Source organism: Mytilus edulis, chromosome 2, assembly GCF_963676685.1.
Source record: "Mytilus edulis chromosome 2, xbMytEdul2.2, whole genome shotgun sequence".
In the NCBI taxonomy this organism is placed as follows: Eukaryota; Metazoa; Mollusca; class Bivalvia; order Mytilida; family Mytilidae; genus Mytilus; species Mytilus edulis.
The window spans coordinates 104,768,474-104,890,527 of NC_092345.1; the positions used below are offsets into that span (position 1 = coordinate 104,768,474).

The 122,054-nt window shown below is 33.9% G+C and overlaps 5 protein-coding genes across 9 annotated transcripts in view; 3 read left to right on the forward strand and 2 right to left on the reverse strand.

Annotated features, from left to right (window-relative positions):
- Positions 1-15,278, forward strand: part of LOC139513783 (uro-adherence factor A-like) — a 43,892-nt gene extending 28,614 nt beyond the window's left edge. Inside the window, exons 11-19 of the mRNA XM_071302583.1 lie at positions 90-497; positions 1,214-1,432; positions 1,996-2,135; positions 2,756-2,885; positions 9,630-9,714; positions 9,950-10,000; positions 11,646-11,729; positions 13,990-14,144; positions 14,920-15,278. Of these exons, the coding sequence (XP_071158684.1) occupies positions 90-497; positions 1,214-1,432; positions 1,996-2,135; positions 2,756-2,885; positions 9,630-9,714; positions 9,950-10,000; positions 11,646-11,729; positions 13,990-14,144; positions 14,920-14,966 (1,319 nt within the window). The 3' untranslated portion in view covers positions 14,967-15,278. The remainder of the gene's footprint in view (positions 1-89; positions 498-1,213; positions 1,433-1,995; positions 2,136-2,755; positions 2,886-9,629; positions 9,715-9,949; positions 10,001-11,645; positions 11,730-13,989; positions 14,145-14,919) is intronic.
- Positions 3,570-5,865, forward strand: LOC139510728 (uncharacterized protein KIAA1958-like). The gene is made up of 2 exons (XM_071297254.1): positions 3,570-4,397; positions 5,084-5,865. Exons 1-2 carry the CDS (start codon positions 3,701-3,703, stop codon positions 5,695-5,697), a joined length of 1,311 nt encoding a protein of 436 aa, XP_071153355.1. The 5' UTR covers positions 3,570-3,700; the 3' UTR covers positions 5,698-5,865.
- A 3,073-nt stretch (positions 15,279-18,351) lies between the features above and the next one.
- Positions 18,352-38,843, reverse strand: LOC139513786 (peroxisome assembly protein 10-B-like). Its single transcript, XM_071302587.1, has 7 exons — positions 38,705-38,843; positions 35,949-36,029; positions 35,197-35,273; positions 34,281-34,532; positions 33,688-33,875; positions 33,000-33,120; positions 18,352-18,756 (listed from the first exon to the last, which is right to left on the reverse strand). Exons 1-7 carry the CDS (start codon positions 38,811-38,813, stop codon positions 18,679-18,681), a joined length of 906 nt encoding a protein of 301 aa, XP_071158688.1. The 5' UTR covers positions 38,814-38,843; the 3' UTR covers positions 18,352-18,678.
- Positions 38,826-59,483, forward strand: LOC139513784 (serine/threonine-protein kinase OSR1-like). 2 transcript variants are annotated; one of them, XM_071302584.1, is made up of 17 exons: positions 38,826-38,965; positions 44,877-44,989; positions 45,968-46,076; positions 48,179-48,376; positions 48,959-49,068; positions 50,740-50,841; positions 51,183-51,316; positions 52,041-52,089; positions 52,647-52,706; positions 53,721-53,840; positions 54,945-54,980; positions 55,322-55,468; positions 56,373-56,431; positions 56,797-56,849; positions 57,889-57,957; positions 58,398-58,456; positions 58,857-59,483. In XM_071302584.1, exons 1-17 carry the CDS (start codon positions 38,878-38,880, stop codon positions 58,944-58,946), a joined length of 1,596 nt encoding a protein of 531 aa, XP_071158685.1. In that variant the 5' UTR covers positions 38,826-38,877; the 3' UTR covers positions 58,947-59,483. The 2 variants fall into 2 exon arrangements, with proteins under 2 accessions (XP_071158685.1, XP_071158687.1); XM_071302586.1 differs by having other exon boundaries at positions 53,721-53,831.
- A 13,266-nt stretch (positions 59,484-72,749) lies between these two features.
- Positions 72,750-109,850, reverse strand: LOC139513792 (serine/threonine-protein phosphatase 6 regulatory ankyrin repeat subunit A-like). Of its 4 annotated transcripts, XM_071302600.1 has the most exons (27): positions 109,648-109,814; positions 107,745-107,828; positions 107,367-107,516; positions 106,127-106,327; positions 104,158-104,310; positions 102,090-102,293; positions 101,787-101,873; positions 99,360-99,438; positions 98,825-98,939; positions 95,701-95,853; positions 94,535-94,603; positions 94,004-94,144; positions 93,254-93,365; positions 93,032-93,097; positions 92,700-92,775; positions 91,937-92,062; positions 91,274-91,361; positions 89,791-89,908; positions 89,228-89,368; positions 88,553-88,619; positions 88,128-88,215; positions 86,822-86,905; positions 84,859-85,084; positions 84,352-84,434; positions 83,266-83,357; positions 76,686-76,832; positions 72,750-76,282 (listed from the first exon to the last, which is right to left on the reverse strand). In XM_071302600.1, exons 1-27 carry the CDS (start codon positions 109,687-109,689, stop codon positions 76,161-76,163), a joined length of 3,114 nt encoding a protein of 1,037 aa, XP_071158701.1. In that variant the 5' UTR covers positions 109,690-109,814; the 3' UTR covers positions 72,750-76,160. The 4 variants fall into 4 exon arrangements, with proteins under 4 accessions (XP_071158701.1, XP_071158704.1, XP_071158702.1 ...); XM_071302601.1 differs by lacking the exon at positions 76,686-76,832 and having other exon boundaries at positions 74,323-76,282; positions 109,648-109,850; XM_071302603.1 differs by lacking the exons at positions 107,367-107,516; positions 107,745-107,828; positions 109,648-109,814 and adding an exon at positions 107,311-107,359.
- Positions 109,851-122,054: the final 12,204 nt, after the last annotated feature.

The following is a 122,054-nucleotide window of genomic DNA, read 5'->3' on the forward strand; positions in this document are numbered from 1 at the left end:
CATTTTATGGACATATGTGTATAACTAGCATATCTTGTGCTGAAAATTATGTTATACACTGCTAATTATTATGTACTGACTTTTCACAGAGGACACTCAAAGTACAGATTTGTCTAAGAGTGAGAAGCAGGATTCTGAAATGGAAGTACATAAAGGGGAGACCACTCAAATACCAAATGAGGAAGATATTACAAATCTTACAGTGACAAAATCAGTGGCTAATCAGGAAGACATTACAAATCTTACTGTGACAAAATCAGTGGCTAATCAGGAAGACATTACAAATCTTACTGTGAGAAAATCAGTGGCTAATCAGGAAGACATTACAAATCTTACTGTGACAAAATCAGTGGCTAATCAGGAAAATACCAATACTATTGAGTCAAACACGACAGATGGTGTAGATGTAAATGAAGACAAAGGTCAAACTACAGTAGATGACATCAATATAAATCATAAAAAAGACAACTTAGAAAAAGGAAAGTCAAAAGAAACAGGTATTGATTGATGTTAGAATAAAGATAAGAATATTAAAAGAAAAAGAAAACAGGTATCTAACAGTACTAGAGTAAAGATTAGAGTAAAAAAAACAAAGATCATACATTAAATATTAAAAATAAAAAATTCCAATGGATATCTAACCATGATAGGCTATAAATATGCTGTCAAAATGGATAGGCTATAAATGGCTATAAATAGGCTGTCAAAATGGATAGGCTATAAATAGGCTGTCAAAATGGATAGGCTATAAATAGGCTGTCAAAATGGATAGGCTATAAATAGGCTGTCAAAATGGATAGGCTATAAATAGGCTGTCAAAATGGATAGGCTAAAAATAGGCTGTCAAAATGGATAGGCTATAAATAGGCTGTCAAAATGGATAGGCTATAAATATCCTATCAAAATGGATAGGCTATAAATATGCTGTCAAAATGGATAGGCTATAAATATGCTGTCAAAATGGATAGGCTATAAATATGCTATCAAAATGGATAAGCTATAAATATGGTATCAAAATGGAAAAATCCACCATATAAATAAACATCAAAATGAAATGCAAAATACAAATATTTAACAGTGCAAAATTTCCACAATAATTTCTACAAACTGATTGCAAACTTGTAAACTTGTTAATGAGTTAAACAAGCAGTAACGTTATGGTTTTGATTGGTCTACATATCTGAATAAATTACTGATTGTTATCTATTTATAGAACCAGCCATTGTTGAGAAGACCCAGCCACAAAAAGTGGACACCCACGTAAAGATAGCTAATACATTACAGAAAACAACAGTCCAGAAAGGACAAGAGAAGTCTGTCAATCCTTTAGAGAATATTCTGCAGGCACAAGAAAGACAGAAGTGTGTTAATCCTTTAGAGAATATTCTGCAGGCACAAGAAAGACTGTTGATTAATCCAAAACATCACAGAGGTTTGTTTATATCACTGTTTATCAAATTATTCTTAGTAGAGAAAATAAAAAAAATACATATATGTAAAACAACAAATTATGGTTGCAGTCCCTAGTGTATAAGCAAAAAAATATAAATTATGTATTCCGTACGGAATTCTCTCGACATTGGTGTCCATTTAAAAAACTTCCTGTTTACCGATAAACTTCCTGTTTGCAGATTTTGGAGCTGAAACTTTTCCGAAAATGTCTAGGAGTATTATATGACCAATAAACTTTTTTCTCTCATTTCTTGAACCACAAAGGGGGTGCGCACTATACACACCAAAAGACGGTAGTCAGGAATTTTTGAATTCCCTTCCATACACTGCCATACACAGAACTATTTCCCTTAAAGTTTAGTGCTTTGTTGGTCCATGTGTTTATGAAGTCTGATTTTCTTTGCCACATCAGCTTCTCTATCTGTATTCATCCTTCCTGCTTTAAATTGTGTTAAATTTAACCTTTTATGACAAGATGGCAGACTTTCGTCAAGCTTATACTTTTTTAATTCATTTGGGAATTCCTTTTTTTTTCTTTTGCAGACCAAGCTCAACAAGAGTACTTCTCCCAGTTCAAATTTCCTGCTCGACATAATGTGACTTATCATCTATGGTCACTAGGGGCATACAATGTTATGATCAGGTCTGGGTACCATGGATTATATAAAGATACACAGCAGAAGGTTAGAAGTTCACTATATTAACAAGTCACGACAGTCACACTATTAACCTCGTCTGTAATAATGGATGTTTGCCAGCTTGACAGCTTAAATGATGGAATATTCAATTTGTATTTCAAGACTACACTCTGAAAAATAAGAATAGATCATTTAAACACTGAATACCATCACCAAAAACCAACAAACATTTAAAAAATACAAAAAACAAGCAGAATAAAAAAAAACAAGGTGTGACATCACTTAAAACTAAAAGAACAATTCTTTGAAAGATTTTTACAAGGATATATATATTACATAAAGAAATATCCCTGTCAAAACAGATACATGTATCTCCCTTTATTGTTGATAATTCCATATTTCAAACTGAAAAGATGTATTAATTTTTTTAAATATTTAGCTAAATTGTCTCTGAATGACCTAAGATCTGTCTCTAAATAGCCCTTAAGTGGTGTTCAACTAATTAAAACAGTTTCAGTTTCTGAATTTGTAAAAAGACATGAAATGAGTTTAATTACACTTAGTCGCCATCATATTTTGACCTTAACTTTTTTACTCATGGTTTTAGATTATTGACAAAATTTTGATTTCATATAAAGATGAAGAACATGTATATATATATTTAGGTATCTTTTATCCATGTATCTCCTAAGATGGAGTACCAGTCTAATTATGGTATAGAACAGCTGACTGTTAGTGAGGTATCCAAAGATTGGGCGTCGGCTTATGTCAGACCAAACTGTAAAATAATCAGAGGTATGTCAGACCCAACTGTAAATTATCAGAGGTATACATTTCTGCTCACCTTAAATTGTGATAAGAGGACAAATTATCTTACCTCCTATACATTTCCAGGAATATGATTGGTTAAAAGCGTCCGCGTGCAAACCGTGTATATTTGATATTAGGTTAGTAGGGAGGCAGGGCTTGTCTCATACACGGTTAGTAGTGGAGTTACGTCCCTTTATATTCCTTATTAGGTAAGAAGGGGGCGGGGCTTATTTCATACACGGTTAGTAATGGTGTTATGTCCCTTTATAAAAAACAAAACGGTACTGAGAATAAATCTTAAAAGTTCCAACAGACGAAGAAATTGATGATTAAGATTGAATTAAATTCATTTAAACCTTACAAGTCGTTATTCTTGGCATCTGTTTTTGTAGGATCAATGGAAGTATTTTCTTAGTGCTCACAGTATTGAAGACTTGCTCAATTTGAGAATCACTAGTATTAATTTCACCCGTTAAGATAGTCGGTAAGATAAATTCGTTACATAGTGTGCTAGTGACGTAATATGGTATATATGGGGTCAGTAAATTCCATATGGGGATTCGAGCTTCGCTCTCACCCCATATGGAATTTACTGACCCCATATATACCGTATTAGGTCACTAGCACACTATGTAACTAATAATATTTTATTTTATCTTACCTCCTATACATTTCTATGAATATGATTGGTTAAAAGCGTCCGCGTGCAAACCGTGTATATTCAATATTAGGTTAGTAGGGGGGCGGGGCTTATTCCATACACGGTTAGTAGTGGAGTTACGTCCCTTTGTATAGTAAAGATGGCGTCGACGAGAGGTTCGAAACGTTTCGCAACCACAACAAATGAAGAAATTGATGCAAAAAGATTGAATATTAATGCGGAAAATACCTTAAAAGCAAACAGAAAGTGTGCTAATATACTGCGGGACTATCTTCAGGAGAAACAACAAGATGATGAGTTTGAAAAATTTGATTGTGTCCGACTGAATGAGACTCTGTGTCATTTTTATGTCGACCTACGGAAAGGGGATGGTAAACGATACAAAGCATCGTCACTGGAGTCCATCATGCATGGCATTAACAGATATCTTAAGGCTCCTCCGCACAGTAAAACGTTTGATATTGTGAAGGATTCTCCATTTAATGACAGTAACGCAAACTTTAAAGCCGTCTTGGCAGAATCGAAACGTTTTGGACTAGGTGACGTTGAACATTTCCCCGTTATTAATGAAGTTGATCGTGAAACACTGTATACATCTATGTATCTTTCATCTACAACTCCAACTGGCCTGGCAAATAAAGTTCAGTTTGACATCAGACTTTATTTTTGCAGAAGAGGAATTGAAAATATGCACAGTATGACCAAATGTACCTTCACAATTAAAACTGACATTAAAACAGGATTAAAATATGTTACTAAGGCAAAAGATGAACTTACTAAAAACCATAGGGAATCGGATAAGGAGCTTGTCTCTGGAGTAATGCCAGAATCACCAGGTGAGTGTATGACAATAAAGGGGGGGGTGTTATTAGACAATTGAAAGGATGAGAAAAAAAAGATAATTAGAACATTACACCATACTAATTGTGTATAAAAAATATATGATAAAATTGAGAATGGAAATGGGGAATGTGTCAAAGAGATAACAAGCGACCAAATAAAAAACAACAGCATTACTAACTTTATTTCAAATATACAACATTGGCGATTGCCACACAGACATGAATGACAATCAATGATATTCCTGAAAATATAAAAACTTAAAACAACAAGTACATTTATTACTATAAATAGTTATGAAAGGTAGCAATATCATTATCTAATTATAGACTAAAACAGGAATCTGTAATTTATTGTTGTGTTGTTTATTGCTGTAAGTAAAATGCATATCATACATGTATTTCTCATTTGAATAAATTTACATGTGTCATTTCGGAACCTTCTACATGTCTGATATATCAATGTAAATACAAGAAATACATATACCCATTGTTGAAGGCTGTACGGTGACCTGTCACTTATAGTTAAACGTTGTTAATGTCTGTGTCATTTTGGTCTCTTGTGGACAGTTGTCTCATTGGCAATCATACCACATCTTCTTTTTTATATATAGTATCTACATGTACGTCTTTGTTGTTGATGTTAAACCTGAAAATATCTAAATGATTACTCTATATTTCAGGATCTGTGTATTGTCCTGTTGCCTCATACGAGAACTATATTCGTAGATTACATCCATCAAATGATCGTTTATGGCAGAAACCGTTGGATAGTTTTTCCACAGAGGCTGATGTCTGGTATTGTAATATGCCACTAGGAGAAAAAAAACTAAGTACATTTATGTCAGAACTCAGTAAGAAGTGTAAGTTGTCTATTGTTTATACCAATCACTCAATACGAGCAACTGGAGCCACAGTTTTATCACAAAACATGTATGGATCTGCGCAAATAATGGCAGTCACTGGGCACAAGTCCGTACAGTCACTCACAACGTACCAGCCTGTTGATACTAACGAGAAAATTAAAATGGGTAAAACTATATCTGACAATCTTGTGCAAAGAGCAGTTATTGCTTCCAACCATACATGCAATAGATCCAAAAGTGATGATAGTGGGTCATTTATGGAACAAATACAAGATATTGACATTGGAGATATTTTAGGAGACTTTGATGACAATGGGCCGAAACCCATCCAATACAGACAAACAACCACATGCATGCAGTCGACAAAACCTCAGAGTCAGATCTTCTATGGCAATGTTACTGTTATACACAACCTTACCATCAACAAGTAGTTGTGAGAAAATTATCACACTTGTCATGTTGACATCAACATTTATTTTTCAATTTGTACACAAAAAATGTGTTGCATGTTGACTTCGACACTATTTGTCGCCTAAATGTATTGAACATTTTGTTTTAATTAATATTGTTATATCAAGGTTATTGATATTAAATTGTTAATGTTGACATTTGTTTTTCTCTTTCAATAAGACCAATGAAAGTAGATTCTTAAAGTTGTAGATTTGAACACTTTGATATAAAGACCTGGTATGATTGTAAATGAGACAACTCTAGTTGAGATTCAACAAATAAAGATAGTCGGTAAGATAAATTCGTTACATAGTGTGCTAGTAACCTAATACGATATATACGGGGTAAGTAAATTCCATATGGGGTTCGAGCTTCGCTCTCACCCCATATGGAATTTACTAACCCCGTATATATCGTATTAGGTCACTAACACACTATGTAACTAATATTCTCTTAAATTAAAAAATAATTCATAGACTTGAATTTATATTGATATTCTTTGTTCAAGCTCCCATGAATGATTTTTATTCCAGTGCGACACAATTCTTTTTATCATAGTTTATTAATGTTTCCATGTCATTATGACTTTCACTTTCACATTGGTGCATTTTCATGTAGAATGCTAATATTATTACATCATTGTTCAGTGGTATCATATTTACATATGGGAATATTGATTGGAACACCCCAAATAAATTTTGATGCTGCCAATTAGCTGGCATACAATATATTCATATTTTGCCATAGGTGACGTGTGTATTTAAAGCATTTGGAGAATGTGTTATTAGAATGTTTGATTTATTCAAACGATTGTACTGTAAATTCACAAATTATTGCTTGCAAAGTAAGTAAGTAAGTATATCATTTATTATAGTGACATGTGTAGTATATATAATATTACATAATAAGAATACAATAGTTAAATAAATTTACACCCGGCCCGTTGGACCTATAAGTCACTTTAAACCTAATGTTCAAATTTGCATTACGCAATGTGATTGTTACTTATAAAGAAGTTCCTTTCTTTTACAGAAAAATAAATTTAAATATTTAGCAGTTTGTCTTTGATGAAGTGTCATTAAATTAGCAAATGTTCTATTATCAATAAAATGTCTATCAAGGTTCACTGATTCAAATAATAATTGTCTTAAATTATGGTAAGCTTTACAGTACAACAAGAAATGTTTTTCATCTTCAACAGATCCGTCATCGCAGAAAGTGCAAAATCGTTCATCAGGAGCCTCATTTCTAAATCGTCCAGTTTCAATGCGTAAGGGTAGAATACCACAGCGAAATTGTGCCATAACTGATCGTTCCTGTTTCTTAATGTTCATTTTGACGTAAAGTTCAGTCTCGTACTTCTGTTTAATAGTAATGTAAGTCCTTAATTTGGGTAGAGAAGTGATTTTACCAGTCCAATCGTTTTCACAGTATTCCATAATCTTTGTTTTAAAAAGTTCAATGTTGCATAAATTTACATATTCATAGCAACTGTCCATGTCCACTTTGTGAAAAATTTCCTTCATCTGAGAGCTCCACTGGCCCGATTTATTATAGTTCCAAAGAAAAAGCTTTTCGTTAGTCTATCATTGTCCATTTTAACAAGCCGATTCCATCTTCTAACCATAGAAATCCACCGTCTTAAAGTTGGCTGTAACCATCCTAGTTCACTGTTTAGAGAAACTACTGGTGCAAATCTGTGTAATCCCAAAAAATATCTAATAGCACGGTTTTGTACAGATTCAATGGAGTGGTATGTTTTATATCCCCAAACATCTGCGCAATAATCGACTGGTACAACACACGACTCGAAAAGGGTTTCAAATGTTTTAAATGCAACGTCCTTAAAATTGTGAATCTTTGATATCATCCCTCCTAGTGCCCGTCCTCCAGCTTTACCTAATGTTTCGGTGGCAATACTAAAATCCATTTTATCATTGAAAATAATGCCAAGATATTTGTAGTGACTTACATATTGTAAACTGTTTGGTCCAATCTTGAAATTAAAGTTGCTTCGTGGGACACGCTGTTTTCTAAAATGCATGACATTTGATTTTGAACAGTTAACACTGAGTCTCCATCGTTGGCACCAACTGTATAACACATCTAAGCAACGTTGCATATCATTTTCGTTCTCTGTTAGAATAACAATGTCGTCAGCATATAAGAGAAGAATGATTTTCTCATTATCAAAAGGTATTCCAGTTTCTAGATCTTTTATTTCAGTAGCTAAATCGTTGACAAATAAAGCGAACAATGTAGGCGATAAATTATCCCCTTGGCGTACCCCGTTTGAACACTGGAACCAATTTGTACGATGATCATTTACGCAGACACATGATTCTGTGTCAATGTATAAGCTAGAAATAGCATTATACATGTTTCCGTCAATACCGTTTAATTGCAGTTTGTATTGTAATAAATCCCTATCTACATAATCAAATGCTTTTTGCAGGTCCACAAAGGTAGCAAATGTTGATTTCCTATCCTGAATAAGGCAATTCAAAGAAAACACATGATCCTCACATGACCTATCTCTTCTAAAACCATTTTGTTCATCAACAATTAATCTGTTGTCTTCTAAAAATTTTTGCACTCGGTTATTTAAAGTAGAACTGTAACATTTCGCAATTACCGAGAGTAAACTAATCCCTCTGTAATTCATTGGAATTCTCAAGTCAATAGCAGAACCTTTCGGAATTGGTCGAATTATTGCTTTCCTCCATAACGACGGAACTTTTCCTGTGTCGAAACAGAACTGAAACAACACCTGCAATAGTTTAATAATTGGTTCATTTTTAAGCACTTCATTATAAATTCCATCTATTCCAGGAGCTTTTTTCTCTTTCAAATGTAAAACAACTTTTTGTATTTCGTCTATATGAATGTTCTGATTCAGTATATCATTTGGTATATACAACGGGTCAAGCATATTATCTTCTAAAAGTCTTTTATGTCATTATGCGTTTTCATAAAATTCATCATCGTAATCGTCCTTGATGTTCATGTACAAATTTCTAAAATCGGATTCCCATTTGTTTATCACTGTTTTCTCATCGAATGACGTAGAACCATCGTCATTAACACATTCCATCGGAATAGCATTCTCTTCTTAGGACCAAGTTTTTGTAATTCTGCACAAAATTTTTTCGAATCTTCTGTATTCAGAGTTTCTATTTGTAAAGATAAATCCTGCTTATATTTCCGTTCATGAAATCGTAAACGCTTATCGAATTTCTTTTACGCCATAACAAATTTGTCCCGTGTCTCACGTTTCGCTTTACTGGTTCTAGATTTCCTAAATTGTTTTTCGCAACTGTGCATAGTTACCCATAAATCACTTAATTCTTGATTCCAGAATGGTTTTTCGTGTTTAAAATGTTTTCTTGTTTTTCTAGACGCCTCATGATATGGTATTGTTTCTTCCATTTCTTTTTTAACAAGTTTGCATAATTCTTCGTAGACCGTATCAATGTCTTCTTGCTGTTCTCTGCACAGTTCAATTTGACGAATAACCATATGTTTAGCCTCTTTCGTGATGTCGGAGCACATAAAGTTTGACAGTATTTCTTTAAATCTGAATCTTTTCTTTGTCGACAAAACGTTATGTTTCACATTTTCAGATTTAATTATTAAGTTTTCGACATAATCTAATATTGCAATTAGTTTGGCATTTTTTTTTTTAAAGATGACAAAAATGCAAATTTATTTATCACGATTTCAGGAAAATAAGCATACAGATATAGTCATCAAATTCTTAATACAGATTCTTATTATTGCAGTACTCATCCACTTGCATTATCTCCATGAATAAAAACCCTGCAATAGTTCTTGAATTCACAGTATGTAGATTAACACATGTTGTTTAGAGTGAAACTAAATTAATCTGAACTGACTTTTTATTCTATTTCAGCCAGAGTCAATCCTTTGCAATCAGATATTGTCTCTATGAAGGAAGAAGAATTAAGTAAAATGTCAACAATTTCTCATGGTTTTAAGTAAGTTACTTTAAAAGTAATTGACTTTCAAAAAAGATCTGTTTATTATCTGATTATATTTGATTTCAAGTGTAATAGATTATTTTCATATTACTGACAGAATTGTTTAACATTTGAATACCAGTGCACCTCAACTGATAACCTCCATGTCACCTTGAGTTTAATAAGGAAGAAATGACAGCTACATGTGTTTTAATTTTAAAATTGTTAAGAATTTCTTCATCATTTTTTTCAGTCCCGCCAATGGATTTCAGATGTTAGCCAATGTGTTCCATAGACTTCATCAGTAAGTATTATTCATTGTTGTCCAGCCTGCAACTTTTGTTGCAGAAAGCTCGACATAGGGTTAGTGATCCGGCAGCGGCGGCGTTAGCTCACTTCTTAAAAGCTTTATATTTTAGAAGGTGGAAGACCTGGATGCTTCATACTTTGTATATAGATGCTTCATGTTACGAAGTTTCTGTCTGTCACAGGTCCAATGTCCTTGACCTCATTTTCATGGTTCAGTGACCACTTGAATGTTGAATTCTCTCTTATTATAAGTAATAGGATAACTATATTTGATATGTGCGTACCTTGCAAGGTCCTCATGTCTGTCAGACAGTTTTCACTTGACCTCGACCTCATTTTCATGGATCAGTGAACAAGGTTAAGTTTTGGTGGTCAAGTCCATATCTCAGATACTATAAGCAATAGGGCTAGTATATTCGGTGTATGGAAGGACTGTCAGGTGTACATGTCCAACTGGTAGGTGTCATCTGACCTTGACCTCATTTTCATGGTTCAGTGGTTATAGTTAAATTTTTATATTTTGGTCTGTTTTTCTCATAGTATATGCAATAGGTCTACTATATTTGTTGTATGGAATGATTGTAAGGTGTACATGTCTAGGGGGCAGATGTCATGTGACCTTGACCTCATTTTCATGGTTCAGTGATCAAAGTTAAGTTTTTGAGTTTTGGTCTTTTTATCTAATACTATATGCCATAGGTCAACTATATTTGGTGTATGGAAATATTTTATGATCTTTATGTCAGTCGCGCAGGTTTTATTTGACCGTGACCTCATTTTCACGGTTCATTGCACAGTGTTAAGTTTTTGTGTTTTGGTCTATTTTTCTTAAACTATAAGTAATGGGTCAACTAAATATGTTGTATAGAAGCATTGTTAGCTGTACATGTCTGCCTGGCATGGTTCATTTGACCTTGACCTCATTTTCAAGGTTCATTGGTCTTTGTTTAGTTATCTTGGTTAATGTTAAGTTAAGGTGACAGTTGTAATATAGCTTAGCTTTATACTTAGTACTATCAACATAATATCAATGATAAGTATAGAAGGTGAGACATTTTAGCGTGTGCACTCTTGTCTGAAATAGCATGGTTTACATTAATGTAAAGAAAGAGAAACTTAATACTCTTCCCTGAAACTACAAAGCAAGACGTTTTTTACTTTACGACTTTACGCGATTGTTAATTGGGTAATCCTCAACAAGCAAACCCTTTTTAATCTTGTTAGGTGGCAAACATGGTAGCTTTGGTGGAATTAATTTCCATTCAAACCATGTGGTAAATAATACTGTCATCTCCTTTTTAAAACCACTAGCCAAATGTAAAATATACTTGGTGGGAATCATCTACTGACGAGCAATATATTTTGGCAAATTTTGCAGATAGAGAAAAATAAAACTTATATTAATCTACAAGATTATGTGAAAATTGTGTTTGCTCACATGTGAATGAAACAACAAATCAGAAAATCACGTAAAAGAATCTCTAAATCTGATAGAAAGAACTAAATTATCTCCCTTGTTCATTTTCAATGGTGTATAAAAGAGAACTTGAAGTAATTTAGTTTTGAACCATACACTACAGGTTTTAAATCCAGCACAAAACTGCTCAACTGTGTATCACCTTCATATAATTTTTTTACAGATGTTCACCTGGTCAGTACCTGTTACATCATACTCCTGGATCATCTGAATGTCAGATCAAAAATGCAACAGACAATCATAAAAGGTAGGTTATACATAAAAGTAGGATTTACTTCATTTTTAGCTTTCTCCTTTTTGTCCTCTGCAGCAAAATGGAGCAGGGTACATATACTATTTGTCCATTGGTCTCCACATCCATATTATTAGCACACTCATTGAATGAGATAACTGTTGATCAGTCACATATTATCTTGAAGAATGAAGGAATCAGAAAGTTAAGCATGAGAAAAAATCAACAGTTATGTCCAAACAACAGATAAAAATAACAAAAGAAAAAAGAAATGCATTATTATACGCCTGGCAAAATTTTGATTGGACGTATTATGGTATACAAATGTCCGGTGTCTGTCCGTCTGTCAGGTATAAACATGTCACACTGTATCTTGAGAAAGACTTATCCAAATTTCATGAAAATTAATATATTTGTTTCTTATAATGGTCAAATGATCTGTATATTTTTTGGTGAAAATAAGATTTATACTTTTTGAGTTACAGCAAACAAAAGCTGGATCTAATATTTCAGCATTTTTTAAGTCTGAGGCCCCTCCACTTCCTGCTAAATTGGCTAGACGGTCATAACGTCCTTGTGACAAAACAAATAATCTATGATAATTCTGTAAAGATCTGTATACTTTTTGGTGATGACTCAAAATTTTATTTTTGAGTTATTGAGTATTTTGTAAAAAAGGGGATGTTTTTTTTATTTTACATGTCACGCCGTATCTCAAAAATTGCTTGAAACTGTACACACTTCTTTGTTATATTAATCTAAAGATCTGTATACTTTTTGGTTTGATTCAAAATTTTATTTTAGTGATATTTAGTTGTTTTTTTTTAAAACACAGGGTGGGGGGGGGGGGGGGGGGGGTTTCACATGTCCCGCTGTGTCTCAAAAACAATAAATGGTTATAGCTTAAAACTTTCTCAGAAACTATTGATGATTATTGCATAAAACTTCCACACAAGACGTCGGGCGTATCATGCCCTCATGGCGCAGCTGTTTATTTTTATCTAATTATTGCTTTTCAGACTCTTTAAATATAAAGGAAATTATGACCATTAATTCATGTTATCTTTGTTTATAGGTGTACCAGTACCTATGACCTTCATATGAACCACTTTGGATTATTGGGATTAATTCATGTTATCTTTGTTTGTAGGGGTACCAGTACCTATGACCTTCATATGAACCACTTTGGATTATTGGGATTAATTCATGTTATCTTTGTTTGTAGGGGTACCAGTACCTATGACCTTCATATGAAACACTTTGGATTATTGGGATTAATTCATGTTATCTTTGTTTATAGGGGTACCAGTACCTATGACCTTCATATGAAACACTTTGGATTATTGGGATTAATTCATGTTATCTTTGTTTATAGGGGTACCAGTACCTATGACCTTCATATGAACCACTTTGGATTATGACCATTAATTCATGTTATCTTTGTTTGTAGGGGTACCAGTACCTATGACCTTCATATGAACCACTTTGGATTATTGGGATTAATTCATGTTATCTTTGTTTATAGGGGTACCAGTACCTATGACCTTCATATGAATCACTTTGGATTATGACCATTAATTCATGTTATCTTTGTTTGTAGGGGTACCAGTACCTATGACCTTCATATGAACCACTTTGGATTATTGGGATTAATTCATGTTATCTTTGTTTATAGGGGTACCAGTACCTATGACCTTCATATGAATCACTTTGGATTATGACCATTAATTCATGTTATCTTTGTTTGTAGGGGTACCAGTACCTATGACCTTCATATGAACCACTTTGGATTATTGGGATTAATTCATGTTATCTTTGTTTATAGGGGTACCAGTACCTATGACCTTCATATGAATCACTTTGGATTATGACCATTAATTCATGTTATCTTTGTTTGTAGGGGTACCAGTACCTATGACCTTCATATGAACCACTTTGGATTATTGGGATTAATTCATGTTATCTTTGTTTATAGGTGTACCAGTACCTATGACCTTCATATGAAACACTTTGGATTATTGGGATTAATTCATGTTATCTTTGTTTATAGGGGTACCAGTACCTATGACCTTCATATGAAACACTTTAGATTATTGGGATTAATTCATGTTATCTTTGTTTATAGGGGTACCAGTACCTATGACCTTCATATGAACCACTTTGGATTATTGGGATTAATTCATGTTATCTTTGTTTATAGGGGTACCAGTACCTATGACCTTCATATGAACCACTTTGGATTATTAGGATTAATTCATGTTATCTTTGTTTATAGGGGTACCAGTACCTATGACCTTCATATGAACCACTTTGGATTATTGGGAGGTGAAAAAGATAGTCACCAAATACCATGGATACCTATAGATACTAACTTTATACAAACAAGGTTTCACAAGAAAGGAAGAATACCAGCTACATTTGAACCAAAAGGTACTTACTGCAAGTCATATATTATTTTTTGTACTATTGTTTTTGCAAGAATAGATATGGGGTATACATCATATCGGTTGTTTATATTTACTAGCTATATTCTAGGCTAAGTAAACCAACACAATATAAATAAACTTCCCCAGTCCTAACACTGTACGTTACAATCTGTTCTCACTGTGACTTGATAACCTAAGCTAAGCAATTCAACTCCGGAACCCTCCCCCTGCATTGTGACATAGGAAATGTACTGGATAATGCATAAATTATGAGTTGTCTATATCAATTCTCTGAGAGATATTCTCAAGAAAATCAGCTTTATTTTAAGAAGGAGTATTTGATTCTCTTTACTATCAAGCATTACCGGAGTATGTAAGTGCTTGTTGACCCTACTAAAATTCAGTTATTTTGTAACATAAATATATTGTTGAAGTTAACTGTTACTTATAACCTGTGGATATTCCAATTTGACATATTTTGGGAAATCTTATCAGTTAAGCTTCAGTATGTTACCTCAATTGACTGCTTGCAGTGGCGCTGGTCTAGACGGGTTATTGGTCATGTCGATTATCTTAATGTAATTACCGGTAGTAATTGCGAAAAAAAATAATGATTTCTTACCTTTTGACTCAATAATGACCCATATACTCCCAAAATCAAAGCAATCATTATATCATGATCCCTTAGTAGATAGAAAGCATATTCTTTGTAAGTAATGATAAATTAGAAATTTCTGTATGTTTCATTTTGTATTTATAAAGTAAGTTTTTTTCTTCAGATTACAAACCAGGAACTAAAAAGAAGAAGAAGAGAGGAAAACATTGAGATCAATTTATATTTTAGTGCATCCAAGAAATCCATTGTTAAAAATACTCTGCAGAATATCAATAGTGCTATATTGTAGACTTGTTTAAAAACAACAGTGAACCAACGCCTGGTAAATCTTCAGTACGATAGAATCCCTAAAGTGTATATCTCGTTTACACAGGGTTGTAATGGTATTTGTTTGTTATAAAGATGTCTGAAGACAATGTTATTAAAACAGAGGTTTTCTATCATGTAATACAGACCTAATATGTGCTTGTTATTGTTAATATTTTTGTTATATGTTTGGAAAAATAAATATTCCACATTCTGTTTTTGCATTGACTGATCTTCTGTCTACAAATCGAAATGGCTACAAAGGCTAAAATGATAATATGACGACTCAAAATTCAAATTAACATGGCTACAAAGGCTAAAATGATAATATGACGACTCAAAATTCAAATTAACATCTAACATCTTTTAAAAAAAAAATGACAGGAACAAAATGCACTAAATGTTGAGGCCTTCTGATAATCTGGATTATTTTTTTTAAAATTGTAATCTGGAATTTTATTTGAGTTATACCTATTAATATTCTTTTAAACATTTCCTTTAACCTAAAAATACTTTGAGAAAAACTGTAAATGACAAAATTGATGACCAATCAAATTACGATCCACAAATCATTTCCTAAATTGTATGTTAACTGAGTCTAATTTTCAGACAAATTTTATAAGGAACATATTTTCCCTGTACATTAAATGTAACATTTGTAATATTTTATACACATTCTCAGTCCCTGCAGTACATCACAGTTGTTTAAAGTTGTTTATTTTTTAGCTGTAAGGTGTTCACATTTTCATTTCTATACAAATCTTTACAAACAGAACTTTCCTGACACTACTAAATAGGACATTTTAGTGGTTTTGCATTTGGTGTCTGATAACAATATCTACCCATAAAATATCTATAATGTATGTCATACCAGAATGTGTTTTGTGACATGAACATATAAAACAAAGAAAAATAGTGGATTTTTTATATCCCATGCACTTCTGAAAGTTGATTGAAGAACACACTCAAAATATTATCCCATTTGTCCTATTTAGTAGTGTCAGGAAAGTTCTGTTTGTAAAGATTTGTGTAGAAATGAAAATGTGGGGTATACTGTGGATTCATTTATTTACATGGATTGGGGAAAAATTGGTATATTCATGTTGTTTTTTTTTCATGGTTGGCCAAGGTCTGCAAACAATCCTATAGATAATTGACACTTTATTGAACATCTTATGGTTAACCCACAAATCAACATGAATCCACAGTATGTAAACAAGACGGCAATCCAAAGATAATCACCAAGAAAACTAGAGGGCAGCACCTATATCAGAACAGGCAAGAAACTGGATGTCATTATATTACAAACCATCAACACAAATGTCAAAGTCAGCATCAGAATCCATAAAAATTTATTAATAACAATCGATAAGAACACTATCACAAGTATCACACTACAACAAACCTGATAAGTAGAGATTATCGGGTTTACTATACATTGATATTTTACGATATCTATATGAAGAAAACCCGATTATCTTTTTATCGTTCTATTACTGGTCGTTTCTTTCTCCCTAACACAGTTTTACGCTCCTCTTGCATTGTGACGTCGCTGATAACTTCTCCTCTCACATTGTGACGTCGCTGATAATGCCGGGTCTTGTTTTGAAGTCTTGATACAAGAATTACGGAGCAACAGAGCAGGGTGATATAGGCAGAGGGAAGGACGATAAAAGAACAGTATTCAAATTTGGATGGACATATGTTATCAGTCAGAGAGCAATAAGGTTAATAGTTTTTTGGGGGTTCGTAATACTGTGAAAGTACTTTTATTCGTGGGGTACCAATTTTTGTGGTTTTCGTGGATGACGTTATCCACGAATTTAAGTGTCCAACGAAATAAAACAACCATTGTCCAAATCAAGACTAGAAAGATCCCATGTAGGTTTGACTACTGATATGATCTAGAGAATATGTTGAATAACGCCAAATCTGAAAATGCTATATAGTAGTCATAGGGAAAACGCGCTATGAACTACATTTCATGCAGGAGTATACCCATTTAATCTTTCAGAACATTAACTGTACAACTTTTGATCTTTTAATTCTCATAAAAATATTTTGGATCGATGAAAGTCAGATTTCCGGTATTGGTATGCTTGTATGATAAAGTTTTCATTTTATATCCTCAAAATTCTCTTACATATTGGAAATAATAATTTTATGCTGGTCTTAATTTTGATAAGAATTATTTCACATTAAGATACGTTTATAGCATTTGTTTTTGTTACTGTTTTCTTTAGATGACATTTTTATGGCCTAATGAAGACCTTTGATGGTCTTAAATCTGTTGATCACTTTATCTTGGGTTAATTAGTGTTGTCACTACGCGTTACCATTTTTCAGGGTCAATGTTTACTTTGCAATTTTTTTCAATGAAGACAATTTGTAACCTTCGTTTCTAAAGCTTCAATTTTCTAATTATTTTTTTTAGAAAACTAAAATCCAGAATTTAAAAACCCACGAACATGTAAATATTTCTCAAACCAGGAAAAATTGATACCCAGGAATTAAAGTACTTTCACAGTATAAAAGTTTCAGATATTCCAAGGGGCATAACTTCTTTAAAAGAAGTTAATCTTTACTAATTTTAGAACTGCACAGACATTGCTATAACAAACCTACTCTCAGATTTGTACCTAGTGTCTTTTTGTTGTTAGGATGTACAAATACTCGTCCATGTCCACTTGTATTTTTATCCATCTGATGAGTTCAGCCTTTTTCAACTGATTTTTATAGTTCGTTCCTATATTGTACTGTTATACCACTGTCCTAGGTTAAGGGGAGGTTGGGATCCCACTAACATATTTAACACCGCCACATTCTGTATGAATGTGCCTGTTCTAAGTCAGGGGCCTGTAATTCAGTGGTTGTTGTTTGTTTATGTGTTACATATTTGTTTTTCCTTCAATTTATGTACATAAATTAGGTCGTTAGTTTTCTTGTTAGAATTGTTTTACATTGTCGTTTCAGTGCCTTTTATAGCTTACTATGCGGTATGGGCTTTGCTCATTGTTGAAGGCCGTACTGTGAACTATAGTTGTTAATTTCTGTGTTATTTTGGTCTCTTGTGAAGAGTTGTCTCATTGACAATCATACCACATCTTCTTTTTTTATCTTGATACAAATTATATTTAGATCTGGCAAGAATTATATCAAAGTGTGATCAATTACAAGACGCTTGGACTGAAGGACACCAGTTATTTCTATGTCCCCTGCACAGCTACAAATATCATAATTAGGCCCAGCAACTAATTAACAGAAAATGAAATGATAATGAGCAAATAGATTATGCAAATATACAGGTTTTATTTGTAAAAAAATACAAAATCATATAACAAAAGCTGGCATCAATTTTCTTGTACAGATAATGTTTATATTGCACATATGTCAAACACAACCATATGTCAACCATGTAGATAACATAAGTTCTACATAACAACATATGTCAACCATGTAGATAACATAAGTTCTACATAACAACATATGTCAACCATGTAGATAACATAAGTTCTACATAACAACATATGTCAACCATCTAGATAACATAAGTTCTACATAACAACATATGTCAACCATGTTTATAAGATGTTATTTTGAATCACAACCACATATGTTAACCTGGTGGATCAAAGTTGTGAAGGAACACTAAAGACTGGGGCTGTAATTTCTCTCTACACAATGGACATTCAGGCTGAAAATAAAGGAAAACAGATCTTTAGTTCATTAGAAAGTAGACATAATTTACATTAAATCATCAACAATGTTGAATCATATTGAAATACCTTTAGTTGCATTAAAAAACTGTTACAGTAATGAGAGAGTAATAAGTACATGTTGTTTCTTTTTCTTAAAATGCTATTGACGGTTTATTTATAATTATAGTTTTTTATGAAGAACAGGTGCTTAGGATAAATATATCATCTTAATATTGATAAATTGCCATTAAACAGAATATTGTATCTCCATAATACAATATATGTTTCTTTATGGTAGGAATACTTGCTGAAACCAAGCTTGAATGAGAATTATCTGGATTAGAACCTAAATCTTCATGAACTATGCCTAACAACAAACAAACAAACAAATCCATAAACAGACATTGGTTACTTTATTTAAAGGAGAAGAGGCCTTGTTGGTAGAGTGGTCTAAGTAGTTACTACAGTAATCACTAGCCATTCAACCCTGAGGTTATGAGTTGGTGGTAGAGTAGTCTAAGTAGTTACTACAGTAATCACTAGCCAGTCAACACTGAGGTTGTGAGTTGGTGGTAGAGTGGTCTAAGTAGTTACTACAGTAATCACTAGCCAGTCAACCCTGAGGTTATGAGTTGTTGGTAGAGTGGTCTAAGTAGTTACTACAGTAATCACTAGCCAGTCAACCCTGAGGTTATGAGTTGGTGGTAGAGTAGTCTAAGTAGTTACTACAGTAATCACTAGCCAGTCAACACTGAGGTTGTGAGTTGGTGGTAGAGTGGTCTAAGTAGTTACTACAGTAATCACTAGCCAGTCAACACTGAGGTTATGAGTTGGTGGTAGAGTGGTCTAAGTAGTTACTACTGTAATCACTAGCCAGTCAACCCTGAGGTTGTGAGTTGGTGGTACCCTGAGGTTGTGAGTTGGTGGTAGAGTGGTCTAAGTAGTTACTACTGTAATCACTAGTCAGTCAACCCTGAGGTTGTGAGTTGGTGGTAGAGTGGTCTAAGTAGTTACTACTGTAATCACTAGCCAGTCAACCCTGAGGTTGTGAGTTGGTGGTAGAGTGGTCTAAGTAGTTACTACAGTAATCACTAGCCAGTCAACACTGAGGTTATGAGTTGGTGGTAGAGTGGTCTAAGTAGTTACTACAGTAATCACTAGCCATTCAACCCTGAGGTTGTGAGTTGGTGGTAGAGTGGTCTAAGTAGTTACTACAGTAATCACTAGCCAGTCAACCCTGAGGTTATGAGTTGGTGGTAGAGTGGTCTAAGTAGTTACTACAGTAATCACTAGCCAGTCAACCCTGAGGTTGTGAGTTGGTGGTAGAGTGGTCTAAGTAGTTACTACTGTAATCACTAGCCAGTCAACCCTGAGGTTATGAGTTGGTGGTAGAGTGGTCTAAGTAGTTACTACAGTAATCACTAGCCAGTCAACCCTGAGGTTGTGAGTTGGTGGTAGAGTGGTCTAAGTAGTTACTACAGTAATCACTAGCCAGTCAACACTGAGGTTGTGAGTTGGTGGTAGAGTGGTCTAAGTAGTTACTACAGTAATCACTAGCCAGTCAACCCTGAGGTTATGAGTTGGTGGTAGAGTGGTCTAAGTAGTTACTACAGTAATCACTAGCCAGTCAACCCTGAGGTTGTGAGTTGGTGGTAGAGTGGTCTAAGTAGTTACTACAGTAATCACTAGCCAGTCAACCCTGAGGTTATGAGTTGGTGGTAGAGTGGTCTAAGTAGTTACTACTGTAATCACTAGTCAGTCAACACTGAGGTTGTGAGTTGGTGGTAGAGTGGTCTAAGTAGTTACTACTGTAATCACTAGCCAGTCAACACTGAGGTTATGAGTTGGTGGTAGAGTGGTCTAAGCAGTTACTACAGTAATCACTAGCCAGTCAACCCTGAGGTTGTGAGTTGTTGGTAGAGTGGTCTAAGTAGTTACTACAGTAATCACTAGCCAGTCAACACTGAGGTTATGAGTTGGTGGTAGAGTGGTCTAAGTAGTTACTACAGTAATCACTAGCCATTCAACCCTGAGGTTATGAGTTGGTGGTAGAGTGGTCTAAGTAGTTACTACAGTAATCACTAGCCAGTCAACACTGAGGTTATGAGTTGGTGGTAGAGTGGTCTAAGTAGTTACTACAGTAATCACTAGCCATTCAACCCTGAGGTTATGAGTTGGTGGTAGAGTGGTCTAAGTAGTTACTACAGTAATCACTAGCCAGTCAACACTGAGGTTATGAGTTGGTGGTAGAGTGGTCTAAGTAGTTACTACAGTAATCACTAGCCATTCAACCCTGAGGTTATGAGTTGGTGGTAGAGTGGTCTAAGTAGTTACTACAGTTATCACTAGCCAGTCAACACTGAGGTTGTGAGTTGTTGGTAGAGTGGTCTAAGTAGTTACTACAGTAATCACTAGCCAGTCAACACTGAGGTTGTGAGTTGGTGGTAGAGTGGTCTAAGTAGTTACTACAGTTATCACTAGCCAGTCAACCCTGAGGTTATGAGTTGGTGGTAGAGTGGTCTAAGTAGTTACTACAGTAATCACTAGCCAGTCAACCCTGAGGTTATGAGTTGGTGGTAGAGTGGTCTAAGTAGTTACTACAGTAATCACTAGCCAGTCAACACTGAGGTTGTGAGTTGGTGGTAGAGTGGTCTAAGTAGTTACTACAGTAATCACTAGCCAGTCAACCCTGAGGTTATGAGTTGGTGGTAGAGTGGTCTAAGTAGTTACTACAGTAATCACTAGCCAGTCAACACTGAGGTTATGAGTTGGTGGTAGAGTGGTCTAAGTAGTTACTACAGTAATCACTAGCCATTCAACCCTGAGGTTATGAGTTGGTGGTAGAGTGGTCTAAGTAGTTACTACAGTAATCACTAGCCAGTCAACCCTGAGGTTATGAGTTGGTGGTAGAGTGGTCTAAGTAGTTACTACAGTAATCACTAGCCAGTCAACCCTGAGGTTATGAGTTGGTGGTAGAGTGGTCTAAGTAGTTACTACAGTAATCACTAGCCAGTCAACACTGAGGTTATGAGTTGGTGGTAGAGTGGTCTAAGTAGTTACTACAGTAATCACTAGCCAGTCAACCCTGAGGTTATGAGTTGGTGGTAGAGTGGTCTAAGTAGTTACTACAGTAATCACTAGCCAGTCAACCCTGAGGTTATGAGTTGGTGGTAGAGTGGTCTAAGTAGTTACTACAGTAATCACTAGCCAGTCAACACTGAGGTTATGAGTTGGTGGTAGAGTGGTCTAAGTAGTTACTACAGTAATCACTAGCCAGTCAACACTGAGGTTGTGAGTTGGTGGTAGAGTGGTCTAAGTAGTTACTACAGTAATCACTAGCCAGTCAACCCTGAGGTTATGAGTTGGTGGTAGAGTGGTCTAAGTAGTTACTACAGTAATCACTAGCCAGTCAACCCTGAGGTTATGAGTTGGTGGTAGAGTGGTCTAAGTAGTTACTACAGTAATCACTAGCCAGTCAACCCTGAGGTTGTGAGTTGGTGGTAGAGTGGTCTAAGTAGTTACTACAGTAATCACTAGCCAGTCAACCCTGAGGTTGTGAGTTGGTGGTAGAGTGGTCTAAGTAGTTACTACAGTAATCACTAGCCAGTCAACACTGAGGTTATGAGTTGGTGGTAGAGTGGTCTAAGCAGTTACTACAGTAATCACTAGCCAGTCAACACTGAGGTTGTGAGTTGGTGGTAGAGTGGTCTAAGTAGTTACTACAGTAATCACTAGCCATTCAACCCTGAGGTTATGAGTTGTTGGTAGAGTGGTCTAAGTAGTTACTACAGTAATCACTAGCCATTCAACCCTGAGGTTATGAGTTGGTGGTAGAGTGGTCTAAGTAGTTACTACAGTAATCACTAGCCAGTCAACCCTGAGGTTATGAGTTGGTGGTAGAGTGGTCTAAGTAGTTACTACAGTAATCACTAGCCAGTCAACCCTGAGGTTATGAGTTGGTGGTAGAGTGGTCTAAGTAGTTACTACAGTAATCACTAGCCATTCAACCCTGAGGTTATGAGTTGTTGGTAGAGTGGTCTAAGTAGTTACTACAGTAATCACTAGCCATTCAACCCTGAGGTTATGAGTTGGTGGTAGAGTGGTCTAAGTAGTTACTACAGTAATCACTAGCCAGTCAACCTGAGGTTGTGAGTTGGTGGTAGAGTGGTCTAAGTAGTTACTACAGTAATCACTAGCCAGTCAACCCTGAGGTTGTGAGTTGGTGGTAGAGTGGTCTAAGTAGTTACTACAGTAATCACTAGCCAGTCAACCCTGAGGTTATGAGTTGGTGGTAGAGTGGTCTAAGTAGTTACTACAGTAATCACTAGCCAGTCAACCCTGAGGTTATGAGTTGGTGGTAGAGTGGTCTAAGTAGTTACTACAGTAATCACTAGCCATTCAACCCTGAGGTTATGAGTTGTTGGTAGAGTGGTCTAAGTAGTTACTACAGTAATCACTAGCCATTCAACCCTGAGGTTATGAGTTGGTGGTAGAGTGGTCTAAGTAGTTACTACAGTAATCACTAGCCAGTCAACCTGAGGTTGTGAGTTGGTGGTAGAGTGGTCTAAGTAGTTACTACAGTAATCACTAGCCAGTCAACCCTGAGGTTGTGAGTTGGTGGTAGAGTGGTCTAAGTAGTTACTACAGTAATCACTAGCCAGTCAACCCTGAGGTTATGAGTTGGTGGTAGAGTGGTCTAAGTAGTTACTACAGTAATCACTAGCCAGTCAACCCTGAGGTTATGAGTTGGTGGTAGAGTGGTCTAAGTAGTTACTACAGTAATCACTAGCCAGTCAACCCTGAGGTTATGAGTTGGTGGTAGAGTGGTCTAAGTAGTTACTACAGTAATCACTAGCCAGTCAACCCTGAGGTTGTGAGTTGGTGGTAGAGTGGTCTAAGTAGTTACTACAGTAATCACTAGCCAGTCAACCCTGAGGTTGTGAGTTGGTGGTAGAGTGGTCTAAGTAGTTACTACAGTAATCACTAGCCAGTCAACCCTGAGGTTGTGAGTTGGTGGTAGAGTGGTCTAAGTAGTTACTACAGTAATCACTAGCCAGTCAACCCTGAGGTTGTGAGTTGGTGGTAGAGTGGTCTAAGTAGTTACTACAGTAATCACTAGCCAGTCAACCCTGAGGTTATGAGTTGGTGGTAGAGTGGTCTAAGTAGTTACTACAGTAATCACTAGCCAGTCAACCCTGAGGTTATGAGTTGGTGGTAGAGTGGTCTAAGTAGTTACTACAGTAATCACTAGCCAGTCAACCCTGAGGTTATGAGTTGGTGGTAGAGTGGTCTAAGTAGTTACTACAGTAATCACTAGCCAGTCAACCCTGAGGTTATGAGTTGGTGGTAGAGTGGTCTAAGTAGTTACTACAGTAATCACTAGCCAGTCAACCCTGAGGTTATGAGTTGGTGGTAGAGTGGTCTAAGTAGTTACTACAGTAATCACTAGCCAGTCAACCCTGAGGTTATGAGTTGGTGGTAGAGTGGTCTAAGTAGTTACTACAGTAATCACTAGCCAGTCAACCCTGAGGTTATGAGTTGGTGGTAGAGTGGTCTAAGTAGTTACTACAGTAATCACTAGCCAGTCAACCCTGAGGTTATGAGTTGGTGGTAGAGTGGTCTAAGTAGTTACTACAGTAATCACTAGCCAGTCAACCCTGAGGTTATGAGTTGGTGGTAGAGTGGTCTAAGTAGTTACTACAGTAATCACTAGCCAGTCAACCCTGAGGTTATGAGTTGGTGGTAGAGTGGTCTAAGTAGTTACTACAGTAATCACTAGCCAGTCAACCCTGAGGTTATGAGTTGGTGGTAGAGTGGTCTAAGTAGTTACTACAGTAATCACTAGCCAGTCAACCCTGAGGTTATGAGTTGGTGGTAGAGTGGTCTAAGTAGTTACTACAGTAATCACTAGCCAGTCAACCCTGAGGTTATGAGTTGGTGGTAGAGTGGTCTAAGTAGTTACTACAGTAATCACTAGCCAGTCAACCCTGAGGTTATGAGTTGGTGGTAGAGTGGTCTAAGTAGTTACTACAGTAATCACTAGCCAGTCAACCCTGAGGTTATGAGTTGGTGGTAGAGTGGTCTAAGTAGTTACTACAGTAATCACTAGCCAGTCAACCCTGAGGTTATGAGTTGGTGGTAGAGTGGTCTAAGTAGTTACTACAGTAATCACTAGCCAGTCAACCCTGAGGTTGTGAGTTGGTGGTAGAGTGGTCTAAGTAGATACTACAGTAATCACTAGCCAGTCAACACTGAGGTTGTGAGTTGGTGGTAGAGTGGTCTAAGTAGTTACTACAGTAATCACTAGCCAGTCAACACTGAGGTTGTGAGTTGGTGGTAGAGTGGTCTAAGTAGTTACTACTGTAATCACTAGCCAGTCAACCCTGAGGTTATGAGTTGGTGGTAGAGTGGTCTAAGTAGTTACTACTGTAATCACTAGCCATTCAACCCTGAGGTTATGAGTTGGTGGTAGAGTGGTCTAAGTAGTTACTACTGTAATCACTAGCCAGTCAACCCTGAGGTTATGAGTTGGTGGTAGAGTGGTCTAAGTAGTTACTACAGTAATCACTAGCCAGTCAACCCTGAGGTTATGAGTTGGTGGTAGAGTGGTCTAAGTAGTTACTACAGTAATCACTAGCCAGTCAACCCTGAGGTTATGAGTTGGTGGTAGAGTGGTCTAAGTAGTTACTACAGTAATCACTAGTCAGTCAACACTGAGGTTATGAGTTGGTGGTAGAGTGGTCTAAGTAGTTACTACAGTAATCACTAGTCAGTCAACACTGAGGTTATGAGTTGGTGGTAGAGTGGTCTAAGTAGTTACTACAGTAATCACTAGTCAGTCAACACTGAGGTTATGAGTTGGTGGTAGAGTGGTCTATGTAGTTACTACAGTAATCACTAGTCAGTCAACACTGAGGTTATGAGTTGGTGGTAGAGTGGTCTATGTAGTTACTACAGTAATCACTAGTCAGTCAACACTGAGGTTATGAGTTGGTGGTAGAGTGGTCTAAGTAGTTACTACAGTAATCACTAGTCAGTCAACCCTGAGGTTATGAGTTGGTGGTAGAGTGGTCTAAGTAGTTACTACTGTAATCACTAGTCAGTCAACCCTGAGGTTATGAGTTGGTGGTAGAGTGGTCTAAGTAGTTACTACAGTAATCACTAGTCAGTCAACACTGAGGTTATGAGTTGGTGGTAGAGTGGTCTAAGTAGTTACTACAGTAATCACTAGTCAGTCAACACTGAGGTTATGAGTTGGTGGTAGAGTGGTCTAAGTAGTTACTACAGTAATCACTAGTCAGTCAACACTGAGGTTATGAGTTGGTGGTAGAGTGGTCTAAGTAGTTACTACAGTAATCACTAGCCATTCAACCCTGAGGTTGTGAGTTGGTGGTAGAGTGGTCTAAGTAGTTACTACAGTAATCACTAGCCAGTCAACCCTGAGGTTGTGAGTTGGTGGTAGAGTGGTCTAAGTAGTTACTACAGTAATCACTAGCCAGTCAACCCTGAGGTTATGAGTTGTTGGTAGAGTGGTCTAAGTAGTTACTACAGTAATCACTAGCCAGTCAACCCTGAGGTTATGAGTTGGTGGTAGAGTGGTCTAAGTAGTTACTACAGTAATCACTAGCCAGTCAACACTGAGGTTATGAGTTGGTGGTAGAGTGGTCTAAGTAGTTACTACAGTAATCACTAGCCAGTCAACCCTGAGGTTATGAGTTGGTGGTAGAGTGGTCTAAGTAGTTACTACAGTAATCACTAGCCAGTCAACACTGAGGTTATGAGTTGGTGGTAGAGTGGTCTAAGTAGTTACTACAGTAATCACTAGCCAGTCAACACTGAGGTTATGAGTTGGTGGTAGAGTGGTCTAAGTAGTTACTACAGTAATCACTAGCCAGTCAACCCTGAGGTTATGAGTTGGTGGTAGAGTGGTCTAAGTAGTTACTACAGTAATCACTAGCCAGTCAACCCTGAGGTTATGAGTTGGTGGTAGAGTGGTCTAAGTAGTTACTACAGTAATCACTAGCCAGTCAACCCTGAGGTTATGAGTTGGTGGTAGAGTGGTCTAAGTAGTTACTACAGTAATCACTAGCCAGTCAACCCTGAGGTTATGAGTTGGTGGTAGAGTGGTCTAAGTAGTTACTACAGTAATCACTAGCCAGTCAACCCTGAGGTTATGAGTTGGTGGTAGAGTGGTCTAAGTAGATACTACAGTAATCACTAGCCAGTCAACACTGAGGTTATGAGTTGGTGGTAGAGTGGTCTAAGTAGTTACTACAGTAATCACTAGCCAGTCAACACTGAGGTTGTGAGTTGGTGGTAGAGTGGTCTAAGTAGTTACTACTGTAATCACTAGCCAGTCAACACTGAGGTTGTGAGTTGGTGGTAGAGTGGTCTAAGTAGTTACTACAGTAATCACTAGCCAGTCAACCCTGAGGTTATGAGTTGGTGGTAGAGTGGTCTAAGTAGTTACTACAGTAATCACTAGCCAGTCAACCCTGAGGTTATGAGTTGGTGGTAGAGTGGTCTAAGTAGTTACTACAGTAATCACTAGCCAGTCAACCCTGAGGTTATGAGTTGGTGGTAGAGTGGTCTAAGTAGATACTACAGTAATCACTAGCCAGTCAACACTGAGGTTGTGAGTTGGTGGTAGAGTGGTCTAAGTAGTTACTACAGTAATCACTAGCCAGTCAACACTGAGGTTGTGAGTTGGTGGTAGAGTGGTCTAAGTAGTTACTACTGTAATCACTAGCCAGTCAACCCTGAGGTTATGAGTTGGTGGTAGAGTGGTCTAAGTAGTTACTACTGTAATCACTAGCCATTCAACCCTGAGGTTATGAGTTGGTGGTAGAGTGGTCTAAGTAGTTACTACTGTAATCACTAGCCAGTCAACCCTGAGGTTATGAGTTGGTGGTAGAGTGGTCTAAGTAGTTACTACAGTAATCACTAGCCAGTCAACCCTGAGGTTATGAGTTGGTGGTAGAGTGGTCTAAGTAGTTACTACAGTAATCACTAGCCAGTCAACCCTGAGGTTGTGAGTTGGTGGTAGAGTGGTCTAAGTAGTTACTACAGTAATCACTAGCCAGTCAACCCTGAGGTTGTGAGTTGGTGGTAGAGTGGTCTAAGTAGTTACTACAGTAATCACTAGTCAGTCAACACTGAGGTTATGAGTTGGTGGTAGAGTGGTCTAAGTAGTTACTACAGTAATCACTAGCCAGTCAACCCTGAGGTTATGAATTGGTGGTAGAGTGGTCTAAGTAGTTACTACAGTAATCATTAGCCAGTCAACCCTGAGGTTGTGAGTTGGTGGTAGAGTGGTCTAAGTAGTTACTACAGTAATCACTAGCCAGTCAACCCTGAGGTTATGAGTTGGTGGTAGAGTGGTCTAAGTAGTTACTACAGTAATCACTAGCCAGTCAACCCTGAGGTTATGAGTTGGTGGTAGAGTGGTCTAAGTAGTTACTACAGTAATCACTAGCCATTCAACCCTGAGGTTATGAGTTGGTGGTAGAGTGGTCTAAGTAGTTACTACAGTAATCACTAGCCAGTCAACCCTGAGGTTGTGAGTTGTTGGTAGAGTGGTCTAAGTAGTTACTACAGTAATCACTAGCCAGTCAACCCTGAGGTTGTGAGTTGGTGGTAGAGTGGTCTAAGTAGTTACTACAGTAATCACTAGCCAGTCAACCCTGAGGTTGTGAGTTGGTGGTAGAGTGGTCTAAGTAGTTACTACAGTAATCACTAGCCAGTCAACCCTGAGGTTATGAGTTGGTGGTAGAGTGGTCTAAGTAGTTACTACAGTAATCACTAGCCAGTCAACCCTGAGGTTGTGAGTTGGTGGTAGAGTGGTCTAAGTAGTTACTACAGTAATCACTAGCCAGTCAACCCTGAGGTTGTGAGTTGGTGGTAGAGTGGTCTAAGTAGTTACTACAGTAATCACTAGCCAGTCAACCCTGAGGTTGTGAGTTGGTGGTAGAGTGGTCTAAGTAGTTACTACAGTAATCACTAGCCAGTCAACACTGAGGTTATGAGTTGGTGGTAGAGTGGTCTAAGTAGTTACTACAGTAATCACTAGTCAGTCAACCCTGAGGTTATGAGTTGGTGGTAGAGTGGTCTAAGTAGTTACTACTGTAATCACTAGTCAGTCAACCCTGAGGTTATGAGTTGGTGGTAGAGTGGTCTAAGTAGTTACTACAGTAATCACTAGCCAGTCAACCCTGAGGTTATGAGTTGGTGGTAGAGTGGTCTAAGTAGTTACTACAGTAATCACTAGCCAGTCAACCCTGAGGTTATGAGTTGGTGGTAGAGTGGTCTAAGTAGTTACTACAGTAATCACTAGCCAGTCAACCCTGAGGTTGTGAGTTGGTGGTAGAGTGGTCTAAGTAGTTACTACAGTAATCACTAGCCAGTCAACCCTGAGGTTATGAGTTGGTGGTAGAGTGGTCTAAGTAGTTACTACAGTAATCACTAGCCAGTCAACACTGAGGTTATGAGTTGGTGGTAGAGTGGTCTAAGTAGTTACTACAGTAATCACTAGCCAGTCAACCCTGAGGTTGTGAGTTGGTGGTAGAGTGGTCTAAGTAGTTACTACAGTAATCACTAGCCAGTCAACCCTGAGGTTATGAGTTGGTGGTAGAGTGGTCTAAGTAGTTACTACAGTAATCACTAGCCAGACAACACTGAGGTTGTGAGTTGGTGGTAGAGTGGTCTAAGTAGTTACTACAGTAATCACTAGTCAGTCAACACTGAGGTTATGAGTTGGTGGTAGAGTGGTCTAAGTAGTTACTACAGTAATCACTAGCCAGTCAACCCTGAGGTTATGAGTTGGTGGTAGAGTGGTCTAAGTAGTTACTACAGTAATCACTAGTCAGTCAACCCTGAGGTTATGAGTTGGTGGTAGAGTGGTCTAAGTAGTTACTACAGTAATCACTAGCCAGTCAACACTGAAGTTGTGAGTTGGTGGTAGAGTGGTCTAAGTAGATACTACAGTAATCACTAGCCAGTCAACCCTGAGGTTATGAGTTGGTGGTAGAGTGGTCTAAGTAGTTACTACAGTAATCACTAGCCAGACAACACTGAGGTTGTGAGTTGGTGGTAGAGTGGTCTAAGTAGTTACTACAGTAATCACTAGCCAGTCAACACTGAGGTTATGAGTTGTTGGTAGAGTGGTCTAAGTAGTTACTACAGTAATCACTAGTCAGTCAACACTGAGGTTATGAGTTGGTGGTAGAGTGGTCTAAGTAGTTACTACAGTAATCACTAGCCAGTCAACCCTGAGGTTATGAGTTGGTGGTAGAGTGGTCTAAGTAGTTACTACAGTAATCACTAGCCAGTCAACCCTGAGGTTGTGAGTTGGTGGTAGAGTGGTCTAAGCAGTTACTACAGTAATCACTAGCCAGTCAACACTGAGGTTGTGAGTTGGTGGTAGAGTGGTCTAAGCAGTTACTACAGTAATCACTAGCCAGTCAACCCTGAGGTTATGAGTTGGTGGTAGAGTGGTCTAAGTAGTTACTACAGTAATCACTAGCCAGTCAACCCTGAGGTTATGAGTTGGTGGTAGAGTGGTCTAAGTAGTTACTACAGTAATCACTAGCCAGTCAACCCTGAGGTTATGAGTTGGTGGTAGAGTGGTCTAAGTAGTTACTACAGTAATCACTAGCCAGTCAACACTGAGGTTATGAGTTGGTGGTAGAGTGGTCTAAGTAGTTACTACAGTAATCACTAGCCAGTCAACCCTGAGGTTATGAGTTGGTGGTAGAGTGGTCTAAGTAGTTACTACAGTAATCACTAGCCAGTCAACCCTGAGGTTATGAGTTGGTGGTAGAGTGGTCTAAGTAGTTACTACAGTAATCACTAGCCAGTCAACCCTGAGGTTAGGAGTTGGTGGTAGAGTGGTCTAAGTAGTTACTACAGTAATCACTAGCCAGTCAACACTGAGGTTAGGAGTTGGTGGTAGAGTGGTCTAAGTAGTTACTACAGTAATCACTAGCCAGTCAACACTGAGGTTATGAGTTGGTGGTAGAGTGGTCTAAGTAGTTACTACAGTAATCACTAGCCAGTCAACCCTGAGGTTATGAGTTGGTGGTAGAGTGGTCTAAGTAGTTACTACAGTAATCACTAGCCAGTCAACCCTGAGGTTGTGAGTTGGTGGTAGAGTGGTCTAAGTAGTTACTACAGTAATCACTAGCCAGTCAACCCTGAGGTTATGAGTTGGTGGTAGAGTGGTCTAAGTAGTTACTACAGTAATCACTAGCCAGTCAACCCTGAGGTTATGAGTTGGTGGTAAAGTGGTCTAAGTAGTTACTACAGTAATCACTAGCCAGTCAACACTGAGGTTATGAGTTGGTGGTAGAGTGGTCTAAGTAGTTACTACAGTAATCACTAGCCAGTCAACCCTGAGGTTATGAGTTGGTGGTAGAGTGGTCTAAGTAGTTACTACAGTAATCACTAGCCAGTCAACACTGAGGTTGTGAGTTGGTGGTAGAGTGGTCTAAGTAGTTACTACAGTAATCACTAGCCAGTCAACCCTGAGGTTATGAGTTGGTGGTAGAGTGGTCTAAGTAGTTACTACAGTAATCACTAGCCAGTCAACACTGAGGTTATGAGTTGGTGGTAGAGTGGTCTAAGTAGTTACTACAGTAATCACTAGCCAGTCAACGCTGAGGTTGTGAGTTGGTGGTAGAGTGGTCTAAGTAGTTACTACAGTAATCACTAGCCAGTCAACCTGAGGTTATGAGTTGCAGGTGCACTGTACTCCAAACTTAATTGACTAGGATTGTCAGTTTTCTATTTGAAGGTCAGTGGTTTTCTCTGGGCACTTCAACTTCCTCCACCAATAAAAACTGGCCACCACCAAAAAACCCCAAAACGATGCTTAAAGGCGGCATTAAAAAATCAGAAATCAAAATTATAAAAATAAGATTATGTATTATGATTGCCAATGACCAGCAACATAAAACTAAGCAACTTTGAGTTTTCTTATTTCTGCCTCCCTTCTAAGCCATCCATAGGTAATTATAACACATCCATGTGTCACTGTTCTTTGTGTTTAAAGTAAACCAATAGTTTTTTTCAATTCTCTGAATCTTTACCATATTTGGTTTGAGAACTTTCAATTGAGTAAATGATCTATAAATTGTATTTGAGACCTTGCAAACCAACAGGGGTGTGGAAATATTTGTTGTGAGCACTTGTCCCTGGGCAAGTAAAACTAAAAATTTTACTTGTCCGGAAAAAAATTTACTTGCCCTGATGATCCCAATAAATATTGAAGTATTTCTTGTTAGCTAATATATGATTCTTACTTAGCACTATTGTGCATCACAAACGAATGAAATCCATTTGTTTATATGTGTAAAAAATTAGGAAAGTAAGAAATGGGTTAACATCAGTGGGACAGAAACCTAATAGCAAACCAACCAATGAAATGACATGTAAAGGACCATTCTGCAGCAGTTTTGGAATAAAAATTGTAGCCAATAGGTACATAATAAACTAAATTTGAGCAGAGGACAGTGATTCTCGCTTCCCTTTCCTTTTTTTTTAAATACTGTGTGTCCTCCGTTTGCATTTAAGGTTTTCTACTCGACTCATGATTCTTTTTGTCTTGCTTGTCCAGCTTTTTATTAAGTATTTGTCAATCTGAATCTCGATACAAAATTTAAGGAAATGACACAACCGGTAAATGATGGATAAAACTTAATCGACGATCCAGGGTCAATGAACAAAGCCAATGCAATGTTACGCGACTCTGGTTCGCATACTTTTTAAAATTTATTATTCAATCTATTTCCAGTATCATATAATATTTATCGTCATGAACATCGATGTTTTTAGTTGCTGAAGATTGGTTTCTTTTACATAAATTAAACATCTTTATACGTTTTGAAATTAATTTTATGTTTTTGTTGCATTTGAACTTTGTCTTGTACAAGTGTTGTATATTTTTTTACTTGTCCACGGGCAACCAAGACAAAAATAATTACTTGTCCGGTTGTTCAAATGTACGAGTCGGGCGAGTCGGGCATAGCATTTCCACACCCCTGACCAATATTCTAAAATGATTGAAATCTTCAATTGAATTGTTACAATAGCTAACACCCTTCAATTTTTGACCAATTTGGCATTTTTCACCAATTATAACTTCCAAATTGCGATAGAATGACAGAACTTGTAACTAGAGCCTCTTTAAAAAGTCATCCCTAAGACCTCCAATGTTTTAATAAGTTATATTTAGAACACATACCTTATTTTGACACCATTCATGTATACAGTTCCAACAGAACAGGTGACCACATGGTGTTGATGTTGTACTTTGTCTTTTCTCTAGACATAAAGCACATTTCAGAGCTGGACTGGACACTTCACTGAAAATAACAAACATGTTAAAAATGTAAATTTAGACATAAAGAACTGTAAGGTTGGTTTTTACTTAAGTTTCTTTGGATTTAAACAATTTTTTAATTTTCAGCTTTCAAGATATTTGGTGTCTGTTATGAAGGCCATTTCCAGAAACAAGATATTTGGTGTCTGTTATGAAGGCCATTTTCAGAAGCAGATGACTAACACTAAGATCTGAAATGTTTCTTAACAGATAATTTCAATACTTATGCAACAGTATAAAATAAAGACATGTGAAAAAATTGCCAATGGAACAATGCACCTTTAGGGGAAAAAATATGGTTAGGATGGCATGAATTCTATATCAGCAGTTCAAAACTCCAAGGTTGCTTTTAGAAACTCCCAATGATGTAATGGTAGGGTATTGTTGAATATTTTTATAATTTAGGTGTCTGCTATCCTGTAATGTAATGATAGCATGGCTTAGAGTGATCTTGGCTGAACAGAATCTTACAAACCATTCTTCTGTGTACCTATTAGTATTGTGGAGATTAAGAACAGAGGTTCCTTTTGTTACAAAAAGTACCAATTACCTATCATCCAGCTCAGGAGTTGTCTCCCTTCTAAAACTTTTAACAATTTTATCTTTGTTTATATAAGCATTGTAGGCATGGATTCCTATACTGCCGACCAGTTGAGCAAATGACAAAACTCCTAAGATTTTAAAGCTTTGAGTGAGGACATTAGGTCCTGTCTGCTGTTTATGAAGACTGTATTTCACCTGTAATAGAGAGAGATTTAGTTAAAATGTGTCTACTGGATAAGTTCTGTAGAAAAAATGTGTCTGCTTTGGAAGAGATATGTATTAATCTACAAGATTTTATCTTTTACTTCTTAATGACAACTTTTTGAAATCCTTAAAATCAGATGATCATACCACAGGGATGAGATAAAAAAAAAAGGGATCATGTATTCCATTCTTTTCTCAGTTTTACAGCCATTAGCACGGTGTAGTATCTGACACTTAACCATGTTAACACGCTTCATTTCCATTACGCACTACCATATATACAGGACTGAAAGTTATTCAGTACAAAAATGCAATAGAAATAGAATCAACTTTGATCTTTAAAAGAAGCAAATATAGGATGAAAAGAAGGTAAGAATTTATATAGATAATATTTACATAGTTGACACCCGAAAATCTTTTGGCTATGTGATAAAACACTCCTTGGAAGTAAAACAAAGCCAGGTGACATCGATGGAGAAAGGTAACAGTCTGTCTTATAACTGGTACACATTTTAGTAGAAAATGTTTAGTTTCAGCTGGTATTTCATCATGGCGAACTGGTGATTTCAACCATTTCTCAAACCAGTCTATCACTTTATGTAAGGTGTATGGTGTTAAAACATGAATCAGGATCAGAAAAATTCTTCTCTAAATAAAAATAAAGAATACATTAGAAAGATATATATAACAAGAATGTGTCCCAAGTACATGGATGCCCCATCCGCATTATCATTTTCTATGTTCAGTGGACCGTGAAAATAGGATAAAATCTCTAATTTGGCATTAGAATTAGTAAGATCATATCATAGGCAACATGTTTGCTAAGTTTCAAGTTGATCGGACTTCAACTTCATCAAAAACTACCTAGACCAAAAATTTTAACCAAATCTTTAACCAAAACTTTAACCTGAAATGGGACAGACGGACGGACAAACAGAGGAACGAACAGACGGATGCACAGACCAGAAAACATAATGCCCATAAATGGGGCATAAAAACATCAAAACCTAAAACTGATCTTCTTAGGTAACCCAGTTTGCTTATTGTGTTAATCTGATGCATTAAAAACTTTCACAAAATAAATGTTGTTTGATGTTTCATCTTTATATTTGATTGGATATATTTTATCTCATTTTACAGACCTTTAATCATTATTACATAGAAACTTAAGTCCTGGATCTATTTAACTACACCAGAGATAATTCATTGTAAAGAATGATTGATGTATGCAAGAAACAGAACAATATTATGAGGACAATTTATAGAATATGTATATATTGCCAGTAACGACAGCTGTATACTAAAAACTTACAAATCTTGATGGTAAAGCTCTTAAAGTGTTGTCAACTTGTATAATGTTAACATATTCTTCTCCAATTGTCTGAAACCCTACAAAACAGCAGAGAAATGTTTCACAATAGACAAGGAAGAGCCTGAATTCTCAAACAATCAGGCTGTCTGGACCATGTGTTTTTCATGGTTTAACAAGTCAGGAACCTTGTCAGCTTTTGTTTATTATCATATGTTGTCATCTGGATGTCTTATGTTCAATTCTACTTACTTTATATTTCCTTTTATTCATATTGATAGAAGATCTTTGATATTGTGTAGTCTAATCAATTTATTCACTATTTTTTTTTCTCAACTCTTAATGATTTAGAGCTTGATATAGAAATCTGCTCATTGTTGAACATTGTATGTTGACTGCTTTGTGGCAGCTCATACATGTGTCATATTTCAAGTGTTCTTAATGTAAAATATTAAACTTAACAGTAACTTCAAGTCTGGACCATGTGTTATTCATGCTTGTTTGTGTTTTTGTCTGATGTGGTCTGTTGTACTGTGAGATATTTTTTGAAGATTCTTTGTATAAAGTTTTCTTATGTAAAATAACAAAGTTAACATTAAATTTATAAAAATAATTACATAGCAACTTTAACATATAACATGAGCATGATGAATGACAAACAGAATGTCTGATGTTTAATGTGAATATTATCAGTTAACAAAAGATGTTTCTTATACAATATTCAGCCAAAAAAATCAACATTAGTTTTAAGTTACCTGCAAAAGTTGTAAGGGTAAAGTAACCAAGATCTGCAAACAAATCAAGTTCTTTCCGCCATTTAATCCAATTTCTTGGTCCTAGAAGATATAAAAAAGTATGCAACCAAAACTCTAGACAGTCAACAACATTATCATATCAAAGGCTGAAATGTCTTAACTTGAAATCCAAACATAATCTTTGTATATAGATATAAGAAGATGTACTTTGAATAAATAAATCTGTAATCAATAGTCCATTTTCCAATTACCGATTTGATTCTGTTATTACACACTTTTTAAACGAATAAACTCCCTTTGTCACTTGTAGACTAGTTCTATACCGGACAAATTGGCTGTTGCCAATGCAAAGCATGATGAATTGAAAGAGATGTATCGGCGGTTTAACTAACTTTTCATGAAAAATAATTTCTGATGTCAAAAGTATTTAGCTTAATTTAAATAAAAGATTTTAAAACCTTAAAGATTACTCACATTTCGCACAGGTAAATTTGCTCTTTCTGCTAGCTCGCATTGTAAATAAAAATTGATGTCCCTCATAAGGGAGACTACTTAAATAGGGATCTCTAAATACAGGGTCAATAACGGTAATCAGAGGCGGATTTAGGGGGGGGGGGCCCACCCCTTTTTGGGAAAAAAATTGGTTGCTTATATAGGGAATCACTGAAGTGTGACTGGAGCGGGCCCCCTCTTAGGTCAGTCAGTGGGCCCCCACTTATGATAATTTCTGGATCCGCCACTGGTAATTGGCAAATGGACTATTCAACTTGACAAATTATTTCAAATAGCTTACATTTCTAAATGATATTAAGAACAATTTTTTTATAAACATATATTGATGGAATTTGCAGAGACAGTAGTTTCAGGTAAACTTCCATTTGACTACTGACATGACTGATTACAATGACAAAGTACATAGTGGTACTAAATATAGCAAAACATCAAACTTTATAAACTTTATAAACATGATAAAACAGCAAATAATAAACTGAAATCAATTGACTTTTACTAAACAATTTAATAGTATTTAAACTTTTTGTTGCTATTAATTTGTCTTTCTGTTGTAACTTGTTTTTCCCTTGTTGCTAATTTATTTCTTCTTGTTGCTTCTTTATGCTAATTAGTGAGACCAACAGGTACATGTACTTTTATATTAAATTTTAAATCAACATTAGTCTGATCCCGGATCCAGCTTATTGTTTTGTTAGATTCCTGTATCCTGCTTATCATATCGTAATGATAATGCTTGTAATTTCACGTGTCCCGCTTAACTTGGTTTCCCATTTTCATTTTGAATAATTTGACTTTCGTCGTGCACACATGCAATAAAAACCCTAGCCAATCAGGCATTAGCTTCAAAAGACCCCAATGAAACCAATTTCCACCAGGGTAGGAATGCCCCTCACTGTCAGTCGTCAAACGGTTATTTTTGGCTTCCGTTAGTGTCAAATTTTTTTTTTATTATGATTCGTCAAAATACATGTATCCTTACAGTGATTTGTCAGATGTCTCAAATAATAAAAGTCAACATTATTTTGGTAAAAAAAATAGCAGAATTGTCAAAATCAGTCAAATTCTTTAATGTCTAAAAAAAACCCTGTACATTTCATCGTCTGACATGTACCAAAATGTACTGTTAACATCATTTGGCGAGAATTAGTACCATAATTCGTCAAGAAGGTACTCTATTTATCATGTTTATACGACCCTCTTCCATGCAAGTATAAAGCAAAATTGCTATAAAATACATCGATAATATACTAATATTTAATAACCAATGTTTTCAAAGTCACCAATATCAATGAATATTTGCTAATATTTAAATTCCAAGTGTTATTTGGTCATTACAAGTGTTATTTGGATATTAACAGTGTTATTTGGATATTAACAGTGTACATTGTAGCGGGGTTGCTTTGCCTTAGTACAGGTAGAACATATATAGCCAGTCTTAATCAACTGAGCTATGGAATCGATTCTTTGGCTCAGTGGATTAACGCACTGACTGTCACGCAGACAACCGGGATTCGAATCCCAGTGGTGACGATATGAATTTGTAGAGTAGATACATGCTCTCCGGTTACATTTAGCGCCCGACTAAAAAAAATCAATGATGGTAATCTGGAGTATAGCCAGGGTTTGTGTTGTTAAGAGTCATATAAAGATATGACGACTATTGTGGTGGGGGAATAGTGTAGCAGGGTTGCGTCCCCTTAGTACAGGTAGAACATATATAGCCAGTCTTAATCAACTGAGCTAGGGAATCGATTATTTGGCTCAGTGGGTTAACACACTGACTGCCACCCAGACGACTGGTGTTCGAATCCCGGTGGTAACGATATGAATTTGTAGAGTAGATACGGGCTCTGCAGTTACAATATATTGATTGCGAGTAACTGGTCAATAAAACTGTACAATCTATTGTTGTTGTTACCAATTATGTAAATCAATTGTATCTGATTTTATGCCCTTTATGGGCCCTGTAATTTGGGAAATAAAAATATTCTGTTCTATTCTCAATGATTCTATTCTATTCTATAAGCTTAAAGTGTAGATTTACTTATTATTATTAAATAGCCAAAGGCGTTCAATACTCCTATTCCTACCACAGGAGTTTGAAGCTTCGAGAGAAGCTCTACTGTGATAGTCGAGTTTGGTATTTTTTAGGATAATTTTTAAACTCCTGTGGTTCTAACATCATGACCAAAAGATCAGGATATTTGGAAATCTAATGAATGTCAGCTAGCCGTATGACGTACCAAGTAATGCTTGGGATATATCTGTAATTTGAGACTTTAAATATCCGATGTAAAATTCGTCTTTTTGATGAGATCGTATTATTTCTGCATGTCCACTTTTCTTGAACATCGTAATTCATTTCCGGTTTGAGACGTTATCTCCCCTAGTTGTTAGGTCAAGGTCAATCTTGATCATGGCAGACAAACCCACAGTCCAGGCAACTGAGGAAAAGGCTCCATGGCCTAATACAAAAGACGATTACGAGCTAAAGGATGTCATTGGTACATGAAATTTTACAAAATTCTGTTTTGTAAATGATAACGTCCGCTCTGACATATAATCTCCTACCCCCCTTTTTTCAACTGACCTACATTTTTTAACAGTAAACATGTTTTTATGCTCATCATTGAATGTTTTAATCAACGACAGTGACTGTGTGTTATTATCTATTCTGCTTTTATAGGGCACATATTTTAATATATATAAAAAAATATTTTTTCAATATGGTCTTCCAGGAATACTTAAATTAATATTATGCTTGTTCCTGCTGATAGTGATAGTGTAGGCATTTCCCTAACCCTTTAACTAAATATTACCAGAGAGATTGTCTTCCAAAATTAAGTACTGAATCAGTGTGGAACCGATCCTGGGAGACCTGGCACTCAGTATATACTACCAGTTAACCAACAGGAATCCGGGTCTGTTTGCCCTGATTCGCGTTCGTCCTCGCACCTGTTTGCCCTGATACCTGTTCGCCTAGAGCCCATTCGCCCTGATTTTTATTTTCTCTAATTGTTGTCTAGTCGCATAATTTTAAATATTTTAACAAAATATGTTTAAAGTTTGTTGAAAAATTGACAAAATATTTATATTGCCGCAATCTATTTTAATATTTTCCCTTTGATTTACAGAGTAGAATACTTGGAATACATTATGTATTAATATATCTTTATTGATATTTGTTAGCAAAATAATTGTATTCAGTCAATCACGAATGTATGCAGTTCAAATGAAACTAGTCCCAGAGTATTATAATAAATGAACTTCAAAATCTGTTTCATGATTTACAGTTCGTACAAAATTGTTTTTATTGATTTCAAGCTGAATATTTTATCAAAACAAAATGTTTGTTTTTATTATTAGTCATTGAACAATTAATGATCTTAAACAAGCCATAAACGTTTAAATTTATAAGAATATATACCATAGAAATATCTGAATAAGTTTATTCAAATTCAATGCCCTGAATATTGATATTTTAAAATAGGGCGAACAGACTCTATGGGCGAACGAACTCAGGGCAAATGGACACAGGGCGAACATGTCATTAGGCGGAACATACCCTATACCAATTAACAGTAAGATGGTATTCACCTTATCGCTATTCCCAGCTGACCCAAGAATCTGTCCCGCTTGAACTATTGAGGTCTTACAACAATCACTTTTCCATTGTGGCGTCAGGTATTTTGTATTATGACATCAAATTTTATGGGAACCTGTGTGATGTCCAAAGTCCAGTAATGGCGGACAAATAGCGATAAGGTGTATTAAAGGGGATGCATTTAAATTTATCACTTCCCCATCCTAGGTATCATTTCTTCTAACAGTAGGTTTTGATGTTGGGATGCTAATTTTGTAAATGTAGAGCATGATTTTGGGCAGTTATATATCTTCAAGGTATGGGAAAGCATCCCTGCACAAGATATTTTTTAAAAAGAATATCATCTGATATGCTCATACACAGTCATGTAGTTACAAAGTTTTATTGTGCAAAAAAAATCAGAAAATGTCATGAACTTTGTCATGAACTTTGAGCTGTCCCTAATTTTTTTAATGTGTGAGATTTGAGCAAATTATATTTTCATTGGAATTATTCTTGAGACTAAAAGTGCTGTTTTTATCGTTCAACTGCTAGTTTGATGTAGAACATCATCATTAAGTATTACACCTAGCTAAAACATTTCTGACTGACAAAAACAACTTCTACAAAAGGTCACTAACTAGAATTATACTTTATTGGTAAATAAATGGATACACCCCATTTTTGTCGAGCCTGCAACTTTTGTTGCAGAAAGCTCGACATAGGGATAGTGATGTGGCGGCAGCATTAGCTAACTTCTCAAAAGCTTTATATTTTAGAAGGTAGAAGACCTGGATGCTTCATACTTTGTATATAGATGCCTCATGTTACGAGTTTCCGTCAGTCACATGTCCAATGTCCTTGACCTCATTTTCATGGTTCAGTGACAACTTGAAAAAAAAGTTCAGATTTTTTGTAATGTTAAATTCTCTCTTATTATAAGTAATAGGATAACTAGATTTGATATGTGCGTACCTTGCAAGGTCCTCATGTCTGTCAGACAGTTTTCACTTGACCTCGACCTCATTTCATGGATCAGTGAACAAGGTTAAGTTTTGGTGGTCAAGTCCATATCTCAGATACTATAAGCAATAGGGCTAGTATATTCGGTGTATGGAAGGACTGTAAGGTGTACATGTCCAACTGGCAGGTGTCATCTGACCTTGACCTCATTTTCATGGTTCAGTGGTTATAGTTAAAAATTTTTTGTTTTGGTCTGTTTTTCTCATACAATATGCCATAGCTCAACTATATTTGATGTATGAAAATATTTTATGATCTTTATGTCAGTCGTGCAGGTTTTATTTGACCGTGACCTCATTTTCCGGTTCATTGCACAGTGTTAAGCTTTTGTGTTTTGGTCTATTTTTTGTCGAGCCTGCAACTTTTGTTGCAGAAAGCTCGACATAGGGATAGTGATCCGGCGGCGGCGGCGGTGTTAGCTCACTTCTTAAAAGCTATATATTTTAGAAGGTGGAAGACCTGGATGCTTCATATTTTGTATATAGATGCCTCATGTTACGAAGTTTCCGTCAGTCAAATGTCCATTGTCCTTGACCTCATTTTCATGGTTCAGTGACCACTTGAAAAAAAAGTTAAGATTTTTTGTAATGTTAAATTCTCTCTTACAGTAAGTAATAGGATAACTATATTTCATATGTGCGTACCTTGCAAGGTCCTCATGCCCGTTGGACAGTTTTCACTTAACCTCGACCTCATTTCATGGATCAGTGAACAAGGTTAAGTTTTGGTGGTCAAGTCCATATCTCAGATACTATAAGCAATAGGTCTAGTATATTCGATGTATGGAAGGACTGTAAGGTGTACATGTCCAACTGGTAGGTGTCATCTGACCTTGACCTCATTTTCATGGTTCAGTGGTTATAGTAAAGTTTTTGTGTTTTGGTCTGATTTTCTCATACTTTATGCAATAGGCTTACTATATTTGTTGTTTGGAATGATTGTAAGGTGTACATGTCTAGCGGGCAGATGTCATCTGACCTTGACCTCATTTTCATGGTTCAGTGGTTATAGTTAAGTTTTTGTGTTTTGGTCTGTTTTTCTCATACTTTATGCAATAGGTTTACTATATTTGTTGGTTGGAATGATTGTAAGGTGTAATTGTCTAGCGGGCAGATGTCATTTGACCTTGACCTCATTTTCATGGTTCAGTGGTCAAAGTTAAGTTTTTGAGTTTTGGTCTTTTTATCTAATACTATATGTCATAGGTCAACTATATTTGGTGTATGGAAATATTTTATGATCTATATGTCAGTCGCGCAGGTTTTATTTGACCTTGACCTGGTTTTCACGGTTCATTGCTCAGTGTTAAGTTTTTGTGTTTTGGTCTATTTTCTTAAACTATAAGCAATAGGCTCAACTATATTTGTCATGTTTGTTGTATGGAAGCATTGTTAGCTGTACATGTCTGCCTGGCATATGGTTCAACTGATCTTGACCTCATTTTCATGATTCATGTTAAGTTTATGTGACAGTCATAATAAAGCTTTATATTTAGGAGTATCAACATAATATCAATGATTAGTAAAGAAGGCGAGACATTTCAGTGTGTGCACTCTTGTCTTAAACTATAAGTAATAGGTCAACTATATATGTTGTATAGAAGAATAACTAAATGTTAGCTGTACATGTCTGCCTGGCATGGTTCATTTGACCTTGACCTCATTTTCAAGGTTCATTGGTCTTTGTTTAGTTATCTTGGTTAATGTTAAGTTAAGGTGACAGTTGTAATAAAGCTTAGCTTTATACTTAGGACTATCAACATAATGTCAATGATTAGTATAGAAGGCGAGACATTTCAGCGTGTGCACTCTTGTTTTCAACTAAAACACACATATTTGTTAACTGACTTAATGACATTTTACCATTATTTGTTTGAAATTGTTGGATCCTAGATAGAACATTAAAATACTTCTTATAAAATTTGCACTAGTTAGTAATTAATCTCTAGCTTGTTAATTGTACTTGTTATTGACTTTAATCACGGACATATGTCATCTGGCAATTGTATATGTACCTAGTACATGTAGTAGTTTGGTAAAAAGTATACTGCAACCCAACTCTATGTATCACTATCTATTTATTGTACTCATCACATATTATCATAAGATTCAATAGACAATTATATAAACCTATTAAATAAATTGTTTATAATGCTAATTATTAACTTGACCAATAACCATAGGTTACCAGCATATTTATACTATTAAACGAGAAGACCTCATTTTGTGTGTCGCTTCTCTTCCTCCCACAATAAATTGATCACAATGCCTCTGTGTCCTATAGGTACCATGCATAGTCGCATTTGTCATCCATTCTTATGACTATTCAGTTTGGGTTATTTTTGGAGAAAAACGAATATAAAGTTTAAAATTAAAGGCGTCCGGATAGTCATTCCATCATCAGACCGACTTTTTTTATTTCAGTCATGACTACAGGTTTTAACATTGAGAATCAATTGTATGATAGATAACAAAAATGAAAAATAAATAAGCCAATTAGAGTGTTGTCCGTTTCGGTGGTTTTAGGTCATAAGAACCACTACTATTAAACCTCGGTTTTAACTTACACATAATTTTCATAAGTACTAGGACAGGGACTGGACAATTATTTTTGCGTTTATCTGCATACTGTATACTAAGATTAAAATACTACTATTATATATATAGACACTCTATAAAATGTAGCAGTGATCGCCATGGAGAAGAAACTCACGATTAATAGTTAATAAAAAAATTAAATACACTTTAATATTTATAATATGGATATGTGTGCTCATAGCACAGACATAGAATGTATTATATATGTCTCTGCTCATAGTATACAGAAACGTGAAAATAATGGAATATAACAGAAAACAAAATAATAACAGACTTGAAAAAAAGAGAGAGGGCTTAAAAATATAGTCCTGTCTCCTTGTACCTATATGACTTTTGATATCATTTCTTTAATTCTCCAGACATAAAATCTTAAAAGAGAAAACATACTTTCAACCAAGCTTTAAATGCCCGCGATTTCGCTTTTAACTCATACAGGACTTCCGGTTTTAAACTTGCACATAAATTTCATAAGAGTACTTGGGGACAGCACAATAATTATGGGGTTGATAGAGACTCTCTTTATAATATAGCAGTGATCGCCTATGAGAAGAAACTTGAAATTGATAGTTCAGGAATAGAAAATACACTTTATTTGTAGGATACGTGTGTTCATAGTATACAGAAATGCAAAAATGATGCAAATTAACAGAGAAAAAATATAACTGATTTTGGAAACAAGAGAGAGGGCTGCAACTGTCTCCAAGTACCTATGAATTTTGATACCTTTTCTGAAATTCTCCAGACATCAACTCTTTTACTGAAATTCTCCAGACACAAAATCTTTTACAAAATTTCGCCCTACAACAGTATACATACTTTAAACCAAGTCTAAATTCCCGCGATTTCCCGGGTGTGTTCTAGTAATATTAATAGGCCGTTTCAGAATCTAAAGCACTATGGGTAATTTCATTGTTCGTACCCCAAAATGAAAATAAGGTCAGGTCATTGGCTGAATTTTAATTGTTTGGGACGTTTTAAACCAATCACCACGCTTTGGTGTACACTTTTGAAAATATTACCCAGAATGCATTAGATTCTGAAAGTGTAAAATGAATTCAAGTTCATTGATAAAGAATGGGTGTTGAATTTTTTATACATGTATAAAGAGGAATATAAGGATGTACTGTACACTTGACTTGCACAGATTTTCATTCTACTGTACTATTTTAGATTTCAGCTTCCTTTGGTTATTTAAATTGTTTTTACTTGTAGGTGCTGGTGCTACTGCTGTTGTACAAGGAGCTATTTGTAAACCTAGAAGTGAGAGAGTCGCTATAAAGAGAATAAACTTGGAAAAATGTAACACAACGGTGGAAGAACTGCTGGTAAAACTTTAATTTTGTAATTTACACACAAGTTCACAACACAATTATTATTAGCAGGATATTAAATTGAGTTAGAGTTCTGCTAAGACTTTATTTTGTTTAAAACGCATTCTTTCATATAGCATGTATAGTACTATATATTATAGTTTAACTCGCACCTGTCAGTGTTAGAGTTTTTATGCTTTACATCACTATTCAAAATATTAGTTTTATAGCGATATACATGCCATCTTGGAACTATTACTTGAGAATAATTATTTCTGATTGTTATCTAATGATATGGCTAAGATTTCATTGGTTTGCATGAGTTATAGAATCTAGAAATGTGACATTTATTAAAAGGAAAAAAAATTATACATGGAAGATCAGAATTCAGATCAGTATTGGTATTCAAGACCCAATAGATGAATATATTTTGCTGCAAGGTCACGTCATAAACACTGAACATTGGATAAGTGCTGATAATCAAAACTGACACTTAATAATACAAATCAAAACTGACACTTAAGGATACAAATCAAAACTGACACTTAAGGATACAAATCAAAACTGACACTTAATAATACAAATCAAAACTGACACTTAATAATACAAATCAAAACTGACACTTAATAATACAAATCAAAACTGACACTTAATAATACAAATCAAAACTGACACTTAATAATACAAATCCAAACTGACACTTAATGATACAAATCAAAACTGACACTTAATAATACAAATCAAAACTGACACTTAATAATACAAATCAAAACTGACACTTAATAATACAAATCAAAACTGACACTTAATAATACAAATCAAAACTGACACTTAATAATACAAATTAAAAGATGAACCAAGCAAAGGAAGAACAAAATTTAAAGTTTTAGATTTTCAAGAATCCTTATGATCCATATAACTAAAATGGGAAATGTCATTGACTTTACCATATTTAAGAAATAAATACAAATTATGAATCATTTTATATTACAGAAAGAGATACAGGCTATGAGTCAATGTAAACATGAGAATGTTGTGGGATACCATACATCATTTGTTGTCAAAGAGGAATTATGGGTGGTTATGAAGCTCTGTAGTGGGGGTAAGTATTTCATGTTAAGTTCTAACATCAGACATGTAAGGAACATTACACAGAAAGAAATTTGAATAATCAACTTTAAATGATGCACAATTTGACTTTTTTTTCAGTGATGCTCAAGGCAAAACATTTTATAAATACAAAAGTAAATATAATATATTTAGTCAGAACTCTTAATTAAACAAGTACAAATCTAGACATGACCAGCAACAAATATTCTTAAACGTTTTTCTTGTAATCTTTAAATTTTAATCTACTGTAAAAGTGGTTTAATTCGTGGGTATCAATTTTCGTGGTTTGAGCAATATTTACATGTTCGATTTTAAATTCGTGGATTGTAGGTTTTTAAAAAAAAAATGAAAAAATAAAGCCTTTAGAAACGAAGGTTACAAATAGTCTGGATTGAAGGAAATTGCAAAGTAAACATCGACCCGTGTAAATCGTAGTGATAGCACTAATTAACCCATGATAAAGTGATCAACAAATTAAAGACCATTAAAGGTGTTAATTAGGCCATAAACATGTCGCCTAAAGAAAACAGTAACATAAACAATTGCTAACATGACGGTACTCAAATTGCACCTATTTTGACAGTTTTTTCACCTACGTCTTTTTATGATCAAGAAAAAAATGTCCATACTGTGTTTATTTTGTAGCCCTATCCTTCTTTATTGTATAGGTACACCAATTTAATTTTTAATCCATATTAAGTCATAAAAAAATGGGGTTGAATCAACCTCCAAACTATCCATGATTCTGTAATGAGGAGTACCCAAATTGCATCCATGCTTAAATTCACATCGTCAAAAGTCTAATAACCAAGCTTTTGTTTATTTTCTTCAAATATTTTGAACAATTGGATATTAGTCCATGCTGAATCTTCATATTTTACGAAATGGATACTCATAATATATTGTATTTGCTAATTTTAAAAATATGACGTTTTGATGACGTCGCATGGTGACGTTTTCGGACATTTTGCTTTTTCAGTAAACAGTCCATTTGTTGATAAATACTGTGAACGTTTTGTGTATATCTAAATATGTTTACCTATGTTGAAAGATGTGCATAGTATCAAATCATAAAAATACAAATTGTTTAGTCTCTATGAAATCTTGTAAGATTTCCGTTGCTATTTTTTTCTAAATAGGTGCAATTTGGGTACTGGGTGCTATTTGGGTACCCTTACGTTATACACGTATCTTGAATTGTGAAATAAATCTTATACAAATCAAGTCCAGCATGAAATTATTATTTTCTATATGTACGAGAACTATGAGGATATAAAATGAACACTTTATCATACTAGCATATCAATACCGGAAATCTGATTTTCATCGATCAAAAATATTTTTTATGAGAATTAAAAGATCAAAAGTTGTACCGTTTAGTTTATTAAAGATTAAATGGGTTTATTCCTGCATGCAGTTGTAGGTCTGTGACTTCTATTTAATTAATCTCAGATTTGGCGTTATTCAATATATATTCTCGAGATCATATCAGTAGTCAAACCTACCGATGGGGATTTTTCCATGTCTTGACTTGGACAATGGTTGTTTTTTTTTCGATGGACACTTAAATTCGTGGATAGAGTCATCCACGAAAACCACGAAAATTGGTAAAAGTACTTTCACAGTAATTAAAAGACAGTTTAAAATCAGTGTAAAGTCGACATATGTTTAGGGGGTAAATCAGTGTAAAGTTATATGTTTAGGATGTATATCAGTGTCAAGTCACATGTTTAGGAGGTAAATTAGTGATAAATCACATGTTTAGGATGTACATCAGTGTCAAGTCACATGTTTAGGATGTACATCAGTGTCAAGTCACATGTTTAGGATGTACATCAGTGTCAAGTCGCATGTTTAGGGAGTAAATCAGTGTATAGTCATGTTTAGAAGGTATATTAGCTCCTGTCACCTGTCTAACACAATGCTCATGGTAAAGTATGTAAATGTCATAAATGAGGAAGGAAAGAAGAAAAATAGAAATATCAGTAAGCATCTTAATATTCTGTAATGGTCAACCAAACTATGATGGCAAAGTTCTTCAGAAATAAAAGTAATGACTTTATCTAATATGAAAAAATATCCAAATTATTTCAGGTTCTATGTTAGATATTATTAAAAGTAGAATGAGAACAGGAAACTGGAAAAATGGAGTTTTTGATGAAATTACCATAGCAACTGTTCTAAAAGAAGTACTGAAAGGGTTAGAATATTTCCACAATAATGGACAGATTCATAGAGACATCAAAGCAGGGAATATATTACTGGGTGAAGATGGGGCAGTGTATATAGCTGGTTAGTACTGATGGTTATTTTACATTATTACCGTTGGCTTGTTTCCATGTATGTAGAATTTAGAACATGGTCTAACATTTCAATAAAACAATTTAGGATTCAAAATATTTTGGAAGTAGAAAAATAAAGTATACAATACAATACAATACAATACAATATTTTTTATTTTCCAAATTAAAGGGCCCATTAAGAGCATAACATTAGTTACAACATGACATAAACATTACAGAGTGATTAAAGAAACATAAAATAATAATTGAAATTCAAATGCATGAAGAAAGGATCAGTGGTCAAGGGGAGTATAGCCTATTAAAGCAGTAAGATGATTTACATGTTACTAAAATCATGTCAAACCTGAACTGTTTGTTAGATTCAAATTAAATACTTGTTGGTATTTCAACCTATGATGTCAAAGTAGAACTTGGAGAATCAAAGTATTTTTTTAAGTTAAAAAATCAAATTATAATATTTTCACAAGTTCGACAGGGAGATGATCCACTAGTGAAAGTCAGGATAGTTAAAATAGTTTTAATCATTAAATATAGGTGAGTAAGTTCTTAATATGAAGAATTATAATTGCAGACTTTGGAGTGAGTGCTTGGTTAGCGACAGGAAAGGATCAGACAAGAGATTCAGTAAGACATACATTTGTTGGAACACCCTGTTGGATGGCACCAGAAGTTATGGAACAGGTAAATATGTCATATGCTTTGCTTCTGACCCTTATGGATCCATAGAGGGTAAGTAAAGTTCATAGGGGAAAGGATGAATCTCCTATAGACTTTATTCACACTCTATAGAATCATAGGAGGTCAGTTGTGAAATGTTTAACGAATTTATCACACACAGGACTTTAACAGCTAAATTATGTATAAAGATAAGCAATGAAATACAATAACATTAATTGATGATGTCACCATTATTAGAAGTTGCGACATCGTGAACCCCTTATGAAGATATACAGTAACTTTGCATTTCCTTATATCTGATTTTGTTTTTTGTGAAGAGAACATGTTCCAAGAATAAATATTTTTGGGAGTTAGAAGTATGATTTTCATTTAAAGTTTTTAAAATTCAGAAAGAAGAGGTATACTTTTTTGGTGTTAAAATTTCATGTGTGAAAACTTTTAAAAGTTGCTCAATTACATACATGTGACAGAGTTGTCAAGCCACAACTGGAGATTTGGAAATTTTCAGCTGGAGTTTGGGTCTCATTACTGGAGATTTTTTATCAACCTTTTTATCGACATACACAAGAATTTTTGTGTGTGTTTAAACTGCATATATATCTTCCTTTTTTGTTAAAAAAACAATGATTCAATACCTTTGAACACCTGCATAGCCATTTTTCACTTAGTAAAATAGAAGATAAGAGGGGTTCAAATATTTATTTATCATATATAGTTCCAAGATAAAGTGATCAGCCATCATACATGGTAAAAAGTACCTCTTCTTTAGCTACATTGTCAACTTTAGTACCACTACTGAACATGTTTGTAACAGAAGGTGTTGAATTGATAGAGTTCTGGGTCTTCTGGTGGGTAGCTGTCTCCATATTTTTAGTCAAGTAATTAGGGCCACCATAGTCAGCTTTGTATGAGGTGAAGTAAGCATGGTCTTGACCCTTGACACTTGATTTGCACCATTTTAAAATTTAGCTAAGATACTTTGTCTTCTTTAATTTGATGCCAGGGTATTTGGTGATAACATACAGTTTGCATTTTGTCAAATTATAAGACAAACACACTTTAATATGTAAAGGTATTCCATTGGCTTTGATAGAAAACATTTCATACTTGAGTTGATTTTATTGTCTTTTAATAAGGATCAGTATAAACTGTAAGTCTGTTCCATGTTTTCAACAGCATCAAAATCGATGTTTATACAACTGTTCCATTGTCAATATTTCACTTTTAAGGTGTGTATATTTAACTAGCTAGTTGATTACTAGGTAAATGCCAATTATCTTTTATTGTTGTATTTACAGTCAATCCTTAACACCTTCATTGATTACTCAAGGCTATTTTCCTGTTTACCTTTTTGACACAAATTTCATTACAGGAAACTTCCGTTTTTCTCGGACTTTTCCCATATCAATTTTGAGTTTCTCAGACTTTTTCCCTGTCCATATCTATTTTGTAAACAGAAATGTCTACTGAAATTTTTTCGAGATTGACATTTTCAAAAAGCGGAAGATTTCAATTTTTATCGGGAGGAACGGAAGAGGGTCTGAAAAGCAGGAGATTTTAACTCCTGCCGGAAGAATCACATGTATGCAATTATTTTTAGGATGAACTACTTTATAACATCAGTTTCAGCTACATTCAACCAAAGAAAGATGAATAAAATTTGTTCTGTTTCAGGTCACTGGTTATGACTTTAAAGCAGATATTTGGAGTTTTGGTATTACTGCAATAGAACTTGCCACAGGAACAGCTCCATATCATAAATTCCCTCCTATGAAGGTAACTATCCACAGAATATTTGTACATAAAGTAATCTATTTAATATATACCTAATAGCAAACAAGTAACTGACTGTTGACAATACTGACAATTATTGAAATATTGATCTGTGCATATTTACACTTACTATAAAATCAGTTGACCTTATGGTACTGACTTGATATATAAATCTTCCAAGACTTATCACTAACTTTTTGATACACACCATATAGTGCATTAATCATAACATGCTATACATCCTATCCATGAAATTTTCCTAACAATTATCAATGTTATTATTATATGCTCAGATATTCAAGTCACAAAATAATGTTACCATTGTTGATGTAAATACTTTGTAGGTGCTGATGTTGACATTACAGAATGACCCCCCTGCACTTGATACTGGAGCTGATGATAAAGAACAGTATAAAGCTTATAGTAAAGGCTTTCGCAAAATGGTTTCTGAATGTCTGAAAAAAGAACCAGAAAAAAGGTATCCAAACAGAAGGCTATTTTTTGAAAGCCTGAAAAGAAGGTTAAACTTCTTGCAATTGTATGAAAGTTACATCAAATTAATAGTCTTTGTCCTTTTTAAATTTTTTCATCTACAATATTTTTTGCACAATTTTAAACTACTTCACTAAGACTGTTTGCATGATAATAATATGGTAGTATTGTTAGTCTTTATGTTTAGAAAATAAGAAGATGTGGTATGATTGCTATTGAGGAATCTATCAAACAGAGTCCAAATAAAGTGGATTTAAGCAAGAAGTTGATCATAACATATCACCAGTTTGCTTAAAATATTTCTTCTGCAGCATAGTGATATTGACTGTTTAATGGCTATTGTAGCATATCGAAGCCTTGGGAATGTTACTCCTCTGTGATTATACTACAGGTTCAAGTTTTGGTCGAGGTAGTTTTTGATGAAAGTGAAGTCCAATCAACTTGAAACTTAGTACACATGTTCCCTATGATATGATCTTTCTGATTTTAATGTCAATTTAGAGATTTTACCTCATTTTCACGGTTCACTGAACATAGAAAATTATATTGCAGATTGCGGATGGGGCATCTATGTACTATGGACACCTTTTTGTTTATAATTATGTCATACATTGGCACACAATTTTTGGTTACAGTATAGTATGAGACAATTTGAATTTAAAATGATGTATATAGATCTAATTCTTAGAATTTCTCTTTCTACATTTTAGGCCAACAGCTAAGCAGTTATTAAAGAATGAATTCTTCAAAAAAGCAAAGGTATGAATGAAATAAAATTGAAATGAATAAAATAAGATAAAATGTAACAAAAAGTAAATGTTTGATTGATCATTGGAGTATTCAACAAGTTTGTATAGGAATATTTTTTTAGATGTTTTATACAGTTTTCGTTTGTTTTTCTTTATTGGGTTGCAAGAAAAAAGAACATAAATGTTAAATTTAAATATCAACAGACTGAACTATTGACAGAATATTCACTGAATTTCCTGATACCAAACACTTTGTAGTTTTGTTTGCCTCAATCACAGACATACCTTTAAAATTTGATGACCAAAGAGAAAATGGCTGATGTCATACAAGGTAGTACATAAATGATTGTTATCTAAAATTTATAGGTTAAATGTTTCAAAATTTCAGGTCAAGTGTTGCAGAATTACAAATAGTTATAAAGTGTTTTATGAACAGTTTCCAGTTAGTATTTATAGTTTTTAATATAGATGATTGGTTTCACTGTACTTAGAATAAGAAATTCCTCATAATTTACTGTAATGCAAAAGATGCAAAACACAACTGGACAATTTAACCTTCTGTTTCAGGATAAAACCTACCTGGTAAAAACTTTATTGTCAGAGGGAAACTCAGTTAAACCACAAAGGGTAAGTATTATTAGAAATAAACTCTTTTATCATATACTTAGCATTAATATGATAGCTTTTGCATATGTGTAATGGGCGGAAGTGCACAAGCCATATCTTCACACCCGGGCTGATAACCCATATCAAGTGCCTCTCGTGCAAAAAACCCATATCAGTGCCTCTCGTGCAAGTTACTTCCGGTGTTTCCGGTATCGGTTGTTTACTTTTCCATTGTGACGTCAGATGTTTTTTATGACGACGTCAAAATTTACGGGAACTTTTGTGTGGATAGTTTAATACTTGCTAACAAATGCCATTGACAATTATGAATCATTTTATAGTACAACAAACATGGAGTAGTAATGATCGTAAAACTCTTCCAAATTTTCAATGTTTCAAAATGCCTCTATAGGAAATGTTACCATAAATATATAAGGAGTATAATGCTGTTGTTGGACAACTATAGTATATTTGATTCATAATTTTAATTTTCTTTATAAAATGTTTGACTGTTTTAGTTATTGCATCAGTTTATTTGCCTTACATAAAACTATTGTTGGAAGTATATGATAAAGCGATTAATACATGGCCTTTTCCATATCAGCCTGGGTATCATCCCTCGACCCATATCAGCACCTCGACTCCGTCTCGGGCTGATATGGGGGTCTCGGGATGATACCCAGGCTGATATGGAAAAGGCCATGTATTAATCTCTATGTTATTGACAGGTAAGAATTGTAAAAAAGTATCTAATTCTTACAACAGTTTGATTTTGCATAGTTAAAATCATAAATATTGATTGCTATCAAATATAACAACTTTCGTTTCATTGATGACTGTAAAAACAGTTATTTCATGCATTTATTTATTAAAAGAGTTATTACAAAATCTGACAGCATGTTGTAAAAACAGCCAAGGCTCTGTGATGAAGACCATACTTTGACTTATAATGGTTTAACTTTTATAAATTGTGACTTGGATGGAGAGTTGTCTCGTTATCTACTTACAATATAAGACAGTATGCTGTAATTTTAGGTAAAAAGAGTTCCTGGATCGAGTGGCAGATTACATAAGCTAGAGGATGGAGAATGGGAGTGGTCAGATGATGAATATGAAGAGGGGGAGGAAGGGGATGAGGCCCCTAGGGTCAGTCCGGTACATTTTTCATATTATATATATATATATTATATATGTTTTACTAATTCAATTATAAACACATTTATAAGCCAGAATTTAAATGATTTATTGATAAAGGTATAACACATATTGTAGAATGAAAATTTGAATATTGTTGCCAGGAAATAACACTTATTATCATTAGCTTGTTATTGTCTATATTCTTATAGCTAGACTGACTTAATTTAAAAATTAATATTTAAAAATAAAATGGTACAATAGTCCCATAATATTTTTGAGGCAAAAATGGTAATAAATTTAGCAGAACATATTGCAATTTGTTTTAAAGGACCCATCAACATGACTTTAATTTAACTTGCTTCCAAATCATGAATTTGTTGTATTTCTATTATATTACTGTAAATAAGCATTTTGTGAAATCAGTAGTGATACACAATATTTGCTGTGATTCTGATCCAAATAAGAATGAACTGCAATGTTGCAGAACTGGTTTTAAGTTGAAGAAATTTTGGTATCGGTTTGACACCAGAAATCTCTCAGGTGAAACTGGTACATATAGTCCTGTATTGATCCCAGATTGAAAATGTAGGAAACCAATCTTACTGACAATACATATGGACTTCAGCTAAAAATGGAAACAAAATGTCATACAAGTTAATATTAGAACCATGGGTTATTTAAAGTTTTACTGTGCATCATTTTGTATATAAATGATGTATGGGAAATTGGAAGAAGTTGATTGTTCCCAATGACCTTGAAGCTGCCTTGTTATGTCACAGTTCAAATTCATGATTTATACAAGAACTAAAAGGATAAATATGAAACAAGCTTTTTAAGAATCATCTTTAAATGGTAATTTCTTCTTTTTGCAGTTTGTATAAGTGTTGTCCACTGTATAAACTATAGTGTAATCTGTGATTTAATATTTGTTTTCATGGTGTTTTGATGAAATAGTTGATGACAATTGCAAGAAAACAAAATGTTGATAAAACAGTTAAAGATTATGTTCTACACCAACCTTGTTTAAAATGGTAGGATGAATAATCAGATTAATTTCATAAGAACATTTAATACTGGTTATTTGAAAGTTCATTAAATAATTTAATTACTACTATTTTACAGTCTCCAAGAGTATCCTTATCAGAAAGGTCTTCTGAGGTAGGTTAAAAAATCTAAATATGAAAATACTGTATATGAATAAATCAAATTTCTTTCAATTGAAGTTGTTAATATTTAACTAATGATGTTTATTTTTTGATGATTTCATTAAAATTGTACCAAATATTTAGTTGACAGATATAATTTATATAGCTTAAGCTTTCAAATGTAAGTTTCCAGGTAGTCTTTGAATTTTGTACTGTAAAAAAAATTAGAGTTTAAACTAACTATCGAAAACTAATCTAAATTAGCTATTCAACATATTTGCAACAAATTACAATTTATTTTAAATGTGTTTTGAAGTTTTTCTCTTCTTTTAAAATATTTGATGTTTATTTTAGGAATCTGATAAAATGCCAAATACAATACCAAAGCCAGATAATTTACCGACACCTACCCAATCACAGGAAACCTTACAATCAGACACATCCTCGTCCACAACTGTCGGCACATCCGTGGAAAGTGTGGTAGAAGCTAAAAAACCAGAAGTAAGTCATCTATAGATAAGTTACTTCATCACAATCAAGTTGCAGTCTGTATGTGTTACATGGTTTAACATCTGTAGAGGAATTAAACTATATATATTGTAAACTTTTCATTTGAAAACTTTCAAATTAGATCAAGAGAGGGTGAAGTAATATGTGTTGAAATAAGAACTTATGTAAACCTAAACCTGACTTTTAAGATATGCAGCCTAACTGACTTAAACCCCACTTAATCTGTTTTATGGCCAGTCTGCAAAATTTTGTTACAGAAGAGAGACATAGGGATCCTACATTCCAGCTTTGTCAGGGTCATCAACATTTAGATTGTGTCTGTGGTTTAATGTTTTAAGACATCAAGTTATTTGTCAAACCTTCATGGAATTTAATGAATCTTTTTTACCTCACCTGGTCCGAAAGGACTACATCAGTCTTTGTTATTAGTTTGACCAAGGTTATGTGTCCATTGTCTGCAAATAAGTCTTTCAAAATTTCAGGACAATTATTCAATAAGTTTTTGCAAAAAATATGCCATTGATAAAATATGGAAAACTTGTAAAGCAAATATTCATAATTCTGCTTCTGATACTCTTTTGATCATAAGAAGAGGCACATATGTGTTGAGAGTTCCATTCTGCCAATGGAGACCATTATATGCACATATGAGTTATTTTATATTTTATTAATAAATGAACTGAATTTTTTTGAGAAAAAAAATCATATTCCTACACTGACAATAACAATAGCAGACAAGACACATGATTTTATGAAACCCTTTACAAATTTTATGTTTTAAAACACACTCTTTGCTCATCAGATTATTAGATTCAAACCACACATTCATTAGAGGAAAGTAATTGGTACATACATGTAGAACTGTAATAATCAGAGCTTGTATTGTTATTTACAGGAAGAAGGACCCCCAGCTGCTTCCTCAGGTGTGTCATTAAACCTAGTTTTACGGTTAAGGTAAGTAATAAACCTAGTTTTACGGTTAAGATAAGTATTTTAACACGGGTTTTACTGTAAAAATGAGTTCTCTTTAATCAATACATTTACAAAATTTGGATGTAAACTGAAAAAAAATGAGCCAAATCATCTCACAAACAAATATATATATATGAGTGCAACTACAGGCTAAGAATTTGTTGCTATACTTTTCTTCTTATTTTGTTGTCAGCAATAAGGCATTCTGAATTAATTATGACCTACAGATAGTTCAGGTAATGTCATAACATCATCACAATATATAGTTATCAATACTTTAGGAAGGCAAAGTACCATACATATGGACAAATAAAGTTACAATAACAAGAAAGTAATTTTAATTGTAGGAATGAGAAGAGAGAATTAAATGATATAAAGTTTGATTACACACCTGGTCAAGGTAGGTATATTCTTATATATTTGATTAAAACACTTATTGTTCCAATTTTTTTAAAGAATGTTTTAATTTTCATAATGAGATCATAAGAAAGTTTGCGGTGGAATATTCTTATTCATCTTTGTATTTACATGTTTATTATCACAAGGCACAGAGCATAGTCTATAAAACTTTCTAAGCAACATTTAAAATTTGTAAAAAAACACTTTTTCTGCTGAAAAAAAGTCATAACTTTGAGCAAAATGTTGCATATAAAACTTCTTTGGTTGCTGACTCCAATTCACCAACATACATGGAAAACATGAAATTCTGTTAAGTTGATTCTCACCAATTCATTTGCATTAGAAATAATCAATCTAGAAATATCGCCTTCTTTGCAATATATTGGCTTATTATAGATAAATTTTGAGACTTTAAATGAAATTGAGAATGGAAATGGGGAATGTGCCAAAGAGACAACAACCCGACCATTGAAAAAAACAACAGCAGAAGGTCACCAACAGGTCTTCAATGTAGCGAGAAATTCCCGCACCTGGAGGCGTCCTTCAACTGGCCCCTAAACAAATATATACTAGTTCAGTGATAATGAACGCCATACTAATTTCCAAATTGTACACAAGAAACTAAAATTAAAATAATACAAGACTAACAAAGGCCAGAGGCTCCTGACTTGGGACAGGCGCAAAAATGCGGCGGGGTTAAACATGTTTGTGAGATCTCAACCCTCCCCCTATACCTCTAGCCAATGTAGAAAAGTAAACACATAACAATACGCACATTAAAATTCAGTTCAAGAGAAGTCCAAGTCTGATGTCAGAAGATGTAACCAAAGAAAATAAACAAAATGACAATAATACATAAATAACAACAGACTACTAGCAGTTAACTGACATGCCAGCATGATATTCATTACAACTTTTTTGGAGGTCCATTATAAAAGTTAGTTTTAATTTTGATAAATTCAGCATTGAGTCGTTTTAAGAATGGCAAACTTTTATTATATTTATTTATCAATTAAAATATTTTCTTTGTGTTTCCATAGATACTGCTGATAGTGTTTCTAGAGAAATGGTAGAGGCAGGTTTAGTTGATGGCAAGGATATGATTGTTGGTAGGTACAGATATTGAATTTTATCTTCCAGTTTACTAGTCTTTTAAATGCTACTATTCCATGGTTATACTTATTGGTTTGTTTGCCAATTTTATTCAAGTACTTGTAGCTAAATTTTCATTGTTTCATCATGTTTAATGCTTATGGTCATTTTGTTTCAAGCAATTAAGGAAATTAAGCATTTAAAAGACTGTGGTAAATGTAACCCTGTTAAGTTACACCCATTAAACTCAGCTTTATAAGAATATTTTCTGACAAATTGTTGTGAAAAGTATACACCATAGGATATGGACAGAGGAAAATTCTAATCTCTAAAGGATAAATTAATGTGGGAAAGTTTTGGTCATCTCCTCTGTTGTACCTCGTGTTAGTTTTTCATTATTTATTGGTCCATTGTAAGATGTGATAGCATATTTAATGTTTTTATTTTATCTTGACAGTTGCAGCTAATTTACAGAAAGTAATTGATACTGGTTTAAAGACGATAACATTTGGTCTGGTAAGCTATTCTACCATTCATTTACACATCATTCCAGGGTTGAAAGCAATCATTATTTATTGATTAAAACAAGTCATCTTCTGTCTGAAGACTCTTAGAAGTTAACTTTCTATTTTGTACCTTCTATTGTACATAGCATAGATTTAATTTGTTATCCAGTTTAAACAATTGTGTACAATGCTTTGTAAATGTAAAGTGTATTTGATAAATTGAAGGTTTTCAGTTTTTTCTGTACTTTGTAGCACCAAAGCTGTAGAAAAAAGGTCTCATTTTACATATTAATCTAGCCCTGTGTCAAAGCTCTGGAATTAAATTGTATATTTTGGGCCGAAGATTTAAGATGGTAAACTAATATAGCTTTATATTATGAATGTACAATTTACTTTTCTATATTTTGTAGAATTCTGGCTGTGGGCCTAATGAAGCCCCCTGTGACAAGGCTCTGATAGCATTTGCCCAGCTTTCTGTATTAGAGACCACCTCCACGTAACAGGGAATACATGATAGTATTTTATAATCTGTGATACTGTACAGGACTAGAGAATTCAGAGGGATTGTTTACATGTTATTATGTACTTACTATGATATGTTACATTCAGAGGGATTGTTTACATGTTATTATGTACTTACTATGATATGTTACATTCAGAGGGATTGTTTACATGTTATTATGTACTCACAATGATATGTTACATGGCTACTGTAAGTCACAGCAGACTTTGACAGGATATTTCTTTAAAAACGTGGTAGTAAAATTAGATATCTAAGATTTTATGTAAAGCACACATTGTATTCGAAAAAAAAAGTGAATATTCTCTGGTCCTAGTGAGCATTCTAGAACAATCTTTATAATTTGTACTATATTTTGTACTTATCTTTATTGTTTTATTTAATGGGTTATTTCTTTAAAGAATTTGTTAAAGTACCACATATTTTTATTATTCTACCCACCATTTTTGAATTGGTATTATGTGCCAGACTTGCTAGCATTGCTTAAGTGCTTGTTTTTTTTCAGATACCTAGAAAGTAGAGAAAAGCAAGCAATTGCAACTATGACTGATTGATTTTTTTTTTAATGGAAATTCTGTTTTATTTATTTGCATAAACATAAGGAATTTAGATTTTTAAAAAGAGAAAAAGGGAAGAAGATAGGCCTGTTCTCCAAACGAAATTAATTTATTTAATTCTCATTTAAGTCTGCAGGATTAGCGTGAACTGATTTTCAGCAAATAGAAATAGTAACATTCCAGATAATATATGGCTAAATAAATTTTATTAGCAATTTATGGCTATCACTTTGTTTACCTTTTTAATATAGATATATTGCTGTAATATTTTTGTTCATTTGATTTCTGGTGTTCGTAGGTCTGAATTGCTTTCTTCTTAATTTTCTATTGTGAAGTCATAAAAAGGAGACCACATCTAATGACTTCATATAAAAAGAAATCATTATTTTGCTGACTGTTGGGAAAGAAAGATAGAAATTGTCTGTCAAAACTTGGATTTTCCCTGTAAAAGTGAAAAATGATACAGGTTTATTATTTCTTATGCTATTTATAGTAATTATAAACCTTGATATTTTGTTATTCTAATGTCATGTGTTTTAAATTATATATAACATATTGATCTCGTGCTAATAATACACGTAATATATTTACTGTTATCAAACCAAAACTATTTAACTATTTAAGTTGCATTAAATTGATCAAATGATTAAAATATTCAGCCATTTGTTAAAGAATTTTGATAAAAGCATAACAACTGAAAATTAGGGATATGAAACATTGAAATATATCAAAATTTAAAAATTAACATTGTTTGAAAACAAAAAGTTGTGATTACATTTTACACCTAACTTGACTGTTTATTGTAAATTATAATTCGCTAATTTTGTATTGTGGTGTTTTTTTTAGACTCTGAAGTCAGTTATTGGCATTTAATTATAAGAGTATTATATTTTCAACTGAAACCTGCTGTATTGCATAAATAATTTCTTGCAGTTGGATGAACATTTCCCAAAGTTTGTCAGTTTAAGGAAATTATTCCAAACTTGCACTTCATAAATTAATATACCCATTGGTAATGTAAATTTGAAATCTTAAATAGACAGTGATACCAAACCCATATGAAACACATTTAATCAGCATTCACAAAAATGTTTTGGAGAAACCTTGCACCACATTATCTTAAGCTATTTAAAGTATCTTTAGATCCTAGTTTAGATTGATGGCTTTTCCAAGTTTTCATTGATTTTAAAATATTGTAAGGAATACTCAAATTAATTGTTAAGCAGAGTCTGTCAATGTTATAACTTTGCACCAAGTACACAGCAAGTCGGAGTGAAAACAGTATTAAGGTACACAGATTGTTTGATGAATTGAGTGTTATTTATGAATAATTAATACTTAATCGAGAATATATAAACTTACGAGCTTTAACTGTAGCCAGGGTACTGGATACAGTTTTGTTTTCTCATAAATTGCTTTAACGACAGGAAAGGCATTTGTCTTCTGGAAATGCTTATATGTTTAATGCTTTGCCAAGCCTTAAATGAAGTATACAAAAGGTTTAAGAGCAATTTATCTTATCTGGTGGTGTGTGATCTTTGCATATGTGTGTCACATAGCAGGATTGTTACTTTTGCATTATAACTACCTCCAAATAAAAATGTATAATGGAACCTTTGACGCATTTTTCTGAAACCAGAATGAACATTTTTTAAGTTTATAAATTATACCTGATTCTGTGTGAAATTGATGCATGCATTTATAGTTATATTATTGATGAGAGTAGGAAGCTGAAATAGATGGACTTAACAAGGCCTTGAAAAAGATGTATTGTAATAACTGTTTTCCCAAAGTTAAAATCTATGTTCTGTATTTAAAACATTTGAATTTTTACATTAACGCAAAAAATATCTGCTGTACAAATTTTGTCGTATGATTTAGTAATGTTTGATTTTTTTTTACGTTTTTTTTTCTTTCAAGACCTTCACATAAGCAAAGGAAAACAGAAACCATTTTGGTTATGTCAGGAGTTTCACCTACATGGAGAGCAAAAGTAAATGCTTTAATCTTCAAAGCAAAGGACATTATATATTTAAGCTACATTGTCTAATTATAGAAATTAACGATTCCAGCAAATGACATTGTATGTTTTAAGCTACATTGCTTAATTCACATTATGATTTATTCCAGCATATTACGTTAAATATTTAAACTACATTGTCTAATACAGTAGAGATTTATTCCAGCAAATGACAAAATGACATGTATAAACAGCATACTTATTAAGATAATTATTTGTTCCATCAAATTACGATTTATATTAAAGCTACACTATTTGATTAAAGTAATGATCTATTCCAGCAAATGACATTATTTATTAAAGCTACACTATTTGATAAAAGTAATGATCTATTCCAGCAAATGACATTATTTATTTAAGCTACTTTGTCACATTGTTATTGTTACATTGCATTTCATATAGATAACAATAAACTAAAAAAATTGACAGTTTACTTTTTTCAGTTTATCCAGTTTGCCATAAATAAAAGGTAATACAATTTAGTGTTTCGTTTTGTAACAAGACCAAAGTTAACATTAGGTCCTTCCTCTCACTGAAGAATCTATCAACTGAAGTTTTCTAAACATATGTTTAATGGGATTCCTCATATTTTGATTTGTTACCTTAAACGTCTCAATCGATTAGTAAGATGTCTGCCTTGATTAATGATTCAAAAGGCAATTAAAAAAAATCAAGTCTGCTGGCATTTGAATTTTCAATCCAGAATCATAAGAGTTCGCTTTACACCAGTAATATGTGCAAGGTTGGTCAAATTAAAAAAAAATATATGAAAAGATACGAGATGTGACAAAATTGTGTTGGACATTATATTACTTTCGATTTAAATTGTTGTTTAATATTTGTGACCATAATGTTAACTTGCAGTAAATGAATTTTCAATGAGAATGCTAATCAAGATGAAATATGATGATATTGAAGTGATGGAGGAAGTACCAGTGTCTAAATGTTCACAAGGATTACATGTTTTAAACACAACAGTAGGCTTACTATCAGTTGTCAAGATATTATTTTGTAAAAAACATACAAGGTGTATGCACTGTGTATAAACATTGTCTATTGTTTGTCCTGGTCCAGAGCTTAAAGAGATCACAAGCAGAAGGGAATAAGGAGAAATAATTGCACATCGTCTCGAATATTGACTTGACTCCCAAAGTCTTAAAAATACTCTGAAATGGGGTAAAAATATAACCTCTGAACCTTTGAAATGTTAAGATAGCTGAAATGTCAATCAATTGAGCTAGTAAAGTTGTGATATATTGTTTGAATATTGAGCTGGAAAAGAGAAACAAAAGATACCAAAGGGATATCTCAGATTGAAATCAAGCCATACACACAAAAAAAAGATTAAGAGTTCTAAAAGAAAAGTGATAATCGAAAAAAACTGTATGCAAAGAGCCTGAAAAGAACAATATAGACATAGTTTTGTTAGGGTATACAAAGATAGAATAACTGAAACAGATTATTTAAAATGAAATTGCAATTGTTCCTTCTTAAATAAGTCTCAAATCCCAAGGCACGTTGCAAAATTTTAGTTTCAACATTGAGATCCAAATAAACGGTTGGGTTTGCAGTATTAATTGTTATTTGTTTAGTTAACTATACTGTTGTTGGTCTTTCTTTTCTATTTTTGCCATGCACTGTCAGTTTATTTTTGACTTATGAGTTTGAATGTCCACTTGTTATTTTTCGCCTCTCTTCTATGTTATCTCAACTCTTAAATTTCTTCTGTTGTTACTTGACTGATAGAAATGGAACAAAAATATTTCCTATTAAAGATAAAGTAGAGCAGTTCGTTAGCATTATGAGCGGAACAAAAATTCCAAGATACTTTGAGCCATAATGGCTCTGGTGACTCTCAACCAACCTATGATTCTCCAGAAAAGTCAACAGAACCTGGCCGAATGGTTTGGGACATTAGAAAACGATAGAAATTGAGAGAAGCAGTTGAAGCAACTTCACAAACGTATATCAATAAAAAAAAAAAATTAATATTGTCATCGGAAGATAAATTGTACATAATTGTAAATATAATGTACTATCAAGAGTTACTATAAGAATATTCAGATACTCATAGAAAATATTTTTTTAACCCGTCAATGGACAGATGGTAAAAACTTGAGATGAACAAACTCCTCATAAGCACGAGCTTTCCCTTTTACATAGTACGTATCACTTCATGGTTATTTTTAAAGTCCAACTTGAGGCTTGCTCTCGATAAAAATGAATGGTATTAGCAGAATAGAGATAAGATAAGATAATTTTATTAACCAATCATGGTGCCCAAAATTTGAGCTATACAATCAAGGAAATTATAAGGTGTTGGTCAATTCTGAAATGTATCGTCTATAGCCATGAGCTTAAGAAGGACAGTAAATGCAAAAGACGTCGGCTGACGGGAGAGCTAGAAAATCCCAAATTATGATGCACCGGACAATGTTAGTAAGCAGTAAGCCATTCTTGTTTCAGAATGAATGACTGCGCTTGCAGAAAGACTTTTGCAATTAAATTGGAAGAGGTTTAGTCGAAAGCTTAGTAACTTAATCAGCTAAAGTTCTAGTGTGTTTGATGAATTGATTTATAGATTCGCATGTTATATATCCTAGAACTTCGAGTGCTCTGGTAAGTCATGAAAATTACCTAGTAGAACAAATATGAAATGATTGTTCTTGAATAAAGGTAACAGTAGTATACCGCTGGTCAAAAGTCATCAATTGATTGGGAGAAATAAATCCGGGTTACAAACTAAAACCGAGGGAAACGTGTCAACTATAAGAGGAAAATAAACTGAACCCAGAATTCAGATCAGATTTGCAGAAGATAACAAGGAGAAAACAGCAACATTTGAATTCAACTAAATAAACTAAAACTACAAGGAGTCCAATGCCGATACCACATAAAATGTTTTACAGGAGCTTGATAGGATTTCGAAAATTGATTGATTATCCCGTCCATAAGTCCGTGGTTAGTTACTGTTGACAACTACATAAACAGCAGTGGATAATGCAATGATGCATGGAACACAGAAAATTGAACTCAGTCACGAATATTCACCGCTTGATTACATATCTAAATTCAACTCTTATTCAACACTTGATCTTCCGTCTGGATATTGGCAAGTGGAACGTGTGCCCGCAGATCAACAGAAAACATTTTTTCCATGATATCCAGCCAAACAATTTCATAGTTTTGCCCTTGGTATTGAAGAGTGCTATGCAAATGCTGAGGTAGACGATTTTAATTTGCACATATATTTACAATGAGGGTCTTAAGCGCATATTCGATTGGAAAAGTACAAATGTAGATAAGCGTGTGATCGATTTTATGCAACCGAATTTAGTTTAAAGCGCAGGAGTGCTATTTTTTCTCAAAACAAATAAACTCATCATAGATACCAGGATCAAAACCTTATATCTACGCCAGACGCGCGTTTCGTCTAAAAAAGACTCATCAGTGACGCTCAAATAAAAAATGTCAAAAAGGCCAAATAGAGTACAAAGTTGAAGAGCATTGAGGACCACAAATTCGTAAAAGTTAAACACAGCTAAGGCAATCTATTCCTGAGGTAGAAAAGCCTCAGTCTTTCAAAAACCCAAAGCCCTGCTTAGTCAATTTATAACTATGAACATATCAATGATAACTCTCAAGTCAACACAGAAGTGCTGACTACTGGGCTGGTGATACCCTCGGGGAAATAAATCTCCACCAGCAGTGGCATCGACCCAGTGGTTGCAAATAAACTCATCATAGATACCAGGATCAAAACCTTATATCTACGCCAGACACAAGTTATCCTTTCGGTTGGGACATCTACTGGAACGCTCATTTCTCGGATATTGCACCTATAACAGAAGATTTTCATCTCATTTGCATGCATTATTGCTTGTTTCCTCACCAGGCTGGCTCATCAGAAAGCATGAGACAGATGCAATAAATGAGTGTTGCAGTCATTTATTAAAGATTGCTTTCAGGAGTCGCACTTTAGGAAAACAAGATTGCAAATAGTGGATGACAAGAAATGAACTTCTTGCAGAAAGTCGCTTCACAATACATTTCAAGAACTATTTGTGTTGTAAACAGTTTATTGTCCGATCAGATCACAGTTCTTTAACCTGGCTTCTTAACAAAAGGGGAACATAAGATGGCTCCAGATTCTAAGTTCATACAAGATGAACTTAGTCCATAGACAGAGGAATCAATGTCTAAGCGTGTCAATCCAATATATACGGATAAAAACCAAATATCAAAAATGTTAAAGGTTGATTGAGCTGATCAACTTGTTTGGTAGAAGAGTCAAGTGGTATCTGATTGAATATCATTGAAATGATATTGTAATGACGATTCATATAATATTTCTTAAAACTTAACTTATTACATGATGATTCTCGTCAAATTAAACCGGAGCACAAGTATTGCCCAAAAAGATAATACAAAAAGCACTTCTTGTGTAAAATCGTTTTGGTCAACGTTTGTGCTGTATAATTGTCACAATTTTTCATAAGTTCACCATTTTACTGTTTATATGAATGTATTACCAATGAGACGCAAATATTTCAAAGTAAAACGAATTAATAATAGTACATGAAGTTTTATTTAATTACATGATTATAGAAGTAATGAGATCATATTATTGTTTACTGATGATTCAATTTGTTATGGTACGCTCTTTTCGCTATATTAAAATAAACAACTGCGTCAAGAGCGCATGATACACCCTTGCTGTGCATATTGAAATTGTGGCATGAACAAAATGGGATATTTTGACGGCATTTAATCATAGGCAAATTTAAAAATAAAAATACTTTGTAATAAAAGAGGGACGAAATATACCAGAGGGACAGTCAAACTCATAATTCGAAAATTAACTGACAACGCCTGGCTAAAAATTAAAGTAGACAAACAGATAAACAATAAAAACAAATGACACAACATAGAAAACTTAAGAATAAGCAACACGAACCCCACCAAAAACTAGGGGTGATCTCAGGTGCTCCAGAATAGAAAACAGATCCTGCTCCACATGTAGCACCCGTCGCGTTGCTTATATACAGAAATGTGCTCCTTACACAGAAACTGCTTCAACAAAGTTATGAGGAGGACAGATTAAAATTGACACTCCGTAAATTTGTAACGTTCGGAGGACGTGTTTTTCAACAGACTGTCGGCATCCCAATGGGAACAAATTATGCCCCTCTAGTTGCCGACTTGTTTCTTTATTATTATGAGGCGGACTTTATGCAGGAACTTCTTAGGAAGAAAGATAAGAAGTTAGCAATATCCTTTAATTCTACTTTCCGCTATATAGATGAACGCATCTATCCCATCGAATTGGAGATAAAGGATACTACAGATACAGTTAAGTCGGCTTCATATCTTGACTTACATCTAGAAATTGACTATGAGGGTCGGTTGAAAACAAAACTTTACGACAAAAGAGATGATTTCAGCTTTCCAATTGTGAACTTTCCATTTATAAGTAGCAACATTCCAGCAGCACCTGCATACGGGGTATATATCTCCCAATTGATACGATATTCCCGTGCTTGCATTTCCTATCATGATTTTCTTGATAGAGGGTTACTGCTCAAAAGGAAGCTATTAAACCAAGAGTTCCAAATGGTGAAGTTGAAATCATCGCTTCGTAAATTTTACGGACGCCATCACGAGTTGGTTGACCGCTATGGAATAACCGTTTCACAAATGATATCGGATATTTTCCTTACGTCGTAACTACAATCCCCTTCCCTTTCATGAATGTGACCTACCGAATTAGACTATTTACCGGATTTGTAATCACATAAGCAACACGACGGGTGCCACATGTGGAGCAGGATATGCTTACCCTTCCGGAGCACCTGAGATCTCCCCTAGTTTTTGGTGGTGTTCGTGTTGTTTATTCTTTAGTTTTCTATGTTGTGTCATGTGTACTATTGTTTTTCTGTTTTTCTGTTTGTCTTTTTCATTTTTAGCCATGGCGTTGTCAGTTTGTTTTAGATTTATGAGTTTGACTGTCCCTTTGGTATCTTTCGTCCCTCTTTTATGGACACCATCACGAATTAGTTGATCCATACGATGTGTCTTTGACCAAACTATCTAAGGACATTTTTACCACATCGTAGATTGTGGTTTGTCATTACGTCGTCTAATCCTTTAATTACCGAACGTGACTTATTCCCGATTGTGACTGCATGTTTTGCTGAGTGTGAATTCGCATTACTATAAGACGTGTTACGGTACTTATTTATCCCAAATTCATGTATTTATTTTGATGTTATATTTGATATATTTGTAATTTTCATCGGAGTTTTTCAAATTGGTTGACGTCTTTTCTATTATATTCATGTGTTATGGTAAAGAAAATTAATCACCACCTTCATTTATTAGTTTTGATTTTGTTCAACGTAATCTGGACGATATTTTATGATTGAAGTTAAATTCAAAAGAAACCGGACATATATATAATATAGTTAATTGCTATTGATTAGTATTGCAATGTGCATTGTGTTTAAATATAATATCAGTATTTAGTTCTATTATAATCTTAAATCAATCCTATTTCTATCTTATTTTTGAGATATAGTTTTTCAAATGTGACGTCATTTTCGTGCTGTTTCAGAAATTCAAATGTCTGCGTGACGTAATTGTTGTGCCTTTTTACTACTTCGTATGTGATGTCATTTCATGACTTTTTGCGTTCAGGCCTGAACCAAGTCGGGTGTGTCTATTTTCTATGTTGGTCTTCAATATATTATGTATTCGTGTTTTGTTTTCTGTAATTAGTTAAGACGTCAGTTTTATCATGTAAATCTTTTATATTCATTTGATAAAATTTACTGTTTGCAATAGCATAAATTGTTCTAAATAATAAGGATGTTATTATCACAAGCAGAAAACCCTGGCCGTATTTGGCACAACCTTTGTCAACTTTTGATCCTCGGAGCTGTACAACTTTGTACCATTATTTGACTTTCGAACTTTTATATCTGGGCGTCACTGGTAAGTCTTGTGTGGACAAGGCGCGGTTTTGACGTATTGAATTTTAAACCTGATGCCTTTTGTTATCTATTATTCATGTTTTTCTTTGCCTAATACATTCTCCTATTTATTTGTATTGTTGTCCTGTATTATTAGGTTGTCATTTTAATGTTATATTTAACAATGCCATGAAAGTGCGAGGTTTGGCATGCCACAAAACCAGGTTCAACCCACCATTTTTTTCTTTAAAAATGTCCTGTACCAAGTCAGGAAAATGGCCATTGTTACTAGTATATCATAGCTCGTTTCTGTGTGTGTAACATTTTTACGTTGTGTTTCCGTTGTGTCGTTTGTTTTCTCCTATATTTGAGTGTGAATTCACATTACTATAAGACGTGACACGGTACTTTTCTATCCCAAATTCATGTATTTGGTTTTGATGTTATATTGGTTATTCTCATCGGATTTTGTCTTAGTCTGTTCCTATGTGTGTTACATTTGAATGTTGTGTCGTTGTTCTCCTCTTATATTAATGCGCTTCCCTCATTTTTAGTTTGTTTACACTATTTTGTTTTTTGTCCATAGATTTACGATTTTTGAAAAGCGGTATACTACTGTTGCCTTTATTTATGTTATAATATATCCGGTAAATAGTCTAATTAGGTAGGTCACATTCATGAAAGGGAAGGGGATTGTAGTTACAACGTAAGGAACATATCCGATATCATTCGTGAAACAGTTATTCCATAGCGGTCAACCAACTCGTGAATTTACGAAGGATGATTACAACTTCACCATTTTGAACTCTTGGTTTAATAGCTTCCTTGTGAGCAGCAACCCTCTATCAAGAAAATCATGATAGGAAATGCAAGCACGGCAATATCGTATCAGTTGGGAGATTGGGAGATATATACCCCGTATGCAGGTGCTGCTGGAATGTTGCTACTAAGAAATGGAAAGTTTACAATTGGAAAGCAGAAATCATCTCTTTTGTCGTAAAGTTTAGTTTTCAACCGACCCTACTTGTCAATTTCTAGATGTAATAAAACATTCCTGCATAAACCCTCGTAATAGATCGGAATGTTTGTTATGTTTGCAAATTCAAACAATTATACAAAGTTTCTACTAAATGAATCCAAACAAATTCAAGTATTCATACACTTTGTTAAAAATTATACTTCCATCTGTCCCACAGTAATGAAGAGTTTGGAGAAAGTCGTTCCTGGAATACTATATAGTACTTGAGTTATTGTGCTATTTGCAAAAAACAGCCTTAAATTTAAACTTTAAAGCTCCATAACTCTATATGGGATATAAATTTCCCCAACTTATTCGCTATTTAACAGCATGCAGCAACTACTTTGAAAAACGTCACCAGTGTCTGAATAGAAAGTTAATCAAAATGATGGAAACCACTCATGGAAAGATTAGAAGAGTAGTTTGAATAATTTCATATTAAGGTATGGTAGGGGAAAATGAACATTAATAAAGCACTATTGCTGAAAATTGCGTTAACAGCAGGTCTTTAGAAGGAAACGTGCTTTTCCAGTATGAGGATAAATTGAGCTCAAATTAAATAATATGGGTCTCTTAATTTGCACAATTTTATTTAAACTGTAGTTTATATCTTATCCAATTAATGTTGCCTGTTCTGAACATGTTTAAAAAAAAAAACAAAAAAATTGTAAATCAAAAATTCTTCTAGTAAATGTTACGAACTATCTTTGTAAGACATAAAATCTAGAACAACAGCTAAGAACTTTACATTAACAACAAAAATAATCTACTAAAAATGTAGTTTTGGGGTTGTAAGTTGAAACAGAGATTATATGACATTGAAGATTACAAGTTGTCGGGTGCCATTTGATCAATTATTTAAGTATTTTTCAACACAGGGCATTCAAAATGTACCTTTTCAACGTAAACAAATTAAAAAACTTATTTTATTGAAATGTGGATTCTTTCTTGATTGCAAAAATATCTATTCACTTCTAAAAAAAAACACCAAAGAACTAAAATAGACATAATGATTGATGGGGAATAAAATAACAATGGTTTGTAATAATTAAAAGTTTTAAAATTTTAAAACTGTTTCAAGCCAATTCCTGATAAAAAAAAAAAGAGAACTAATCTAAATAAGTAGTTAATTAATTACAGATGGTTAAAGGAAAATTTATCATGTAAATTATAGGCCATACTTCAATACCTTTTATATATTCATATTTCATTTTTCTTAAAGATCTTAATCCATTAATCATTTATCAGATATAATTTACAGAATCACTTCATGTAATGTAGATCAAAAGTAATAAGCAATAAATAAATCTATCATCCTTATATATATCAAACATCTACATTTGTGTATTCAATTATGAGGTCAAATATTTGTATATTAAGAATTAGATGTATATTGCAAGGTCTGTATAATTATGTAATACTGAGGTTGATAGGTAATGTGGTCAATTTGATTGACAGTTTAGGAGGTGGGGCATTGTAGTTAAAGGCCCACCTTGTCTCTGATTGTTTAGTGATAATGCCAGTTGTCAATCATACTAGCCTTGTATCAATACCTAATTACCTTATCAAAATGTTTTTTAAAAAAAGCCTGCACATCAACACACCTTAATGACATACATTTTTAAATGAACTGCTCAAATAATATACCCATTTTATCAGTTTATATGTGTATTATGTGCACATACATGAGATCCATAGGGAACTTTATTTCACTGTGAATACATTTAGTAACAGTAGCTAATCTATCATATTGTTAGGGGGCCGGTGCCTAAGTAAAGATTTAGAACAAGTTCTAATCTTTCCAAAAACCAGAGGTATGCCAAAGAATGTCTCGTCCTTTTTATAAAAAAAAGTTCATCGAAAGGTATCAACTTTACCAATAATACACAATGGTCTTGAAGTATAGATTCTGGTTACTGATGCTGTTTATAATCTTAATAACAGGTTATAATATTATTTTATTTGTCTTAATGAATATAGCTTTTATTGTTTAGTCTGTTTTTGGTGGTATCCATTAGACGTGGTTTCCAGCATTGTTATTGGTCTATGATAATTTTTGTATACTTGTCTTTCATTTTTGACAATATGCCGTTTTGTATTACCTTGTTACATATCAAGTGCTCTGTACTTATATATTCCGTAATTGTGTAATTGTACAATAGAAAATGATTAAGATAATACCTCAAGTTGACTGCTGACCCCTATCTTTAACATTTTTACCTATTATATCTGTTAGTTTTGTACACACACCATGTTAATATAATGGAATTTTATGCATCTGTCACACAAGTGAGAGGTTTAGCTAACTAAACCAGGTTTAATCCAACATTTACTAAATGAGAAAATGCCTGTACCAAGTCAGGAATATGAGTTGTTTTCCATTCTTTTGATGTGTTTGAACTTTTGATTTTGGATTTTGATGAAAAACTTGTCGTTTTGAATTTTCCTCAGAGTTCAGTACTTTTGGCATTTTACTTGTGTATTTGAAAAAAAATAATCAAATTCTGCACAATACTGTTATAATTGATTATTTACTATTTTGATGAGTAAAAAAAGATACATTAATCTGTATAGAAATAACACCAACATAAGTTGACTTTCTAACATGAGCTGCGATGCTTTAGTTTAGGTCTGTTTCTTTCAAGGGGTGGGGTGGTAGATATCTAATTATATTTATAACAGGAATATTCAGGCCAAAGATGTTTAAATTACTGTAAATAAAATCGCAATAAAAAAAACAGACAGAACTATCTCAGTCTACATTATGTTGAAGGAAAATGTCTGTGGTTATTAACAATTAATTCAAACTAGGTCTGCTTTATGGTATTCTATGTCAAAATTGACAAAGTTAATATGACTAACATAAGAAAAATAATTCCATCTGTCCAAATTAGAGGTGTACATCTTCGATGTTTGATTAAAGTGTAAAGTTTATATTGAGATAAACTATTGAAATTGTAGATGAAACTAACTAGGTACAAACTATGTATTTAGGATTATGGTAGTATGAATGGATATTTGGCATCCACTGACAATTAAATCTATATTCAGGTCAAGAACATGTTATAGCACATGAATATGGACCCTGCTTTGTAATAGACCTGCAGAGCTTGGTTTTAACGTGGTACTTTACAAGGTGTCTGTACATGTTACCATACCCAGACACATTGTTTGACTTAATATATATAGGCAATCGTGCATACATATAGACAATTTCTTCAAAAATGTTTTATTCTTTTGTATTACATTTTGCAAATATATCAAGTCTAGAAATGTTATGAGAAACAAACATCTATGGTGGTTTGTGTTTTAACCATATTAAACTTAATTACATACACAACAAGTTAATATATTCTAGGTCCCTATCTATTTTTAGTAACAATATACATGTATATACAGTTAACATGATCAGCTATAATAACAAAACTGTTTCCTTAGAAATCATCATGGAAATTATACAATTTAAATCAAAAATTGATTTGTTGAGATTCTTTACTTTTCATTTGAATATTTCTAAACAGTTTTTTTAACTTTTAGGGAATGTAATTAACTTAACAAAAATGTCTTCTGAATTTATGCCAAAACTAACAACGAAAGATATTTAGATTTGTTATAAGAAAACTTGTATTGTCCTTCCAAAAAGTGATGGTTTCTAAGGTTACATAAATCTAGCACAAGCATAAATGAATCACAGAAAAGTTCCTTGTACCACATGTGCACAAACAAAAACATAACAGGGATACAATTCTAGGGGACAATAATATAACAAGGTTTTGAGAGATAAGGTGTTTTGGCACAAAGGAAACCATTTACCCAGCTCCAGATGAATTTTACTGATAATACAGGACAAACCCCATGATTCCTAACATCATTCACTCTCAATTGAAATTTATTTACTTGATTCTTCACAATATATCTAAATATTACATGACATGTATTATAACATGGTTGGAGCATTTTAGATGAAATTAGAAACTTGAATTCCTGAATAATTAACAGACTGATGTCATTGTTACTGAAAAAGGAAACTTTTTCTTTTCTTTTAATCAAAGGGTTTAACATTACAATAGTCCCGAGACAGATATGAAACTTTTCTACATGATAACAAAGCACTAAGGAATCTATATATAAATAAACATAATAATAAATTTATATTATAAATATTATACGTTTTAAAGATTGACACACTGGTACTTGATCATTTGATTTTTGGTATAAACAGGAAACTAGAAATCATCATACAAAACTACTTCAAATAATTCAAATAAAATATCTAATGAAATCTAAAACAAATTAATGACAGAAATTCTTGTTATTAAGTGGAGGTAAAGGCCACCAAACCTTGTTATTAAGTGGAGGTAAGGGGCCACCAAACATAGTTCAGACAAAGGATAAATTAGGGAGCAATTCCTGACAAAATTGCAGTGAGGTGAGCTTTTTCTGACTCCGGTGTTGAAGGTCTCACACCGACTTTGGAATGAAGAACATGAATAAAAGATCACACATATCCTTCATTTCAAATAAACTGAATTTCTCCTGGGTTCTATTGTGTGTAATGACAGATATTGTTAGTTGGCTGTTTGGTTAGTGGATACATCTGGAATTATTTTGAAAATTATCCATTGCAGAACATAAGCAACAATGTGTATTTCCAACTTTTTAAGAGGTAGAAAAATAAATACTTTTTTTTTAAGAAAACATACAAAGATGACACAGTAACAACTGATCTGCTGCAGGTAATAGCCAGAATTTTTTGTCAGTAACTAACATTTTGATGAAAGCTTTATTTATAGAATAAATAAAAAAGAACTTTAGTCTATATAGTTTTTATTGATTGATGGATTGTTGTTTGTTATATAGATAAGTACACCTTACAGAGCTAACAAATTCTGGACTATGCCAAATAAATAACAAAGTAGTTTCTTGTGAAACTAACAGACAAAATAACTATTGAGCTACTAACAAAAGAATAGGCACTCTGTGGATGATATGTGTCTATACAAAAGAAAATTGACAGTTTGTATGGCACAAAAAGGAAGACACTTCAACAATAAGGAGATTTGAACCAATGAACAAATTTAAAATATGTATGCAATTAAGCGCCTTCCTTTTGTAACATGTAAACCCTGAATAAGTACAATACAGATAATTGATTCATTGTATTAAGTTTTATCAATAAATGGAGGACACAAATAAATAAGTCATCTACAAATAACAAATATCATAATAAAATACATCCAAACATTCACATTTAGAGATCTTAGGGATCTTAGATTCCCTAAACCATAATTCTAAAATTTCAACTAATTCCTATTTACCACTATTTCTCAAATCATTAGAAAAATTCATCACACAAATATAATGTTTTATAAAACAATGCTATAGTTGACAAACTTACAGGGTTTGAATGAGAAAACATATTATTTATATGAAGGAAATATTATGCTTTAGTCTGGTTAGCCACTACAAGTCACCCTTTATCTAGATATAGTTTATTTAGGCAGTGGAAAATTTAAAGGAGCATACATTTTAAGGTAAACAAAAGATTTCTTAAAATTTATTTTCCAAGTAAATGTGTTTTTCAAAAGGACAATACTGTAAACTGCAATTTAAACTGTTAACTTATTAGATATAGGAAGATGTGTATAAGACAAATCTCCATCCAAGTCACAATTTATAAAAGTAAACCGTTTTAGACTTTTGATAATGCTATGTTTTTTTAGCAGAACAGACAACAGAACTAAGAAACTGTGTATGCACTAAATGTGAAAATCCAATTTGAACTACATTTTTATAGTAGAAAGGCATAGTAACACAAATTTACTATTTAAAACCTTTTTTATTTATTTTGAGACAAATACAAGACCATTTCAGGACAGGAATTGTGTCAACAGTGAAAATACAATGTACAATATTACATGGTAGCTGTGTTGCTTATGTAACTATCCTTCAGACAGTCAGATCTTATGTAACTATCCTTCAGACAGTCAGATCTTATGTAACTATCCTTCAGACAGTCAGATATCTATCCATTATGGTTGTGCTCACTCAAATGTTTTAAAGGAGCACACACATATTCCTGTTTAACAGTGATTGTAAAATGTTCTCAATGTATAAGACATGTTTTCACAAAGAAAAGCCTAGGTTTAATAAATTATAAATAAATAATTGTTTTAATAATATAAACTTAAAACCTAATTTGTTAATATGTATATAATTAAATATTTCAATTTTCTCCCAAATTCTCTAGTTTAAAAATATTAAACAAAGAACACAAACAGCAAATCCTCTCAAGTAACTATAAATAGATTAGTGAATCAGTGTCAGAGAATAAATGAAAAGTATTATATCAATGAAAATATGAGCGTTTATTTTAATGTCTTATTATATATTTTGGTAGCTGACACTTTATGTAATTTTTCTATTTCATTTATAATAATGATGAGCAATTCTTTGGCAACAGCACTACTCCTTCTTATTGAGACTGTTAGTTCTATTCCAAGCTCTGAAATCTTTTTGAAACTCGCCCATATGACATTATCTTATTCATTTACAATACTTCTATTTGACTTTTGGCGGGTCATAACTGTCCATGATAGTCATGATATTATCCTAAATAATATAATTATCAATAGAATTCTGAGTCAGAACTTTGATATGACCCTGAATGTTCTTTAACGTCTTGTACACTTCCTGCAGGACTACCGATTCCAGCTGGACTTCCTGGGTTGTCAAGTGTTCTTGTAGCACCTAAAATATACAGTTCAAAATTGTAGTTTGTGTTACAACCTAGCAAAAACTCTTAGTTATTAAAAATAAAAAAATATTCTAGAATTGAAAGAAAGAAAATAATTTGTTTTCCATGCTAAGAGTTTAATTATACACAATTCAGATAAAAAAAACTTCATTAAAAAATACACAATGAATTTTATACTTTCATGCTCTATATACATAGAATTCATGCTATTTAAAAATTATTTACAAAACCATATGTATATCTATACAATAAGCTTTTAGAATATGTTACATTTCTCTACTGATCAGACCCATTAATTTTTTTTATAAAACTGTAATAAAACAAAATTTCCTCAAACAAATTTCTAAAATAAAACAGTAGGAAATAGGTGGGTCTGACGAGTAATTGAAATCTCACCAAATGGTGCCGATGGAGAGCTTTCAGATCGGTTTCTTCTTTGGAAGGTATTGTTAGGTGGTTGTGAGAATGGCATGTGTGCTAATACAATAGCTAGACACTCAGCTACTCGATTGGTCGGGGCACATGCCAGAGCAGGGGAATGGCCTGCAAAGAAAAAGTGTATTTCTTGCTATCATACTGTAGTGTTGATCTTTACATGTAGCTGATGCTGTATTATCTTATATTGTCTGCCATGCTGATTATTCTCTGCCAGTAAGATATGGATTTCAGGCAGTGTGCAAATAGCCAATCAATAGCAGTAAAACAACAAAATTCTGAGTCCTTTTAAAGATTAGTTCATTTAACAATCATTTTATAAGTATAAAACATTAAAATGGCTATATATTCTCTCTGTAAAAAAGAGAGCTGAAAAAAGACGAAAATCTTTGAAATAAAAAATAAATTAGTCTATCATAAAATATCACATGCCAAAAGACTGAAATAGAATATCATGCAAATATTTCATAGCAATTATATAAATTTAGAGATCAGCATTAAGCATTGTTACATAGTTAAGTACACAATCATTCAAAGTCAGATCACATTCATTTTGAAACAAAATCTCGAGCAAGAAGAGGAAAATTAAATATTTCACAATTTTAAAACACTTTTCTCTATTTATCAGTTATAGATTTACATTTACATGTGCATAAACCTTTAAAGTATACAGGGTACCATTTATACATAACTGTTCCAATTGTCTTAAACCTTCTTTTTTATGTAGTAGATAGCCATTCAAATAGATGTAGCTTAAATTTTCATGAAAGAGAATACAGCAGATTTAGTTGATTCAGTTGTATAAACCAGCTACCTCAGTGTTTACAGTCTAATGAGACAGTAGTTGAACTCAGTCACCCATTCCTCTTACAACAGGGGAGAACAACATGAGCATCAATAGCAAAGCCAATGATGACAACGTTTAAACTTCAATTCCTCTTACAACAGGGGAGAACAACATTAGCATCAATAGCATAGCCAATGATGACAACGTTTAAACTTCAATTCCTCTTACAACAGGGAAGAACAACATGAGCATCAATAGCATAGCCAATGATGACAACGTTTAAACTTCAATTCCTCTTACAACAGGGAAGAACAACATGAGCATCAATAGCATAGCCAATGATGACAACGTTTAAACTTCAATTCCTCTTACAACAGGGAAGAACAACATGAGCATCAATAGCAAAGCCAATGATGACAACGTTTAAACTTCAATTCCTCTTACAACAGGGAAGAACAACATGAGCATCAATAGCATAGCCAATGATGACAACGTTTAAACTTCAATTCCTCTTACAACAGGGAAGAACAACATGAGCATCAATAGCAAAGCCAATGATGACAACGTTTAAACTTCAATTCCTCTATCAACAGGGAAGAACAACATGAGCATCAATAGCATAGCCAATGATGACAACGTTTAAACTTCAATTCCTCTTACAACAGGGAAGAACAACATGAGCATCAATAGCAAAGCCAATGATGACAACGTTTAAACTTCAATTCCTCTATCAACAGGGGAGAACAACATGAGCATCAATAGCATAGCCAATGATGACAACGTTTAAACTTCAATTCCTCTTACAACAGGGAAGAACAACATGAGCATCAATAGCATAGCCAATGATGACAACGTTTAAACTTCAATTCCTCTATCAACAGGGAAGAACAACATTAGCATCAATAGCATAGCCAATGATGACAACGTTTAAACTTCAATTCCTCTATCAACAGGGAAGAACAACATTAGCATCAATAGCATAGCCAATGATGACAACGTTTAAACTTCAATTCCTCTTACAACAGGGAAGAACAACATTAGCATCAATAGCATAGCCAATGATGACAACGTTTAAACTTCAATTCCTCTATCAACAGGGAAGAACAACATTAGCATCAAAAGCATAGCCGATGATGACAACGTTTAAACTTCAATTCCTCTTACAACATGGAAGAACAACATTAGCATCAATAGCAAAGCCAATGATGACAACGTTTAAACTTCAATTCCTCTTACAACAGGGAAGAACAACATTAGCACCAATAGCATAGCCAATGATGACAACGTTTAAACTTCAATTCCTCTTACAACAGGGGAGAACAACATTAGCATCAATAGCAAAGCCAATGATGACAACGTTTAAACTTCAATTCCTCTATCAACAGGGGAGAACAACATGAGCATCAATAGCATAGCCAATGATGACAACGTTTAAACTTCAATTCCTCTTACAACATGGAAGAACAACATTAGCATCAATAGCATAGCCAATGATGACAACGTTTAAACTTCAATTCCTCTTACAACATGGAAGAACAACATTAGCATCAATAGCATAGCCAATGATGACAACGTTTAAACTTCAATTCCTCTATCAACAGGGGAGAACAACATGAGCATCAATAGCAAAGCCAATGATGACAACGTTTAAACTTCAATTCCTCTTACAACAGGGGAGAACAACATTAGCATCAATAGCAAAGCCAATGATGACAACGTTTAAACTTCAATTCCTCTATCAACAGGGAAGAACAACATGAGCATCAATAGCATAGCCAATGATGACAACGTTTAAACTTCAATTCCTCTTACAACAGGGAAGAACAACATGAGCATCAATAGCATAGCCAATGATGACAACGTTTAAACTTCAATTCCTCTTACAACAGGGAAGAACAACATTAGCATCAATAGCATAGCCAATGATGACAACGTTTAAACTTCAATTCCTCTTACAACAGGGAAGAACAACATTAGCATCAATAGCATAGCCAATGATGACAACGTTTAAACTTCAATTCCTCTATCAACAGGGAAGAACAACATTAGCATCAATAGCATAGCCAATGATGACAACGTTTAAACTTCAATTCCTCTTACAACAGGGAAGAACAACATGAGCATCAATAGCATAGCCAATGATGACAACGTTTAAACTTCAATTCCTCTTACAACAGGGGAGAACAACATGAGCATCAATAGCAAAGCCAATGATGACAACGTTTAAACTTCAATTCCTCTTACAACAGGGAAGAACAACATTAGCATCAATAGCATAGCCAATGATGACAACGTTTAAACTTCAATTCCTCTATCAACAGGGAAGAACAACATTAGCATCAATAGCAAAGCCAATGATGACAACGTTTAAACTTCAATTCCTCTTACAACAGGGAAGAACAACATTAGCATCAATAGCATAGCCAATGATGACAACGTTTAAACTTCAATTCCTCTTACAACAGGGGAGAACAACATTAGCATCAATAGCATAGCCAATGATGACAACGTTTAAACTTCAATTCCTCTTACAACAGGGGAGAACAACATTAGCATCAATAGCATAGCCAATGATGACAACGTTTAAACTTCAATTCCTCTTACAACAGGGAAGAACAACATTAGCATCAATAGCATAGCCAATGATGACAACGTTTAAACTTCAATTCCTCTTACAACAGGGAAGAACAACATGAGCATCAATAGCATAGCCAATGATGACAACGTTTAAACTTCAATTCCTCTTACAACAGGGGAGAACAACATTAGCATCAATAGCATAGCCAATGATGACAACGTTTAAACTTCAATTCCTCTTACAACAGGGAAGAACAACATTAGCATCAATAGCATAGCCAATGATGACAACGTTTAAACTTCAATTCCTCTTACAACAGGGAAGAACAACATGAGCATCAATAGCATAGCCAATGATGACAACGTTTAAACTTCAATTCCTCTTACAACAGGGGAGAACAACATTAGCATCAATAGCAAAGCCAATGATGACAATGTTTAAACTTCAATTCCTCTATCAACAGGGAAGAACAACATTAGCATCAATAGCAAAGCCAATGATGACAACGTTTAAACTTCAATTCCTCTATCAACAGGGGAGAACAACATGAGCATCAATAGCATAGCCAATGATGACAACGTTTAAACTTCAATTCCTCTATCAACAGGGAAGAACAACATTAGCATCAATAGCATAGCCAATGATGACAACGTTTAAACTTCAATTCCTCTTACAACAGGGGAGAACAACATGAGCATCAATAGCATAGCCAATGATGACAACGTTTAAACTTCAATTCCTCTTACAACAGGGAAGAACAACATTAGCATCAATAGCATAGCCAATGATGACAACGTTTAAACTTCAATTCCTCTATCAACAGGGAAGAACAACATTAGCATCAATAGCAAAGCCAATGATGACAACGTTTAAACTTCAATTCCTCTTACAACAGGGGAGAACAACATGAGCATCAATAGCATAGCCAATGATGACAACGTTTAAACTTCAATTCCTCTTACAACAGGGAAGAACAACATTAGCATCAATAGCATAGCCAATGATGACAACGTTTAAACTTCAATTCCTCTATCAACAGGGAAGAACAACATTAGCATCAATAGCAAAGCCAATGATGACAACGTTTAAACTTCAATTCCTCTTACAACAGGGAAGAACAACATTAGCATCAATAGCATAGCCAATGATGACAACGTTTAAACTTCAATTCCTCTTACAACAGGGGAGAACAACATTAGCATCAATAGCAAAGCCAATGATGACAACGTTTAAACTTCAATTCCTCTATCAACAGGGAAGAACAACATTAGCATCAATAGCATAGCCAATGATGACAATGTTTAAACTTCAATTCCTCTATCAACAGGGAAGAACAACATTAGCATCAATAGCAAAGCCAATGATGACAACGTTTAAACTTCAATTCCTCTATCAACAGGGAAGAACAACATTAGCATCAATAGCAAAGCCAATGATGACAACGTTTAAACTTCAATTCCTCTTACAACATGGAAGAACAACATTAGCATCAATAGCATAGCCAATGATGACAATGTTTAAACTTCAATTCCTCTATCAACAGGGAAGAACAACATTAGCATCAATAGCATAGCCAATGATGACAACGTTTAAACTTCAATTCCTCTTACAACAGGGAAGAACAACATTAGCATCAATAGCATAGCCAATGATGACAACGTTTAAACTTCAATTCCTCTTACAACAGGGAAGAACAACATTAGCATCAATAGCATGGCCAATGATGACAACGTTTAAACTTCAATTCCTCTATCAACAGGGAAGAACAACATTAGCATCAATAGCATAGCCAATGATGACAACGTTTAAACTTCAATTCCTCTTACAACAGGGGAGAACAACATTAGCATCAATAGCATAGCCATAAGTGTGAGTTCGTGGTCTAGTGGTTAAGACCGATGGCTACAGTGCTGAAGGTCCCGAGTTCGATTCTCACTCGGGATGCTAAAAATATCAGCACATCAGAAGGGTAATTTTCACCCTCTCACACACATCTCTGGTACCCAAACCGGAGTTTAAACTAGAATGGGTACTTTGGGGGCCTCGGTTGGTCAAAGTTGTCCCTTACTTTGACCTGGAGATCAATCTTCTGATATCTCTCTGGTTTGTCTGTTTCCACCGAGTGGCCCGGTGGTTCTCTCCGAGTACTTCGGCTTCCTCCACCATAATAACAGACTGCCCGGTGTCCTAGCACTCCCTTTGTGTTGGGTGGGGATTGATTGTCCTTGTAAAAATAATTGTCGTATAAACATACGTTAGTGACACATCTCCATTAATCCCGTTAGGGAGTGTACATGGATGCCACTGTACCCTCGCAGCTTTCGAGCGGTTCTTCGGATATCGGAGGCATTTACTAGTGCATACATACATACAGGGAAGAACAACATTAGCATCAATAGCATAGCCAATGTCATCATTGTTTAAACTTCAATCTAAATCTTTATGATGAAATAAAGGCTCTTTAAAATTTATCTATGTGCAGTGTAAACACACGAGATTTTAAAATTGTCTCTATAAATGGTTTCTTCAATTTAATCTGCCTTCCCTAGATGTATGTTTTGATGGAACAATCCTATGATAAAAGAACAATCTAAACAACACATCAACTTTTTTTTAAAAATTTGGTTCAATTCTCAGTAATTTTGCTCAACGATCAACAAGTGTAAACACTAAAATGTAGTAAACAAGTGAAACTGCGAGCTACTGCTCACTGATAATACCCCCGCCGCAAGTTGATAATATTAATAGTGTAAAAATATGCAAGTGTTCGGTAAACAGGAAGTTGTCGAGTGATGAATCTGAAAACGCATCACACGGTATAGCTGACTTATATAAATCCTGAAACCAAATTTCAGAAATCCTTGTATTGTAGTTCCTGAGAAAAATGTGACTAAAATTTTCAACTTGGCTATCATGTGTAAAATCATACAAGTGTTCGGTAAACAGGAAGTTGTCAAGTGATCAATCTGAAAATGCATCACACGGTATAGCTGACTTAGATAAACCCTGAAACCAAATTTCAGAAATCCTTGTATTGTAGTTCCTGAGAAAAATGCGACGAAAAATATTCATGGGACGGACGGCCTGACTGACGGAAGGACAGACAAAGGTAAAACAGTATACCCCCCTTTTTTAAAGCGGGGATATAATTAAAAAGATTACAATATTTATCTTACCATTTTCATCTACAGCGAGAACATTTCCTCCTTTAGATATCAGATCTTGTACTATAGATACTAATCCATATTTACAGGCTAAATGTAGAGGACTAAAAATAAATATTACATATATATACATTTTCAATCTATTCATGAATTCATTTTCTTTATAATGTGAACAATATAAATCATCCAATAGTGATGAATTTATCAGCTTAATATTTAGAAAATATCTATGTAAGATTGAAGTTCTCTTCAGAATTTTGTATTTTAATTTTTAGACAAAGAAAATAAAAACCTTTAATACACAAACAAACACGCTGCTTAATTTTTATGAACAGAAGGATAAATGTTTGAATGCAACTTTTTTCTTGTGTGAAAAGAAACAAGAATGTGTGCATAGTACATGGATGCCCACTCACACTATCATTTTCAATGTTCAGTGGACCGTGAAGTTGGGGTGAAAACTTTAATTTGGCATTTAAATTAGAAAGATCATATCATGGGGAACATGTATACTAAGTTTCAAGTTGATTGGACTTCAACTTCATCAAAAACTACCTTGACCAAAAACTTTAACCTGAAACAGGACGAAAAGAAGAACAAACGAACGAAAGGACGGATGCACGCACAGACCAGAAAACATAATGCCCCTCTACTATCATAGGTGGGGCATTAAAAAAGTTAAGTACAATATAGGTCATAATAACAGAGAGGAGTTTTACTATACAATGTTACAGTAGTATTATTGTCCAAAAAATAAGGACATTTTTCTAAGCATTAAAAAGTCCCTTAAATATGAAATATAGGCTATTTGGACACATTTTATTTTTAACACATAAAAGGAACTAGCAATGTCTCAAATACTATGGTGGTTCTCTGTAATATGACTCTGTTATGGAACTTTGATGGAAAGTTGTCTCGTTTTAAATACTAATGATGGATCTCTGTGATATGGAACTTTGGTGGATAGTTGTCTCATTTGCAATCATACCATAGTCCTTATCTTATTCTAAAATAACCAAACCATACATTATAAAGTTAAATGTGAGCTAATCATATAGTGATATACCATTGAATGTAAAAGAGAACATTGAAACTTACGTTTTCTGTTCAGCATTTGGTAAATTGATTGTACCTGAATCATCAATTTTATCTAGTAACAGTAATGCCACATTTTCATGTTCCTGAAAGTAGAATAAAAACAAGATTGCAATGTTGTGGAAAATTGTTCCCTGGTGACGTGTATAACAGATTTGTCTGAAGAATGGATACACATATTAAATTTTCATTTACAACTCAACTCACATTTCTACCAAATATAGACAAGTAATACAAGACAGACAGACAAATGGATGAGAGAAGACTTACTATTTCCCTCACCCATGGCACATTTGATGGGGACAATAAAATTTTTAACCAAAATTGATTTATTGTTGGTATTATTGTTATTTCTATTCATTTCTAAAATGTTATTAAGTTCAGGGTGAGAAATAGCAATATCTTTATAAAGCCTATTATTCAAATGTATTCATTAACAACTAATTACTTCTGAAGCAAATGATTTGTTTTACAGAGCTTTTAATGATCTAACACATGACTCAAACTTACATGAGCACAAGCAAAATGTAATGCTGAGTTTTTGTCACAGTCAACAAAGGAGAGATCTGCTCCATTCTCCAGTAATAACTCTACTGCTGCAGCATGGCCATTAGCTGCTGCCAACATGACGGGAGATTTACCCGTCTTATCACAGTAATTCACTGACGCTCCATGAGACAGAAGTAACTGCATAGATTCACATTGGTCACTAAAAGCTGCCGCATGTAAAGGGCTTCTGTAACACAAATAAAAAATAATTATTATTACATATAGATTCACATTGGTCACTAAAAGCTGCCGCATGTAAAGGGCTTCTGTAGCACAAATAAAAAATAACTAGATATCATTGAGATGGGAGCAATCTCTGTGGGCCCCGCTGATAATAATGTGTGGTAAAAAAATTGTATCTTTATCATTGGACATGGGGTTGTCAACTGAAACCAAAGTTTTTTTTACCTTGACCTTTGACCTAGGAGGTTGTACATACATCATGACACGCCCTCTGGTGGTGGTTAAAATGGATGTCAAGTATAAACTATGAAATCATAACGGTTATCTAGATATGGAGCGGACACAGGGTTGTCAACTGAAACCAAAGTTTTTGACCTTGACCTTTGACCTAGGAAGTTGTAAATACATCATGACACACCCTCTGGTGTTGGTTAATAAACATGTTAAGTATTAAGTATAAAATCATAACGGTTATCTAGATATGGAGCGGACACGATCTTCACCACAGGACACAGGGTTGTCAACTGAAACCAAAGTTTTTGACCTTGACCTTTGTCCTAGAAAGTTGTACATACATCATGACACACCCTCTGGTGTTTGTTAAAATGGATGTCAAGTATAAACTTAAAATCAAAACGGTTCTCAAGATATAGAGCGGACACGATCTTCACCACAGGACACGGGGTTGTCAACTGAAACCCAAGTTTTTTTACCTTGACCTTTGACCTAGGAAGTTGTACATACATCATGACACGCCCTCTGGTGGTGGTTAATAAACATGTAAAGTATAAAGTATGAAATCATAATGGTTCTCTAGATATGGAGCGGACACAAAGTTAAAGTGTTACGGACGGACGGACGGACAGACAGACTGATCACTATAGGGCGACCCGCCTAAAGGCGGGGCCCTAATTATTATTACATACATTCACATTGGTCACTAAAAGCTGCCGCATGTAAAGGGCTTCTGTAGCAAAGAGAAGATATAATTATTATTACAATCTATAATAATCACAATATCAAACCTTGAATCATTTCTAATCTTTGGCCTTTCCCCCGACTTTTAAACTGAATTGATTTCATACTCAGATCCACAGAAAGATTTAAGCTTTATGTTTTAATATACTACATGAAGCAAATGCAAACAAGAATGTGTCCAAAGTACACGGATGCCCCACTTGCACTATAATTTTCCATGTTTAATGGACCGTGAAATTGGGTAAAAAATATAATTCAGCATGAATTAGAAAGATCATACCATAGGGAACATGTGTATTAAGTTTTAAGTTGGTTGGACTTCAACTTTATCAAAAAGGACCTTGACCAAAAACTTCTGAAACTGGCACTTTTAGTTTCTATGTTCGTGAACAAAATTGGGATCAAAAGTCTAATTTGGTTTTAAAATTAGAAAGATCATATCATAAGGAACATGTGTACTAAGTTTCAAGTTGATTGGACTGCAGCTTCATCAAAACCTACCTTGACCAAAAACTTTAACCTGAAGCGGGACAGACGAACAAACGAACGAACTGACAGACGAATGGATGCACAGACCAGAAAACATAATGCCCCTCTACTATAGTAGGTGGGGCATAAAAAGCAACTCACCAAAACATTAAGATCTGATTTTGACCTTTTGATGACTTTAAATTCAATTGTGGTCATGTTTTGATCATAATAAGTGAATTATTACTTTTGGCCTTAATTAATATCCATTACCATTATGTACAGTATTACTTACCTCCCTTTGGTGTCTGTACAATTTACAATGCTATCACCTAAAGTTTCTATTAATATTTCTGTACAAGAATCATTTCCATTTATCCTGGAAAAAATACAAACAGAAATTGTCATACAATGAAATAAAAAGATTTTTTTTTGTCAATTACACATCCAAGTTAATACTGATACACATTTTACAGAGGTACTTGAACTTAACTTTTGTTGTGTGTGTCCGGATACAAAATTGTGTGGATTCATAATTATTTGTAAAATATCAATTTTCCTGTATTTTGTGGTAAAAGGTGAATCAAGAAATCAATTGTTTAACAAAGTACACATTTTCTAAGTCTTGTAATGTATGCATAGTTTTTTATGCATATTTTGCAAAAACTATGACATTCAAAATCCACAAAGATGCAATTTTTCCTCCATCAAAGAAAATTGGTACCAAGGAAAATAAAGGAATCCACAGTAATTCTGTTCTGTTTCTTTCATTTACAAGAAGATTTTGTTACATTGTTAGAACATGTAGAGAAGTGACTTAACTTATACAAAATTCAAACCTTAGGTGGGTTTGGTACATGTTTCCTCAGATAGAATTTTATTATACTTTGGCAGAATGAGAAATTTTCCATGCTTTTTTTTTTTTTTTTTTAAATATAATAAAAAGTATAGAAAACTGTGCTCTTAATCAAGCTAATAGTCATGCAAAATTGCAAAATTATGCATAAATAGTTCATGAAAAAACTCTTTTTGTGAATAAAAAGAAATCTATGAGACAGAATTTTGAAATAAAATACTAGAAGATAGGATTTATAATATGCTTTAAGGAAATTAAAATGAAAATTGGTTTCACCAACCTTGTTTTCTTGCTACAAATAAAATTTCTCTAGCATTACTGTATAAATATATTTTTTTTTAAATTGAGTTATCAACCCTTAATTTTATATTCAAACAAAAATAAATCTGTCTGAATGAAGTAAGGAATCACTTATTTTTTTTACCCAAATTAAAAGAATAACACATAAATTCCATTCTCTCAAAATTTGCCTATTTAAGCAAAGAACTAGACCTATCAGCTATTGCAAACTGCTATTTTTACAATCCAAGATGATGGTATAATCAACCTTAATACAAGTATCAGATAATGGATTTGTAATGGGCAATAGAACATGAGTAAAATTTGTAATGGGCAATAGAACATGAGTAAAATTGGATATCTCTCAATAACAGAAAAAACTTTGAAGCTTACATATGTTCAATTGCTTACTTCAGACGTGTTTTAAGAATTGCTATGTTTGGGGCATTGACTTTACTATACTTACACAGCACAATGTAAAGGAGAGAAAAGATTCCCTGAAAAAACTTTATGTTGTTCATATTCTAATAATACTTCTACGCAGCCATCATGACCTGGGAAGAATAATAAGACATATTATATTACAAGAAAGGCTGATAACATACATTAATGTCAACGTAAAACCTGAAAATAATTCACTTGTTTAAAAAAGAACAGAGTTGTTTACCTACTAGTTTTTTTTTGGCTTTTTGCAAACAAGTAAAAGAGTCCATATTTGTAGTGCAACTTAAAGAACATTCTATTTATGAAATCTAGGCATATTAGATGCAACATTTAAAAAACATAATCTCTTATATTTGTTTGCTCTGTTTGAATTAGTTTTTTTCTCATGGAGTTATCCTTAGTAGTTTCTAATAGAATATAACATAGACTGATTTGAATATATCTTACCATTATAACAAGCTAAATGTAAAGGACAGTACCCTCTTCTGTCTTCTATAGAAGGTAATGGCCCAGTCTGAAATACAGAAAAATAAATAATGGCATAGGAGAAAGTATGAGTGTAAATTCATGCATGCATTTATTATTGCAATTTTTAAAGAATGGATTGAAAATGTAAGATTAATTATTGGGATGTCAATGAAATCTACATACAGATATATAAATAAGATATCAGATTGTGAGGTTTTATTATTGCGTTACTCACCTAGTCCCATTATTCACATTAATAAAAACCTCACAATAATTTCTGAATTAAAAGTAACAAAGCAGACTCTTATAAATGCTCTTACATTTCTACAGTTGTACATATGGTATTTTCATTCTTTACACAACATTTGTTATATGTACTCATTCAATTCTTACTATTGGCCAGTTTGTTGTTTATTGATTGTTTGAGGTTATCTACTGTGTAATTATAATATCTATTGATGATTCATGACCAATAGTCAATATCAAATCATCACATAGTTCAAACTAGGTTTTAAATATCAAATGACCTGCAATAGAAGACAAAGGATTATGATGAAGTCTGATTGACAATTCACAATTACACAAATGTAGTTTTGACGGCTGTATCGATTTGTTAATTGTAGTTGTTTACATGTTATTGGTATGATAACTTACTAGAAGTAAAGCTCCTAAAATGGCTACTTGTCCACATGCTGCTGCCAAGTGAAGGGATGTCCGACCAAGACTATCCTGTATAGAGATATCGGCACCATTGTGTAGCATAGCATCCACACATTCTTCATGGCCGTTGGCAGCCTGTCAAACAAGAACAGTTGAATACAGTTATGGTGATAGTCATTAAAGATCATTTTAATATAGTATTGACAAGTTTATTTTGTAGCATGCTAAATAGTTGACAGATTATTTAACTTATAAAAATACGCCAAAATAAGTATTACCTTGTAAATTCAAAATTTATTATAAAAATTCTGAAAGAAATTATAGCCAGTAGAAAAATCCAGGTAATTGTTTGATAGGATTTTTTTCTTCATAGGAAATGTATTAACTTTTTAAAACATTTTATCTGATGTTTTTTTTTCTTCATTTGTTATATTTTATACGGAAAATTATAAAATGATATGTTAATACTGTTTGTAGAGCGTAGTATATTACCCCTCGATGAAGTGCTGTACGACCCTATATATCACGAATGTTAGTGTAAATGAAGTATATATTACCCCTCGATGAAGTGCTGTACGACCCTGTATATCACGATTGTTAACTATGGCACCGTTTGCTATGAGGTAAAGAACTGTATCTACATGACCATTTGATACTGCATGCATTAGTGGAGTCCTGAAAATAAAACAATTCTTATACAATGGTTACAAAATGTTCAGGTAAACAAACCTGTAAATAGGAAAATCTTTGCCAGTATCAATACAAATTACTGAAAAAAATATGACAATTTAAAAAAAAAAATATTTTATTTTCGGTAAAATTTAGCTGTTATAAAAATCATTTAAGGCCTGCTCCGTCATTTCATTTAACTTATAACTCTTTAATTTTTTCGGAAGTACAACCATCTATATCTAAGTCTTACAAAATTGCCCAAATTTGCTTAGATTGTTAATAAAAAAAAACCACATTTTTGTGCATAAAAAGATATGTATGAGAAAGAATTTTGAAATAAAATATGAGAAGATAGGTTTTATAATATGCTTTAAGAAAATAATAGAAAAAAATCAAATTTCCCTATCAGTCCAGTATAATTTATTTACTAAAAGAGTTATCTCTCATTAACCCTTTCACCGATTGCTGCCCAGAGAGAAGCTACTCTGAGATGATGGCTTCCCTGGCTACTATTACTCAAGTGGGAGATCTTCATAATAAATGTCAATAAAAACTTGTTTGTAGTTATTTGTGTATTTATTTCATTCACTAACACCATGTTCACAGTTTTGTTCATGTTTTGATAATTTTTTCTTTTCATAAAATATTCAAATTTTAAAATTTTCGGCATTATCTAGGTAAAATTCTCAAAATTCTGCTCTTAGACCCCAAATCGTAATTTTTAAACCCAAAACGGCAAAATTTTGAAAATTTTTATGAGGCTGTACAAATTCCTAACACTGAACGATGTCCATTCCAAGTGTTTTGTACATAAAACGACATTTTACGTTCAAAAAGTATACTAGTTTGGCTTCAATTCTTCCATATTCTTTCAAAAAAAATGTTCCCTCATTTCAAATTCTCGTAAATTCCGTAAATTTTGTCTGATTTTGACACGGTTTTCAACAAACGGAAGCGCCATGTTTACACTTTCATCCGGGTATTCATCAAAGAAAGATAACTCATGTTTGCACTGTTTTGAGCGGGAAACATAAAAGATGTATTCTGATCCCGGTAAAACGGGACTCATCGTCAGTTGTCTGAAGCGTGAATCCCGGTAAACCGGGACTCATCAGCGAAAGGGTTAAATGGCCATGTTGAAAAAATCATTATAAAAACACAAATATTTGGTATTTATTTAAAAATTTTGGATAATGCAATAGATCCCCAAGTTTTCTTTAATTTGTTTAAATAAACAGTTTAACCTATAAATTGTCAATCTGTCTGCAAATTTTGCAGATTCCGTCAAAGATCTAGACTGTACTGCGATTGTACAATCCAAGATGGCGGTATTCCATGACTCTACCTTAAGTTACAATATAACCTTACCTATCAAAGGAATCTGTACAATCCACTATGTTATTGTCATCAGCAGTCTCTAGTAATAATCTCAGACATTCTGTATGACCATTTAATGCTAAAACACAATCATTAGAATCAGGATTACTGTAGTTCAAACCTATGTTTACACATTGGATGTATAATAAATATTAGCTTAAGTAATGTGACATGTTGTGAATCATTAATTCTAATGGCACTATATGTTAGATTTTATTTGTAAAAACAATTTATTAATGCCTGTATATCAATCAGAATGAAGTTGATTTAGGGTTGCTTAACCCAATATCGCTTTATTTGATTAAACATATATTGATTATCGTTGGTCATCTCAACTCGATAGCTTTTCTCACTTCGAGACTGTATGGCAAAAGTGAGAATAGTAATTGATTTGAGATTACCAATGATACTCTGTTTATTGCTATTTTACCTTTGATGACATGGATAATTTCAGTGAGAACGGCATGTGCGCCCTTATTTTCTGGTGATAGTTTTTAATATAACTCTACTGTGCTGAGAAAGGAAATTATCAGTCAGTAAGATCAAAGGAAAATTACATAAAAGAGTGATAACATTTTTGATTGCATACAATCTTTCTGTATAATTATCTAATATAGTAACGACAAAAAGCACGAGATCTGTGAGTAATATTACCTGCAGCATGTAGAGGTGTTCTTCGTGTCTGACCGTCTTGGACTAGAATTGTGGCCCCTTGTAATAGAAGTGTTTCTACACATTCATGGTGACCTTTATAACAAGCTAAATCTAACATTGTCCTACCTACAAAATGTTAAGGTATCATATATTAATTTTTCATAGTTTTACAGTGGAAAATAATGTCTTTATAAATGAAGTATATTATTGCAAAACAATCTATTCAATTGGACACATTTCCTTTAATTAGTGTCAAAACTAATGATTAGTCTTCCTAAATATGCAAGTGTCGTCCACAGGCCATTTCATGCGCTGCAGTTTTCTCTAGAAAAAATAACGTCTTTATTGATGAGGTGTATTATTGCAAAACAATCTTATTCAATTTGACACATTTTGTTTTTATTTGTGTCAAAGCTAATAAGCATTTTTCCTAAATATGCAATGTGTCTAGTATAACAAATGAGTTTTAATTCCTTTTATATACATTTATGCAGGTAAATATCACATAACTTTAATGCCCTTGATTAAAAAACCCAATTAAATAGTAACTTTATAAATAAATGTGCTTTTATAAACTGAAATAATATTAAATAACAAACTACCTTAGCTAATTTGATGCATTTTGTGTAAATGTTTTAATTGAGTGATTCTCAGACGTGTTTGAAATCAAATTGCACAAATATATCAAACTTTCAAGAGAAGAGACCCCCATAAATTACTATGTATTAAAATACTAAGTTAGTCTATTTTTTTGTGTACAAACCATGATAATCTCTGATATCCAGATTCATTATACATCCAAGTAATACATTAAGAGCATCACTATGTCCATTGTAAGCCTGTAAATAGACAAAACACATACATTAAGAAAGTCACCATGTTCATTACCATCCTATTAATGTATAAACTTCTCCAAGAAAAACAGAAAAACTATTCAGCCTAAATTCTTTAAACTGTCTGCTAAAATTTCATGATTTTTAATTTAAATTTAAAAAGGTAATGTCAAGGAACCAAAATACTGATGTCTTATTGAAAACAAATTTTATAAGGCTAATCCAAACCAGGTGAGTCATAAATTATGTCAAGTAAACTTACTGCCAGGTGAGCAGGGGAATATCTAGCTCCACTTCTCAACAAATCAGTAGCTGCAGCATCAAGGAGCTGAAATCAGCAAGTTTAACATGAATAATATGAAATTACAAATTAAAAGCAACAAATGACATGATAGTCCACGAAAATACAATATTTCAAAATATGAAAAAAATCAATCTGTAACATAATAAAATTTCCAAACATTGTAATGATTGGATGACTAACCATTTCTAGTGATAGCTTATGACCTTTGAGTGCTGCATAATGAACTGTATTGTAGCCCTCGTTATCTCGTATTCCTGGACGAGGATCATGTTTCAGTAGTAATTCTATCACCCTGTAATGAGAGTTTCTTGTTAGTTGCTATACTACCAATATACATCTTTATACACAGTTGTATGATTGAAAGTTGTTAAGTATCTGAGATCTCAGAATTAAACTTTACTGAGGACAACATTTGATCAGATTAATTTCATGTAAAATAGTTATTTTATTTAAAAATTGAATGCTTCTTTTTGTAACTTCATTGGGGTGTAAAAGCGTTAACCGAAGTACATTTTGTATGAAGCGCAGAAGCGCTCCATACTTAAAATGTGGGCACGGTCAATGCTTTTGCAACCCTATGAAGTTACAAAAAGAAGCATTCAATACTTATAATTACATTTTTTAGCTATGATCATGAAAACACGAATTTTATAATTGTTTTATTTAATTCAACTGTGCACTTTATTGTGGTACCACGTGTTATCATGAATGAACAGTTTTTTTGAGTGATGCAACTGCTTAAGGAATAACACATGATGTGCAGTTAGCCAATCATTGTAAAGTTTTATGATGAAATATACATCTAATGTAATTATTTAAACATTGAATTAGATAAAACCTGACTTGTGACAAAACAAATTATTCACATAACGTCATAAGTCTCATTTTGGGACATTTATCTGTAGGACTACAATGTTTATAATGATTTACTTTGCGTCCGGATCTGAAGCTGCTGCATAATGTAGGGGTGTACATCCACGTCTATCTGTAATGTTTACATTACTGCCTGTGTCTAGTAGTATAGACACACACTGGAAATTTATATGTGCAGCTGCATAATGCAAGGAAGTCCTGCAATAACATTATTTAATTCAAAACACCAGTATTTATATATACACTTATTACCAAACATTATATAATAACATTTACCAAAATAGGAAATAAGGAAAAACAAATTTCCAAATTTTTAATTAGGACTTCTCGTCCCTAGATTCCCTAAATGTGTGGTTGGCAGTGTGTATTTATGATTCTTGTTTCAATTTTGTACTACAGTCTCAAAACTCTCTGTATTAGGTGCTTAGATTTTACAGCTTAAAATTCAGTAAGGTTTTTTTAACTGAGGTGCAGTAAAATATCAAATTCAGTAAGGTTCTGTCCTAGAAAGCAGAAAAACCAGTGAAACTTTCTATTCTAAGTGACATATCTGTAATATTTCTCTGTGAACTTATAACCCATGCTTACCTTCCCTCCACATCTAACTGTGAGATATTAGCACCAGTCTTTAATAATAATTCTACACAATCAACTTTCCTATAAATATAAAAATAAACATACTTACAAGAATAATATATTTAAATGCTACTAAATTAGCTTATCTTAGATTTTAAAGTGTTTAAAACTGGCAACAGAGTTATAATTCGTTTATTGTACAAATGATCCAGTAAATCACTATAAAATGGGAAATAACTCTGAAAATTAAAATATTATAAAACAAAGCAAGGGTGCAGAAACATTCATATTTTCCATCAAGTCCTAAACTGAAAGCAATTTTTCCTAAACATAAGATTGGGATTTAGGAGAAAGTATTTTTTTCTATAGAATTAATTACAGTCATTTGATTAAGATCAGGTTTCATTATCTTCATTTTGATTTTGTCTTTTAATTCCTTTCCTTTTCCTTTAATAAAACTGCCAATCTGGTATGTACCGATTATCAGGTTATCTGCATGTTGATATCGTAAAATATCAGCTGCGAGACATAATATGAAGCTTTTTGTCGAGTGAGCGTAGCGAACGAGATCAAAAAGCCTTCATATAATGTCAAGCAGCTGATATTTTACAATATCAATATGCAGATAATCTGATAATCAATTTATCGGGCTATATTTGCGTGTTTCAGAAGTGTTTTCTTTGTTTCACCAGCACACAAAAGATGACTTGATAAGTTCGGGTCAAAGTTATTAACGTCGGTTCAAACATTATGACGTCACTGATATGTCAGGGTCAAAGTTATTAAGGCCGAGTCAACGTATTTGACGTCACAAAGACATGATACGGAATAATATTAAGAGCTGAACAGAGTGATATAGACAGTGGGACGACCGATAAAGTATAATATTCCTGAGGGCCCTCCTTATCCTCATAAAATGCATCCATGATATTTGGTTGTATATCAATATTTATCTTTTACCTGTGTTTATATACTCATAAAAGTCATTTCAATTTTCAATTTTAAACTGTTGCATTCCATTTACTGTTCTGGGACGGTTTTTTTTTTATAAACAATAAGAAAGTTCATAAAGTAAATGCCATAAAACAGTCACCTCAAGTTGTTTGATGCTATGAATCTAGAGTGAATAATTTGGACAGCTTGAAAAAGGGGCCCAACTTTTAAGCAGTTTAACTTACCCACTACATGCAGCCCCATGGAGACAGGTTCTACCACAATCATCTGTGATGTCAATATTTAACTGTGGCATAGCAGACAGTAATCTTTTCATGCAATCAGTGTGACCATTCAGAGCAGCAACATGTACTGGTAACATTCCACTTGTACCTCGTCTAAATAAATATTAAATAATGCTTATACAACGCAACAACGTGAACTTGTAACATTCCATTCATACCTTGTCTTTATATATATATAACGTACTTATAAATATAATTATTTTCTGTGACTGTATATTACATTAATTTGTAGGATCCTTTACTATAGATAATTTAGCTGATCTGTAACAATAACATCTTCATGCCTTATATATCATGTACTGTAGTACGCCGCTAGATTAAAACTGACGAGGAAAGGTAACACACGGCCAGCGAAAGCTCTTTTATTGAGAGCCCAGGTGGTCATGTGGTCTAGCGGGACGGCTGCAGTGCAGGCGATTTGGTGTCACGATATCACAGTAGCATGGGTTCTAATCCCAGCGAGGGAAGAACCAAAAATTTGCGAAAGCAAATTTACAGATCTAACATTGTTGGGTTGATGTTTAGACGAGTTGTATATATATATATATATATATATATATATATATATATACAACTCGTCTAAACATGATGTTTAGACGAGTTGTATATATATATATAAACATCAAGCCAACAATGTTAGATCTAAACATCAAGCCAACAATGTTAGATCTATATATATATATATATATACAACTCGTCTAAACATCAACCCAACAATGTTAGATCTGTAAATTTGCTTTTGCAAATTTTTGGTTCTTCCCTCGCCTATATATATACAACTCGTCTAAACATCAAGCCAACAATGTTAGATCTGTAATTCCCTCGCCGGGATTCGAACCCATGCTACTGTGATATCGTGACACCAAATCGCCTGCACTGCAGCCGTCCCGCTAGACCACACGACCACCTGGGCTCTCATAAAAGAGCTTTCGGTGGGCATGTGTTACCTTTCCACGTCAGTTTTAATCTAGCGGCGTACTACAGTACATGATATATAAGGCATGAAGATGTTATTGTTACAGATCAGCTAAATTATCTATAGTAAAGGATCCTACAAATTAATGTAAGATACAGTCACAGAAAATAATTACATTCATAAGTACGTCTGAGTCAGTGACAACCCTACAACAGATGTATCCATCGGATCGCCATCAATGATGGTGATACATGGCTGTGTACATAATGTATATACAACTCGTCTAAACATCAACCCAACAATGTTAGATCTGTAAATTTGCTCTCACAAATTTTTGGTTCTTCCCTCACCGGGATTCGAACCCATGCTACTGTGATATCGTGACACCAAATCGCCTGCACTGCAGCCGTCCCGCTAGACCACACGACCACCTGGGCTCTCATAAAAGAGCTTTCGGTGGGCATGTGTTACCTTTCCACGTCAGTTTTAATCTAGCAGCGTACTACAGTACATGATATATAAGGCATGAAGATGTTATTGTTACAGATCAGCTAAATTATCTATAGTAAAGGATCCCACAAATTAATGTAAGATACAGTCACAGAAAATAATTATATTCATAAGTACGTCTGAGTCAGTGACAACCCTACAACAGATGTATCCATCGGATCGCCATCAATGATGGTGATACATGGCTGTGTACATAATGTATATACAACTCGTCTAAACATCAACCCAACAATGTTAGATCTGTAAATTTGCTTTCGCAAATTTTTGGTTCTTCCCTCGCCGGGATTCGAACCCATGCTACTGTGATATCGTGACACCAAATCGCCTGCACTGCAGCCGTCCCGCTAGACCACACGACCACCTGGGCTCTCATAAAAGAGCTTTCGGTGGGCATGTGTTACCTTTCCACGTCAGTTTTAATCTAGCGGCGTACTACAGTACATGATATATAAGGCATGAAGATGTTATTGTTACAGATCAGCTAAATTATCTATAGTAAAGGATCCTACAAATTAATGTAAGATACAGTCACAGAAAATAATTATATTCATAAATTTGCGAAAGCAAATTTACAGATCTAACATTGTTGGGTTGATGTTTAGACGAGTTGTATATACATTATGTACACAGCCATGTATCACCATCATTGATGGCGATCCGATGGATACATCTGTTGTAGAGTTGTCACTGACTCAGACGTACTTATGAATATAATTATTTTCTGTGACTGTATATTACATTAATTTGTAGGATCCTTTACTATAGATGATTTAGCTGATCTGTAACAATAACATCTTCATGCCTTATATATCATGTACTGTAGTACGCTGCTAGATTAAAACTGACGTGGAAAGGTAACACATGCCTACCGAAAGCTCTTTTTTAGAGCCCAGGTGGTCGTGTGGTCTAGCGGGACGGCTGCAGTGCAGGCGATTTGGTGTCACGATATCACAGTAGCATGGGTTCCAATCCCGGCGAGGGAAGAACCAAAAATTTGCGAAAGCAAATTTACAGATCTAACATTGTTGGGTTGATGTTTAGACGAGTTGTATATATATATATATATATATATATATATATATATATACATGTAGGACTTTGAGGTGTGACTGCGATGCTGAAATTGTAAGGGTCAAGTTGTAGTGCTATGGCGTGTTCCCTAATGTACAATGGTCTATATGATACGTGATGGCTAGTTAAAATCTGCAGATGTGCACTTATTATGAGAGTTACATTCATTATTGTCTATGTTTGTTCATAGTTACAGTTGCATCTTCAATTTCTGCTGTAACATTTAATCTATAATTTTGAAGTCTCTCATTTACTGTAATATTATATGACGAAGAGTCTGTCTCCACCCTGTGCGAATTAAGAGAATGAAATGCTCCATTGTATGTAAGAAAAGGAACCTTTTTTATTTTACGGGGAAAAAACTGCTTCAGAAGGTAAATATCCCAACAATCACAAAATGCACTTCATCTTAACTACTGCAGTTTGGAGTACCATCATGGTCCAGAGTCCTTCCTCCATAAATATATATATGTATATTTTTTAATATGCTACACCTTCTGAGTTTCTAAATAAATAAATAAAGATCTAAGAATAAAACAAGCCATTTTAAATCCTGATCTAGCATACCTCATAGGGTCAGCTCCTTGTTCTAACAGTGTATTTATCAGTAATTCATGGCCATATCTAGCAGCTATATGGAGAGAAGTGTTCCCATTCTTATCACAAGCATCTATTTCAGCACCTAAAAACAAAATAGAAACACATTTGAAATTCATTCCATTGATGCTAAAAATATTTCATTCTATATACAATCAATATAATAACGCCAGTCAAAAATATACCAAAACATATCTTTAGCTATTAGTTTGAAAATTTCACATTTCTCCATTTAAGTTTGAAATACACTTTAATGTTGAAGAGTAAAAATGAGTCATGTAATGTGTATCATAGACTGTCCTTAAAATATTCAACTAAAATGTTTCTATATTAAAAACTTTATTATATAAGACTATTTAAAGTTAAACTAAAATAAAAATCATGACCCATGTACGTAGACTACCATGTACACCAACAAAACTTCAGAATCTCAGCTCCTTTTTCATTCAATCAAGAGTGAGCCTCAACTGTCTTACCTGGGTAAAGATAAATATATAATTCTCACCATGCTCTATAAGTGTCTGTGCTCTGGTAAATCTACCATGCAATGCTGTCATGTGTAGTGGAGTTCTACCATCCATACACTACAACACACAAACACCATTCACTGGTTATGTTGGTCAAACATTGCACTATATATAGGTTGTATAACTTGCTATTTCAAAATCTAATTTAACCAGATTATATAAACAGTCAGATGATTGCTTGTTAACACTGATTAACTGTTGCTAAATCTTATATATATATGTCACACCAAAATGGCTATATCAATCCGGAGGAGCATCAATTCCAGTAGAAGTTGGCAGCTGCTAATATCTATAATTTTCTCCATACACTTGCTGTTTCCATGTAGATTTTGAAATAGCAAATTTTCTATTACAATACAAATTAAGAACATAGAATTTACACTACCATGACTACAAGTTTCTTTAAAAAATATACAGAAACAGATGCAGTCTTTTTCAAGGAAAATAGTACTTTGTATTTCAAAATAATTTTAAAAATTTGTGGAATCAATCAGAGGTGGATTTAGAGGTTTTCTGGGCCCTGCTCCCCCCTTTTCTTTGAAAAAAATGGATTGATTATATAAGAAATAACTGAAGCATGACTGGTGCAGGCCCCCTTTTGGGCAGTCAGCTGGCCCCCACTTATGAAAATTTCTAGATCCGCCACTGTCAATCTTAGAACAGTAAAAATTCAGATGACACCTGTTTGAACTTTCTTAACAAATGAATTTTTCCTTCTTCAGTAAACTAACTTATCTTCCAACAGATAATATTTGTATGGAGATCTCAGTTCTATTTATAGTAAATATTTGTATGGAGATCTCAGTTCTATTTATAGTAAATATTTGTATGGAGATCTCAGTTCTATTTATAGCAAACATTTGTATGGAGATCTCAGTTCTATTTATAGCAAACATTTGTATGGAGATCTCAGTTCTATTTATAGCAAACATTTGTATGGAGATCTCAGTTCTATTTATAGCAAACATTTGTATGGAGATCTCAGTTCTATTTGTAGCAAACATCTGAAGATAAAATTTAAACTAGAACAATTCAGAAACTAAAATTTTCCTGCTTTAAAATATAATACCTCCTAGATGTTATTCAAATGATACAATGTTTCATAATCTGAGTATTAGGGACTAGACAGTAATATTCACACTGTGTCAGTGTTTAGTTTAACGATCATTAACCACAAATTGGAACACAAGTCAAAAACGGGATAAGAATGAAATGGTTTCTCTTAAATCTAATGTAAAATAAAGAACTGCATCAATTGGACAAACTGTCATTATTATTTCTAAAAAGAATTTGTAAACTGTAGTTAAAGGGTGAAGGTTTTTTTTTTAGCATTAGAGTTTGGTGGATACGTGCTGTTTTAGAACTACTGACAAAGTACAATGTTGTCTACATGCTGTTGGACATTACAAACAAAGGGAGATCATGCTGTTACATACTTCCTCTTTTATCACCACTTTTCTCTCTCTCAACTGAGCTACATTTCTAAATAAGGGAATTACATATTAACTATTAAAAAAAGAGTTCATATCATTTCATAAAAAAGCAATAACATCATTAAGCCCTTTATATATGTATATTTCATTGTAAATGACTTAGAAAATCATGAAAAAGCCATAACTGTTAAACTGATATGAAAGAAAAAAACATATCAAAACACAGCAATTATGTTTTCCCTTGAGATCCTTTAACAACAGATGTTAAGTTATGCAAAGGAGTCATACTTTCAAAACACCCAAAGGGCAGTATTATAAATATAGACTGATAGAAATATTTTTATCTAGATGTTTAATTGTTTTTTTTAAGTCAGTTAAAGTTGAAACAGTAAAGAGATATGAGGGAATTTTAATAAAGATAAATTGAGTAGTCTTTAATTGGATATAGGAAGATCTGGTATAAATGCCAATGAGACAACTCTCCATCCAAGAAACAATTTATAACAGTAAACCATTATAGGTAAAGGTACAGCTTTCAAGTATATAAGAACCCTCCTGCTCACATTTATATTATTTTTTTATGTACACTACATAAACCTACAATTTTGATCAACAAGAAGAAATAAACAAAGAACCTGCATTTTTTAATACTTTATAATTTTAAGTAATCTGATTTTATTAGATCTTTAAAATGCTCCCCTAAACAGGCAGCTAAATTATTGAAAGTATGTGGATCTATTCAATACTGTGTGTTAAATATCAAATAATTGTCTCTAAATCAATGTGATAGGCAGCACATATTCATATATTGGACCTTGATTATGAAGCCATGGGACTTTCTCTTTACAGATAACATCTACTTTTCGTGGGATTAGTTCAGTCTGTAAGAGGGTACCAGTTTCTAGGGTAAGGAATGGTACTATGATAACAAACTTGAAGTTTATACAATGACTTTATAATTATAATATGCACCTGATTTCTGGCATTTGCTCCTTCAGTGACAAGAATTTCTAAACAGATCCCACCATGTGTGGATGAGGCTGCATAGTGTAAGGGAGTCTGAAAATAAATAAATATTGTCAATTCTGTAAGAAAATATTGAATCGAAAAACTTTTATCCAGTCTTTACTATGACCAGGCAACAGAATGAACATTTTCATTAACAGTAATAAAAGATTTTAGTTGAAAAATCATTTTTTTTCTAAAATTGTCATTTATAAAGTTTTCCTTCGATATATTGATTTATAAATGTAAGAAGAATGTTGTTAGACTTACCAGACCTCTATGATTACAAGCATTAATGGAAGCTCCATAACTCAATAGTTCTGTAACCACAACATCCTGCCCATTCAGACAGGCTATGTGAAGTGCTGTGTTACCATGGATATTAACTGCATCATATTCTACACCCAGTTCTAACAACAGCTTGACCACACTGACTTGTCCACTGGCTGCAGCAGCATGTAAAGGCGTGTACATCTGGAATATAATAATATTAAAGCTTGACAGTTGGATAATTATTGTTTACAAGGAGAGTAACTATCTTTGTAATGATCAAAATACATTCTCTTAATTCATCCATGATTAAGATAACTTTATTAGTCTTTTCTTCCATAAAAAATTATCATATACATGAAAACCCAATTCAATGAACAATTAGCCCCTAAGATTAGTTGTGAAAAATTTGTTATCAGACTGTGTTGAGATGTAAATTTAACCCAAATCAATAAACAGTTGCTGTACGAAAAATACTTAGGAAAGTAAGAAGTCATCTGTAATTACATGCAAAATTTTAAAATTCAAATGCTTTTTTGCTTTTTTTTAGTTTGTTCCAGTAACAAGTATTGTATAAACAAAATTCAAATCATATGTTCAGGGATCTCCATGGATGAAAATTGAACGATGGAGGAACTTTCATCATCACAAACCTTGTCTACGCCGTACAGTGTCGCATGATCGAAAGTATGTCATCCCTCCATGTATGGAATGTTGAACATGCCAATGCATTAGCTTATTTAATTTATATTTATTTGAATTTTCATTATAGAAGTATCAATATTTTCATTAATTGCTGTTTGTATCCATTCAAATGCCAAGCCTTTCGAGAACGACCAAAACCTGTCATGAAAGTCCCCATGCAGTGTTCTTGCTATTTTTGTAATTGTTATGGGGGTTAAAAATCATGACGAGCTTTTTTCACAGGCACTGAATTCAGAAGTCATGAACCCTTTACCGTTTATATTGCTGATTTGCAGAAACAACAAAACTATGTGTACGAGTTGTGTAAAAGTTTGAAGAGATTTGTACAGCAAACATTCACAAATGAAAAGGTTTTTAATAACTTAACTAGCAAATTGATGCTATGCAACATGCATCTTTCGAGTCTGAATATTAACCGGAAACGCGGATGTATCAACTTGATTGTAAATTAGAAATGAATTTGGAATTCCGATACGATATTTCTTCACAGTAAATATTTAAGTTAAATTAAATAATATTAATGTTTTGCGTCTTATTGTGTACTTCTTAAAAAGGGGGGAGCTGATTGCGTAAGTCAAAAGAAAAGCACGTGTTCAATTTGTTAAAGTTAACTGTTTTCTTTGTAACTGGATTATTAAATTATTTATTTAATCTAAATTATCACAAGCATTTGCTGAAATTTATTTGAAAAATTCGATAAATGAATCGTATATCTTCAGATAGTTTTCTCCTGTCTGGTTTGTTGATCTACCTGTATAGCTCATGAACAAGTGATTAGCGATCTTAACCCGGATAACCCTCAGGTGTTAGAACTGTACTTTTTAGATTATAATTTAAAACCGCTTAAGGATTATGCAAATATATGCAAATGATGATAATTGCTAAAAAAATGGCGTCAGGCTATACAACAATAACAATTTGAACGATGGGGGAAATGAATTTAACGATGGCGCGGGACATTTGACGATGGTGTTAGACATTTGAACGATGGCGGGGCGCCATCATTAAACAGGCCATGGAGATCCCTGATGTTCTTTAAAGTTACCTTCAATATTGTTCAATAGCATAATTTAAACAGAGATTTTTTTGGGCTAAAATCAAGTCTTCTTACTTTTAAATGACAAAAAGTAGAAACATAAAATTACTTAAGCATATGAGCCACCACTGGAACATCATAAAACAAACAAACAAAAACTAGGTGAAGTTAAGGGTGGTCAATAGTACCTCATTAAACATACAGCATAGAGATGACCGCATGAATGACCATTGGTATTCCTTCACACATACACCAAAGAGGTGTACACATGGTTTTTTTTTAATTCCTTAAAAAGTATGCCAATGATGAGTGTTAAAAAATTCAAACCTGTTTATCACGACAATTAAGTTCAGCGCCATGTTCCACCAGGATCTTTACAACTTCTACATGACCCATGTAAGCAGCCCAGTGGATTGCACGTCTATCTTTCTTATCAAAGGCATTAATAGTAGCACCTTTTTCTAACAATAATTTTGTCATCTAAAAACATACAAAGTCATTATCAGAAATCAAAGAAAACTGTGCAAGTATCATTAAATTAAAATCCTACATCTTGAGATATAACTCAAATTGATCTGTTGGTTGCTATATATATTTTGGACGCTTTTATGTTTTGGAATGTAAAATTAAAAGCAAATAAATTGAAAATTTACAGTTACATGTATCTATATTTAGTATATTTTGTGGAAAAAGCAATTGTTAATCAGGGAAAATAATCAAAGAGCAGATTGCTCTGAGGGATACGATTGCCATTGTTTCATTGACACATGTATGCATGTAGCTGGATAATATTATTTTCAAAACTAATTCAAATGACAAACAGACATGTAAAATAGTTACAAAATAGCCAAACCCGGATAAAAGTGTATGAACAATGTAATTAGGTCTATTGTGTTTTATTTTTTGATATCAATACCAAGTTTACTTTCCACAGCAGTCACTGAGTGACTGACTCAGAGTGAGAGATGTCAGAGAAGGTATTTTATTTCACTCATTGGTTATTATATTTTATTAAATGTCTGTTAGCGATGCGCCGACGTATAGTCATCAATGTGCTGATGGATCGTCGTATGCTGTAGATGTAGATGTAGATGCAGATTTCAATTCGTATCTTATCATCACCTTTTTTCCTACGTTAATTCTAGGAGGAACCCCATTCCTAACTCTTTAAATATTTAATTTCCTTTGGGTCAGTCATCATGGCTCCTTTCCGTACACATTTATCGGTTTAAATTGCATTTGTTTTTAATATAATACGATGTTTATTGACAGAACGAGCTAATACTCGACGTCTTGTTTATATTCAGAATTCACGGAAGTTACTGCCGGAAGGGAGACAACTCGAAACGATAATATGGAAGACTCCATTTCGCCTGAAGGGGTGTTCTACGATGTGGAATATATTTATTTTAAACTTAATGATGCATATGATTTAAAATTATGCAACAACAATAATCCTCAATAGCAGACATACATAGAAAAGATCCCATGAGTTATAAATTAATTAATTGAGTGGGGAATCCAGAGCAACCATTCAATCTAAAACCCCTTAAAGTCAAGAAAACTATACGCATGCGCATAATTTCCAAATCAAACCCTGGGAAGATATATTTTAAAATGTTTATTAAACGACCTAGATGGTTCTCAATTTCTTTATGGAAGTACAATCTCAAATATCAGTTTCATAACGGTAACATATAAGAAAAACTCCACTTCAGTTCTTATATGACAGAAATAGATTTATCGGTATTCAGAGAACTCTCGCATTTTATCAAAACTGGGAATTCCCTCTGACGTTTTTCTAAATTTATAACTACACTAAATATAATTACTGCTTAATTCTGATTTTCCGTGTTATTAAAAACACGCATCAAAGTCAAGGGAATTATCAAACATGAAGATTATGAAAAGAACATTATAGGAAAGTTGATTAAGTTCAATCCCTTTGTTTGTTTTTACCTTTTAAAGCAAGACAATCATAAGAATCTGAGATGTTCCTTAATGTTTAGAATAAAACGATTGACGTGAGGGAAATTGGTCTGAGCCACCGGTATAAGTCTACAGATTGCTTGAAAGCAATCGTATCCCAAAAATGTTATTTTGTGTGTCTATTAAAGCTCACTTGAGATAATTTAGTCTGGTTCTGTCTGCCCAGTCTAATACATTAACAGGGAATTTATCTATGTTTGAAATATCTACGTATGGCTACTGAAAGTATAATGAATCTGATTTTTTCTACCTTGTAAGACACATTTAATTTACATTTGTAAGTGAAGGTATTCTATATCTTACAAACCTCTTTGTGTCCATTGAAGGCAGCATGGTGTAGACTGGTCCTGCCTGCCCTGTCAGACACATTAACATTTGTCAAGGAAGGTACCAGTAATTCAGCACAGCGTACAGCATTGTTGGCAGCTGCCACATGTAATGGCGTCTGCCAGTTTTTGTCTCTGGCATTTACATCTGCTTGGTGTCTTAACAACACTTGAACTGTTTCCTGTTCAGGTTAAAAAAAGGTTAATTGTTAAAGTTGATACTTCAATAAAATTGCATGCATGTGGAAATTTTATGCTATCACTAAAAATTATTTAAAATTGAAAACAAAATTTGACAAGAATAAGTTTTCAGACATTGTCAGCTGCATGGAAGTCTCTTCTGTATGTAAAGTGTGTATTCCATGGACACACAGAGTCATTAAATGGTATGTCCAGGCAGGACACACAAATGGTATGTCCAGACAGGACACACAAATGGTATGTCCAGATAGGACACACAAATGGTATGTCCAGACAGGACACACAAATGGTATGTCCAGGCAGGACACACAAATGGTATGTCCAGACAGGACACACAAATGGTATGTCCAGACAGGACACACAAATGGTATGTCCAGGCAGGACACACAAATGGTATGTCCAGATAGGACACACAAATGGTATGTCCAGACAGGACACACAAATGGTATGTCCAGACAGAAAATCATTAGTCAAGACTGTGGTACACAGGTGTTATATAAAAAGAAGATGTGGTATGATTGCCAATGAGACAACTCTCCACAAGAGACCTAATGACACAGACATTAACAATGTGTTAGTTTATTGAAAATCAGGATATGAATCAGTGACATACATAATAACAAATCAGTCATCTTCCTCTATGATTAAACTAGTAGATAAATCTTATTATAATTTCATAAAATAGGATGTAAAGTATTTAGAAACACATGAAATTTAATACTAACTATTTAAATTACCTGTATGTGCCAGTAGATTTCTTTGTAGTTTTTGAAAAAATATATTACAGTACTTTTGATTTGACAATTTAAAAATTTATACTATTTTTAAATTGATAAAAAAACATTTCATGCAGAAAACTCACTTTTGCTAAACATTTAGTGAAACAATTTTCATATTTCCTTAAAAATATACATGTGTAACATAAGAGCATTAACCTTGATAACCGTACATTGTAATCACTTACCTCAGATTTTGAACAGCATGCTCTGTGTAATGGAGTCAGCCATTTGTTACACTTACCTCAGATTTTGAACAGCATGCTCTGTGTAATGGAGTCAGCCATTTGTTATCCTTTGTATTTACCCTGGCTCCACTTTGTATGAGAAGATCTGCTATCTCACTCTCCCCACAAAAACAAGCAGAGTGTAATGGACTTCTTTTCTCAGAATCCTGCAAGGAGAGTTTATAAATTAAATCTGTAAGATAGCTATTCCATAAAACTCAAATTTTATGCTTGCAATTTCTTACTCATTTTCATTACAATGATAAGTGTATTCTCTATGTTGTATAACAATAATTAATCTGATCTATAACTTGAAAATTGCAGTCATAAAAATCTAACATATTAAATTTATTTCAATCAAGGACTTTAGATTAAAATTATAATATGAAGCAAACCTGGTAGTTAACATCCTCTTTCTTGTATAACAATGCTCGTACTTCATCTGGATCACCATGGTAACAAGCCTGCACTAATGGAGGCTGTAAAGAGAGAAGTTAGTTTATCTTCAATTATATTAAATATTTCTGAGGTTTTACAGATAAATCCATCTTCTAAACCTTTGACATAAATGAAATTTACTTATTTCCATATCAGATTAATTAAAATTGAATCAAATATTAGGATTGCAATATCATAGAGTGCTAAACTCTTGAAATTTATTTTTACTACTTTTGCTCCTTAAATCTTGGAACAAAGATTTCTTTGTATAAACATAACTACTTTTTGTGTATAAATCACAGTAAATGAGTACATATATATATATATTTTAAGCACATGTTGTTTCCTGTTCTATAATCAATGCATTTCATAGGCTGTGAGACAAAATAAGAACTAGTTCAGTGAAAATTATGCAAATTATGTTGTTAATTTAATTCTCTTTTTGTATAATAAAATCATCATTCTCCACTCAGGTAATAAACATGATAAAACTGGATTATGTTGATTGTACAACTGCTTCATTTCAATCAATAAGGCCAATTATAAACTTTAATACTGGAACACTGAGACTGATCATCTAAGGATGTTGTGAAAGTGGACCTTGCTTAACCAAAAGCATGTGCATTGCATTTAAGATGCACAATAGTGCTAAATACCTTAAGGATCACACAAGTTTATGCTATAAAATCAAAGTTTAATTGACTCAAAACTGTACAAATAGTTTAAGCCTATTCAAGGATTTGTACAGCAAGACTTACTATACATATTCTTGTACTATTGATTCTATAATTCATTTTTTGCCCCCATCAAATTCAATGATGTTTCGTCTTTTAATTGAAACATTGTTGATTTTATCTACTATTAAATTACTATATCAGCTATATTCTTTGCATAAATTTAATGCATAATAAAACAGTATTCAAGGCATTGTTAATACACCGCCATTACTGGACATCACACAGGTTCCCGTAAATTTTTCCCCATCATAGTACAAAATACCTGACGCCAAATGCATTTGGGAATAAAAGTTTGTGAAATGTTGGATTTGGGGAAAATACATTAGTTCATTTATACTGATACCACACAGCATCAGCCATGTGCAACTTGGAAATGGGGGTGTGGGGACATGGTCCCAAAATTATTTTGAAAAACTAGGTGCAAGATCCTGAATTCTGAGAAGGAATAAGTTATAATTGCATGAATTGCGAACAAGATTGAAGAGATTTGTAAACAAAATACCACATAATTTACAACACCAACAAATTTCTCTTTGGGACAGGGGCCAAAATTCGCACCCAAATATGAGCATTGGAAAATCACAGTATGACATCAATAGTTCAAGCGAAACAGGTTCTCGGGTCAGCCGGGAATAGCAATAAGGTGTATTAACACAACATGCTGCTCTATTAATTGTGAGTAAAGTGGCTGTGTGTGTATTATCATCTTAACCTTGAAGGAAAATTAGTTGGATTGGAAATCATGAATAGCACCACAAGATTTCTTTTTGAGCTGTTTATGTCTGCAAATAATTTAAACGAACAAACAAGTATTCAAGTACTTTTATATGTAACATTGTAGCTATCTAAATGATGGAATAAATAAAGCCGACTGAAGTCAAAGAGGTATTTAAGTTTGGCAGTTAGTGTGAGTCAGACAGGGTCTAAGTTGTTAAAAATTATGAATGGGGATTAGATGTTATTTTTCTAACCGTCAACCACAACATAATATTTGCAACATATTTTATTATACTATGTAAACATCTGTACTTGAAAAAAGGGAGCGGGTGTCTTTACTACCTGTATGAACACCTCTCACGTGTTTACAAATTTCAAAAAGCAATAAAACTAAATGCAAATTAACCTCGTCTTCCAGTTGCAACAAAACTAGAGTCCCTAGTTTCATTTGATAGCTTTATTTACTGCATGAGGTCTAATAAATGTCAGTAAGAAAACTTTTTCCACAATGACAGGAAGAAAATTCACCCCTAAGTCGCCATGTTTATAACATTCCGCAGTAACGATAGGTCAATCGTAACATGTGACTGTGCTGCTTCCGCTGGGTTTAAAAATAGGTCAACCATATTTTTACAGTAGTTAGTTCCCTTTCTATTTGGTTCAAAAGTGATAGCTTTTTAAAAAGCTTGCCATCTCTGGACCTATTTGAATAAAATGTGTTTTTAAAATAACTCAAGAAAGCATAATTTGTAGTTATTTCAATTAAAGCTATCATGTTATACATACTTTTTATGATCTTCACATTTGGTTATCCCAATAAAAGATAAAGGTTTATTTGATGAGAAAAATGAAGAAATATGTTCAGCTCCTATAGTTAATGAAGTTTAATCTTGAAACTATCATTTTCCATTTACCTTTATGAAGATAAAGATCAAAACATCGACATTCCTGTCAAATTGTAAATATGCCATTGTAATATATAATGCAGCAGTGTAGTATCACTTGATAATATGTAACTAATCAAGTAAACCGCGCCAGTACACTGTCGTTTTTGTTTTTGTTGAAAAGTTTACCATAACGAATACGAATGTTTTATTTTGATTCGTTTCACATATACCAGTACAAACTTATGCTTTTGAGAGGTTTGTACTGAACATAACATGAAGGTTTATGACCACTTCTGAACGTGACAAATGAATTACGAAATTTTTAAACTGCAAAAGAAACAAATCAACAAAGATAATGAATAATAGGGATGGGTAATTTTTTTACATATACCAAGAGGAAACTTTCTGCAAAGTATTTTTTTTTATTGTTTCATTGCATTTAATAGAAAAAGGGAATTTTTGTGACAAATGTTTGTAGAAAATCCACAGACTTTAATACAGAGAATTTTGTTATAAAATTCAGAGCATAGATTTCTCACTTGATTTCTATGATGTACTAGCGTTTATAATTTGCAAAAAGTCCTAAACAAACTCCAAAAAACCTCGTGCAGAGTCACGAAAGTCGAGCGCACCCTTAAAGGTGTACTTGAATTGGTCCATATTTATATTTAATTTCACCAATATTTAAATTTATAAACTTTTTTAAAGGTCATCATTGCTAGTACTGCATGCAATAATACTCTATTTATCAAGCACCGAATTGCGAAAAATGAGAGTACAAGGGGAAAGGCTGTGGATTTTCTGTAAAATTTCCATATTTTTAGCATTGAGTCAACACAAGGGTACATAATCCTGAAGACACGGAGTATGTAGATAAAATAGGGCTAGGGTTACTCATAACTATGCCAGAGCCACATTTGATGGTTAATCGATTATGATAAGTATGATGTGTGATATAACTTTTAGGATATATTTAGTTATATATACAACTTTTATGATATATTTAGTTATATATACAAATAAGAAGATACATTAGTTTGCTTATCATATAATACCTTAAATACAGTGTTTCCACTGCTCAGATGGTTCCATCATCAGGTGGATCCCCTCTCCTCGACTGTTTCGGCGCTGTCCACGACAATCTCTAGGGGTGCGCCGACTGAGTTCATCAGACTCAGCCAGGAAGCAGCTAGCTCTTCCACTGCTCTTCTCTCTTCCTCCATACCCAACCAGAAACTTCCTCTGCCTGTTTCCCAACTTTTCCAACCAAGCTTCTTCTTACTTATCCAGTTAGTTCTAAGGACCCCAAGGCTCTCCTCAATGTTTGCGAAACAAAGCCTCAGCCTACCTCCACTTGAAAAAAAACATGTCTTCCAATTCTTCTCTTGGATTTCTGTTACCAACCCCTGGTACTTAGCAAGCTTTCTCTCATGGGCTTCTTCCAGCCTTGTTTCCCATGGCACTGTTAGCGCTACAAGAATGACCTGTCTGCTTATTCTGTACCACAGTACAATGTCTGGTCGGAGGTTTGTTGTTATAATCTCTCTTTGGAAGGTACCCCCCCCCCCCCCCCACAACGTCGGCTTGCATCTCCCAGTCATTCGCTGTTGCTAGAATACCACTGACTTTGCTGTATGTGTTTTTTGATGACTCTCCGCCTGCTTTGATGAAGTTGATGAACTTTGACCCCTTCTCAATCTTAGTCTTCTTCCTTCTCTGTGTGTCCAAGACTGATGCTATTTCTCGAAGTACTTGCTCATGACGCCATGTGTATCTACCATCCTCCAAAGCTATCCTGCAAGATGACAAAACATGTTCTAGGTTTGCTGGCTTACCGCACAACTTACAATTAGGGTCTTCAATCAGTTTCCACTTTGTAAGGTTTGTGGGCGTTGGTAGTACGTCGTATACTGATCGTAGTAAGAAGCTTATCTTCTAGCCGTCCATTCTCTACATCTCATGCCAATTGATCTTTCTTGGTCTTGTCATTTCCCATTTCATATATTGCCCTTGTTGTACTTGTCGATCTTCTTCTTCTCCTCGACGAACATTTTGCTGAACAAGTTCCCTTCTATGTCTTGCATCTGCTGACTGCCATAACGGTTGCTGAATGTTGCCAAAACCAAGTCGCCCTGATGTTACCACTCCCACCATGTCTCTAATTGGCTCTCTGCCTCTTCAACAGCGCCCTTGGCCATCCATTTCTTTCCTGTCCTGACATCAACATTTGCCTCTTTCACCTTGTCATCTTTACTGTCTCTTAGCATCATGACTTGTCTGGTTTTGGTGACTTTAAACTCCTCTGTAATAGAAGACAGTGGCAGTTGGAGTTTTGAACTGGTGCTGTACAAGCCAATGCTGCTAAAACTCTTTGGAACCTCAAGCTATTTGCGTAAGTGTCTGTTGAACATCCTCTCTAAACTTTCAACCTTGGTTAGAGGTACTTCTTACATCAACAGAGGCCGTGTTATCCTTGGTAATATTCAATGCTGATAGCACCACGCCTTGGACTTTTCAGGTAAACCCGACTTGTCAATAATTTCCATCCACTTTCCGGCCTGTGATACCATCTCGTCTACACTATCTCTGTCGTTCAAGGAGTCTCTAAACCACTTGCCCAAGGTTTTTGACCGGTTTCTCCATGATTGTTGGAATGATGTCTCCTCCAATTCTGATGTTTCTGTCCTGCACCTTTCCTTTCTTTAATATCAGACTCCTTGATTTTGATGGCTTGAACTTCATACGTGCCCAGTCTATAAGCTCACCTAGATCTTGCAGCATCCCCTTGCCTTCCAGAACTGACTTTGCTGTTTTTGTCATGTCATCCATGAATGCTCTTGTTGGTGGCTGACTGACCCCAGATGATAAATAGGTCCTATGCTCATCTTCTCTGCTGATTTTACTAGCATATTCATTGCTGCGGAGAATAAAACTACTGATATGGTACATCCTGTAACGATTCCCACTTCTAGCCTTTGCCATCATGTTGTGTAGTCTGCAACTGTAAACCTCATTATAAAGTTTTTAAAATAGTGCTAAAGCATTTCTCTAATCTTGCCAGGTATGTGGTATTTCTTCAAGAATAAGCCTACTAGCTTGTGTGGTATACCTCCGTAAGCATTTGCTAGGTCTAACCACAGGACAGTCAAATCGCCTTTGTTCTCTTTGGCTTCCTATATAATCTTTGTTAAAACGCTTGTATGTTCGAGGCACCCTGGGACTCCTGGTACTCCTCCTTTCTGAACTGAGGTATCGATATAGTTGTTCTTAAGCATATATTTGTTGTAACCCGCTTCGCCAAAATTGCAAGACAAACCTTTCCCTCAACGTTGAGAAGTGATATGGTCCTAAACTGTTTCAGCTCTTTAGAATCTTCCTTCTTTGGAATAAAACACCCAAGGCATCTGATTTTAACCATTCATCTGGTAAACGATATCTTCTCCACATAACTTTGATAAGTCTCCATAGTTGTTTTGCGAGGTTCGGACAGTTCTTATAAACTCTGTATGGAATACCGTTTGGTCCTGGTGCTGATGCTGCTCTCGCATTCTTTAAAGTTGACATCACTTCATGAAGCTTTGGTTAAGACATATCACACTCTACTGTTGGGTCATCTACACTTATCAATCTATGTTGGTCTCTAAGCTCTTGTTCTCTGTCTGGATCACTATGAGTATCTCTCAAATATTGTTCAACCTCTTCCTTTGGGCAATCTAACCGGCCTGATCTTTTATCTCCTAGAAGTTTTTTTACAAAGCCAAATGGATTAGCTGTAAATTGAGATCTCTTTCTTGCTCTTTCCCTTCTGTTCTTTCTAAGGTTCTCTGCTCTCCTCAGTGTTTGTATTCTTCCCTGTTGACACCTCTCATTTAATGCCTTTTGTTCATGTAACTCTGCTTTCTTGAAGCACTTTGTTAAGTTGCGTTGTTCTCTCCTCAGTTTGGCAATTTCACCTACTCTTCTGTTCTCTTTCATGGCCTGAAATTTACTTTTTTTTCTGTTCTTCCACTCCAAACCTGTCTTTCCCCATTGCGTAGATAATTGTACTCATTGCTTTGATCTTTCTGTCTACATCTCCTGCCAATGTCGATTGTCACACTTTGATGCATTTTCATCAAACTGTAGCCACTCTTTCTTTTAGCTGCTGTTGGCCACTTAATTCGTGGTGTTGGTGGATCTCTTTCTTTCCCTTGATGTTTCTCTCTTTCCTGTTGACTGTTAAGATTCCTTCCTAACTGATCACGAGCTTCGTTTTCTTGTATAGATGCAAACCAGCTTTGAATATATTGATCTTTTAACCTAGTTTTTATTACATCTAATGATATATTTATACCAGACTGCTGGTACCATACAAAGTTTAAACCAATACTAAACAATAGGTCACGAACATTAGAAACCCAATTAGTTTTACCAGTATTTGCATCTCTGAGTAACAATATATAGATATCATACACAATAAGTGGTTTATGAGTTACAATTTTTAACCAGTATTTTAAAACTTTTTGTTTTCTAATTACATTCATTGGCAAACGCCCTAGTCCGCCATATAAAAATACATTTGGCGTACTTTTACCCAGTTTCAAAATAGATCGACAAAAACGATTATGGATAATTTCAACATCATTTCCACGATGGAAACCCCAAATTTCCGAAGCATAATTTATCACAGACGCAACCATACTCAGGTCTGCCAAACCGTTGTATGCCTTGGTACCGGTCTTCCCCGGTTGCCAACAGTCTTTCCTTGTTGTCACCATCCTATCCATGGTTGCCAATCAGTCTTGCCTAATAGTCACTGGAGTCTCCAGATATGTGAATACCTTGAATACAGTGTTTCCACTGCTGAGCTGGATCCATCATCAGGTGGATTCCCTCTCCTCAACTGTTTCGGCGCTGTCCACGACAATCTCCAGTGGGTGAGCCGACTGAGTTGATATATACACAGCAATGATTTTCAGTCTTTAGTAGTCCGACAGTTCAATACTTTCCCTTATACGACTTCAGTCATTTCCAGTACTGAACTTCATTCAGTTTTGGAAGAAACGTTCTGATCATTCTATTTGTCACTTCTGAGTTCAGTGGGTATTCTCTATTGAGTCTTTTGTTATGATTCAACTCCAGTTAAACAATGGTACAGGTGAACTCCGCTATCTATGTATGAGAAAGTTAATGGTCCCACCCACCAACTTCTGCCATCACAATGAAGTCGTTGAGTAATACTCACCTAATTTGGTATTATTACACAAGAAGGACAACTCTCTGAGCATGTGGTTTAATTTTCACTCACTCAACAACAAGACGGGAAAAAACGGTTATCCCTTGCATCACATACACAATATACTAGATTGTTTGGCAGGAAACTGATACTTTTCAGTCATCTACATATTATTAGAAGAACACACGAAGTGGACAGCCTCTATAGTTAGTCCACTAGGAATTTATGATCTTAACATCTATCTAGTTTTAATATTTTCTAATTAAAAAAGGTTATCTAAGAAGAAATCTGTTTGAATTCTTTCATCTGAAGATTGTTTTGTTACTTCAATCTTATCTTTATCAATGAACTCCTATTTGAAAAAAGCTCTAGGTTTGAAAAACAATCAAGCAAGAGGTGTCTCCCAATAAGCCTATGTCTATAATAAATTGAATAAAAAAATATTTTGGCCAGATGACAATGGCGTACAAACGTCAATATTAGGAAATTTGTTTACATTGTTTATATGTTATTACTCTAAAATGTGTTTACCATTTAAATAGACTTATTAAGAAGGTATATAATTACGATACTGTTGTTAGGTCATAAAAGATTGCATATTTTGGCTTTAATATTGATTCACTTATAGGGTCTTTGCATCGGAACTAAACACATTTATTTAAAAACCAGTTGTTGGCATGACACGGGTTGTGTTCTTCTCATATATGTTATAATGGTATGATACTAAACCCCTAACGAGAGGGATTGTACCTGATATTCATATGATGAAGACTAAATCTTTCAATCAGTGTAATTGAAGTCTCGAGCTGGCATGTCAGTTGACTACTAGTAGTCTGTTGTTGTTTATGTATTATTGTCAGTTTGTTTAGTTTCTTTTGTTACATCTTCTGACACCAGACTCGGACTTCTCTTGAATTGAATTTTAATGTGCGTATTGTTATGCGTTTACTTTTCTAAATTGGCTAGATGCATAGGGGGAGGGTTGAGATCTAATAAACATGTTTAATCCCGCCGCATTTTTGCGCCTGTCCCAAGTCAGGAGCCTCTGGCCTTTGCTAGTCTTGTATTATTTTTAACTTTAGTTTCTTGTGTATAATTTGGAGTTTAGTATGGCGTTCAGTATCACTGAACTAGTATATATATATTTGTTTAGGGGCCAGCTGAAGGACCCCTCCGGGTGCTGGAATTTCTCGCTACATTGTAGACCTATTATTGACCTCCTGCTGTTGTCTGTTATATGGTCGGGTTGTTGTCTCTTTTACACATTCCCCATTTCCATTCTCAATTTTACATATTTTTAAAGGTACTTATATTACTGTAATAACTGTAATCATTTTTATCATGGATATTCATTGACACACGAAAAACATCTAAAACGTTTGGACCAATTCTTCAAAATGAATCAGTGAAACAAATTTGAGGCTTTCCAAAGGAAAGTGCCAATTCTTTCGATCTTGAGTCAAGTATGTAGGCCACATAGTTTATGAGAAAGTGTAGAGACAGACCCAAAGACGATAGATCGTATAACTTGGCCAATCCTGACATAACCGGATGAAGTTAAGAGGTTTAGTGGTTTCACAGTAGATAACTGAAAGATTATCCAGTACTTAAACCATGTTACAAGACCGCTTACTGATTTAATGCCAACAGAAAAACCAAAGGAAGGAAAACAAGAACAAGAGAAAACAGCAACAGCAAATTTCGATTTGCGGAGAAAAACAATAATAAGCGTGCAATGAATTTAGATCATTTAAGGAAAGACTTGAATCAGCTTCAACAATTTGCTATGGATACCATCAGAAGCAATTTTATTTAAATACTGGTGCTAATAGTCTAGAATTAGGAGCAATATTATATCAGGAACATGAAGGTCAATAACAAGCCATGGCATATGGCAGTTGAGAATTGACTAGTAATGCACTTGTTGAGAATTGTCTCATCGACAATACATACATCTTGAAAACCGAACCTTTACATCGACATTGCTTTTGGACTTTGATGCTACATTGCAAAAAGGAGATCGTACACTAGTCAATATTGTTGCCTATAATGACAAACTGAAGATTGCCAACAGATAATGACGTGAACACCATCATAGACAAACCCTAACACGGATCTTCCTGTATTTACTGTGCAGAAGCAGAAGGAGAGTAGTGAGGGTTTGAGACGCACTCTTCAGAGGAACATTCTATTGCCTGTTAGATATGTAGCGTAAAGGAAGCTGATTCGTCCACAAAGAACTAAATCTGCACCTTTTCTTAGAAATAGAACAAAAACTAGACATAAAACACCTCAGAATTCCCCAGAGTCATTCATAAGGAAAGGTCAGATGAGGAAAGTTCAATAATTGTAGTTTATGACACAGCATCTACTGTCATGGGTGATACTACAGTTGAGGAGGTATATACATAAAGGCAGCAGTAATATACAAAAAGTCATAATTTAGATAAGCCAGGTCATATGGAATCAAAATCTGATAGGAGTGCCCGCTCCACAGAACAGAGACTGATGGAGAAGATTCTATAAGAGTGACACAGGAAGCGCTTCTACTACAGATGAAAAGGCAGATAGACATATAGTCTCAACCTTGAGGGGAAGTGTATGCCAGAGACATATTTGATGATACATCAAAGATGATTAGCATTAGTTGATATGATTTTAATCTAGCCATATACTTATAATACAGATACGATTATCAGTCATTAGAGCCTTTCAGTCATTAGTGATTTTCAGTCAATCGTAATATCACTTTCACTTTCAATATGACAGTTGTTGTCCATTCGTTTGATGTGTTTTATCATTTGATTTTGCCTTATGATTACAGACTTTCCGTTTTGAATATTCCTCGGAGTTCGGTATTTTTGTGATTTTACTTTTTTATGAATTGGACCTAAGTAATTTTCATGTACTGAATAAACTCATTATATATATGGATAAGACTTTTGTATGCCAGACGCGAGTTTCGTATGTAAAAAGTGAAATAAAAAAATCCGAGGAAATTTCAAAAAGAAAAGTTCCTAATCAAATGGCAAACTCGTGAGAGGTTTGGCTAGCTATAAAATCAGGTTTAATCCACCATTACTACATAAGGAAATGTCTGTACCCTTGAAGTCAGGAATAAGACAGTTTGATGTGTTTGAGATTTTGATTTTGCCATTTGACAAGGGACTTCCGTTTTGATTATTTTGTTCAGAATACTAACATTGAGATTGGTAGTGCTTACTTATTTACTGCGTAGTATTTAATTCGCTTTCATATTTACCATTTTAATAAGAACTTTATCGTTGATTTATCTCAAGTCATATTTTTATATTCAACGCATGTTGCAAGAAAGTCGATCGCTATCTACACATAAACAATCAAAACGAAAACGGAGTATGTGAGTATACAGAAAGGAGAGGGAGTTACCGTTACCATTGGGTCAAATTTTGTTTTATTAAAAGCTTTTTAATGTAAGGAGGTTTTTAGACCGGATAACGCTTGATTCACTGAATATGTTGGGGAATTTTCCAATTTGAGGTAACTCGAGATATTAATATCACAGTATCAATTAAAATATCATGTAGGTTGGGAGAGATTTATAGAGGTCTAGATGTAATATAATCGCATACGTTGTCTGTAATAGATATTTGTAAAGAGTAGATGATAGGAACAGGATCTTAAAATCATAGTCATTTTAGCCACTTGATCATATTCCAAATTTTATTTTTATCTGTCATTTATTTCTAGATTGGGATTTGCTTTAGACAAGAGAAATCGTCTAACAATTCCAATACAGTATTGTTAAGTAACGAACATATTCAAACAGCAGGTATTATGACCTCATTTGTATGAAATGAATGATCGTTTAGGTGATTCCAAATCTAATTTGGACGCATGGTCAGGGTTATATAAGGCAACTGTAGTTGACCGATGGTCAGATCTCATAAATCGACGAATAAGATACAAATCAAGGTAACAAACAAAAACTCAGAGAATTGCATGAGCTCCAAAAATGATCGGGACTAAGTGCGTAAGATTCTCATGCTCTTCATGCAGAACACATGTTTTGGTTTGAAGTGACGGATTAAGGCTGGAGGTATAGGACCTTCCATCGAAAAAATATCCCTTTTTCGCGTTAACTCGTCGGAAGGCATTACTTTTCACCATAATGGACTGAAAACCAGATCCGCCTCATGAAGACAATCAATAAAAACATTCATGAATATTTTCCCTGATTATTTCTGTTTATTTGATATTATTTAATATCAGACTGTCAAGGAGAACAATTTTGGTAATATTTTTATATGGTCCAAACACCATCGAACTTTTTATCATGGGTGTCATGATAACTAACAAAGAATCTAGCTGAATTCGTCAGTTTTAATAATGGCGAAAACAATAAACAAATGACACACAGTTCCCAATTCCGCCAGGATAAAAAAAACACTTTAAAGTTTTCTTGAAATTATTGTAGAAAATTAATTATGTTCGTACATTTAATTGCAATCCTTTATTAAGCATATTGTACGTCTATCATGGAAATCAAAATTTAATGCACACAAAAAAAAACCCCACAAAAAACCTCTAAAAAAACCTTAAAATAACCCTTAAAACAACCCAAAAACCCCGGGGGCACAGACATCCTAGAATTTTCTTCTTCTATTCCAATCATCGATAACAAACCGCAAACTTAAAGCAATGACTTAAAGTCTCTTGATAGTGTCACGGAAGCACGTGTACTATGCATTAACAATCGATACTGAACGTTTGTATTGCACTTGTGATTATAAAAATCTCTTATATAGGTAAAACACATAAAGACTCCGTTAACATTTACCTTCAATTGTCATTGACAAAGATTATTATTTTTTATTAAAATAATCCGTTTTTGTTACTCATAAATCGTATTATATACTAGTAGCTTAAAGACAGTGACAGGTATATGTTTGCCGTTAATGGTTTGCATAGTTTGTGGTTATGGTGTGCCGTTACACCGCTGTTCAAGGTTGGTTTGGCGCCAACAAACTAGTTTACCCCGCCACATTTTGTATGTGCATGTCCCAAGTCAGGAGCCTGTAATTCTGCATTTGTCGTTTGTTGGTATGTTAGTAGAACTTTTAGGAATTGATGGTCCTCAATGCTCTAAAACTTCGTACTTTTTATGACCTTTTTAACATTTTTTTATTCGAGCGTCACTGATGAGTCTGTTGTAGACGAAACGCGCGTCTGTAGCAAACAATCCTGGTATCTATGACGCGTTTATTTACATTTTGTTTGAATTGTTTTACATTTTTCATTTCGGGGGCTTTGTTATAGTTGAAGGCAATACGGTGACCTATTGTGGTTAATATCTAGGTTATTTAGTGCTAGAAATCGTCTTTTTTAATGTGTCGAGAATGAGGCCCTTTTTTTCGTTCGAATAACAACTATTTCCAATCAGTATCAATTTGGCATTTGTGTAGTTGGTATTATCATTTTTATGGAGCATTGTAAATCAATTATATGACACCATAGAGCAAGAATGCAAGACGCTACTTATATCACATATTATTTGAATTAACCTTCAATTACTACGCTTTATTTAACGCACTTTCCATGGTACTGTTTATCATAAACCTGTCATTGATTCCAAGTATTTTTAGTTTGTTTTTGGTATAATATCTCTGCATTTACAAGTATATATATTTATTGGCCTTCCTCTAATTAAGATGAAGCTTATTGAAACAAGAGGCAACAATACATCACCGATGTTCAAATCTGGTAAATCAATTCTAAACTTTGAATTAAAAAAAAAAAATAAACTGTTGATTGTATAACTTGAACACCAAAAAGATATGTTCAAATTGTCGTAGCCTTTATCCCATTATCTTTTCCTCGATGTGTACTTACCATGAGCATCACGACAGATTCCGCATGTAGAGCAGAATCTGCAAACTGTTCATGGGTACCATATATCCCAAATCAGGTTTTTTTCACCACATTTCACAAGGATTAATTAAGTAGATAAAAAGGGGACACAAAAAACAAAGATACTAAGACACTTTTCACTATGATCAAGAGAATCAAGACAATAAACAGTTTAAATTGCACGAAACACACAATTTCATACCATGATGGTACGACATTTTACTGGAATTTTTCACTCATGGCATTGCTTTTCTTATATACGTGAATAATAGATTCCTTAACGGGTACAGTTGTATAGGTCGGATTTTATTGCTCTATTCATAAAAAGATATTCAGAATTGTGAGAAGCAAACAGTAAAATAACAGAGATACAAATTCAAATTGGACAATCCCTTATCAAATGGCAAAATCAAATTCGCAAACACACCAAACGTCGGATGGAAAACAACTGTATTATTCTTGACTTGGTACAGACATTTTCCTTTGCAGAAAATGGTGTTTTTAACCGATTTAGATAGCTAGCTACACCTCACACTTGTATGACAGTCGCATACAATTCCTTTATATATACAACAAAACAAACAGACATAATAGGTAAAAATGTCCACAATAGAGGTACATCTAATTAGTCCAATACAGAGAATGACAACAACACAATCAACATAATATTACCAACAATGGATTAAACAGTAAAGGTTGATAATTCTCAAAGACAATAAAGAACTCTATAACACATTAAGATATATAAGATAATAAACGACGCCAGTATCAAGAACTCTGCTCCTGCTTCAAGCCAATCATGTATCATTTGTGAAGTTGATA

What these genes read in the sequence shown, in the direction of transcription:
- LOC139510728 (XM_071297254.1), top strand. Translation starts at nt 3,701, where the DNA reads ATGGCGTCGACGAGAGGTTCGAAACGTTTCGCAACCACAACAAATGAA. An exon ending in AGTAATGCCAGAATCACCAG is followed by an intron (nt 4,398 to 5,083) that starts GTGAGTGTATGA and finishes TCTATATTTCAG; the next exon opens with GATCTGTGTATTGTCCTGTT.
- LOC139513786 (XM_071302587.1), bottom strand. Translation starts at nt 38,813, where the DNA reads ATGTTCAAGAAAAGTGGACATGCAGAAATAATACGATCTCATCAAAAA. An exon ending in GAGCTTTACCATCAAGATTT is followed by an intron (nt 34,533 to 35,196) that starts GTAAGTTTTTAG and finishes ATTTTTATTTAG; the next exon opens with AGAAGAATTTTTCTGATCCT. An exon ending in GATTTTCGGGTGTCAACTAT is followed by an intron (nt 33,876 to 34,280) that starts GTAAATATTATC and finishes TCTCTATTACAG; the next exon opens with GTGAAATACAGTCTTCATAA.
- LOC139513784 (XM_071302584.1), top strand. Translation starts at nt 38,878, where the DNA reads ATGGCAGACAAACCCACAGTCCAGGCAACTGAGGAAAAGGCTCCATGG. An exon ending in AAAAAAGAACCAGAAAAAAG is followed by an intron (nt 51,317 to 52,040) that starts GTATCCAAACAG and finishes TCTACATTTTAG; the next exon opens with GCCAACAGCTAAGCAGTTAT. An exon ending in AGGCCCCTAGGGTCAGTCCG is followed by an intron (nt 53,841 to 54,944) that starts GTACATTTTTCA and finishes ACTATTTTACAG; the next exon opens with TCTCCAAGAGTATCCTTATC.
- LOC139513792 (XM_071302600.1), bottom strand. Translation starts at nt 109,689, where the DNA reads ATGAAACTAGGGACTCTAGTTTTGTTGCAACTGGAAGACGAG. An exon ending in TCTCCTTTACATTGTGCTGT is followed by an intron (nt 86,906 to 88,127) that starts GTAAGTATAGTA and finishes TATTTTTTCCAG; the next exon opens with GATAAATGGAAATGATTCTT. An exon ending in TACATTTTGCTTGTGCTCAT is followed by an intron (nt 84,435 to 84,858) that starts GTAAGTTTGAGT and finishes TTCTACTTTCAG; the next exon opens with GAACATGAAAATGTGGCATT.